This window comes from Antechinus flavipes, chromosome 1 (assembly GCF_016432865.1).
Source record: "Antechinus flavipes isolate AdamAnt ecotype Samford, QLD, Australia chromosome 1, AdamAnt_v2, whole genome shotgun sequence".
NCBI lineage: Eukaryota > Metazoa > Chordata > Mammalia > Dasyuromorphia > Dasyuridae > Antechinus > Antechinus flavipes.
The window spans coordinates 670,152,957-670,274,852 of record NC_067398.1 but is presented as its reverse complement, the minus strand read 5'-3'; the positions used below and the strand labels follow the sequence as shown (position 1 = coordinate 670,274,852).

General features: G+C 42.3%; 2 protein-coding genes and 1 long non-coding RNA gene across 8 annotated transcripts; all 3 read right to left on the bottom strand.

Moving 5' to 3' along the window:
- Positions 1–21,355: 21,355 nt before the first annotated feature.
- Positions 21,356–93,700, bottom strand: LOC127545111 (uncharacterized). Its single transcript, XR_007949596.1, has 2 exons — positions 92,852–93,700; positions 21,356–22,730 (listed from the first exon to the last, which is right to left on the bottom strand). It is a non-coding gene; the product is annotated as an uncharacterized LOC127545111 (long non-coding RNA).
- On the bottom strand, positions 26,225–33,360 carry FAM174C (family with sequence similarity 174 member C). The gene is made up of 3 exons (XM_051972180.1): positions 32,924–33,360; positions 28,859–28,975; positions 26,225–27,382 (listed from the first exon to the last, which is right to left on the bottom strand). Coding segments are annotated over exons 1-3 (357 nt in total). The 5' UTR covers positions 33,163–33,360; the 3' UTR covers positions 26,225–27,381.
- Positions 56,540–64,061, bottom strand: CIRBP (cold inducible RNA binding protein). Of its 6 annotated transcripts, none has more exons than XM_051972179.1 (8): positions 63,962–64,061; positions 61,935–62,043; positions 61,694–61,800; positions 60,269–60,407; positions 60,090–60,174; positions 59,811–59,875; positions 57,067–57,245; positions 56,540–56,708 (listed from the first exon to the last, which is right to left on the bottom strand). In XM_051972179.1, the coding sequence occupies exons 2-7, from the start codon at positions 62,035–62,037 to the stop codon at positions 57,241–57,243; spliced, it is 504 nt and encodes a 167-aa protein (XP_051828139.1). In that variant the 5' UTR covers positions 62,038–62,043; positions 63,962–64,061; the 3' UTR covers positions 56,540–56,708; positions 57,067–57,240. The 6 variants fall into 6 exon arrangements, with proteins under 6 accessions (XP_051828139.1, XP_051828138.1, XP_051828137.1 ...); XM_051972178.1 differs by having other exon boundaries at positions 59,811–59,878; positions 63,962–64,060; XM_051972177.1 differs by lacking the exons at positions 56,540–56,708; positions 57,067–57,245 and adding an exon at positions 58,502–59,344.
- Positions 93,701–121,896: the final 28,196 nt, after the last annotated feature.

The window sequence follows — 121,896 nt, the reverse complement described above, 5'->3', positions numbered from 1 at the left end:
AGCTCAAATTTCCTCTTCCATAAAATGAGGATAATAACTTCTATACTGACTCTCTCCCAGAGCTATTGTGAAGAAAGAGCTTGTCAAACTTTAAGGGAGCGTGACACCTATGATTGTTTTATGTTCCAGGGTACCCTCCCTTATTTACAGAGCCTTCACTCCTGATCCTATGTTAATAACTTGCCTGGTCTGAATTATGGTTCATCCCAAGGGGCACCTCCTACAAGGAACCTTCTTTCATTCTTCCAGTTTGTTTTGGACGTATTTATACTTAACTGTATAAGGTTGCTTCTTCCCCAATAAAAAGGTACGTAAGAAAATTGTTTTTTCTTGTTCTGTCTCAAGGGCAGAAATTGTTTTTTCCTTTCTTTTTCTTTCTTTGTTTCTTTCTTTTTTTTCTTTTAGGTCCCCAGTGCTTAACGTGTAATAAAAGCTCATTGAAGTGAATTGATTTGTATCTCTAGCAATGAGAAGGACAAACTCTGGCCTGGTCCCCTAAAGTCAGAACTATGATCAAATCAGAGGGCCAAGATCAGGAGCAGAGACCTGGGTCAAGGGATAGCTGCCCATTCACTTCTTCATTTCAACCTCATTCAGTTCCAATTTCCCCCTCCCACTCTTTCCAAGACACTCTAGGCTCTTGGTCCTGGATTTCCAAGTCCCCCAACACTCCCGGCAGCCTTGGGCTATGATGGCTTCACAGAGCCTGGGGAGAGGGCTCTGTCATTGAGGGAGAAACAATCAGAGAAAAGGAGAAGGGAATGGATGATAGGAAAATCCCGGGGATGCTTGCTGATGACACCTTCCCAGTCATCAAAGGGCCAGGAGTGAGTTTGCCAGAGGAAGAAGCTAAAAATATATTGGGAGAAATTTCTCATTACCGAATAAATTGGACCAAATCAGAAGTTCTCCCCTGTTTCGAATGGGTTTTATGAGCCGCCAACTTTAAAGAATGGAGTTTGCAACAGGGAAGGAGTCAAGTGCCTGGAAATCGTAATTATGGAGAAACCTAAAGATATAATTAAAACTAAGATTTGGTTCCGATCCTGAAACCAGCCCCAGTTAGTGCTGGGGCTGATGGGCTGAGCCCGGGGGATGAGGGGGGAGGGCACCTTGCCATGAGCACCTCTCTAATGAACAGACCCCACTTTACTGTTGCCCCCCACTGGATCGGGCAGAGGTTTCTAACTGGGGAGGAGGGGAGGAAACACAACTTTCTTCCTATCTGGGTAAAGACAGATGCTCCCTTGTGTTTTGTGCAGACCCACGCCAGGGACTAACTACGTATGACCTTGTACAAGTCAGTTTATCCATTCTAGGCCATTTCCTCCAACACAAATTGAAAGTATTATCTTCAGGTTAGCTCCGTTCTAGAAGCTCTAGATGTAGTTCAGGTCTGGGGCTGGGGCTAAGGTTTAGTCAGGGAGATCAGAAGTTCAGATGACCTTGAAGGTTCCTTCTAATCCTGGGGTCTGTTTCTTCCAATACTATTCTATTTCCAAGGGCCTTTTCTTTCTAACATTCTTTGTTCCATGCTTTAGAGTTCCTTCCAGCTCTAACATGTCATGTTTCAAAAGTTGCAATGGTCCAGCTCTGACACTCCCTGTTCTAAAGGCCCTCCCAGCCCTGACCTCCTGGGTTCTAAGGGCCCTCCCAGCCCTGACTTCCTGGGTTCTAAGGGCCCCCCAGCCCTGACCTCCTGGGTTCTAAGGGCCCCCCAGCCCTGACCTCCTGGGTTCTAAGGGCTCTTCCAGCTCTAACATTCTTAGAACCCCCCAGCCCTGACATCCTGGGTTCTGTGGGCCCTCTCAAGCCTGACATTGCTGCTTGGAGTTGCTGGGTCTGACCCTCCATTCTCCAGCTGTGTGGCCCCTCAATTCTCTTGGCCTCCTTAATGTTCACTCAGGACAGACTGCAGGTCAGGTCACTCTGCCCCCCCTCTGGCTTCTCTACCCCTTCCCCCCCAACCCCCGCACGTCTCCTCCTTTTTCTGACTACAGCAGCTCCTGAAAAAAGCAGTGCAGTCCCTGCACCTGTTCGCCTTGGTGGCACCTGTACTTAAGAGATCTCAATTAACTTGGATTGGGGAACAGGGGAACAACGGAGGCAGCTGCATGGAACTGCATCAAGGCAGATCCAATCAAAGAGAAAGGAGCAGCTCTTTCTCCATCTCTGTCACCCGCCCCCTCTTCCCTGGGCCCTGCCACCCCCATCTTCCCTGCCTCGGTGCAGCTCAGTTATCAAACCAGTAAAAATAAATATGTCACTCTCAGTATCACTCAATCCTCCAGGAATAGTGGTGAAGAACAGCAGTAAACTAAGAGGAAAACTCTTCAGCTTTGGTCAAGGAAAAGCTGAGATTTGGGGACTGGAGGGATGGGAAGATGCTTTCCTGGCCCTACTTCCCATCATCCCTGAGGATCAGTCAGTCAATCACTCAAAATTTATTAAGCACCTACTATGTGCCAGGAACTGTACTGCGTGCTGGGAATATAAAAAGAAGCAAAAAAAAAAAAAAAAATTCTTGCCCTCAAGAAGCTTCTGGTCTAATGAGACCACATGAAAAGCAAGCTTTGTAGGATATAATTAGCAGAGGGAAGGGCCTGGAATTAAGAGAAGTTGGGGAAGGTTTCCCAAAGAAGGTGGGATTTTAATTGGGATTTAAAGGAAGCCAGGAAGGTCAGTGTGTGGAGTGAAGGAGGAAGAACGTTCCAGACATGGGGCACGGCCAATGAAAATGTCTAGTCTGGAGACTCAGTGGCTTGTCCATGGAACAGCCTGAAGGCCAGTGTCAGTGTATTAAAAAGGATATGTTAGAAGTACGGGGTCAAAAGATAGGAAAGCTAGGATGTGGGGCTTTGAATGTCAAAGAGAGCATTTCAGATTTGATCCTAGGGACACTAGGGAGTCATTAGAATTTATCGAGCAGGCAAGTGACACGGACCAACCTATGTGTTAGGAAAATCACCTTGGGGGCTGGATGGAGGCTGGATGGAGGCTGGATTGGAGTGGGGAGAGGCTCGAAGCTAGAAGGGCGCACCTTCCCCAAGCAGGTTATGGCAGTAGTCCAGGTATGAGTGGTGAGGGTCTGAACTGGAGGCAGGACAGTGTCACAGGAGAGAAGGGAGCATGTCTGAGAGATGCTGCAAAGATGAAGCTGGAGCTAGATTGGATTAAGGGGTAAGAGACAGTGAGGAGTCCAGGCTGACTCCAAGAGTGCCAGCCTGAGGAACACCTTGACATCCTGAGAGGACTTTAGGCTAGTGGAGGAGGGGCTCAGGAACAAGGCAGAGAGGGAACAGGAAAGAGACCCAGGCACGTCTCGCTTAGGCTATGGCCATAATGACTTGTTGCTGGACAGAGAGACAGAGCAGCGGCTCATGGAAGAGGAGTGAGCAGACAATAAAGGAAAACAACAAGATGAGAGGCAGCTCATTTACTCGTGCTGGCCTTCCTTGCTGTTCTTGAGGGTCAACAAGGGTTTCTGAGCCATGGGCCCCCTACCCAGCTCTCCATCCCAGAGGGGATATGGTTAATCACCTTTCACAGCCAGGCTGTCTGCATGACACATGGAAAGAACACGGATCGTGAGAATCTGAGCTCCAACCTAGCACTGTTGCTTCGTTACTGCTGTGTGATCTTGGACGAGTCATTTTTTTCCTCCTTTCCCATACCTATAAAATGAAAGGCTTTGGGTTCCCCTTTCCAACTCTAATAGCCTAAAAACAGCCTGTTCGGAGGCTCCTTCAAGCTCAACATTTTTATGTTATCAAATCCTTCCAGCTCTGGCATGTGCCATATTGCAAAATCCTTCCAGCTGTAATATTCTGTACCCTAATATGCCAATTCATGAGCAGCTAGGTGATACAGTGGATAGGGAGCTGGGCTTGGAGTCAGGAAGATTCCTCTTCCTGAGTTCAAATCCAGCGTCCAACACTTACGAGCTATATGGCCCTGAGTAAGCCACTTAACCCAGCTTGCCTCAGTTTCTTCATCTATAAAAATGAACTAGAACAGGAAATGGCAAACCAACTCCAACATCTTTGTCAAGAAAACCCCAAAGGGCAGCTAGGTGGTACAGTGGTTAGAGCACCAGCCTGAAGTCAGGAGAATCTGAGTTCAAACCTGACCCCAGACACTTAATACCCCCTAGCTGTGTGACTCTGGGCAAGTCATTTAATCCCAATTGCTTCAGCAAAATAAAGAAAAGAAAAGAAAACCTCAAATGAAGTTATGAAGATTCAGAACATGACTGAAAAATTTCTCAACAAAAAGATCCCATTCAGCTTGACATTCTATGTTCTAAGGTCCCTCTTGAATCTAATGTTATATATTTCAAGGTCCTTTTCAGTTATGATCTTTTATTTTCTAAGATTTCTTCCAACTGTGATATTCTCTATTCTAGGATCTCTTTAAGCTCCAGTGTTCTATGTCCTAAGACTTTCTAGCTCTGATTTTTCATGTTCTAAGATGCCTTTTAGCTCTGATGTCCTGAGTTCTAATGTCCCTTTTAGCTCTGGCATTCTATGTTCTAGATCCTAAGGTTCTTTTCCCATCTGACATTCTAGGTACTATGTTCTAAAAAGCCATTCCAGTTCTACTCATCCAGATGCTGTGCCCCTGGCAGTTCTAGCAGGTTCTGTTCTCAGTTCTGCAGTCTCTAACTCTGACATCCTATGGCCTGAGGTTCCCGTCAGCCCTGACATTCTCTGCTTCTCTCCTCAGACGTGCTCCATCATCCGCCAGAAACCCCTTCCCCCAGAAGCCCCCCTCAGCCCTCCCCCCAGCTGTTTGCCCCGGGAAGGAAGGGCCTGAGAGGAGGAGGGAGCACCATGTGGGAGGGGGAGGCAGACAGGAGAGTGAGCATCAGGCTGCCACATCCACACACGTGCCCAACCGAATTTCGCCTGGGAATCCAGGTCTTTAATCTCCCATGCTCCTTTGACAGGCTGTCTCTTCTTGGCTTTTAGCTGTGTGAGAGTTTCCTCGCTAATGGTGCATTAACCTTGGAGAGCTTCGCCAATTACTTCAACACTAATTCTGACAGTTTGGTGTGTATGTGCTGGCGGCTTTGACAGGCAAAGGGAGCAGGAAATAAAGGCGGCCGAGGAGTGTTTAATACCTCGGCAAGAATCTGCCCCGCTTCCGTGTATTTGGGGGGAGAAGCGAGAGGCGGAGGAGGCGGGATGGGGGAAGGCTGGGAAAGAACAGATTATTTGGAGACCTTGTTTTTTTCTATCCCCCCCCCCAGTCCCTTCCTCCCTCCCCTTCCTAAATGACAGGATTCTGGGTCTCTCCTGACCTCATTAGAGTAATTAATGTGCCTTTTGAATCTCATGAAATGGCTCTGAGCTGTGGGAGAATACTGCAGATCACAGAGCTAGGCCAGCAAGGGGAGAAAGGGAGTCTTAACTCGTGCTAAAAGGGAGTCTCAGTGGGGGGGAGGGAGGGGAAATAGAGGAAGGAGGGAGTTAGGGAGAAAAAGGAAGGAAGGGAAGCAGACAGATAGCTGGACACACAGGGACAGACCTCCAGATTCAGAAGCAGAGTGAGAGAAAGGGAAATGAAGATAAAAGGGTGCAGATGGACAAAAAATTACAGAGAGAGAGAGAGAGAGAGAGGAAGAAAAAAGGAAAGAGGAAGAAGGGAGAGGGAGAGAGAGAATGACATAGAAACAAAGAGAGTGATGTAAACAGAGGCGGTGTGGGACAGAGAGACAAAGAAAGACAGAATTTACTTTGAAAACATAACATGGGCTCTTGTCCTCCTCTGTGGCCAAGTATTTCAGAAGAGTAAATGTCAACCATGCACGCAAAGTTCAGTTGTCCTCCCAAATCTGGCTTCTCTGGGCCCTCAGCCTCAGTTTACCCCCCTGGGGCAGATAGGTTAATAAATCCCAGCCTGTTCGGGTACTTGCATGAGAAAAACTCAAGGGAAGGGTCAATGGAATCTAGAGCTTGTCTCCTCTGCCCCTTTGTTTGGACTGCAACCTCCACCCCTTATTATACTGTTATAGAAATCTTCCCCATTCTTCAAGGTTCATCTCCTCCAGGAAGCCTTCCCTAACTACCCCAGTGCAGAGCAGGTTCTCCATAATGGGAACTCCCATGTGGTTTACCATCAAAAACAACAGTGAGCATTTAAGCACTGTGTGTGTGTGTGTGTGTGTGTGTGTGTGTGTGTGTGTACAGGGGACTGACGCCAGCAAAGTGACAGCAGAGTTCCCTCAGCAAGTGTCCCTCTATTAACAGGAGGAAAGGAGTTAGTCTTCACACATTACCTCTTGTGGCAGCCTCTGGGAGGCCAGGGCTGAGCCTCCTCCAGCACTGACAAAAGAAGCAGAACGGATAGGAAGAAGAATACTCCCGGAGACCGGGGAGACAGGCTTCCAGTCCCATCTTGGGTCCTTACTGTATAAACATAAGTAATGGAACTATTCTCTATGAGCCTCAGTTCCCTCAACAGGGAAATGAAATTGGAAGAACCCAAAGGGTTCTATAAAATTATACATACCCTTTGACCCAGCAATACCGCCAGGTTTACGTCCCAAAGGGACCAAAGAAAAAGGACTCAATTGTACAAAATAAAGACAACAGTTCTCTCGCGCTGACAAAGAATTGGAAATGAAGGGGACGCCCCACTGGAGGATGACCGAACACGTCCTAGTAAATGATTGTGGTGGGATAATATTATCCTAAATGAAATGAGGAGGAGGATGGCTTCAGAAAAACTTGGGAAGACTCACGTGAACTGATGAGAACCAGGAGAACATTATACACTGTAATGGTTACATTGTGACAGTGTTGTAACAGTGAAAGACTTAGCTGCTCTAATTAATGCAATGGTCCAAGACAATTCAAGACTCAAAGAAAGATGCTCTCCACCTCCAGAGAGAGAACGATGAACTCTGAATGCAGATTGAAGCAGACTTTTTTTTTACTTACTTTATTTTTCTTGCTTTTTTGGCAACGTGGTTAACATGAAAATGTTTTGCATGACTTTACATGTATAATTGATGTCATATTGTTTGCCTTCTCAATAGGCTGGAGGGAGGAAGAAAATTGGGAACTCAAAAATTTTTTAAATGAATATTAAGACAAAGTATAATTATTTTTAAAAATCAGTGAAATGAAGTTAATAATACCTGTGGTACCTACATCATAAGGTTATTGTGAGAATGAACTGAGATAATATATGCCTTTTTACAAACCTTCAAAGTGCTAGTTACTATTATTACTTAATTTTAATTAATATTAAAATTATATGACATTATTCTTAAGGTATTATTATTTAAATGAAAGGGGAAATCAGGCTTGTCCACTGTGGGACACTTCCCAGCATCACTGGAACTCAGAGAGACTTCAGCAGGCAGCTAGTCCAAGCTGGGCTCACATAAGGTCCCCGCTCTGACATCTCTGGTGAGATGCCCTCCAATTGCCACTGGGAGATGTCAGTCACTGACGGAGCCCAGCCTCTCAAAGCAGCCTGTTTCACTGGGAGGCAGCTCTGACTCTTAAAGCTTAGACTGAACCTGAATCTCTTTCACTCATTGCAAATGGAAGAAGATTGATCTCTTCTTCCTGTTTATAAACCCAGGAATCTGGTATCCTTTTGGTCTTCTCTTCTTCAGAGTGAACCTCTCTTATTCCTTCAATCTTTCAGAAGCCTGGTTTCCCCTGCTCAAAATCCTGAGCACTGCCATCCACTCTCTAGAATGTCTGTATCTTTCCTAAAAGTGGGACCTGGAACCCCACAGGGTTCTAGGTGCTACTCTAGATATGGCTTAATTGGGGTAACCCATGGCAGAACTTAGAGATCTTAAAACATAAGTTAAAGGGTTAGAAAGTGACAGAAAATAAAAGAACAACACACTTGAGAGACAGCATGCCATTGTGAAGAATGAATTGGATCAGGAGATCTGGGTTTGAATTGTGACTCCTCCTAGTTGAGTAACCTGTGAGTTTTACCTCTGAGTTTTAGTTCCTGCATCTGGAAACAATAATAATTGCCCCATCTGCAGCCCTTCACAAACCTTAAGATTATTTATTAGCACAGGATTGCCCTCTTCTTTTGGGGTCATGGATCCCTTAGAAAGACTTGTAAAGCCTATAGACCCCTTCTCCAAACAACATCTTTAAATGCATAAAATATATAGAATTTCAAACGAAAGCAATTATATTGAAGCTCAGTTATCAAAAAGTCAAAAGGAAAAAAGTTCAGGGACTTTCCCCAAGTTAAGAATCTCTTTGCTAACGAATTGTTGGTTATTACCAATAATAATATTTAATATTATAAATAACAAATAGTTTGCCATTGTAAAAGTTTATTATTTTTAAGAGCACATACAGATGTTTTCCATTAAGATCATGATTTTATTTTGTTGTAGTTAAAATACTACAAACCATGAGAAAAGACCTCCCTCTCGGTCCCTGACAGTCTCAATTTTGTTGTTGTTCAATCATGCCTTTGTAAATGCGTTGGGGGTTTTCTTGGCAAACTTGAGTGGTTTGCCATTTCTTTCTTTAGCTCATTTTACAGATGAGAAAACTGAGACAAGCAGGATCAAGTGACTGACCCAGTCACACAGCTAGTGCTGAGGCAGGATTTGAATTCAGATGTTCCTGACATCAGGCTCCACTACATTACTTATCCCTAATAATCTTAAGCAAGGAAACTCTACAAAGATAATATCTAATTCATGGTAAGCTCCCTAAGGAGCTTTTGTCTTTTTTTGTCTTATTTTTCTGTGTATCTCCATAGCACAGAGTCTCTGCCAGAGATCAGTCCTCCATGAATGTTAGTGGAACGACTGCCCTTCCACTCATGCTTCCCCACAGCATCAAAATAGTCTTCAATTCTTGAAGTCTCTGTCTGAGAAGCCGGACTCCTGTACTTCCAGCCAGACTGGAAGGGATTGTGGATAATTTATTCATTCCTCAAATATTTATTAAGTATCTGCTATATTCCAGGTACTTGAAATGCAAGGATGAAAATGAAACAATCCCCACCCTGGAGAAGTTTACACAGCCTTCCCACCTCGTTCTCCCATCCCCAAACCCAGGCCATCCAGAATCTCTCAAGGTTATTTGATTACTCAAAAGCAGTGGTTCTCAAACTGTGATCCGGATCTGAAAACCTTTCAGGAGGTCTACAAAATTTGTTTTTATTTTTACTAGGGTAAATATCTATAAACATAAATAAAAACTTTTTGGACACACCCTCAATAATGTTTAATAGCATAAAGATCCTGAGAGTTTGAGAACCACCACTCAAAAAAAAATTAAATGAGAAAAGATGCTCCAAGTCATTATTAATCAGAGAAATGCAAATTAAGACAACTCTGAGATACCACTACACACCTGTCAGACTGGCTAGAATGACAGGGAAAAAATAATGATGAATGTTGGAGGGGATGTGGGAAAACAGGGACACTTATACATTGTTGATGGAACTGTGAATACATCCAGCCATTCTGGAGAGCAATCTGGAACTATGCTCAAAAAGGTATCAAACTGTGCATACCCTTTGATCCAGCAGTGTGACTACTGGGCTTATACCCCAAAGAGATACTAAAGAAAGGAAAGGGACCTGTATGTGCCAAAATGTTTGTGGCAGCCCTGTTTGTAGTGGCTAGAAACTGGAAATTGAATGAGAGCCCATCAATTGGAGAATGGCTGAATAAATTGTGGTATATGAATATTATGGGATATTATTGTTCTGTAAGAAATGACCAACAGGATGATTTCAGAAAGGCCTGGAGAGACTTACATGAACTGATGCTGAGTGAAATGAGCAGAACCAGAAGATTATACAGGGCAATAACAAGACTATATGATGATCAGTTCTGATGGACCTGGCCATCTTCAACAATGAGAGGATTCAGCCCAGTTCCAAAAATCTTGTGATGGAGAGAGCCATCTGCCCCCAGAGAGAGGACTGTGGGAACTGAGTGTGATTCATAACATAGCATTTTCACTCATTGTTACTGTTTGCTTGCATTTTATTTTGCTTCTTTTTTTTCTTGTGTGGCACAATATATAAATACATATGCATATATTGGATTTAACATATATTTCTACCATGTTTAACATATATTGGACTACTTGCCATCTAAGGGAGGAGAGGAAAATTGCAATACAAGGTTTTGCAAGGGTTAATGTTGAAGAATTATCCATGCATATGTTTTGAAAATAAAAAGCTTTAATAAAAAATAAAGTATTGAATGAGATGGGGGTTGCCAACTCCATTCCTTTCTATGAGAGGATCAGATAATTTTGCCATCCAACCTGCTGTGGCCTCCTAAAATCCTCTAGGTCTTCCAGTTTACTTGTCTTTATGTCTTGCAGACCCCTGGCACTGTCATGTCACCTACTGATATTAGAAGAGGGAGAGAGGCAGAAGGCTAATGTAATAGTAATCACATTACCATGAATTGTAACATCAAAATACAATGAAAAGGCTATTGTAATAGTGGAGGTGAAAGGTGCTAAGGAGCTGCAAAAAGTCAGTGGATCTTAATGAAGAAGAAAGGATGGATGCAAAAAAATATTGTAACTGTCAGCAATTAGACTTAGCAATTTATTGGCTATAAATGGGAGGCAAGTGCAGGAAATAACTCTAATATTTTGAATCTGGATAACTGGAAAAATAATGGTGCCCACCAGAGAAATAGGGAAGTTGGTGAGAAGAAAAGATTGGGGAAGAAAAGAATGAAATTTGCTTTTGGATATATTGTTATTTATGGAGTATGCAGTTAGAGATCTACAATAGGCAGTTGGTGAAACAGCACTGGCACTCAGAAGAGCGCTTAGGGCTGGGTTTCATAACCTGAGAGATGGCATTTGAACTTGTGGGAGATGATGGAATCATCCAGGGGAAATATAAGAAGAGAAAAGGATCCAGGACAGAGTCCCAGGATAAGCCCACACATAAGGAACAGGATGTGGCTAATGATCCAGCAAAGAGGTGCCCAGGAAACAGAAAGGAGAAGAGCTAAGGGGAAGCTCCTAGAAAGAGGGGATATCTAAGCAGAAGGGCCCAAATGCTGCCAAGAAAACAAGAAGAACAGGGACTGAGAAAAGATGTGGCAATCAAAGGCTCACTGAGTACCTTGGAGAATGTCATTTCTATTGACTGAGGAAACTGAAAGTCAATTTTCTTTTTTTTATTAAAGCTTTTTATTTTCAAAACATATTCATGGATAATTTTCAACATTCACCCTTTTTAAAATATATATATATTATTTTATAATAACTTTATATTGACAGAATCCATGACAACATTATCCCTTGCACTCGTTTCTGTTCCGATTTTTCCCCTCCCTCCCTCTACCCCCTCCCCTAGATGGCAAGCAGTCCTATATATGTTAGATATGTTCAACATTCACCCTTGCAAAACCTTGTGTTCCTAATTTTTCACTTTCTTCCCACACCCCCTCCCGTAGAAGGCAAGTAATTCAAGAAATGTTAAACATGTGCAATGCTTCTATACATATTTTCATAATTGTCATGCTGCACAAGAAAATCAGATCAAATACTGTGACATATTTAACATGTAAAGGACTGCTTGCCATATGGGGGAGGGGGTGGAGGGAGAGAAGGAGGTAGGGGAAAAATCAGAACAGAAAGTGAGTGCAAGGGATATTGTTGTAAAAAATTGCCCAGGTATGGGTTCTGTCAATAAAAAGTTATAATTATTTAAAAAAAAAAAAAAGAAATGAAAAGAAAATCAGATCAAAAGGGGGGGGGGGGAATGAGAAAAAAAAAACAAAATGCAAGCAAACAACCAAAAAAAGTGAAAATATTATATTGTGGTTCCCACTCAGTTCCCACAGTACTCACTCTAGGTGCAGATGGCTCTCTCCATCACAAGATCATTGGAACTGGGCTGAATCATCTCATTACTGAAAAGAGCCATGTCTATCAGAATTGATGATCATATAATCTTGTTGTTGTCTTGTACAATGATCTCCAGGTTCTGCTCATTTCACTCAGCATCAGTTCATGTAAGTATCTCCAGGTTTTTCTAAAATCCTCCTGCTGATCATTTCTTATAGAACAACAATATTCCATAATATTCATATACCACAACTTAATCATTCCCCAACTGATGGGCATCCACTCAGTTGGAAGTCAGTTTTCAAAGGGCTAAGAAATGTATGGAAAGTGAGAAAGTAGAGGCAGGGAGGATACACAGCCTTTTCTGAAAGTTTAGTTGTGAAAGGAAGAAGTAAAAAAACACAGTGGGATTAATGGTACCAAAGGAAGGTGTTTTGAAAAGGGGGAAATAATGGCATATTTGGAAACCATGGGGAAAGAGCTAGTGAGCAAGGAGGGATTGAAAATCAGCAAGAAGGGATAAAGGAAGGAGGAGGTAAACTGCCAAAGGAGAGAGGAGGAGGAGGCACGGGGAATACAAGAAAGAAAGACTGACATCAGCAAGATGAAAAGCTCTCCTTCTGAAACTGAAGCAAAGGGGAGAATAATTTTGGAATGAGTGAAATTATAGAATTGGGAGAAAAGGGAATCCAGCATGGATAGCCTCAATTTTTTTCAATGAATTATTATTCAGTGAATAATTTCAGTGAATTATTTGAATTATTCCTCCATTGATTGGGCACAAAGGGGAATGTTATAGGTGACTTGAGGAGAGAAAGCAGGATTAATTATTTAGGTCATTCCAGTCCATTTTACAGATGGGAAAGCTGAAGACCTAAGAGACATCTGCCTAACACTCCACAGAGAGGAAATAATAGAAGCAGGATTGATAAATAAGCATTTTATGGTACCTTTCCTGTACTAAGTACTGTGCTAAGAGCTTTTTGTTTCATTTGGGGGTTTTTCTAGGGGCATCTGGGATTTAGTGACTTGCTCAGAGTCACACAGCTAATAAGTGTCTGAGGTTAAATTTGAATTCAGGTCTTCCCAAATCCAAGCCTGGTCCTCTTTCTACTGTGCCTCTAGCTGCCCCACTAAGTGCTTTTACAAATCTGTTTTCATTGGATTCTCACAACGATCCTGGGAGGCAAGTAGTAACATGACCCCCATTTTAGAGAAGAAGAAATGGAGGTGAAATGATCTTCCCAAAGTCATACAGTTATTAAGTATCTGAGGTCGGTTTTGAACTCAGCCCGGCATTCTATTTGATTTACCACCAGCCACCTGAAGGGGATTGTTGCTGTTTTAGTCATTTTTCAATCCTGTCCGAGTCATGGTCATCTCTTTGTGACCCTAGTTGGGCTTTTCTTGATAGATATATTAGAATGGTTCACCATTCCTTTCCCAGCTCTTTTTATGGATGAGGAAACTGAGGCAGGCAAGGTTAAGTGAGTTGTCCAGGATCACACAACTAAATGTCTAAAGCCTGGGAAGGAAGATCTGACTCCAGACCCAGCACTCTATCCACCACACCACCTACCTCCCCCTCAAAAAACCCCGTGTATTAAGTATTCTTGAACCCCAAGTATTAAGACTGTAGGCGGGGACCTCAGCTGAACCAAATGAGATAAGTCAAGGGTGAGAAGATGATGGGTAAGACCAGGCACTTCTCCCATCACCAGACTGACCACAAGGAGATGCAGTTTTTTCAGTCACAGCATCTGATGAAAGTGTCCACTAAGGTGTGGAGAGGTTACTCGCCTCATGAAGGGAATTACCCACGCTGATGAAATCGAGGCTCTTTGGAGATACTGAAGGGATAAATGAATATACTCTCTCCTCCTAAGAGCTAAGGATATAGTGGACTCCCAATCAATACTCGTTAATGGGATGATTAATAATAAGCACAGGAATGCATTTCCATGGAGTGCTATGGTTACAAAGCACTTTACGTCCATTATCTCATCTGATTCTTAAACACTCCTGGAAGGAAGCAGAGCAAGGACTATTAGCTCCATTTTGCAGAAGAGGAAACTGGGAAGCTAAGAGGGCAAGTGACCCACTTATGGTCCCATGAGAAAGTGGCAGGGCCCAACCAGCACTGAAATCTCTAGAGTCCAACGTCCTAATTGCTGTTTCACAACTGAAGTTAGTGGCCATATACAATAGTTACAGGCACCTGATAGCATCTATTACCTTGCTCCTTTTAGCTGATGTTCTGGTTTGTTGTTTTTTTCTTTTAACTTTTGATTATCCTGTTTTATTTTTAATATTTCATTTGATGTTTCTAACTTATCTTAGGGGTAAACGAGCTGTAAATCTTAATTCTTCAAGGATCTATACTAAATTCTAAATAAATAATAAGTGACTCACAAGAGGTAGTGTGATATGGCAGACAAAGATCACAGAATCCCAAATTTAGAGTTGGAAAGGCCATCTATCTTATCCCACTCTCTCATTTCACAATGGGGAAACTGAGGCCCAGAAGTAAGGAGTAAGTGATTCACCCCAAATTATAGATCAAGTAGGTAATGGAGGTGAAATGAGAACCCAGGTGCTCTTATTACAAAAGCAGTGACTTTTTGGCTGCACCACACGGCCTCCAAAGGCCAGTTTTAGGGTTGAGACTTGGGTTCAAGTTCTACCCTAAGGCACACTCTACTACTATGTAACCATAGACAAGTCATTTTTCTATTGCCCCGGACCATTCTCAAAGACTGAGGGAATTTCCTACCAGGACCACACACGCACCATGAAATCACCTGTGTTTTTTATTCTACCGCATTATTTATCAGATGTAAAACCGAGAATCGGACAAAAATGGCCTTAATAATTCATATTTCTACAATGCTGGATGATTCCGAAGTGATTGATATGCATTCCCTCATTCAGCTGAAGGGAGTATGGGTCTTGTTATTTTACATTTGACAGGGAATGGAGTCTCAGAGACATGAAGTCTCTGCCCAAGGTCACCCAGCTTGCAAACGCCAGGGCTGGGATTTGAACACACAGACCCTGTCCCCGGGTCTCCTGCTCCTGCTGGCTGCAAAGTTGGACACTCGAATTCTGACGCAGGGTACAGAAGCGGGAGGGGGAGGGGAGGCAAGGGGCCCTTCCTCCTTGACGCCTGCCGGCTCAGAAAGCAAAAGTCTTCTGATCTCAAACTTTCTATTAATCCCTTTTAACACCATAATAGCAGGAACGAACAGCATCTCACATCTTCAAAGTCCGTTAGCAAACAGTCACTAACATGGCCCGGCCCCAGCTCGAGATGAGACACCGTTAATTATAACCAGTTAATTAAAAAGCTAGCCATATTACCGGGGGGGAGAGGTGGGGGGAGGTGGGGAGGGAAGGGGTTCACCAGCAAATCTCTCACAAAAAAAGAAAAATCAAATGATTCGTTAACCTAATGCCTTCCAATGCTCTTGGTGGACAAATTTAAATGAAACTCAGGAATTGGGAACAAGATTGAAAACCTTCCCCAGACCTAGCTAAAAGGACGGGGCAGGGCCCAGGGGATAAGGCAGGGAAAGAGAATCACAAAATGTCACTTACAGGAGAACTTAGAAGAGAGGTTTAACTGGGAAGATTTTCACCACAGCCAAAAATGGAGGGAGAGAGAAGTCTTGATCAAGGTCACCCAGTTATAGCAAGGGCCAAAGCGGAGACGTGGCTCCAAATCTTCTGCCTTTTCTGCTCTTTTATCTGTCACATGTGCAAACTGAGGCTTAAAGAAATTGGGATTTTCCCAAGACGGCAAAGCCTGGAAAAAAAATGCTCCCTCTAAGCCTCGGAAGGGCTGCCCTATGGATGCCCAAGAAGGGTTTGACTATTTGGCTCCAGATTCAGGAGCAAATGGAAACACAGCAAAGACTCAGGTCCAGGCTCTTGGCAAGGAGAAATCGCTAGCGATGGGTTATTCTGAAGTGGAACAGGCTGCAGCAGGTGCTAGTGAGTTATTCTTTATTCCAAGTCTTCGGGCAAAGGCTGGATGACCTGTTGTGTTGGAGGTGGGGATTTTTGCTCAGGAATGGGTTGTCCAGGTGGTCTCTGAGGGTTCTTCCAGCTCTGGAATTCTGTGTCAACTTCCACTCCAGGATGAGACATCAGGGAAGGGTTTTAATGGAGAAACAGGAAGGGAAAGAGGGATAAGACAGATATTCCAATAGTCTGAAGCCCAGGTTGGAGGGCAGTGGTCAAGGGGAGGGGACAGGCTATAAGAATAGTTGGATGGTGGAAGGTGGAGTGATCCAATCCTATGAAAAGGAAACAGCTCTAGGAGAGAGATATTTGGTGATCAGGAACTTGGTAGGGGACTGGGATAACCCCGGGAAGCAACTGCCCTATATGGGCCAGAGGAAAGAACAATGGTTCTGGAGTCATAGGAGCTAGATTCAAAATAGTCTCTGATGGCTATTGCCTGTGTGACTTGGGATAAATGAATTTTCCTGGGCTTCAGTTTCTCTCTGTGTAAATTAAGGGTGTAGGAATAGATGGCCTCTGAGATCCCACTCTTGAATCGTGATGTTATGATCCTTTGGCTGAAGACAGAGTGTAGAGATAATGTGACGTGGGCTGGTTGAAGCCAGCAAACTGGGAAGATTCCTCCCAGGGTAGAAGTACACCCTTTTGGGCTAGCAAAGGCCCAATAGACCAGTATTCTTTAAGGCTCTGCCCTAGAACATAGAACATCCAAACTAGAAGGGCCTTTAAAGCCCAGCTTCTTAAACTGAGAGTCACAACTTCATACGGGGTCTTTTAACTGAATGTGGGGATCATGAAATTATAAGTAAATGATTGATTTGTATACTTGTTTTATATACCTAGATACCCAGAGTCACATAAAAATTTCTCTGTTAAATAGAGGTCACAAGTAGAAAAAGTTTAAGAAGCCGTGATTTAAAGAACAGGAAACAGAATGTCAGAGACAGGCTGCCTCTTCCATAAAGTAGAATGAATTCTGAATTTGCTATCAAAGATCCTGAGATAAATCCATTGGGCAAATCCTTAACCACTCTAGACTTCAAGTTTTCATCTATAAAATGAGTGGGTCAGACTAGAATAATTCTAGGTTCCTGCTGAGTTTAAGTCTATGATCTTCAATTCAAGTTCTTCCTTTGAGAGCATCTTTGTCCGGCCCAGGGTTCCAGCAGAGGCAGAGCACCCACACTGGAGAACCCACACGCAAGACATGAGATTCTCAGGCTGGAATCTGGTGGAGAACATACATCTGGCAAATTCAGAAGGCAAAGGAAATACTGCAGTAGCTTAAAAAAATGACCCCAGTGCCAGGAGGGGCCAGTCCACTTCAGCCTGGATCCCCCATCCCCCCAAAAAAGGATGGATCCAGCCATGGTAGATCTCGAGAATGCTCAAGCTGAAACATCCATGTGGCTTCTGGTTAAAATTACAAGAAGGAAAATCATATTGACAAGGTTCACTTCTTCTGACATGTTAATTACTTGGCCATTGAACAGCTCATATTGAGAGAGCCAATGGTTAACTTAATGTTTATAAATAGTCTAAAAATAGTGAGATCCTTACTACCCTCTCCCCTATTTTCTAATATTCTTTTGTTGCTTATCCTGTTTTCAAAGGGGACCAATGACATCATGGGGTGATGTCTTGACTTAAGTATGAATTGGATTTATTGAAACAGACTCTCCCTGAGTCCAATGGCAAGACAAAGTCAAAATGACAGATGCAATGGATGACCTTAGGGTCTTCGATGTCTAATCAAGCTTCAGAATGAAGCCACCTTCATGGCTGTTGGAACTAGCTGTTCTCACTCATTCCTCCTAGAAAAGCCTTCAAGTGCTTGGGGTAGACACGCCTCTAGCTCACAGATGGGTTTGAGGGTTACTTTCTACATGGTTTAGTTCATCTTCTGAGAAGGTTTACTGGAGTGTGGCCACTGTACGTGCTACAGCTTCTTGGAGTCACAGGTAGGAGTTAAGTGCCATGTGGACACTAAAGGTAGATGAGCACCCGGAAAAGGGCTCAGCAAGCCCTCCCATTAGAAGTGCTAGTCCTCCCTAAACAACCCATCCACATTACTCTTTCACTGAGGAAGCTAACAGGAACAACAGAACCAACAGGCATTTGGATTCCATTTTGGATTCATGTATGGATTGGGGAATAGATGGGAAGTGGTCAGGAGGATTCCCCAATCAATTTTGTGGTCCTGCAGATCAGTATTGCTCTTAGATGTACATAATGTAATAAATGTATATTGTTAGTTTTTGCCCACCAATTCTGATCTGTTAAAATCTTGCTGGATCCTATGCCCAATCATGTTAACTATGCTTTCTTTCACCCACAAATTTCACAAAAATGCCTTTATTTAAATCAGTAAGAAAAATATTGAACACAGAGCCAAAGGCAAGAGATCTCTAGAGCATTTTACCTGAGTCTTCCTTCCAGGTCGATTTCAATCCATTAATCATTATACTTTGGGTCTGGTCATTCAATCAGTTCTGAATGCACCTAACTAAACTAATACATATACTCTGGTTTCTCTTCAGATCGTATAAATCTTTCGCCTTTTACTAAACTAATACAACTGACTACATCTCTCCATGTTATCCTCAAAGATTACATGAGAGACTTTGTAAAATGCCTTGCTGAAATGCAATAATATCATGTTCACAGAATTTTCCTGATCTATTTCTCCAGCATCCCAGACCAAAAGGTAAATGGAAACAATCTGCCATTTGATGAACCCATACTGGCTCTTAGTGATCACTCCCTTTTCCAAGTGCTCACCAACTGTTTCTTTAACAATAAATGCATTCTAGAATTTTGCTTGAAATTAAAGTCAAGTTGACTGGTCTATACTGGGAAAATTCTATCCTCTTTTCTTGGAAAAAATTAAATGATATTTTGCTTTAACCTATCTTTTACTGCTTCCACTCTCCATGATTTTCAGAATACTGATGATGTTTCAGCAATCACAATCCCTTTGGACCACAGGTCAATTGGTGGTTCGAATTTATTGAGTACCATTAGGTTACTTCCTAATGAATAATTTTCCCTGCTTGACAACATTCCATCCTGTCCTTGAATTTCCTCTTCCCCTGACCTAGCTGTAAACATCTCACTGTGTAGTCCTGGGTACTTTCTTACTGGCCTCCACTTTTTGAGATTAGGTGCTTCCTGATCTTTTTTACAGGACTATGAGACTTGTTCACTCTTCCTTCATCTCCCATCTTTGTTTTCATCTGTATGGTTCTTTTTTTAAAAATTTGTTAGCTAGCAAGGTCCTTATACAACCATATGAGTCACTTTATCCAGTAACCCATTTTCTTAATCAGAGTCATTCACAAACTGTCACCATTTTATCCACTGAATCACAGAATTTTCAAGTTGGAAGAGAGCATAGAGGCTGCCCTCCAGTCCAACTCAAACCTGAAAAAGGGATAACAACCAGCCTTTGCTTGCAGACCCCTTCTCTGGACACTGCATCTCACTTGGGAATAGCTCTGATTGTGATGAGATTTTCCCATTCCTTAAGCCTCCATTGTCCTTTTTTATCTTTCTTCCACAGGATAGCTTTTCCAATATCTGAAGATACTTGTCAAGTCCTTCACACTAATCCAAGATCTCTTCTCCAAGCTAAACAATCCCTTCTTTCAACCATTGCTCATGTAGCATGAACTAGAAGCATTTCACTATCTTGGCCACCCTTCCCTAGAGGCTCTCCCAAATATCAATGTTCCTCACAAAATTTGCATTCAGAACTGAACAAGTCCTCCAGAGGTCTTCTGGTGAGAGTGGAGTATAGCTGAACCATCACCTCCTCATTCCTAGATGTTATGGAGAAGGGGAAAAACATTTCTTAAGCCCCTACTGTGTGAGAAGCATTTTGCTAAGTGCTTTACAAACTTCATCTCATTAGCTCCTCAAACAACCCTGTAAGGAAGATGTTATTTTCCTCATTTTATACCTGAGGAAACCAAAGTTACACAGCTAGTGTCTGAAGCAGGATATAAATCGGGTTTTCGTCAATACAGGGCTACTGTGTACCTAACCTTTTCTTAATGCAGGCTAAAATAGAATTCACTTTCTTAGCTGACATACGGAGGCATTGTTGATTCATATTGAGTTTTCAGTCTACTAATAAATGTTTGTTGAGTTGAATTGGACAAAACTTCCAGGTCTGTTTCGAACAAATTGCTTTCTAGCCAGACGTTTCCCCCTACACTTGAACTCAGAAAGTTGATTTTTTGAACCCGTATGAGATTTGACATTGATCCCTACTAAATTTCAACTTATTAGATTTCTAGTGTTCTAGCCTGTCAAGATCTTTTTGAATCCTGATTCTGTCATGCAGCGTGCTATCACTCCCATCTTTCTGCTATCTGCAAATTTGATAAACCTGCCATGTCTACCTTTACCTAAGTCACTGTATTAGTACTCATCCTTCTTGAGCTTTCTGAAATTTTTGACACCGTTAACCACCCCCTCCATCTGAATATACTCTCCTCGGTTTTTCTGTCTGATAGCGCCTTCTCCATCTCCTCTGTATAATCAGCACCCATCCTCCACCCACTAAGTGGAGATTGATCCCAAGGCACTATCCTAGACAACCTTTTCTTCTCCCTTCACTTTCTTTCTTGGTGTTATCAGCTCTCACAAATGCTGCTTATCAACCATATACAGATCACTCCCAGATCAATCAATAGATTTAAAGATGGATGATATAAATAGATCCATATCTACCTGTAAATTTCTCTGTCCTTTATAGTTCTCTATCTCTCTCTAGTTTCTATAGACAGCAGTCTACATCTGTAGAAAATAGATATATCTAGTCTGTGTGTGTGTGTATTCCTGGTCTCATTCATGAACTTTCCTGAACCACCAACTGTTTATTGAATTTTTCCAACTGCGTGTCTCTATAGACATCTCAAATTCAACTTTTTCAATAATAGAAGTTCTCTCTCTTTCTAAACTCACCCTCTCTAAATTTACTTTTCCTCTTTAGGCGACTACCATCCTTCTAGAGAAGAGAGAAAAAGCATTTCTTAAAAGCATTAATTGAGGTACATTTATGAAGCACCTACTATGTGCCAGGCACTGTGTGAAGTGCTGTACAAATACTCTCATTTGATTCTAGTTACTTAGGTTCACATCGAGAGTCATCACTGACTCCTCACTTTTTCCTAACTCCTGCCCCTTAGCTAATCAGTGGCCAAGTCATGATTCTCTCTCCACATCTTCCACGTCTGCCCTCTTCTCTGCCCATGGCCAATGTCCCTCCCGATCAGGTCTTCACTCCCTCTTGCCCAGACTGTTGAAGAGCAACGAGGTGGCAGTGGGTAGAGCGCAGGGTCTGGAGTTGGGAAGATATGAATTCAAATCTGATCTCAGATACTAGTTGTGACGCTGGGTAAGTCACTTAATCCTATTTGCCTCAGTTTTCTAATCTATAAAATGGGGGGGGGGGGGAAGATGACAATTATTACAGTATCTGTATCTTTGCAAAACAAATAAATGTTTTATTGATCTAGAAAAAATAACAACAAAATTCATATGGAACAATAAAAAGTCGAGAATCTCAAGGGAATTAATGAAAAAAAAAATCAAATGAAGGTGGCCTAGCTGTACCTGATCTAAAATTATATTATAAAGCAGCAGTCACCAAAACCATTTGGTATTGGCTAAGAAATAGATTAGTGGATCAGTGGAAAAGGCTAGGCTCACAAGACAGAATAGTCAATTATAGCAATCTAGTGTTTGACAAACCCAAAGCCCCTAACTTCTGGGAAAAGAATTCATTATTTGATAAAAACTGCTGGGATAATTGGAAATTAGGATGGCAGAAATTAGGCATGGACCCACACTTAACACCATATACCAAGATAAGATCAAAATGGGTCTATGACCTAGGCATAAAGAACGAGATTATAAATAAATTAGAGGAACATAGAATAGTTTATCTCTCAGACTTGTGGAGGAGAAAGAAATTTGTGACCAAAAATGAACTAGAGACCATTACTGATCACAGAATAGAAAATTTCGATTACATCAAATTAAAAAGCCTTTGTACAAATAAAACTAATGCAAACAAGATTAGAAGGGAAGCAACAAACTGGGAAAACATTTTCACAGTTAAAGGTTCTGATAAAGGCCTCATTTCCAAAATATATAGAGAACTGACTCAAATTTATAAGAAATCAAGCCATTCTCCAATTGATAAATGGTCAAAGGATATGAACAGACAATTTTCAGAGGATGAGATTGAAACTATTACCACTCATATGAAAGAGTGTTCCAAATCATTATTGATCAGAGAAATGCAAATTAAGACAACTCTGAGATACCACTACACACCTGTCAGATTGGCTAAGATGACAGGAAAAAATAATGATGAATGTTGGAGGGGATGCGGGAAAACTGGGACACTAATGCATTGTTGGTGGAGTTGTGAACGAATCCAACCATTCTGGAGAGCAATCTGGAATTATGCCCAAAAAATTATCAAATTGTGCATATCCTTTGATCCAGCAGTGTTTCTATTGGGCTTATATCCCAAAGAAATACTAAAGAAGGGAAAGGGACCTGTATGTGCCAAAATGTTTGTAGCAGCCCTGTTTGTAGTGGCTAGAAACTGGAAAATGAATTGATGCCCATCAATTGGAGAATGGCTGGGTAAATTGTGGTATATGAATGTTATGGAATATTATTGTTCTGTAAGAAATGACCAGCAGGATGAATACAGAGAGGACTGACGAGACTTACATGAACTGATGCTAAGTGAAATGAGCAGAACCAGGAGATCATTATACACTTCGACAACGATATTGTATGAGGACATATTTTGATGGAAGTGGATTTCTTTGACAAAGAGACCTGAGTTTCAATTGATAAATGACGGACAAAAGCAGCTACACCCAAAGAAAGAACACTGGGAAACGAATGTGAACTATCTGCATTTTTGTTTTTCTTCCCGGATTATTTATACCTTCTGAATCCAATTCTCCCTACGCAACAAGAGAACTGTTCGGTTCTGCAAACATATATTGTATCTAGGATATACTGCAACATATCCAACATATAAAGGACTGCTTGCCATCTAGGGGAGGGGGTGGAGGGAGGGAGGGGAAAAAAATCGGAACAGAAATGAGTGTCAATATAATGTAATTATTAAATAAAAAATTTTAAAAAAAATAAAAATAAAAAAAAAAAGAGAAAAAAAAAAAACCAAAAAAAAAAAAAAAAACAAATAAATGGACTCACAGAATCAGAAATTGAAACTCTCTCCCAGTGGGTCTCCAACCCATTCTTTGCAGTTCTCAAAATGATCTTTTTTTCCCCCTGAGGCAACTAGGGTTAAGTGACTTGCCCAGGGTCACACAGCTAGGAAGTGTTAAGGGTCCTCCTGACTTCAGGGCTGAGACCCTACTCACTGCCCCCAAAAATGATCTTTCTAAAGCACAACTTTGACCACGTCCCTCCCGCTGAAGAATCTTCAGTGGCTCCCTATTATCTTGAGACAAAAATGCAGATGATTTTGCTTGGCATTTGAGCCCTTCATGACCTGGCTTCAACCTGGCTTGTCGGACTTATTCCCTATATTTCCACATTCCAGGCAAAGAGCCCTGCACTTGAGCCTCTGAAGCGTTTCACCGGCCCGAGGGTCCAGGCTAACCGCACCGGCTGGTGATATCTAACGCCCTTGGAAGATCAGCTCCCGTTGCACCTGCACAGGAAATCTTTCCCACGACCTGAGCCAGCTGCTCTCCTTTCCCTGGAAATCATCTTGCACTGACTCCATGCATTTAAGTCCCCTTCTCCGTGTAGCAAAGCTGGGACTTGCCCCAGAGAGGGCGAGCGCTTCGGTGTCTGTAGCTCGGGCCCTCACTTTTATATCTCTGTAAAATGAGCTTTGATGTTTGGCTAGTTCAGGGAGCCAGGCCCCTTCTGCTCACAGGGCTGGGCCCCAGGAGCCCAGAGATGGAGGAACCTTAGGATTAGCACTCACCCCCCCCTCCCCCCAAGGGACAGAAAGAATCCAGTCTTGCACCTGTCTGCCCAGCAATGAGGAAATCTGGGGAGATGGCGCCATCTGGTGGCGTCCCCTCTTCTTCACACCATGGTCCCCGCGGCCCCCATTTCCGCCAGGGGGAGGGGAAGGGCAGTAACTAAGGCAGGGCCGGCCCTTGTCCTCGGCTTTTGTCTCTTGGATTCCTTAGGCCATCCTGGCAAAGAGATCCGGGTCATTGCCCCGGCCTCTGAAGGTGCTTCAGAGCCTGCGGGGGGCCCAGCTGAAGACCACCCAAGCCGGACAGGGCCCAAGGCGAAAGCTGACCCCGAGCCCGCCCTGACCTCAGCCAGCCAAACCTGGCCACACACTGAGGGGTGACCCAGGAGGCTCAGGCCCTGGACCAGGCGCCCCAGCCTGGCCACACCCCAGACCAGGCCTTCACTCCAGACTGCCTAGGTCTTCTCTCAATTACCTGTTTCCTTACACAAAAGGCTTAATTAAGACAATTCTGACACCCCCTCACAGCTCTCAGATTGGCTAAGATGACAGGAAAAGATAATGCAGAATGTTGGAGGGGATGTGGGAAAACTGGGACACTGATGCATTGTTGGTGGAGTTGTGAACAAATTAACCATTCTGGAGAGCGATTTGGAACTATGCCCAAAGGCTTTTAAAACTGTACACTCTAATTCAGCAGTGTCTATACTGGGCCTGTATCCCATGGGAAATTTTTTAAAAAATAAAATAAAAGAGGGGGAGACCTGAGTTTGCAAAAATATTTGTAGCAGCTTTTTATACTGGAAACTGAGTCCATGGCCATCAGCTGGGATTGGCTGAATCAGTTCCGGTATAGAATGCAATAGAATATAGTTGTTCCATGAGAAACAATCAGCAGGATGATTTCAGAACTGATGCCGAGTGAGGTGAGCAGAACCAGGAGATCATTGTACACAGCAACAAGAAGATAATACGAAGATCAATTCTGATGGATGTGGTTCTCTTCAACAATGAGATGATTCTAGGCAATTCCAACAATCTTGTGATGAAGAGCCATCTACACCCAGAGAGAGGACTGTGGGAACTGACTATGGATCACAACAGAGTATTGTCACATTTTTTGTTGTTTGCTTTTTTCCTTCCTCATTTTTTTTCCTCTTTTGATCTGATTTTTCTTGTGCAGCTTGATAATTGTGGAAATGTGTACAGTAGAATTGCATGTGTTTAACATATATTACATTACTTGCTGTCTAAGAGGATGGGGGGAAGGGAGGGAAAAAAAAGGCATTAAGCACAAAATAACCCTTTCCTGGTGACTGATCATTAAACCAGCAATTATTCTATAGGATCTAACAATAGAATGAGGCACCTTCAGGTTATAAATCTGGCCCTGCCAGACTGGAACCAGAGGCTCTCTTGCTTCCGATTGTGGCTAATTTGCCCACCTGGCCTGAGTTTCTTCCCCTACTGACATGCTGCTGTCTCTAGGGATGCCAAGTTTGGAGGCCAAGATGACTTGGGATGAGGAAGAGAAGCCATATAGGGGAGATGGTGACTGCATTCCATCCTCCCCAGGCTAACTTTTGGGTGCGGCAAAGACCTGCCCCTTCTACCCATCCCTCCATTAGAGCAGGTGCTCACCTTCCCCATCAAGGAGTGAGCTGAACTTGGTTTCACCTTCTGACTCTCCTGCACTGCGTGCCCTCAAGGTGGGGGCTGTGGGATTCTAAGGGGGTCTCTTGGCCTCCCCATGTCCCCACACAATGGCACCCCCCACCCCATGGGAGAATCCAACAAGATAGGAAGTGCCTAAGGCACACCACAGGCTTCCTGATCCCCAGAAGTGCCACCAGGCGCCATTATTACTACTGGTAACCTTGGACCAGGAGGACAGCTTTAAATCACTGTGTGTCAGGATCTCATTAGACCCCAAAAGGCAGGAGACTCCCAAGGGCAGCAAGAAAGTCAGGGCTTATTAGGCAGGAACCTGGTGTCTGACGACACCCTCCAGGATATGAGGACCTTAGGAAGCCTCTCTTGCCGAGACCAGCTGCTCCACAAAGACTCAGGACCCAGAGGAAGCCGGTCTCCAGGATACCAAGTGGGGCCTCTGGGAAGTCACAGATGAGAAATGCAGAGCAGGGAGGGAAGAGGCCCAATAATCCACAGTTCTCCCTTCTACCCCTCCCCCTTCACACCCCACTGGGAATGAAATCACAGCAGTGTCAGGATCAGTGGGTGAAGAAGAATATTATGTCCTCACCCACCACCCAGAGTCAAATCCAGAGCAGTGAGGGACAAAGCAGGATTCGTGGAGGATCTGACTTTTGGAATAGAGAAGGGAGGCCAAAGTGCCAAAGGGTGGAGGCCACGTTTGCTTTATTTAAAATCAGCAGCTTTTACTGAACACCCTTGATAGGCAAATACTGTGGGGTGCTGGTCCCCTAACATTAAACTTAGTCTCTTAGAAATCAAAATACCCAAATATACAGATACAAAATAAAAAGCTTCTCCCGTGCCAGGGACAAAGCAAGGTGGTCCCAGAAGGAAGGTGCCCAAGCCCCCATCCAGATACCAGATCTAGGAGAGGAGGGCCCTTCTGGAAGGAGCTAATCCCCCAAACACAAGTGTGGACAATGCAGGAAGAAGAGTCCTTGGATCCCAGAGGAGGTTTCCCAGGGCTGAGCCCTGATCCATGAGGCAGGTGCAGACGTTCCGAGAGGCCATCTCCCCCCAGTCCCTCTCTCTGAACCTGGCTTTCCCACGAAGAATCTAAAACAAGGTCCTTACTGCCCCAGGCCCCACTGGACATCCCAGAGTGGGTCATCAGCCTGAGTCCGAGGGGGATGCCGGCTTTGGTTTCAGCAGCCTGGAGATCTGGAAGCCATTTGGTCCCCCCAAGGCAGAGCGCAGAGAGCGGAGGCAGCTGGGCCCGATGCTAGCTTCTGCTCGGTCTGGGCAATGTCAGGGGTGGCAAAGGGAGACCACCCCTCTCGACATTCCCCAGTACTGCCCCCTCCCCCCGCAGCAGCTCAGAGGAGAGCCCACTAGGCCCCAATCTCCTAATCTCTAGGAAAACCTCCTCTGGGCAGCAACGTTCACGGTCCAAAATTCAGGATGGGACCCTAAGTATCTCGGCAGGGTCTCTGGCCCTGACTCAGGATGGGAGTGTTAGCATAGGGAAAGGAGAAGCATGAGGAAGGGGGCAGGAGATCCAGGCAAGCCTCTTAAGACCTGAGAATCAGGAAGGGAAAGACAGCCAGGCTTCCCCCACAGAAGCTTACATCTGCCAAAGTAAAAGCCATGATTTGGGACAGCACACCCTCCTTTCCTGCATTTCCCAACACATCCCAAGTGCAAAAAAGTTTCCCCGCCCTCCCTCCCCCCTTAGAAACACTGTAATGTACAGAACCATTAAAAAAATAAAACCCTGATTTTCTTGACATTCTGTGCCTGGGGTCCCTAGCCCCCCTTTCTGGATTTCTCTGCGCAGCTACCATTGTGGACTCCAGCTCTTCATCTGAAAAACAGAATCAATGAATAATAATCAATAAACATTTATTATCCCCTATGTGCCAAGCACTGTGCTAAGGGCTGGGGATATAGAGGCAAAAGGGGGTCCTTGCCCTCAAGAAGCTTACAATCTAACACCAAGGGACGGGCATTGCTTGGTGGTGGGAAGCCAGAGACAGGCAATCTTAGGTCAGTCACTCTCTAAAGGAGTTTTCCTAATGTCCCTGTAAGAAGGCTCAGGAACCAGAGAGTTCGGAGGTGTGGGAATGGCAAGCCAGATTCACCTCCTTCTTAGCTCCCTCACATGACTCACTAGCCTGCAAGCCCTAAGCTGGCCCCACCCTGAGACTGGTACCTGCCTGGGCAGGAGTCGCCCAGGAGGCATTGGCTGCCTCAGCTTCAGGACCCCCTCCCAAGCTCATGGGCTGCAGGCTGAGCTTTTACAGACAGTGACAGGGAGGTGTGAGAACTGGAGGCTTGGCCCTGGCTGCAGGGGGAGAAGCAGCCCAGGATCTTTCTGGCAGCCCTGTCTCCCTGCCTGGGAAGCTCAGGTGTTTCTGGGTTCCTGCCCCTAGCATCCTCCAGCCTGGTGGGCTCTGAGAAGCAAGTCAGAGAACAGGAGTTCAAACCTAGTTTCTGCAAGTGAGCTGGCTGGGGGCCCTTGTGCAGGATACTGCCCCCTCCTCACCTGGGGGAAGGGCCAGAAGATTTCAGGAGCCCCTTCAGCTCCAACCTCAGCCCTAATAACAGAAGTCACGAGTTTGGTTCAGGCCTGAGAGTTTGCAAGAAGCAAAGGGAGCAGAGGCGTTTAGCCTGGACATGATGTCGGGGAAGGGGAAGAGGGGTCTTAGATACCATCTTTAAGCACCTGTCATTAAGAAGATGGATGCAGGATGAGATTTATGAGGCCCAAAGAAGTTTCACTTTGCCAAGATCTCCCAGGGAGTAAGGAGCATGAATCAATTCAAAGTCAGCACACACTACCACAACGTGCTGCCTCTCACGCTCATGGAGTGACCGCCTCAGAGAGGCCTGCCTGGACCAGCCGGGAGTTGGGCCAACTTACTAGCTGGGTGAATTGGGACAAGCTACCCGAGTTCTCTGGGCAGACCTCAGTTTCCTCATCTATAAAGCACAGGATCAAGCCAGATGGTCTCAAAGGCCCCTGTCAGTTCTACACAAAGCTTCTCAACCCACTGAGGGCACTGCCAGTTCTAGATCCTCAGTACCACGAGGCATCAGCCAGTTCTAGAGCTTTGTACCTGAGCCTGAGGCCAATGCCAGGTCCCGTGATTCTTTAAAGCACTTAAAAGTATCCCTGGTCCTAGAGGTGGAGGAAGGGTCCCCCTGCCCCCCAAAAGTTGAGGGGCCCTAGCACAGAAGGAAGATTTCAATCCTTGCTTAATTCTAACCATCTCTCCAGTCCTGCTCCCTAAAACTACCTGGGGACCTTATAGGAGAAATAAAACCCCAGAAACTCTACCATCTCAAGTTCCTCGTCTCAAAGACTGTCTCTTCATCACTCTCCATTGAGGCCATGTCCATGTGGTCATCTGTATTTGAGAGCAGACCATACTTCTTCCGCTGCGGTTTCTTTATTCTGAAAACAGGTTAAAATTGCAATTCATTTCAATCAAACACATCCCGAGGACCTTCCACATGCAGAGCCCTGTGCTAGGAGCCAGGATCGACATATAAACCTTCCCTCACTGATGATAAATATCCTTCTTAATCTCTTTGATTCGAAAACCTCATAGGAAATACCAATGACGGGTTCTGCACGGAAAGCAAGAAGATGAAGCGACAAAGTCCCAGGGAGATGTGACAAGGACAAAGGCAAGGCCGAGCCAATGCTCAGGGCCCTCAGCACAGGGGAGATGAGCCCTGAGTCAGGCCTAGAGGGAGAGACGTGGGGGGAAGGGGGAGGGATGTATTCCAAGCAAGACATAGAGGAAGGAGAGGGGAGGCCACAGGGTGAAAGCTGGGACACGGTAACTTGGCCTGGAGGGCAGCTCACATGCAAGGGAACAGTAGAAGGCTGGATAAATGGGCTGGACCTCCAGCTGGAGGGTTCTGAATGCCAAATAAAAAGACTGTTATTATTTCACAAGGCCAGAAGAAGGTGTTATCAGAACAGTTTGTTATCAAGATAACTTGAGCATCAGAAGGCAAATGGAAGATCTGGGGAGAACCCAGTTAGGAACCTCATCTCCCATGAAGGGGAGCTATTTCAGAGCCAGGCCTGCTCAGAGCTGAGAACAAGGACCCAGATGTCCCTTAGCCACCCAGTAAGCATTTAGTAAGCACTGTATTGAGTGCTTGGGGATACAAAAAGAGGCACAAGATAGCCCTTGTCCTCAAGAAGCTAACAATTTAATGGCAGAAAGAATAAATAAACAAATATAAACAAACAAGCCACATACAGAAAAATTAGGAAATAATTATCAGGGGAAGGCACTGGAATGGGGAAGGTTCCAAGTAAAAAGGAGGGATTGCAATTTTTCTTGTGTAGCAAGACAACTATATAAATATGTACACATATATTGTATTTAACATATACTTTGACATATTTAACATATATGAGACTACCTGCCATCTAGAGGAGGGGATGGAGGGAAGGAAGGGAAAAGCTGGAACAGAAGTGACTGCAAGAGACAATGTTGAAAAATTATCCATGCATATGTTTTGTAAATAAAAAGCTATAATAAAATTAATTAATTAATTAGTTTTTTTAAAAGGAGGGATTAAGTTGTGCCTTAAAGGGAGCAGGGGCCAAGAGGTGCTACTTCCCTTCCCAAAAAGTTAGGAATACTGGAGTTGTTCTGCCGTAACCTCGGGGACTGTCTCAGAGACTGTCATGGGGTTTTCCTTTCTTGGAATGGTTTGTCATTTCTTTGTCCAGTGGTTTAAGGCAAACACAAGTGAAGTACTTGCCCAGGTATCTGAGGTCACATTTGAACACAGATCTTCCTCAGGACTCCAGACTCTACTACTGAGTCACCTAGTTGGCTCCTAAGAATCATTTAGAATAGGATTCCCATTCAGGTCACCTTCTGCAAGTGATAGCCCCAAAGAGAGGCAGAGATTCAAATCAATTCAACAGACAGTCACAATGGGTAGGTAGAGAGAGCCTACTGCTAGGCCCAGAGGGCCTTACAAAGAGGAGCTAAGACTGGGCCAAGGCCCAAGCTCCAAGCATCCCTCAAACCCAACCTTATTTTGGAGGAAAGGGGAGATCTGGAAGAAGTACTTTTGAGCTGAGATTTAAAGATGAGCACAAATTCGGAATGAAGATAAAAAGAGAAGGTATTACAGATGGGAGAAAGATACCGCTAATGTAGCCAGTAAGTGCAAAGATGGGGGCTAGATGGGAAGGAGATAGGGGAATGGGCCCCAAGTGCACCAACTGCCCATCATGTGTAAGGCCTCCAAGGGCATGGAGAAGCAAAGTCTCAGAGAATCCACAATTCAACTGGAGAAAAACTGTCTCCCCCAAAGGCAACAAAAATCCCAGAGCCAAAGGGAACTCCTCTTATCATGTTCAACCCTTTCCTTTTAAAGAGAAAGCCCTAAAGGGGAATCTCTTTAGCTAGACTATTAAGAACACAGAGTTAGGCCTTGAAGGGACCTCAGAGGTGGTCTAGTCCAACCCAACCCCGGGGAGGGGGCAAGATGATCTGCCAATGACCACACAGATAACTAAAAGAAAGGGGACTGGAAGCTATATATGTCCCTATACATTGGGCACAAAGCTTCATTCCTATCTTTGTCTATACACATCTCTCTCTCTGTGTATATACACACACACACACAAAAAAAAAATCCAGAATTTCTCTGGCTAGCCCAAGTTTCTAAAAGAAAAAGGCAGTAAAACTCAAATAGTGGGAAAACCTCAATTTACCTCTCTCAGATCAAGATAAATCTAACCATATTTAAAGAATTTAAGGAGATTGATTGAATTTTAGACAAGTTGAATATAATAAAGCTCTGGAGAAAAATGATGACTGAGAATAGAAAGGAATAACTTTCTCATTGTGCATGACACTTTTATAAAAACTGATCATGGATCAAGAAAAGTCTCACAAACAAATGCAGAAAACCAGAAATATTAAATGTATTCTTTTTCTGACCACAATGCAATAAAACTTACATCAATAAGTGATCTTTGAAGCACAGATTAACAATTAATTGATCACAAAGAATTGACAACTGAGGCAATGTCCTGGCCATTGCTGATCAAGTCATAGTATGTGAATGTGATGGAATATGGTGTACTGGAATGCTGTAAGAAATGATGAAGGGGAAAATTTCAGAAAAACCTGGAAACTAATACAAAGTGAAGTGGGCAGGACCAGAGAACAATCTACACAGTAACAGAAACACAATAAATGGACTCTGAATGCAGACTGAGTCATATTTTTTTTTCCTTTCTTACTTTTCTTGGGCACATGGCTATTTTGGACATTTGTTTTGCATGACACGTATTTATAACAACTTTTTTGAGGGGGGAATGAATGTGTGGGTGAAAAGGGAAGGAAAGTGGAACTTAAAAAAAAAAAAAAATAGACTCCAAACTAGCTTTTCAACATCCCAATCCCAAAGGTCACACAGCTAGGAAATGTGAAGTGTCTGAGGACCAGATTTGAACTCAGGTCCTCCTGACTTCAGGGCTAGTGCTCTGTCCATTTGTCCCACCTAGCTGCCCCTCCCGATATTCTGAAAAAAAATTATCTCCTTGTTTGATGCTGGATATTTCTAATCAGAGGGTCACTGAATGCTGTTATTCCTACCACTAAGTAGGCATTTAATAGTGTTTGCTGGATGAAGACATTCAGAGTATTTCCTGGAATATTATTCTGAGGACAGCAGCTGTTTTGTATGCATATACAAAGGCAGAGGAAGATGACGGCACAGTGGATAGAGTCAGAAAGGCCTGTGTTCAAAATCTATAACACACCATAGCTGTGTGACTCTGGTCAAGTCATTTCCACCACGTAAAATGAGACTAACAATTACTCTCTACTTTGAAGGGCTGTTGTGAGGATTAAATATTTGTAAAATACTGAATATTAAAAATAATGGCGCTTAATAAATGCTTATTCGTAATGTGATTTTGGAAAGTGTATTATTCAGTCATGGGACTGACAGGAAACTTGGAGGCCAGCTCATCCAACTCGGCATTTACGGACGTAATGAAACATGACGCGGACGTCAGCCACTATTATTGCGATTAGAACGGAAAGTATCATCCCCATTTCAGGATGACAAGCGGTAAGGAGGTTCAACCACTTACAGCTCTTCCCCTTCCAGGAAACTTCGTACAGGGAAAATGTGATTAAAGGCAGCCCAAGACCGGTATCAGCACCAGTCCCACGTGACTCCAAACCCAGCGAGGTTTGCCTCATGTGATGCGCAGCACGTGACTTGGGAAAACACCTCCCCGCCAACCCGCACAATCCCCCGGCTATTTCCGAAACTAAGGTTGGAGTTTGTCACATGACCTCCAAAGAAGTCCAGGATAGGCCGGCGGGGTCTCCATATGACTCACCTGAAGGCCCGGATGAGGAAATACAGCGCAGCCAGTGCGCAAAACCCAGTCAGCACGTAGATGGAACGCTTCAGTATCTGTCCTCCTCCAGAGCTCGGCAGAACCACTCTGGTTTCGTTGTGAGGCGCCGCAGACACGATCAAACTGCTCCCGTTCGTAACGGACGGTGATATCGGCGTCTCGGAGGCCCAGACTCCTGCCCTGAACAACAGGGCGAACAGCAGCAGACGCGGCCCCATGGCGGGGGGATAGCGGCAGCGGTGGTGCCCCGCCCTCGCGTTTCTCTGTCATTCACCAAAGGGCGGGGGCGGAGGGAACCAATGAGCGTGCAGGGGGCGGGGCTTATAGGTCCTAGTGCGGTCCAATACCTTATTAGTCATTTTGACTCCGCCCCCCCAGCGACCGTTTGCGAAGGCTTTCTGGTCCCGCCCCATTTCCTGCTTCCCCGCCCTTTTCTTCCCTCGAGCAAACCTTAAAGCACTAGGTAAAGATTCATTTTATTAAGGATTGAACCTTTCGGCGTCTTGTAGCAAGCGTCGACCTTTCAAATAGGAAGCCTTGAGTTCAAAATAGACTTTAGATGGGAAGTCGCGTGATCGTTGTCTTCCTCAGTTTCCTCACCTGCAAAATGGGAATAATACCAGAGCTACCTCTCAGAGTTGTAAGGATCAAATGAGAGAATTTTTGCACACGGCCCTAAATATGGTGCTTGTCACAGAGCAGGCGCCATACAAATGCATAGTTCCCTCCTGCTTCAGATTCCTTCTCCTTGGGGCCTCACTGAAACCTAGGCGCCGGGGGAGAGGGGCGTTGGAGGGCTCCGAGGGTCCTGCCGCCCAAAGGACCATCTGGCCCAGACCCAGTGACGGCGCCCCATTGACCCCCAGGACATGTTCTTCCCCAAGGCCTACTCTCGCCATCTTAAGTACTGAGGTGCCCTCAAATACCCCATTTACCAATTCCTCGATCTAGAGAAGTAAAGCATTCGTTAAGCTCCTACAACGGACGGGGCCACTAAGATAAGGCTGGACTTGTAGATACAAGCAGGCAGCTCCTGCGCTCAGAAGGGGAGAACCCCCAGGAACACTGGAAAGAGCAGGGGGCGTGGAGACCACCGGCGGAGGTTCAGAGGGTAGTGTCCAAAGCTCTTAACTGGGGAAAGGAGGGAGAGGGGGCTGATGGCCAGCATGAAAGTGATAATGGTGGCAATGTGAACTCCATTACTCCTTTGTTACCTACCCATAGAGAGGGCCACACCTTGACCTTGTCAAAAACGATTGATGCGCTAAGTTCCCTATCTATGAACTTCCCTTTGTTGTTTCGTGATGCCATTTGGAGTTTTCTTAGCAAAGATACTGCAGTGGTTTGCTATTTCCTTTTCCAGCTCATTTTACAGATGAGGAAATAGGTGAAATAATTGGTCCAGAGTCACACAGTTATTGTCTGAGGCCTTCTTAGAACTGAGGAAGATGAGTCTCCCTGAATCTAGGCCCTGCACCACGTATAAAATGGGAATAATATCAGAGCTCTTTCTCAGAGTTGTGAGGATCAAATGAAAAAATATTACTATATAGAGATATATATGTAGAGAGAGAGAAATTAGTATATGTGTATATATATTATCATTTCATGTCTCCCCCTGCTTTGTTCTTCATCCTCATGATGACCTTCCAAGCCCTTTCAGTTCTTTCTCAGGTCATCACCCCTAAGCGGGTTACATTTCTCTCCTCTTATCTATTTCAACAGCTTGGTGAACCCACACATCTTGACAGTATCCTGTTCTTGAGTCCCATATTTCTTTGTCCTATTCCCATCAACCCTTGCCATGACTCCTTGTATTACCATCCTCCCCTCCACAAACTGCCTCCTTCTCTCCCACCCAACTACTGCTGAATGGAGATAAAAGGGTCCTGAGACCACGCTGATTGGGTCTACCATCCTCCCCTGGGGTTGTTTTGCTGGCAATCAGCATCATCTCTTTACTCACACAGCCACCTGTTTAAGGCCCTAATCAGCTCTCACCTGGACTGTGGCAGTAGCCTAATAGAGGTCTCCAATCTATCCACTTAAACTGCTAAACTGAGTTTCCAAAAGCACAGATCTGTCAGCAACCTTCCCCTTCCCCCTCTCTCCCCCCCCCCCCAAATCCCTGCCCAGTAAACTCCAGTGGCTCCTATTACTGCTAGGATAAAACAGCCTGTTTCAATCAGCATCAAGTGCCTACTTTATACCAGGAACTGTGTTAAATTCTGGGGTTACACAAAAAGGCAAAAGGCAATCCCAGAAACTAGTCATCCAGAGGCAATTCCTTCTCTTTGTTTTGCCTTATCAGCCTGCAACCAGACTTGAATAAGCAAGATTCCTATGGAATAGTTTGTTAGCTATAATATAGTTGTAGTGCCTATGAACTGACCTGCTTATATGGTCAAAGTGCACCATTTTAGACCTGTGGCATTCTGTAACTTAAATACAAATAGGCAAATCACTAAGCCATCCTTCTATTTTGAATGATTATCTTTTTTTTTATTATAGGTTTTTATTTACAAGATATGTAATTTTCAGCATTGACAATTGCCAAATCTTTTGTTCCAATTTTTCCCCTCCTTCTCCACACCCCCTCCCCCAGATGGCAGGTTGATCAAAACATGTTAAATATGTTAAAGTATAAGTTAAATACTTATATACATGTCCCTACAGTTATTTTGCTGTACAAAAAGTGATTCTCTATTCTTAGAGCTACTAAAGACTATATTGCTGTCTGCTGAAGTGGCATCTAGAATCCATTCTAAAAATTCTCTGCCAGTCAAATGGCTAAATCAGTTTGACAAACATGTATCAAGTCTGTGCAGGTGCTGGGGAATGTGCAAAGTTTACTAAGTTCTTGACCTCATGGACCTCCCAGGATAATAACTGTAATCTCCTTTATTTACTTGTACTCAGATGATCTTGTGGACATAAAAACTCCTAAATCTTAACTAAATTTAACCTGAAGTCTTCTATTCCTTGTGGTAGAATCCAAATGCCCCTTTAAATTATATACCAGTACATTGCCAATAAATTTCCATACATAGTAACATGTGCCAATAAATGACCATTCTTCTTTCATGCTGGCTTCCTCTGTGCCCCTGTAGCTGCCATGGATTGAGTGATTGATTACCCTCCCATAGGGAGGAGTAAAAGCTGCTTGACCCCTACCAGGTTACATTGTATATGTAATCATCTACACAAATTTTATACGTATAATTTCCCTTTTTAGATGTCAGGTAAATATTTGTAAAAATTGTACATGACATTATTACAAGTATTAATATTTTTTGTTTGTGGCAGCCCTTTTTGTAGTGGATAGAAACTGGAAACTGAATGGATGTCCATCAATTGGAGAATGATTGAATAAATTGTGGTATATGAATGTTATGGGATATTATTGATCTGTAAGAAATGACCAGCAGGATTATTTCAAGGAGACCTGAAGAGACTTACATGAACTGATGCTGAGTGAAGTGAGCAGAACCAGGAGATCATTGTACCCAACAACAAGATTATATGATGACCAATTCTGATGGATGTGGTTCTTTTCAACAATGAGATGATTCAAACCAGTGCTAATTGTTTGGTGATGAAGAGCCATCTACACCCAAAAAGAGGACTGTGAGAACTGAGTGTGGACCACAACAGCATTTTCACTCTTTTTGTTGCTGTTTGATTGCATTTTATTTTGCTTCTTCTTTTTTTTTTTTTACTGATTTGATTTGATTTTTCTTGTGTAGCAAGATAATTGTATAAATACATATGTATATATTGGATTTAACATATTTCTACCATGTTTAAAATACTATTTGCCATCTAGGGGAGGGCATGGAAGAAGAGGGTGGATTGGAACACAAGGTTTTGCAAGGGCTAATGTTGAATTGTCCACTCATGTTTTGAAAAATAAAAAGCTTTAATTAAAAAAAAAGATTCCAGCACAAATTTAGAACATCTCTATAAGTTACAATGTCATAGAATATAATGAGAGTTTTGGATTCTTGTATTTAAATGTTTCTCATTGTGAGCTAACTAGTCTTTGTGTTTTCATCATTTCTTTATGATAAAGTAAATATCAATCCTATAACTGATTTGACTTTGTACATTAAATACCTTCTTGGAAAAAATGTATAGAAGAATTGCACTTGTTAAGGGTGAATGTTGAAAATTAATTTTGCATGTATTTTGAAATTTTAAAAAGCTAGTATTAAAAAAAAGAAAAGGGGAGGACAGCTGGAGAAAAAGCCCAGAACCAACAGTGAGTGTCAGAGTAAACTGTAAAAAGACTGGAAAGGTAGGATGTTGTTAAGTTATGAAAAGCTTTGAATGCCAAGCAGAGAATTTTGTATTCTATCCTGGAGGTGATAGATTTGGATCTCTCACATCACAATTTAGCATATTCTACAATATTGTATCTCAAAATACAGGGAGACACGCTTATAATCCCTTGACTTTGTGGAAATCTGAATATCTGCTGTTCCCCTGACAATATTCTTCTCTCCAAAGATATACAAAGGAAGCAGCACAGAAACCATATTCTTCTAATAGTAATTAGAAACATTCTCCTTCTGTCTATATGAGATAATACTTTAAATATAATTAATATATGGTCAGGTCAAATCACTCAGATTGAATATAAATAGCAGTTATTTCGGCTTTGCTCAGAAATCCTAAGTCTTCCCCTCCTAGATTAATTTATTTAGGATCAGGTGAAAAAGGAAATTCTTTGCCTCAATTGTCTTTACTGAAGGGGTTTGGCCTCCATCAAACAGAGACCTGTTAAAGACTTTAGTTTAAAAAGGCCTCAAGGTCTCCCCCTGCATCGAGGCCCGTTTCCAGTCGTCCTGATCTACATCCGAATATTGGACCCAGATGGCTCTAGAGAGAAAGGGAGGTCAGGGCCTTGCACAGCCTCCCTCCCTTATCTCCAATTCATTTTCATGTCATGGCATCGCCTCCCTGATGTCATGGTCCTCTTCGAGAACCAAAACTTGGTGGGAAATCATTTTGTGGCTGAATGGAAGATGGATGGAAGTGGGGAAGAGACTGGAGGCTGGCAGACCCACAAGCAGCCAGAGCAGCCATCAGGTGTGAGGTGCTCCGGGCTCAGAGGAGAGAGGGGGGTATGTAGGAGAGATGGCCAAGAGGCAAAATGGACAGGCCTTGGTATAGCCTGGAAAAGGGGGTGAGAAGGGGCAATGAGCATAAAGCCCTTCAGAACCCGGTCCCCTCTCCAGGCTGCCTCCGCTTTGGTTGCCTCCTCCCCCGCTGCGGCCTTCTTGCCATTTCTTGTGCACAAAATGCTGCATTTCTCCTCGGGGGAAATGCCAGCAAACTCATGTTCTGCCTCAAATCTGTCTTTTAATTTCCCTGGCTTCCTGAAGTCTCGGCGAAGGTGCTGCGAGATCCCATTCTTCCAACCTGTTTCCTAGAAACCAGCTTATTGGAAGGAGGAGGAAGCAAGAGAGTGTGAAGGTAAAGAGACGGAAGAATCTAAGAGGCTGTTTTTTTTGTCCCCATCTTGGAGACTAGAGCAGGAAATTAAACTGACATGTACTCTCCCTCCCCCCCAAGTGTCTAATACATACATTTCTGGGGATCTATGCCCTTGAATTGGAAAAATATTACATTTTTTATTTTCACTAACACCTAACTGAAATTTAGAAATCTAAAGTGAAATTTAATTGAAATTTCTTCAATTATTTAAAAGCATGAATCTGAGAAAAGGGCCATATGCTTTACTAGCCTGACTGCCTCTTCCTCCTCTTCCCTCCCCACCACACACACTCACTACCTGGAGCCCTCCCCTCAAACCTTTCTGGCTTTCTACATGTATCTTTCATATGTATTACCTGTTTATTTAAATGCGTGTAAGCTCTATGAAGGCAGGGATAATTTTTGTCCTTCATATCCTTAGTATATAAATAGTACATAATAAGACACAGGAAACGGAGATGTGATTTCCTTAGTAATTAGAACTCCCAAGTGACAAAAGTCCCTTCACCAAAGCAGGTCAGCTCCTTCCCTTCAACTTAGTCTTAAAGAATTGCAGGGGTGTTAAATCCAAATAGAACTTGGGGCCACTAAACCATACATGAGGGTCTTGGAAGACTGACTTAGAAAATCACAAATTAACATTATGTTTTATAACATTTATATTATGTTAAATATTTCCCAACTATATACTTTGTTTGGTTTTTTGCTGAGGTAATTGGGGTTAAGTCACACAGCCAGGAAGTATTAAGTGTCTGAGAGCAGATTTGAACTCAGGTCCCCCTGACTGCAGGGCTGCTGCTCTGTCCACTTCACCACCCAGCTGCCCCCCAGTGACATGTTAGTTTAGGGAGCAGAAATTTGTAGTCTGAGTTACATGTTTGCCATCCAGGCCTAGTGCACTAAGATTTTACTCGCCCAGAGGTAAGACAACCTGCATATTGTCAGAGGCAGAACATGAACTCAGGTCCCAGCTTGGGAGACCAACTCTATCCACATTGCACACAGCAAGCGCTTAATAAATCCTTGTTAATTGATTGACCCCTGCTTATCACAGCACCCAGCACACAGAAGGGCATCCCTGCAATCAGGACAGGAGTTCAAATTCCAACTCAGACACTTAATACTAGCTCTGTGCGTGACCCTGAGCAAGTCACAACCCCATTGCCCGGTGGAGGGAGGGAGGGGTAGATTTACTGACTGATTGATTAGTCCTTACAGCCTCAGAGTCCAAGACTTTTTCCCTCAAAGGCATCTTATTCTTCAGGGGAATTTCTTGCCTTCCAAAACCCCCTTCTAGTGCATTCCCCAAACCCTATCCCTTCAGATCCTTTTCCCTCTGCTCCTGAAGGCCAAGGGAACAAAACTATCTGTTGCTCTCTGAAGGATCAAAGGGAGACCAGGGTGGACAGAGAAAGCTTTCCACTTACCTTCTCCAGACCACTGCTTACTCCTGCTATGGGAGACGGATCTCCTGAGTTTGACTGGTGCTGCCAACTACATATTTACCACAAAACAGAAATTATGGGGGTTAAAAACCTAGAGTTTATTATTATGCTCACGTAGAGGTTCAGGCCTCAGAGAAAACCTAACTCCCCTGAAGATTATAGCAAGGCTTCTTATAGGGAAAATTATGTCAGCATAACAGAAAAACAATCGTTTGCATATTATAATCTTGTACATTCCCCTTAGGCCATGAGAGAAGATAGAGCCATAATCTCATATTTCAACATCATAAAAGTTGAACACACTTAGCTAATCAGAGTTATAATCTCCTAAATTCCACCTACAACTCTATAGCCAAACTAAGTCAAATTTTACAGATTAGACTGCATTTAGAGCATTCACAAATAAGTTGATTGAGGAAGATGATTTATATCAAGAAGTCAGGAACAATTGAGATTCTTCCTCTGGCTTCTTATTTAAGGAATGTTTAAAGCTCCTAAGTTAATTTTTACATTCCATAGGATAAGTTTTTGGTCAGACAAGGCTAATATTAACCAAAATCTGCAATAGGAATTCTCCTGAGTTCCAAATAATAAAAAGAAACAAAAATGCTATGGCAATTCCCCTAACACTCTTCTATTTCCACCTCTCTCAGCGATAGCAATAATGTGGTTTTCCTACATCCTCTCCCTGTTCCCTCGGATCTCTCCTTCCTACCGCTTTCAGAACTGCCTTTCTTCTGCATAGATCCAGTCACATCAGTGTCCTTTTCCAGGACTTCCAATAGTTCTGTTAGTGAAATTAAAATTCCTCTTCCCGATCACAAAAAATGGAAAGGGACCCACATGTGCAAGAATGTCTGTGGCAGCCCTCTTTGTGGTGGCCAGAAACTGGAAAATGAGTGGACGCCCATCAGTTGGAGAATGGCTGAATAAATTGTGGTATATGAATGTTATGGAATATTATTGTTCTGTAAGAAACGACCAGCAGGAAGATTTCAAAGAGACCTGGAGAGACTTAGATGAACTGATGCTGAATGAAATGAACAGGACCAGGAGATCATTGTACATGGCAACAAGGTTACTATAGGATGATCAATTCTGATGGACATGGCTCTTTTTGACAATGTGATGATGTCATGGTCCTTTTTGAGAACAAAGGACAAACAGCAGCAACTTGATGTCCCTCTGGCTCTAAGGACAGTATATACTTCCCTGTATGTCTTCCTTCTTTTTTCACCCCTTTCCCTCCTATCCTTTAAAGCAGAAATTCATAACTCTTTTTGTGCAATGGACTCCTTTGGCAGACTAGTGAAACCTATGGACCCCTTCTCAGAAGAATGCTTTTAAATAGACAACATAAAATATGTGGGAATACAAAAGAAAACAATTCTATTGAAATGGGCTTATAAATTTTTTTTTTAAGTTCACAGGCCACAAGTCAAGAATCTCTGCTTTATGAACACTTACTTGATCCCCCAATCGGTAACTATTTCCTCCCTTACACAGCACCTTATTTGTACTTCTCTGGTGGGAATATGTGCTATGGCTGTCTCTGGGATGCTCTGGGATCCTCTACTAGACTCCCAGCTTTGGGGCAAGGATCATAAAGTGGGGCAGGGGAGGAAAGCTGAATTTTTATCTAGGCAAGTAGCTTCATTTCCCTTCTGAGCCTGGCCTGAAAAATGGAAATAATCCCATCTGCCTCACAGGGTTGCTTTAAAGATTATATTTGAAAGCAAAGAATTATATAAACAGCATCAGCTATTTATTGTTATTTAAACTTGGTTTACATGGGGCAGCTGGATGGCTCAATGAATAGAGCCCTGGAGTCAGGGAGGCCTGAGTTCAAATGTGACCTCAGATACTGAACACTAGATGTGTGATCCTAGGCAAGTCACTTGATCTGGCCAAAAAAACAAACAAATAAATAAATTTGTTACATGGCAGACCTCTAATGTATAGGGTGGCAATAAACCAGCAGAATTAGGTTTGGTGACCTCTCAGGTCCCTTTCCAGCCCAAAGGTATTGTGTATATATCTGAGGTGGCTCTCGATGGGCTTGACAGGACCCAGTAACCTAAGGGTTTGTATTTGGGGGCACGGGGCGTGTTCAGGGCTAATTCCACCTTTGGTGTCTACCTGATCCATTTACCTCTCACCTGTGGCTTCCAGAAGCTGTAGCACACACAACAGCCATACTGCAGTAAAATGCTTCAGCAGACAGGCTAAAAAACTTGTGTTTGGTGCAATCATTAGACTGCCTCATTAACTACCCACTCCAAGTCTGACCTTCTGAAGGGGAGGAAAAGTAATTTGGCTTCAAACTCTTGTAAGCCTTCACATCTCACCCTTGGCGCTGCCCCATCAGTACCAACCACTCAGTAGGGTTGCCAAAGGGGCCTATCTGCCCTGCCAGATGCTTAAAACGGTGTGATTTCTGGCCATGAGCACCCTTTCTGATGAGTTTTACAGCTCCAGCCCCTCCCCCACCCCATCCCACAGGCCCAGCTCTGTAGTTGCCCCCAACTGACTTTGAAGTTCACTTGCCTTTTCTCCAGCCAAGCTCATAAACTGGATGCTAGACCCAATTTAAGGGCTGTGAAGGCAGAGCTTCATAAAGTGCCTCTCAGATATCAAGACAGACTATGGTGATTACTGCGGGAGCAGTTCTTAAACCTGACTCTCTCCTGGAAAAGCCCAAGCATTTGGAGTCTTTCAAAGTCAGATCTTAAAAGCATCTCCTAAGGATTTCATTTATCTCCATAGCCCTGAAGGGCACTCAGCAGAAAGGAACCTCGGCAGGCAGGCAGTTTCTCCCAGGAAGGTCACCTTGTCAAACAGAAGTAGGGACAGTCCTGCCCATCAACCATGAGCAAAGATCATCCAGTCCTGAGATATGAGCCAGTAATGACCTTCGAGATAATTTGCCCAACCCTCTTGTTTTATGGAGAATGAAATAATAATATCATAGGGATTTGCCCAAATTTAGGAAATAAGGAAAAGAGGCAGGATTTCCAAGTACCACTTTGGGGCTCCTTCCATCACATGGGGATCCTGCTTCTCTTAGCAACCCCTCATTTCCCAAAATGAAAGCCTAGAGAGAGGAAGACACATGTATAACAGTCAAAGCAGTGGCAGAACTAAGACTAGAACCCAGGTCTTCAGGGTCATTCTGAATGTCTGCAGTTCATAGGGAATCTGTCCCCAAGTGACTGAGGAAGGCAAGAGTAACCCAGCGGAAATCACTCTGGGTTGAGAAGCAGAGAGTTTTTGTTCAAATACTACTTCTATCCATTTCTCTTTCTTCCTTTTGATGAAGTACCAGGTTCAGGGAGAGCAGCTTGGAATGTGAAAAATTCACAAAAGGCATTATCATTGTCATGAGGGCCCTTATTGTAGTGAAAAAGCTCACAGGCTAATTAAATGATTAAGCAGCCAGCTATGAGTGAAAGGGGCTATTTAAAGGTCAGAGGGAAGAGGGTAAGAAGTAAGGACAGATCTAGAGAATTAGGGAGGAGGGAGGGATGGTCTTAGTTGAGAACAAACTCAAATGTGCATTATGTCTGTGTCAGCAATTGCATGATGGGGTATGATGGGGAAATCTGGTATGTTAATTCAGGATAATGAGGTTGCTGTGGTCCCAAAGGTTATTTGTAGGGTGAGAAGGTGTCTAATGTGCTTGCTCAGGGAAGAAGAGTCCTTTTTCTGATTTGGTGAATTGAGCATGCCTTAGTCATGCGGACAAGAGAGTCCCAGGAATTTGGCCTCCCTTTGTGCATGATAGAGTTGACAATGGGAACAGGATGGACTTGGTTAAAGTACACATCGTTCCTGACAAGGCAGCCATTATCATTGTTTCTTTCTCTAGCCTTTCCTTCTTTCCTCCTTCCCTCCCTTCTTTCTTTCCTCCCTCCCTCCCTCCCTCCTTCCCTTCTTTCCTTCCTTCCTTCCTTCCTTTTCTTTTTTCCTTCTTCACTTCTTCCTTCCTTAGTTGTTCCTTCCCCACTTCTTTCTTCCTTCCTTCCTTTCTTCCTCTCTCTGGCAAGGTAATTGGAGTTAAGTGACTTGCCCAAAGTCACACAGGTAGTAAGTACCAAGTTTCTGAAGTCAAATTTGAACTCAGGTCCCAACTCCAGAACCGATGCTGTATCCACAAGTGGCCTCTATCCATTTGTTTCCTTTGTGAACTTGGAAAAATCACATTACTTTCAATCACAGTTTCCTCCTTTGTAAAAACAAATTAGGTGACCACCAATATCCCTCCCTGTTCTAACTCTATGACCTTATTGACAGCATAATTGATGGCCTTTTGGTCATTAGCATGACCATGTTTTAAACTGACAGATAAAAATGTTTTTAAGAGAAGAAATAGAGCCAGTTATTTGACCTTCTCTAGGCCTAAGCTCATTGCAAATGGCAAATCTGACATTTAAACCCAGATCTCATGGCTCTTTTTTAGAGACAGGTTTCTGTGTGTGTGTGTGTGTGTGTGTGTGTGTGTGTGTGTGTGTGTTTAAAACTAGGAAGGAGTACCCTGAAAAGAGAATGTAAAATTCATAACCCAATTCAACTTGCCTGGAGACATTCTGAAAAGATAAACATCTTATTCTCACAAGCCCAGGGAAACAGTCTTCTTTCTCAGTTTAAAGACTTTGGAAGAGGATTGCCATTGGCAAATCTTATGGGTAGCAGCACTAATTAAAAGGGACACTTTTTGGAAATGGGAACGATGGCTTCTTTGCCTCCAGGCTACAGGAAGTTAAGCATCCTTTTCCCAGAAAGAATTGTCAGGTAGAGAAGTCACAGAATCAGTTTTTCCTGTGGTGCTGGGGCAGCTGGACAAAGTGATGATGTATATGAGATAGCACAAGGAAGGACCTTTGGAAATTCTCAGTAGGTAGGTTCGAACAGTGCTCTACACACAGTTGAAACTTGGCAAATAATTAAACAGTCTCTCTAGAAACCTCTTTCAGAGATCTCTTATTCGGGAAATTGAAATAGGGGTGTTTTCCAGGAATTGACAGGAAATTGCTCTCTACCTCTCTGTTTTACCCCTACAGGCTCTTAACAAATCTTCCTTGAATTAAGACAGCAAGATTATAAAGCAGTGGTCATCAAAACCATTTGGTACTGGCTTAGAAATAGAGTAGTCTATCAGTGGAATAAGTTAGGTTCACAGGACAAAATAGTCAATGACTATAATAATCTAGTGTTTGACAAACCCAAAGACCCCAACTTTTGGGATAAGAATTCACTATTTGACAACAACTGATGGGAAAATAGGAAATTTGTATGCAGAAAACCAGGCATTGACCCACACCTAACACTGTATACCAAGGTAAAATCAAAATAGGTTCACGATTTAGACATAAAGAATGATATTATAAGCAAATTAGAAGAACAGAGGATAGTTTACCTTTCAGGTCTGTAGAGAAGGAAGGAATTTGTGGCCAAGGAAGAACTGGAGTTCATTACTGAACACAAAGTAGATCATTTTGATTATATTAAGTTTAAAAGTTTTTGTACAAAGAAAACTAATGCAGACAAGATTAGAAGGGGAGCAATAAACTGAGAAAATTTTTTACATTCAAGGGTTCTGATAAAGGCCTCATTTCTAAATTTGTAAGAATTCAAGCCATTCTCCAATTGATAAATGGTCAAAGGATATGAACAGACAGTTTTCAGATAAAGAAGAAATTGAAACTATTTCTAGTCATATGACTAGAGTCATATACTCTAACTCACTATTGATCAGAGCAATGCAAATTAAGACAACTCTGAGATACCACTACATACCTCTCAGATTGGCTAGAATGGTAGGGAAAGATAATGATGGATATTGGAGGGGATGTGGGAAAACAGGGACACTGATGCATTGTTGGTGGAACTGTGAACGGATCCAACCATTTTGGAGAACAATTTGGAATTATGCTCAATAAGTTATCTGTGCGTATTCTTTGATCCAGCAGTGTTTCTACTGATTACATCCCAAAGAGATCTTAAAGGAGGGAAAGGGACCTACATGTGCAGAAATGTTTGTGGCAGCCCTCTTTGTAGGGGCCAGAAACTGGAAACTGAATGGATGTCCATCAATTGGAGAATGGCTGAATAAATTATGGTATATGAATGTTATGGAATATTATTGTTCTGTAAGAAACGACCAGCAGGATGATTTCAGAGAGGCCTGGAGAGACTTACATGAACTGATACTGAGCTGAACCAAGAGATCATTGTACATGGCAGCATCAATATTATACCATGATCAATCCTGATGGACGTGGCTCTTTCGAACAATGAGATGATTCAGGCCCGTTCCAATTATCTTGTGATGAAGAGAGCCAGCTATACCCAGAGAGAGGACTGTGGGAACTAAGTGTGGATCACAACATAGCATTTTCACTCTTTTTATTATTGTTTGCTTGCATTTTGTTTTCTTTTTCATTTTTTTCTTTTTGATCTGATTTTTCTTGTGCAGCAAGATAATTGTATAACTATGTATGCCTATATTTGATTTATATATATTTTTACCATGTTTAACATATATTGGATTACTTGCCAGCTAAGAGAGGGGGTGGGGAAAGGGAAGAAAATTGGAGCACAAGGTTTTACAAGGGTCAATGTTGAAAAATTATCCTTGCATATGTTTTGAAAATAAAAAGCTTCAATAAAAAAATTGGTTAAGTTTATAGGTTTCCTGATATTAAACTGATCCTTTATTCACATATAAAAAAATAGAAAAGAAAAAGCTTTAATTTTAAAAAAAAAAAAAAGAATTAAGACATCAAGGTTGGTGGGAGAGTAGGTAGATTCCACTCCAAATGACTGGATTTGAATCTCCACCTGAATAACTCCAAGGCAAATTCCATCTCCTCACCAGAGTTCTATAAAATGAAGGTACTGGATTGAGCACTCTCTTAAGACCCATTCCAACTCTGTATCCTTAGACTGGAATAGTGAAGGGTACTTGGGAGACAATAGAGAAATGTAAACAAGCCAAAACATAAGAAATCACATTCGCCTTATAGACCAGTTCTTCTTTTGTTTGGTTTTAAATAGCATGTTTTATTATAGCTTCTTATTTACAAGTTATATGCATGGGTAATTTTACAGCATCGACAATTGCCAAACCTTTTGTTCTAATTTTTCCCCTTCTTTCCCCCATCCCCTCCCTGCCAATGGCAGGTTGACCAATACATGTTAAGTATGTTAAAGTATAAATTAAATACAATATAAGCATACATGTCCTAACAGTTATTTTGCTGTATAAAAAGAATCGGACTCTGAAATAGTGTACAATTAGCCTGTGAAGGAAATCAAAAATGCAGGCGGACAAAAATATAGGGATTGGGGATTCTATGTAATGGTTCTTAGTTATCTCCCAGAGTTCTTTCGCTGGGTGTAGCTGGTTCAGTTCATTACTGCTCCATTGGAACTGATTTGGTTCATCTCATTGCTGAAGATGGCCACATCCATCAGAATTGATCATCATATAGTATTGTTGTTGAAGTATATAATGATCTCCTGGTCCTGCTCATTTTATTCAGCATCAGTTCATGTAATAGACCACTTCTTGAGAGTGATGAGAGCAGTCCTTTCATAAGAGGAAAACAGATCCTATTCAGACCCCATCATTTAGGAGAAAGCGAGAATGTGAAAATTTGGGAATGGAAGCCTCTAAATCAGCTTTTTGAGATGGATCTGTAAAAAATAAAAATCTTGGGAGAGCCGCCAGCTGACACAGTTACCAACAGACACCTCAAACCAGGAAACCTCAAACTTTGGGGTCTTCGCTCCCTCATCTGTAAAAAGGGTCGAACACTCTCTGCACTTTCTATATTGCAGTAGTATGAAGAAAGTATGAAAGAAATGTTTTGTTAACCCACTTTCTGAGCCAATGCACTGGCTTTTAAAAAGGAAAGGGTTGGATGAAATCCTTCCACAGGATTATAAAATTTAAAACTCAAAGGGACAGTAGAAGGCTAATCCAGGCTCCATTTTGCCAAGGGAGCTTCAGAGAAAGGGAAAGATCACAGGGAGCTGCAAAGCTGGCATTCAGACCCATATCCTCTGACTCTTTAGACAGAGTGGTCCCTATGTCCCTTCATGTTGCTTCCTTCCAAAAGATTGTAAGATTTTAATTGAATCAGTACCAAGACATAGTCAAGAGCTCTGTTTTTAAAAGGGAATCCTCTCTTCTTATTTTCTTCTACCAGACTGCTCCTTTTTGGGTCCCTTTGTTGAATTGTCAACAACATCATGTCTGCCAAGAAAGGGTGTATTCCAAGCCTTTCTTTTCTTCTCTCTACCTTTCTTCCAGGATGATCTTATCAAATCCCAAGGGATCAATTATCTCTACACAGATGACTCCTAGACCTACACAGGCTGTCCCAAAAGACTTGGTGCAGTTGTAACAATTGCAACAAGACTTTTGGGCCATCCCTTATAGACTGCCCTAGCCTCTCTCAATCAGTCAATAAAACTATAATATAAAAAATAAAAATAAAAAACTATTATGTTTCAAGCATTGTGCTAAATGTTGGGGATATGAATACAAGCCTGCCTTCAAGAAGATGGGGCAAAACAACTCACAAAAGGAGGTGGAAAAGGAGGAAAGGAGAAAGGGCAAGAGAAGTACCAAATGATGGTACTAAAGTCAAATCTTACCAACTGTCCGTCAGAAACCTCTAACTATGTGTTCCTAGGGCATCTCAAAATCAATATGCCCAAAATGGGATTCTTTGTCTTTTCCCACCTAAGCCCACCCCTCCTCTACACTTTCCTGTTTCTTCTGAGGGGACCACTCTCCTAGTAACACAGGTCTAAAACCTTAATCATGATATGAACTGATGCTGAGTGAAGAGAGCAGAACCAGGAGAATATTATACACAATAGTGGCAAGATTGTGTGATGATCAACTGTGATCGACTAAGGTCTTCTCAGCAATGCAGTGATCCAAGACAACTCCAATAGACTTGGGATAGAAAAAGCTTTCTGTATCCAGAGGAAGAACTATGGAGACTGAATATAGATCAAAGCATATGTAATTAGAAAAATAAAATATTGTTGAGAAAAAACACATTTTTAAAAATAAAAATAAAAACCTCCTGCATGCTCACTTCTTTCTTGCTTTCCTCTCACCAAATCCATGTCCAAAAAGTTGACAAGTCTTGCTGCTACTTCCTCAATATTGCTCATTTTCATCCCTTTCTGCCCGTTGCCATGGTCACTGTGCTAAATCAGGCTGCCTCAAGTCTTATCTAGACTGTGGCAAAGGCCCTAACTGGACTGAACTCTTAGCTCTTGGCGCTCCCCTCTCCAATCCATCCTCCGCCAGGGGCCCAAACCAACCTCAAAGCCCAAGCCTGACCAGGCCTCCTCTCTGCTCCCTGTTACCTCTAGTGAATGTATAAGTGAATTCCTCCTCTGCTTTTAATGCCCTTCACAGTAGATCTCTTCAGACTTACTGTACATCCCTCTGCTCAATGGAACTCATCACATCCAAACTGGGCTACTCGATATTCTCTGAACTTGGTCATCTATTTTCTACTGCTTTGCCTTTTTCCAAGCCGTCCCCCACGTCTCAGATGCCTCCCACCTTACCCCAGGTCCTAACTTCTCTCAAAGTCCAGTTAATTCTCAACTCCTCTGAGAAATCTTTTCTGATTCTCTTCAAATTTACCTATATAATATACATAAATACATATGTGTGTGCACATGCACATACATGTATGACTACACATACATATTTGTGTTCTCACACATATATATTGTTTGTTTGTATGTACATCAACACATAAATGTGTTTATGTTTACTTATATGATTAACCTGTTTTATGTGTTTGTGTATATGTATATGTGTATGTGTATTTATATGTTAAATCCTACCGTAGAATATAAATTCCTAAAGGGCTAATTTTGCCTTTGCATCACCAGCACCTAGAATAATGTCTTGCAGACAGTAGATGCTTAAAAAAGGCTTATTGGATCAGATTCTTATGGATCTCCTTTGTTTTATTATCACAAGATTTAGAACAGATTTGATCCATTCTCCTATTCATTCATTCTTTTTTTGCTGAGGCAATTGGGGGTAAATGATTTGTCCAGGGTCACACAGCCAGGAAGTGTTAAGTGTCTGAGATCAGATTTTCAGGGCCTGTGCTGCCCCAATTCATTCATTCTTTAATAAGTATATATTAAGGCCTACTGGGTCAGTACCACGCTAGAGCAAAACCAGTCCCTTCCTTCAGGGAATTTGAATTTTATTGGGGTGAAACCATAGGCACAAACAAGTTAAAACAAGTCATTTGGGGTGGAGATGTGTGTGTGTAAGGGGTGCACTAGCAATTGAGGGATAATCTCACTCAGGAGACAGTACCTAGGTTGGTCTTGGTGAGGGTTAGGACAGTGTATTCTAAGCACAAGATGCTCAAGTGCAAGGAAATAGAGATGGAATATCACATGCAGGACAGAGAGGAGTTTGGCCTTTATCTGGAGCATGGGAAATATCATATTCAATAACCCTGGAAAGATGGGTCAGTGCCCCATGGTGAAGGGCTTATATTTCCCCCCTTGTCTCCCCTCTCTCCCTCCCCCCTTCCTCCCCCAGTATTAGGAGTTAATCAAGGACCTCAAGCAAGGAAGTGATGTGATTTAGGGAAAATCAATTTGGCAAATTGAACAGGGAGAAATCTATTAGAAGACTCTCCCAATAGCCCAAGCGAGAGGGGATGAAGGTGTGAACTGGGTGTGGAAAGAGATGCAAAACCCCTATGAGATGCTGTACAGCTAGGATGATTAATTCCAGATGGAAGTTAAAGGAGCAAAAAGTCAAGCATGATTTTTAAGGTGTGTAACCTTGGGTGATTGGGGAAAGAGAAGTGATACCCTTAAAAGAAAAAGAGATGAGAATAATTAATTCTGCTTCAGACATATTGAGTTTTAAGATAGGCATTTTAAGCTAAGGATCATCCAAATGACAATGTCCAACTTCAGGAAAAAATTCCCCGGAGCTTGGGGCTGGAAGGTCTCTGCACCAATAATAATTGAACCTGTGGGAGCAGAAGTGATTACCAAGAGATTATTGTGAGAGAGGAGAACCCAGGACAGAGTCCTGATGGAAGGCAACAAATGCTCAGGAAGCATCTATTATTCACCAGGCACTATGCTAAGTGCTTTACTAATATTACCTCAGATACACAACACTGGAAGGGGGTTGCTATTATTATCCCCATTTTACAGTTGAGGAAACTGAGGCAAGCAAAGGTCTGAACTATTAAATATGAGAATTCATATTTGAAATCAAATCTTTTGACTCCTGCTCCAGAGCTTTATCTATAGCGCCACCTAGCCGCCTAAATAATTAAAGTTTTTTGTTTTGAGGTTTTTTTCCCCTTATAATTAGTCTTTAATGATTTCCTTATATTCTGAATTTCTTATGTCGAATTTTTCAGTGAGTTCTGGTCGTTTTGCTATAAATACCTGAAAGTCTTCTAGTTCATCAAATGTCTTTTTTAAAAAATTCAGAAATGCATTCAACTTTGTTGGATAAGCTATTCTTGGATGCAAACCTAGCTTTTTTGCTCTTCAAAGTATAATGTTCTAAGACCTACAGTCTTTTAGTGTAGAAGCCACTAGGTCTTGTGAAATCCTGATTTTTCCTCAGTATCTAAATTTTTTTTCTTGTTTCTTGTTTCTTTCTTAATCTGAGAATTTTGAAATTTGACAATAACATACCTGTAAGTTTTCTTTCAAGGATCTCTTTCAGGTGATCAGATTGTTCTAGAACTTCAGGGCAATTTCCCTTAATTTCTTGTAATATTAAATATTCTTGATTTTTTAAAAAAAATAATAGCTTTTCATTTTTCAAAATACATGCAAAGATAGTTTTCAACATTCACCTTATGTTTCATATTTTTCTCCTTCCTTCATCTCCCCCCTCCCCTAGGCGAGGTTAAACATGTGCAATTCTTCTAAACAATATTTCCACATTTAGCATTATGCACAAGAAAAATCCGATCAAAAAGGGAAAAAAAATGAGAAAAAAAAAACCAAGCAAACAACAACAAAAGTGAAAATACTATGTCGTGATTCACATTCAGTCTCCATACTCCTCTCTCTGGATACACATGGCTCTCTCCATCACAAGTCTATAGAATTGCCATGATCCAGATTCTTTTTTTGATCATAATTTTCAGGTGGTCCAACAATTCTTATTTTGTCTCTCTCCCTGACCTTCAATCTGAATCAGTTGTTTTTCTAATGAGATATTTTAGATTCTCTGTTTTTTCTAGGTTTTTTTCCTATTTCTTCCTCATTCTTTCTTGATTTTTGAATTTCTTTTTATTTTTGTCCTAATAAGCACACTTATTAATTTATCACTACATGTATTGTTCCAAACTCTGGAGATAGAAACTGAAAAGCTAGATGGTCTCCACTCTCAGGGATCTGGAGAAACAAAATACATAGGAAGATTTACTAGCAGGACATCTAGAAGAGTTTAGTGATCCTAAGGACTAAGTGTATAGCAAGGGCCGGAGGTCCTTTGGGTGTATATTGGCAAGTCAGAGGGTGGTAGCCTGGAGCTCTGAAGCTATAATGTTAGGAAAGAAAGACTCTTATTTCTTCCATTTCTGGAAGGGTTATAGAGGGTAGTACTTCCCTGTTTATCCCAGCAGGCTAAGTGGCCATATTTGTCAACAACAGCTTAAGGCAGAATAGGAGGAAGAGGGCAGCAGGGGCTCCAAAAGATGAGAGATTGCCATCCAGCCAGGAGAGGTAACAGGGACGAAAGCACTGGCAGAAAAGCTAGAAGAGCTTGCCTCCCTGCTGCTCCGGCCCTTCGGCCCTTCGGCCCATCAGCCCACAGCAGCTGGTCCAGCAAAAGGGAGTTCAGACAGATCAGAAGAGAATGAGGAAGATGAGACTCTCCAGGGAAAAGGGGGTATATCAGGTGTCAAATGCCCAAGATGGAGAAGCCACCCGACTTGAGTGGGGAGATGGGGCCAGACTCCAAGTGGAGGAAGACAGAGAAATGAAGGTGGCACAGAGGGCTTGTTCTCGGGCTCTGGGACACAGAGGATGGTAATTTGATGAGATGTTAAAGATCAAGACTGAAGGTGTGGAGGGCTGGTTTGTAAGGAACAGAAAGAAGGGAGCAGATGAAAACGAGAAGATGGTTCCAGGGGCAAACTGCTGAAGCTTCTCAGCAATGTCCAAGTCCTCCACTGAGAGAAATAACAGGTATGAAAGGTTTAAGAAGAGATTTGGAAGATTGGTGCAGGAACTGCTACCTTTAATTAGGAAAGAATGTTACCTTCTTGCAAGGGGGACTTGGTTGAGATTAAATTTAGATCAGTTGAATGAGACTACAATTCTGTGGGGGAAGCCCAATCCCTCTCCTGAGGTTCAGGATGTCACCTGTGGTACTGAGTAGCTTTAGAAAGGGAAATCTTCCCCTAATTAGGATTAACTATGCAGCCATAATTGGGAAGGAAAGGAAAGCTAGAGCAGTCTAACACTGAGGGATCGGGGGATTGGAGAAACTGGAGTCAAAGAATTGAATTGTTTTGGGGGTAGGAACTAGGGAGAGAGGGAAGGATTGGAGATACTACAGTCAGAGGGATTTCAGAGATCCGGATCATAGACATGCAACACTCAGGGGTATGAGTGGCTGAGGAAGGAGATGGAAGAGGAAGATGAATCTGAGAGTTGAGGAGAGAAGGCTGAGCGCCAGATGTTGAGTAAAGAGGGAGCTAGGGGCCAGTAACCACCTTCAGAACAGGGTTAGATATACCAGGATGTCATTAGCCTTTAAGAGGCTGATTTACTAGAGCCATGGGAAGGTCTAGCATGGTAGGAGGGACAAAAAAAGGGGCATGCCAGCTTCTTCTGGTCCAGTATGAGGGGCTGGGTGAGAAGTACATCCAGTCCTAGAGATGACCAGTACAGATACTGTTTTCTGGGATGTACAGTGGAAAGGAAGCCCCATGGGAACTTGGGTGGAGGCTTCAGACCCTGTTTAAAGAGGGGGTTCAGCAAAGTTCTCTCCTCTCCACCAGCTACACTGTTTTTGGACTTCTCTGAACCTCTACATTGTGATCCCCATCCAATTACTTTCTTTCCCCCCACTTCCCTTTTCTGTGATATCTTCCCCCATTAAATTTTAAGCTCCCCAGCACTTAGTAAAGTACCTGGCACATAGTAGGCATTTAATGTCTATTGATTATGCATAAAATATTTAGGATTACAAAGGAAAACACAAAAAAATACGTTACAATATTTTTTCCCCCTGAGAATTACAGCTAAGACTTATTCCCAATGTGTGAAGATGTACCAGGATTCTACAAGGTTTTGCCATAGTGCAAATTCTATCAAGTCCTATTATCAACCTGAAAAAGCTTTAAAAATAGCCCAGGTAGATTAAGTCTATTAATCTGACAACCAGTTTAGTTTGGTGAGAAGAGACTCATCACCATAGGGTATCCACAGGGATGAGGTATTGGACAAAATAAACACACAGGAAGATGTTAAATCAGGGGCAAACATTACAAACTAAGAATCATTATATTCAGTTTCCAGGCTTGGGTGTCTGCCATTTGCTGTGACCTGGGCTAACAAGCCATTTTACTGAAGTCTTATCAACTTTCTATTACATGTTGGAACACTCCATAAATACTAAACAATTCATGAATTCACTGATAGATGAGAAAATAATTCCCAAAACCAATGTTTGGTTTCACATTTACAAGCCCTTCATTTGACAGATTCAATTTTGATCTTCCCAACTCCATAGTAGTTGGGGCAGTCAATACAAGCTAACAACCAGCTAAGTTGCTTGCCTAGGTCACAGCTCATTTGTGGCAGAGCAGACTCAGAATCCACTGTCTGTTCTCTTTAAAATCAAAAGTTTAAAAACACTCCCAATATTAAGAACTTTCAAGACAAGAAATCCCAATTCATCCATTTATTTATGGCAATACATTGACACACTTTCATTTGTGTGCACTAAAGATCACTCCCTTACAAGAAAAGGGAGGCAAAGCTGGATTTCCCACCCATTCCCATAAACCACCTCTTTCCCTCCCTCCCAACAGACACATCCAGTTCTGAGGTTTGAGTCAGAAGTCACTAACAAATTTGCTTTAAGTACCTATTGTGTCCAGTAACCTATTCAGATCTCATTTCTGGCAGTAACCAAACAACCCTGCACTCTTCAGAGAGCTGCAGGCACTCCACTTACCCAGCCCCCTTCCTTCCCAACCCAGCCTCAAGTTGAATGTCAATCTGTTGGGAAAGTTCTCCTCTGAGGGCCCTTCTTTCTTGCAGTAATTCTAAGTTTTCGGTCATCAATGGATTAGAAGCAAAACCAAGTTGTGAAAGGCAGATGACAATATAACATGACAGCAATAGCATAGTAGAAAGTATAGAAAACCATTACATAACAGCACGATCAAGTCTCACAATGGCCCCGATTTTTTAAAAGTGAAAATCTTCATTCCTCTAGCAAATCCACACCTCATGCTGACAAGCCTTTACAAAGCCCCCCACGACTGGAATGTCTTCTAATCCATTTCTTATTTGGAAACAAAACTCTGCATCCCTCCTCACCCAATTCTCTGGGTTCAAGCAAAACCAGTCCAGTGTTCACTTAATACCGAGTCCAAACTGGGCCTCTTCAGTGCCAGTGTGTCTGTTTTGTTGACAGGATTCTCCCAAACCTGCTCTATCGATTAAGATGTTACTGGGTGGGTTGATTCTAGTTTTCCCTTCCACATCTCAACTTCCCTATTAAAGTTTCAATGTCAGTTCAATTAAACCTGGGGCAGCTAGATGGCGCACTGAATAGACCGTTAGCCCTCTTTAGGCACTGAACACGTACTAGTTGTGTGACCCTGGGAAAGTCACTTAACGCCAATTGCCTCAGCATACACAAACACAAAATTTAATGTGAATTTTTGGAGTTTTGCAGAAGCCATAGGCAACAAAGTTTACAAACTTGGAAATGCATAAAATATATGTACTGTTTAATTATCAACACATTTTTTTTTCTACTACCATAATTTAGACTTCTGTGGTACAAAGAGGTGGCTAGTTTTACACAGGTTTTCCAGATTGAGGGACTTTATTCTTTCAGTTTGGTCCAGGCTAAATCCAAAAGGCTGGTTGATAGATAAGACAACTAAATTGGAGTTTCATCTGTTTATCTCATAATAAAGTAATTTTTTTCAGATCATCAGCTCTAATCTTGATTCAGTCTGGTACACCTCAACCCTCCAAACAAGGCAGCTTCCTGATTTCATTCACTGTCAGACAAGCTTTAATAAGTGATTTCTTTTAAGAATCCCCCAACTTTCAGTGCATTTTAAAAGTGACAAAGCTCCTTGTTTCCAATCACCCTGGGAGGTAACACAAATACCATTTTCACTGTTGATTAAACTCATGCTAGGAGAGGCTGTTGCTCAAGTTCACAAAATATGTCCAATAGCATCAAAGCTGGGACTCATACCTGGCACCAAACGACTCTTGGCAAATCCCATGCTAGAATTCAGGTCTAACAACTAAATTATTCTGGGGAATCAGTTATAGTTTCTCAATACCTACAACAAAACAGGACTCTTTGGCTAAGAAATATACACCACAAATTCAAAGGGTCTTATATCGATTTTGAGCCATTTATTCTAATCTGATTTTCCATTTTCAATGAGTTGTTACAGACGAGGATTTTTCTAATGGTTTTATTCTTCCAACCATATTTTAATATACAAAGGCCTCAATCTCTGAAGTACAAGTGATAGCTTATTTTTTGGTCTTCTCTGAAGTTCCTATTTAGAGAAGGAGAGGAAAAAAAAGAATGAGAAACGAGTTATGGCAAAACTCATTTTCTAATATTTCAAATATTTAATTCCCACAAACAGCCCCATTGAAGGAAGGCAGATAGTATGATTACCCTACCATCATTTTGCACAACACTGATGTGATTGATCTGCCTAGCTATGTGACTCAAATAGTGCTCCTTCAATTCCCACACCATTCAAAGACCGTGAGAGCTAAGGAGACCTGTCTTAATTTAGCCATTTAAAAGACTTGTAGAAAGCAACATCCCAAACCAAAGTTCTCAAATTCTTCATGAGCTGGATACAGGTTCTTGAGGAGTTAGCGCCTCCAGACTGGCAGACTTACATTAATAAGCTATCCAGGTCAAGTTTCAAGTTCTCCTGCCTCCCCAGGAAACCATTCCAGGTAAGGGAGTGAGTGCCTGAGCACAAGTAAGCTTCAGTGACTGCCTCTAGGGAGTCCGTAAGTCAGACACCATGTTCCTTGGCCACCATCCTGGATATTATTGCTTCACTTTCTTCAACCTGTCAAAGTAAATGGGCGTTATTAACCCTATCCATACCAGGGCTCTTAGATGCCCCTCCCCACCACCCAAAAACAGTTCACATCATTTACAAGGGTTTCACAAGCCATTCACTGAACCCATCACATCACAGAAGCACAGTTGTGGGCAAAGGTTTCCAGGGCTGGCTGATATACCAGCCAATGTCACATTTCATCCTTAAGCAGAGACAGTTAAATCACTTCTGATATGGCTGCTTAGGGAGAGTGTGGGCTATAGGGGGAAAAAAATGGCAACAAGGAGATGGCAAAGAAAGCTACACTTAAGTGACTTAATGAAGTCTAGGAAGATTCTCAATAGATGAATAAAAATCCAAAAGGCAGGGAATTCGGTTGTTTCCAATCTTGCTTACATACCTACTAGCAAGACATGACTGTGTGCCCAGCTCTGACCCATGGAACGAAATATCTGTGCCACACACCAAGGATTGCAATAGGCATGATTTTAATTTGCTTTTTTTTTTCTCTTGGTTGACTTAAATTGTCAAAAAAAGGAACATTCCACAGGCACATTAGACTTTCAAATGAGCTCTCAACAAGAGGAAGGATGCGGACATGAGCAAAAGGGAGTTACCTCGAATTACAGGACTATTTCCACATATGAACTAGCCAAGAAAGCAGCCTTCGTCTCAGAGGTTTCTCTGTTGGGAGGCACAACACTTCTTTCTCCAGGGACACTGCAGTTTCCATATGCTAGCAGAGAATTCTTAGAACTTGTAAGGCAAGGACAAAGCTAGCTAATAAGTCAATTTCTTTGTTGTTGATTTCTCCTTGTCTACCTTGGAACACTGTACTACTCCAGTTATCACAAGATTGATTCTAGACTAAAATTGTCAATGTTTTGGTACAATGGTGCTGCTCAACGGTTACTGGATTAAACTTGCCACCAGTCCTCTGGCTTCCAAATGAGTTAAGTGACACAAATGCGATTATAGTTAAGGCTCGCCTATTCCACATATCTGGCCATGCAGACAGTGCAACAGGTTGTTATCCTCAAAGAGTGAAGTCATGTTTAATGTACTCAAATGCCAAGACCAGCATGGTTTCTCTTAAATTTCTCAGTTTGGTTTCTGCTGGTCAGAAGTTTTGACTCTCCCGTCAGCCAACTCCTCCACCTACACTCTCTGCCCTGTGGTCTGCTTTGTCACTTGCTGTCAGAACGTCAGACATCCAGCAAAGGGGTGTGTTGTGCATTGAAAGGTAAATGTCAGGAGCACAGTTCATTTCAGACGGTCTTTTAATAGGCTTCGTAAAGCCAAAGAAAACTGTATACAAGAATTCCTTAACCACTTCAAATACAATATCAATGGAATATGCATACTTCTTCCAGTAAAAAAAGGACAATATAAATAAACATTTTCAAGAACCTCTTTTATGGAAAGTTTGCAAGTCTATTTCTGGGTAATTTACAGTATACAGTAAAAATACCTTTATGCAGAGTGAACATACAAGCAGTTTCTCTTTAGATATACCAAGGTGGTCTGCCTCTCCACAAACCCTCACGGCTGCATTCCTACCTTGCTACACTAAAGGAAGGTTACAAAAAGTTGAAGATAACGCACTTAAAAAAAAAAAGCCAAACCTCCACAGCTTGTTCAGCTTCCCGTGAACATTGAATTTAAGGTCCTTTTCTAGCTCAAAGAAAACCGAACCAGGGCCCCCAATTTCACAAGTTTTGTTGTAAAAAGAAAAAAAAAATCAAAATTAAAAAAAAAAAATCAAAAGAAAAAAAACAGTAACAAAAAAGAAAACCACCACACCTTGGCTCATGACGAAAAGAAAAAATAAAATCCGAAGTGCTTTCAAAAATGCTTACAAAAAAAAAAAAAAATACTCGAGAACAGACAAGAGCTTTCTTAAAAGAAAAGTCTAATTAGGCCATCTCATGTCCGAAGCTGTCAGGCTGTGTTTGACAAGATCAGAACTGATAATACTACAAAAGTGAATACAAGTAGATGGGTACTACACAATAACGATTCAGCGAAGCTCCAAAAATCTTTATAAATACAGCCATTGGAAGGACGATCTTGATTCAGGAAGGATTTTTACTCGTTGTGTGTAGCTGAGGACAAGAAGCAGGCACAATTGTAAAGGCACTGAAGCACATGACAAGTTGTAGCATTTCACTCCCCTGAATTACTGCGGAGGCTAGGCCACTACATGATCCTAAGGAGAATCCCCCCCCCATGTCTAAAGCGTGTTAGGACGCTCTGAGGTCTGCATCGTTAGGAGGTCACAGAAGGGGACACTAAAGATGCTTTGCAGCTCCAACTAAGGCCTACACATGCATTAACACTAGGTCAAGTTTTTTTTTTCTTTTTCTTTTCTTTTTTTTTTTTTAGGCAGAAAATGGTTCCTCGCACCAAGACCTGACAGAATGGACTTGTTCCTTACGGGAAAAGCACCGTGATAAGGTCTGAGCGTTGAGAGCCTTAAAATTAACTTCCAGAGATCAGTACAAGGTCATGGAATCAAGATTAAGAGTTCCCACATACATAGTCGGCGTTCCCTTTTGAACCAGGACTTACCATAACTGTCATAGCTGTCTCTGTAAGACCCTCCTGAAGACCGGTCACCATAACCTCCTTGACTCCTGCTGAAAAATCACAAACGATAGAAGAGTTTAGGGTATATCTAAACAACTGGCTGGGCAAATAGGACACCTTCTACACAACTACATTTCCTCAAGCAGTCAATATTAGAAGCACAGATATTCCAGCACTGAGGATTGATGGTTTTATATAAGAAAAAAACTGAGTTATGTCTGCAGTTTGCCAGAGGACCCTCTAAGAGCCCACTACCCTTACCTGCTGCTGTAATAATCTCTGGAACCTCCATATCCCCCGCTTCTTGATTCAAATCTGCTCCCCCCATAACCGCGGTCTCCACCTCCTATAGCAAAGGGTAAAAGTGACTATCAACACCTGCAGCTAAAACCACATCAAGTTGAATAACACGATATAATTTATTACTTTTAACACTTCACCTCTAGAAAATCCACGGCCTCGCCCTCGGCCTCCACGGAAGAAGCCACGGCCACTGGATGAACCTCCTCGGTACCCACGGGACCGGTTTTCTGATGATTTGCCTGCCTGATCAACTCTAATCTGCCGCCCATCAACAGACTGAAAAGCAAAAATTTCCCAAGATTAGCTTTAACATACACAGTAATGGAGATCTGGCATTCCCACTATTTCATTTTATTTATTATTTCCCCCTTTACTAGTTTACTCCCAACTACAAACATGCCTGTCTCTCCCATCCTGAAAAAAATTCTCACCTGATGTTTCTTCCCCACTCTCACCCTCTCTTCTGCTCTTTGTGACTAAACACCTTGAAAAGGCCATTTACAATAGATGCTCCTCACTCTAACCCTTTATAAATTTGCTTCATCTTATCATTCCACCAAAGCTGCTTGCTTCAGTTGCCAATGATCTTTTAATTGCACTCCTCCTGGGTGGCCTTTGCTATGTATTCCTTCAGATCACTCTCTAATTGTAGGTGTCTCCCAGTCCTTGGATCTGCTTCTCTCTCTACTCCTTCACTTGGGTGACACCTCACTAGCTTCCATATATTTAATGACCATCTTTATGCTGATAATTCTCAAATCTACCTATCTTGCCCCCAAATCTCTGCTGAAAGCAGTCTGGATTGATGGTCAAGACCCCTAGATTGTAGTCCTAGTTCCATATCTTTTAACAATTCACTCTCTAGGCCTGATGCTTATTTGTAAAAGGGAAAGTAGTATATATTATTTCTAATGTTCCATCTGGCTCAAATATTTATTCAACATTTATTAAGCACCTGCATGCAGAGCACTATGCTTGGGAGCAACATAGCGTGTATGAGACACTATTCCTGGGGGAAAGGCTAGCTGAAAGATAAATCAATTATAATACAAAGTTATTAATTGCTTAAGCACATAAAAATGCTAGATCTGAGGAAGAAATCAAAAGGATTCTTTTAGAAAATTTGAATTGTGTCTTTACTGGGAAGACATTCTAGTCACAAGAACAGCCTGAACAAAGGTATGAGAAGCAGGAGAGCATTGAGAGTGTTCAAAGACAACAAAGAATAGGCTAATTTGGCACATGAAAAAGAAGTAATATGATATTAAGGCTGGAGAATTAAAAAGCAGCAGCAGATGGTACAAAGCCTTCAATGCCAAACCTTAAGATAAAAAAAAAAATTATTCTTTAATTGGTAGGCAAGAGACCACTGAAAGGCTTCTGAAAGCAGTGATGTAACTAGAAACAAAGAAATTTAGTGAGGTGAAAGAGAGCAAAGTGAGCAAAAGAGAGGTAAAAATGGAGGCAGAAGACCTGATAGGATACTCCTACAATAGTACAAGTGGTAACTGAAATCCCAGATAAGCATCCCAAATCAAGAAGGGAGCTATATTAGTTCTCACCTTTCCATTCATGGCCATCATTGCATCTTTAGCATCATCTATGTTCTCAAATGTGACAAAGCCAAAACCTCTGGATCTCTGAGTCTCCCTGTCTTTCACAACAACAACTGGAAAGAAAAGGAACACTGATTAGTCACATTATAAAAGAAATTAATGACTAACCCAACCAATCCCATCTTTAAATTCTCAAGCAAATAAAACTACCCTAAAATATACTAAAAAATACTTGATCCGAACTTACCTTCAGCAATCTGTCCATACTTTGAGAAGACCTGTTCCAATGACTGCTCATTGGTATCAAAACTCAGTCCACCAACAAAAAGTTTTCCTTCATCTGATGCCATCTTGATCTAATGAAAAAAGAGTTGTTTAGAGTCAAGCTAGTGTATTTTCATTTACATACTATAAACTTCCACAAGACTCTCAATTAACAATTAGGGTGTTGGCTTAGGCACTATTGGGGCCACAACTCTTAGCCTAAAATTGTAATCCCTAGACAACTACTCTTCCCACCTGCTCAAACCCCAGATAAATTTGTAAATAGGAGCTAGAAAGAAGGTAGGTGGGGCAAAAGAGCTGGAATCAGACTTTTTTTTTTTTTTTAAACCCAGTACTGGATGCAAAGCTTCATCTAGTTCACTTAAAATTTCAATCTGAGATCTATGTCTAAATTCCTTTGGATTCATTTTGTCAGATCAAGAGCCCTTTCATGGCTTTCATACGGCCAATCTCTCCCCCTACCCCCCCCCCCCAAAAAAAAAAAAAAAAAAACCTTGAACCTTTTCTCTTGGCCCTGGGCAAAGTTTTCTTCCCAAATCACTCTCTACCATAGCATGAAAGAACATTTATTTGGAAGTCCTAAATTATGACATATAGTTAGAAAGGGCTTTTAAAGTAACTAATTCAATGTGAAATGGAGAAGCTGAGACCAGAAAAATTAAATCATTTGCTCAAAGGTCATACAAGTGTTAAATGAAGGGAACCAAAATCGGCCAAATGGCCTTTGAGGAACCTTCTTGTTCCTTAAAATGACAGCTAGGACGACCCCACGAGACTACTATGGAATAGCAGAAAGGACACAAAATTAAAAATCAGGGAACCCATGGGACGAGCTTTATTATTGAACAGGCTTTGGATATTTAATTTAATCCCACCAGTCTTCCCTAAAATTACTCAATAGCAAGGACCCCAAATTTAGCATTCTTTCCCTTCATTCTGGGTTTCAACCCCAATATTGCCACTTTCTACCTCAGGGACAAATCCCTTTCTTCTTTGGGCCTCAGTTTCCCTTACACAAAAATTAATCCTGAAATTAGATGCAATCCATGAGCACCTCCCCCCAATATCTTTTCAAGGAAACCCCACTACCACTTTATAGGGTGTGTTATGTGTGCGTTTTCATGCTTCGGGTCCAGAAGTGACCAACTGACCTCGAGTTTGCCGCTTTAGTGTGGGTCAATCCCTGGGCCCATCTAGCAGGGAGGCGGGTGGGCGGGGCACCTGGTAGGCCTCAAATGACTCAGGACTGCATGGGGATACTCTGTCCAGGGCCTCAAGCCACTGGGAATTAGGCGCTGACCACGGGGGCTGGGATAGGGTTGGGATAGGGCCACTTCAGGGCCTAGTCTGCTGCCCAAGTCAAGGGGGCCCTACTCAAGATGGCCGCCGACCACGTGGCCCGAAAGACGGCAGGAACATCTTCCCTAAGGAAGAACTAATTCTAGTATCCCTTCGTCTTCCCCTTAAATCAGAGGCCTTCAGTCTAGTTCACTGTACGGTCCAGCCGGAGGCTGCCTCCCTCCTCCTCCTCTTCCTCCTCCTCCCCCTCCTGCCCCCGCTAGCGGCTGCCTTCTTCTGCGCATGCGTGAGGAGCCCCCACCTCGCATCCCTGCGCCATTCCATCCGGGCATCTCAGGCGGTCCCCGCCATTTCGCTAGGCGCCCGCCAAGATTCTCGGCCGCCATTTTGCGGCAAAGCCGCAGAGAGCCCGTCTGCCCTGATGGCCCCCTGGGACACAGCAACGGCAGCACCCTTCCTTCGGCTGTTAGCCGCTGCTGCCGAACCCACCCTGACCCAGCGGGTGGGCCAGTCCTGACCACAGTCCCGTCCCAGGGGGGCGTGCCGGTGCCCAGGCCCGTCTCCGCCCAGGCACCGGGCCGCCCGCCTTCTCCTCCCTTTTGCCTTGCTTCCCTTCCCCCCAGACCTCGACCACCCAGGCCCTTTCAGCTCCGCAGACTCGACCAAGTGGCCGGAGGCGGGCTCCCTCACCGGTGTGTTGGATGGGGCGGGAAGGATAAGCGGTGTCAGCGGACAGACCAGAGCGACCTGAGCCTCCTAACGGGAAAATGAGCGGCGCGCCCAAGAGCTCGGTCTTATATACTCCGCCACGAAGCCACGCCCTATAGCTCCACCCCCCGAGTCCAGAGGGCCAATCGAAGGGACCTAAATCCGGGCACTGATTTATATTCATAGGCTTCGGCGAGCGCTCTCTCCCCTTCCAGCCCCTCCCTGCTCCTCAGAGACTGTGTAAAGGGATTGGTGGGGACCCTGCCTGCCGCTCGTCCGCAGTCCTCCTCCCCTCGGGGTGAAGAGGCCTCTAACCCCAGGCTGCAGAAGAGCGGGGGCGGGAAGACTGACACGGGATTGGAGGCGGGGCTAAAATCACGCCCCCTCCTGGGAGCCTGAGGCGGGGCTGACCCAGTTTGGCGCGCTCTCCCTCCAGCACTGCGGCGGCCGAACAAAGGAGCTGCAGTGAGAACGGAGACCGCCCCCGCCATCTTGGAGGTTTTGGCCCCGCCCCTTTCGAGACCCCGCCTTCTCCCTGCCTTCTCGGCAGTCCCAGACGTCCCGCCCAGAGATACCCGAGCTCCGCCTTTCATGGCCCCCACCAGCCTGAGCCACGGGGAATCACAGCTTCTGCACATCCCCACCCCCAACCCTGCAAAGCCCGCCAACGCGCGGGTGCTCCAGGGTTAAGCCCGGCAAGAGCCCGTAGATCAACCCTTAACCTCCAAGCTAAGCCCCTTACTAACGCCCTGCCCCAATTTCCCCCAATGCTGCCCGGCCCCGCGAACCCCTCCCCCAAATTCCCTGCTCCAACCTCCCCCAATGTTGCAGCTCTGCGGACCTCTCCAGTTCCCTGCTCCAACTTCCTCCAATGTTGCAGCTCTGCGGATCTCTCCAATTCCCTGCTCCAACTTACCCAATGTTGCAGCTCCGCGGACCCCTCCCAGAGGGTTTCCTCTGCCCCAAACTCCCCCAATGCTGCAGAGCCCCGCGGACCCCCCAAACTCCCCAATCTACTTCCCCCAATGCTGCAGGGCAGCAGGGTGGGGAGGATCGCTTCCCAAGTCCCCTAACTCTGTCCTCTCTAGTGTGCCGGGACCCTCAGGGCCACCCCCATCCCGATTAACTCCAGTGCTCCAGGGCGCCCGCAGATCACCCACACCCTAAACCTAACTCCCGCCCCCAGTTGTTCCTAGTCTGCCAACACTCGGTGCTCCACGGGTTACCCTCCCCCCACCCAGGCTGCAAATCCAACCGTGTCCCAACCCACAATACCTGTTCCACGCTCTGCTTCCCTTCCCACCCTGTCCTGGTGGGAAATAGCCCCACAACCAAATCACCCATCTGTAGCTCAAGTGTTCTCCCCCGAGTCCATCCGCACCCCCGCACTTTGTTCCCACACGTTTACTGCTTCTCTCCCCCCCCCCCCCAGTAACCCGAATCCCTCTCATTTACCAGTGCCCCGGTCCCTAACCCTTCCTCGCCTCCTCATCTCGGCGCCCCATCACTCACCAGATTGTCAGTTGCGCCACATCCCGTATCCGAGCCTTTGGTGTCTCTCTGTAGCCCCAGCTCTAATTCTGTGCACGGAAGGGTGCTCCACACTTGGGGCGATGGAACTGAATTCCTTTAGGCCCCCGCCCCCACAGCTCCATGCTCTAAACTCCACCATCCACCTGTCGTGCCCGGACGCGGGACAAACCGGTAAGACTTTAGAAACCGCTTTATTTAAAGTAATGTTGTCATTACATATTTTTCTGGACCTGTGATTTCCTCCTTGCAAGGGGCTACAGAGGACCCGCAGATCTGGTGCTGCAATTTAGGGAGACTTAGAAAATGAACATATGCACTATGTGCCAGAGGCCTTTCGTGGGGCATCCACGTGGAGCCCTCCGGCCGCTCGGCCACACTCTGGGGGCTGGGGCTAGTCCCGAAGCCAGGAAGATGGGAGCCCTAATGCTGCTTCACTTAGCTGTGTGACCCTGGGCGAGTCCTGTCCTCTGTCTCCTCCGCACAGCGGGCAGGATAATAGCGCCAGCCTCCCAGACACTGGGAGCAGAATGGGACGGTTTGTACAGCACAGGCACAGTGAAAACTTTAAGGCTCCATGTAAATGATACATTTAATATGTAAGTGCAAGATCCGCACAAAACGTAGTACAGGGCCAGCCTCAGATTTGACTCTCGCCCCTCTGCTCAGTAATGACCTCCTTTAGGCCATCTCCCAACCGAAGCATTTTCACAGAACTGAATTCTGTCTTCTCCTTGCTTTCCTGGCTTCCTTCAACATCCCACCACAAGAAGCCTGTCCTGGCCCTTGATGTTCACTCCCTTATGGGATACTTCTTGCACTTGGGAATATTCTGCAAAATCAGTGCAATTAGAGAAGCAGAGGGTGGGGGAGGAGGGGAGAAAGAAAAACCTTTGTAGCAACTATTTCTGATAAAAGTCCAACACCTGGAAATACGGAGAACTGATAGGACATAAGACGAGGAACCATTCTCCAATCGTCAATATGATCAGGCAGTTTTCTAATGACGACGGGAAAGAATGTTCCAAATTACTAATAAGAGAAATGTAAATTATAATGCTGAAGTCCCAGCTCATACCTATGGGAATGGCAAAGACAAAAAATGGAAGACAGCAATTGATGGAGGGGCCGTGGTAAGATAGGTAACTGTCTTGGGTTGTAGGTAAAGTTATGAATTAATTGGTCCAGCATTCTGAACTATATACCTCCAAAATCATTGAACTATATACATACTTTTTGGCCAGTGATATTACTAGGTCTATACCCCAAAAAGAGCAGAGTCAGAAATAAAAGACTTAAAATATATAAAAACATATCATGTTCTTATTGTAGAAAAAAAAATTCTGGAAATAAGGCTGCCCATGGAATTGTGGCATGGCTACACAAATTGTGGTTAAGAATGTAATGAAATATTATCCCACAAAAACAATGGTTTGATGTGGAGGATGTGGAGGAAGTGGAGATTTGTGTATTGGGGGACCTGGCTGGCACTGGAAAGGCACATGTTTTGTTGGGAGTTGGCAAATCTAAAAGGTCCCTTGGCTTTCTCCCCGCCCCATGATAGTAAATTTCTCCCTACTGTCCCAAGGTGGGAATTTATTGAGCTAAAAAGTATGAGAACAGGCAATCTCCCTTCTCATTAGAGAGTTCTTAATTGTGTCCTGGGTCCCTTTGGCAGGCAACCCTTCTCAAAATCAAGTTTTCATACGCATAAAATAAAATTATATAGGACTTCAAAGTAAAACAATTATATTGAAATATCTTTATCAAAATAGTTAAAAAGCAAGTTGGCAGATCTTCAGGGTAAGAGGGCCTTTGGATTGGAGGCTGGGCTCCAGGGACTGGTACCAGTCCAACTTGTAATCCCAGGTACAAACGGGGAGTTGGCCCAGCCCCTGTGAGCCCAGCAGTGATTTCTCCAGGTTAGATTTGTATGAACTTGTACAGAGGGAAGTGAGGAGAACCAGAAAAACTATTAACATAATGACCCCATCACAAAGAAAAACAACTTTGAAATATATTGGAACACAGCAGAACACAAGTGTCCAATCATGGTTTCAGAAAACTCAGCAAATATTGGGATGACCCCTTCTTGGCAGAGGGCCATGAACTAGAAGTCCTGAAGGAGATACAAATGTTCAGATGTGATCAATGGGTATAGTTGGCTACATGTGCTTATTAGGGCAGCTAGGTATTACAAGGGATAGAACCCTAATCCTAGAGTCCAGAGGACCTGAATTCAAGTCTAGCCTTACACATCAACTTAGACCTTGCACATGTCACATCACTGTGTTTGCCTCAGTTTCCTCATCTGTAAAATGGGTAGGAGAAGAAATGGCAAACCACTCCAATATCTTTGCCAAGAATCGAGCAGTTCTGAAAACCACTGACCACCACCAACATTTGTTAGAGGAAAGGGTTAGTGGGTAGTTATAAAAATGCAGAGACAGTACTGTGTGCAATCATCCCCTGACAACTCTAAAGGACTTTTGATGGAAAATCCTATCCATACCCAGAGAAGGAACTGATGGGGTCTGAATACAGACTGAAGCATTTTCTTTCTTTTTTTTTTTTTAAACTTTATTTTTCTTGAAGGTTTTTATTTTCATTAGGATGGGAGAACTGTGTTTTCTTTCACAATTTGACTTTTAAGGAAATGTTTTGCATAACTTCACATGTAGTTTCTTAATTGTGGGAGGGGATTAGGGAGAGAACCTAGAATTCAAAAATTTTAAAAATGTAAAAGTTTGAATGTAACTGGTGGAAAATATTAAAATTTTTAAAAATTAAAAATTGCAGAAAGGAGACAACAAAACATTTAAACATACACAAAAAAGGCAAAAATGTGTTTCAAGGTTAGGACACTTTTGTTACTAAATACACTTTTAAAAGTTTGATTTCTTTTTTTTCTGCATATTGAAATGTTTGTTGATGACAATTGAATTATAAAAATACCACAAAGAAATTCATTGTAAGTTATATATTATCAATTTAAAATCAACAACTACTTCAACTCACAAAGGAGAATAAAAATGAAGATTGTGTGGGGATAAAAAACTGTTGGCTTCTGTTATAAAGAAATATGGAATACAGTAGTCCTGGGAGAATTTTTAAATCACAGAGACCAGAGTGATGGTGAGCAGTGTTGTAGGCTGCCACATATGACCAATGAGAAATTTCCAAGGACAGGACTGAAGGATTTCATCAAAAACAACTACAATGGAAAGAGAAGAGGGGCTATTCTTGTGACTAGGTCTAGGTAGATAACTTGAGCATTCCCCTGGTCCCTTCACAGTGTCAGGACAAAATAAGAAAGGCCTTCAGCACATTGGATGGACTCCTTGCAGCAAAATTATGTAAGAATTAGGCTCTTCATTATAGGAGAGAAACTCCCAAATTGATGTGATCTTGCATTTATTTGAGTCTTTGAGCATATAAAACCATGAACTTTAGCTATACACAGCTTTTAGTGTTAAAACACTAAATGAAATTAATTTTAATTTAATGTTAAATCCAGCACTATCTCAGTCTATAAGCTTCTATTAAGTGCCTACTAAGTGCCAGGTGCTATGATAAGCACTGAGTTTACAAATTAAAAAAAAATTTTTTTAAAGAAAGTCTTTTCACAAGGAGCTTATAATTGAATAAGGAAAACAAAAGGAAGCTGAAAAGGAAAGTATTGGAAAACTTAATGGAAAAGTAAAAGTAGTGCCAAAATAGGGCAGCCAGGTGGGCAATAAGATATTCAGAGGTGAGGTCCCTCCTTAGAAGGAGATTTTAGAATTCATGACTGTACCTTCCAATCAGAGGGAGAAATGGTGGTGATAAGTTAGACTTTCAAGATAAGAGGGGATTTTGAAGGATGATGAGGTTTTCCCAATAGTGAGGTTTGTGGAGAAGTGGGGAGTGGAGAAGTCAGAAAAGTCCCAGAGCAGTGCAATCGAGTGAGAAATGATTTCGATAGAAATCTCTAGTTAGATTCTTTTGAGACGATAACCTATGAAACATACCCACAAAATACCACCCAAAGAATAATGACCTTTAAGGAAAGGGTTTTGTTTCAAACTTGGAATAATTTAACTTATTTTTTCCCCCAATTCCATGTAAAGAAATTTTTAACATTTCTTTTTTTTCTAAATATTGAGTTCCAAATTCTCTCTCCTGCCATTTCTCCTCCCTTTGAGAAATCAGACACAATTTGATATACATATGCAATCATGCAAAATATAGTTGTACATTAGCCATGTTGCAAAAGAAAATTCAGACCAAAAAAAGTGAAAAAAAATCTTTTTTTTTTTTTTTTTTTTTTTTACAATATGCTTTGATCTACATTCAGACTGTCAGTTCTTTCACTAAAGGTACATGACATTTTTCTTTGAAAAGCCTTGAGAATTATTTTGGATCCTATTGCTGAGAATAGCTAAATCATTCACAGTTAATCATTGTACAAATTGCTGCTACTGGGTATAATATTCTTGTTCTGCTCATTTCACCTGGCATCATATAAATTGCAGTTCATAAAAGTCTTTCCAGGCTTTTCTGAAACAAATCTGCCCATTATTTCTTACAGTACAATAGTATGCTATAACTTGTTCATTCTCCAATTGATGGCATACCCTCAATTTCCAATTCTTTGCCACTACAAAAAGAATTTCTATAAATATTTTTATACATATAGGCCCTTTTTCCTTTTTATTAAAAAAAAATCTTTTTAGATACAAGCCTACAAGTAGTATTGTTGGGTCAAGGATATGCATATATTAGGTATAATTTCAAATTGTTGCCCAAAATGGTTAAGTCAAATCACAATTCCACCAACAGTGAATGTCTCCTACATCTTCAAAATATTTTGTTTTCATTTTCTGTTATTTTGGCCAATCTGCTAGGTATCAGATGGTACCTCAGAGTTTTACATTTGAAGTTCTCTAAGCAATAGTGATTTAGAGCATTTTTTTTTTCGTGACCATAGATGCCTTTAATTTATTTGTTTGAAAATTGTTTACTTCCTTTGGTCAATTATCAATTGGGGAATACCTTGTATTCTTATGATTTGACTCATTTCTCTCTATAGTTGAGAAATTAAGTCTTTATCAGAGAAACTTGTTATAAATCATTTCTCCAGTTTTCTGCCTTTCTACTAATCTTGGCTATGTTGAATTTGTGCAAAATTTTTTAATTCAATGTAAGCAAAATTATCAGTTTTACTTCCTGTAATATTCTGTCTTGTTGCATCATAAATTCTTCTCTTATCCAAAGATCCAACAGATAAATTATTCTGTTCTCCCCTAATTTGCTTATGACATCCTTTATGTCTAAATCACGTACCAGTTCTTGGTAAGCAGTATGAGATGTTGGTCTGTTCCTAATATCTGCCAAATTGCCTTCCAGTTTTTCCAGCAGTTTTTTTTTTTATTTTTAAATTCTTTTTATTTACAAGTTATATGCATGGGTAATTTTACAGCATTGACAATTTTGCCAACCTTTTGTTCCAATTTTTCCCCTCCTTCCCCCATCCCTCCCCTAGATGGCAGGATGATCAATACATGTTAAATATATTAAGTATAAATTAAATACAAAATAATTATACATGTCCCAACTGTTATTTTGCTGTACAAAAAGAATCGGACTCTGAAATATTGTACAATTAGCCTGTGAAGGAAATAAAAAATGCAGGCGGGCAGAAATGTAGGGATTGGGAATTCAATGCAATGGTTCTTAGTCATCTCCCAGAGTTCTTTCACTGGGTGTAGCTAGTTCAGTTCATTATTTCTCCATTAGAACTGATTTGGTTCATCTCATTACTGAAGATGGCCATGTCCATCAGAATTGATCATTATATAATATTGTTGAAGTGTATAATGATCTCCTGGTCCTGCTCGTTTCACTCAGCATCAGTTCATGTAAGTCTCTCCAGGTCTTTCTGAAATCATCCTGTTGGTCATTTCTTACAGAACAATAATATTCCATAATATTCATATACCACAATTTCTTCAGCCATTCTCCAATTGATGGGCAATTACTCAGTTTCCAGTTTCTTTTCCAGCAGTTTTTATTAAATAGTGAGTTCTTATCTCAAAAGCTTGGATCTCTGCATTTATCAAACATTAGATTTATTATAGTCATTTGTTACATGTATTTTTTACCTAATCTATTCCATTGATTCACCATTCTATTTTTTAACCAGTACCAGGTTGTTCTGGTGATTACCACTTTGTAATACAGTTTGAGATTTGGTATCACTAGGCTACCTTTTTTCACATTTTTAAAAAGTCATTCTCTTGATATTTTTGACTTCTTGTTCTTCCAGATGAATTTTATAATTATTTTTTCTAGCTCTATAAATAATTTTTGGTAATTTGATGTAGCAATAAAAACATAGTTTAGCTAGATGGTAGTTTTTATTATATTATCCAGCCTGCCCATGAGCAATGACTAATGACTATTTCACCGGTTGTTTAAATCTGACTTTATTTGTGTAAATAGTGTTTTATAATTGTATTCATATGGTTCCTGGGTTTGTCCTGATAGGAAGACTTTCAAGTATCCTATATTGATTACCATTATTTTAGATGGAGTTTCTCTCTCTTGCTGCTTGACTTTATTGGTAATATAGAAATGCTGATGACTTCTGTGGTTTTATTTTACATCCTGCATCTTTGCTGAAGTTAATTATTTCAACTAGTATTTAAGTTAATTCTCTAGAATTGTCTTAAGTATGTCATATCATCTGCAAAGAGTGATAATTTTGTTTCTTCCTTGCTATTCCAAATCCTTTAATTTATTTTTCCCATTGTTATAGCTAGCATTTCCAGTATAAAACTGAATAATAATGATGTTATTGGACATCCTTGCTTCACTCCAGATCTTGCTTTTAACTTTTCCCTGTTACAGATAACACTTGATGATGGCTTTAGATATTCTATATCATTGTAAAGAAAACTCCATCTATTTCTATGTTTTCCATTATTTTTTCTTTAAAAAAGGAATGAGTGATATATTTTGTCAAAAATATTTTCTGCATCTATTGAAATAATCATATGGTGTTTATGTTTTTGTTATTGATATAGAAAATTATGCTGATAGTTTTTCTATTATTGAACCAGCTCTGTTAAATCCCATCTGGTCATATAATATGACCTCTGTGATACATTGCTGTAATTGCCTGCTGGCATTTTATTTAAAATTTGTGCATGAATATTCATTAAGGAAATTGGTCTATAGTTTTGCTTCTGGTTTTGCTCTTCCTGGTGTAGTTTCAGCCCCATATTTGTGTCATAAAAGGAATTTAGAAGGACTCCCTTGCCTTTCAAATAATTCATATAGTATTGAAATTAATTATTCTTTAAATATTTGGTAGAATTCACTTATGAATCCATCTGGTTCTGGGAACTTTTTTAAGAAAGCTCATTTATAGCTTTTTCAACTTCTTTTCTAAAATTGGGCTATTTCAGTATTCTAGTTCCTCTCTTGTTAATCTGGACAGTTTACATTTTTGTAAATATTTATCCATTTAGATTTAGATCCATTTATCCACTTAGATTGTCTGATTTATTGGCATATAACTGGACAGTATAGCTCCTAATAATAGCTTTAATTTCCTCTTCATGGTAGTGAATTTATCCTTTTCACTTTTTATACTGGCAAATTTGTTTATCTTTTTAAAAAAAATAAAATTTAACTAATGTTTTATTTTATTGAGGTTCCCTCCCCCAGAAAACCAGCTTCTTTATTAGTTCAATGATTTTCTTACTTTCAGTTTTATTAATCTCTCCTTTGATTTTCAGGTTTTCCAATTTGTTGTTTAATTGGAGATTTTTAATTTACTAGTTGCATAACTAGTTCAATGATCTATTCTTTCACTGTTTTATTAATGTAAAGGTTTAGAAATATAAATTTTCTCCCAAGTACTGCTTTGGTTGCATCCAATAAATTTTGGTATGTTGTCTTATTCTTTTTAATTTGTTCTTTTATCTATTCATTCATGAGGATTAGTTTAATTAGTTTCCAATAAATATTTAATCTATGTTTCCATGGTTCATTATTGGAGGTAATTTTCATTATGTTATATCTGAAAAGGATCCGTGTATTATTTTTGCTTTTCTGAATTTGGCTATGGGATTTTTATGCTCCAATATACAGTCAATTTTTGTGTAGGTGCCAAATACAATTACAAAGAAGGTCAAAGTTCTATTCCCATTCAATTTTATTTTATTTTTTATTTATTTGGTTTTTTTTTGCTGAGGCAGTTGGGTCACACAGCTAGGAAATGTTAAGTGTCCACTGCACCACCTAGCTGCGCCTTCCCATTCAATTTTTTCCAAAAGTCTATCACGTCTATTTTTTTCTTAACTTCTTTCTTGTTTATTTTTTAATTAGCTTTATCTAGTTCTGAGAGACAGTAGAGTTTTATTATTTCTTCTGTAACTCATTTAACTTTTCCTTTAAGAATTTCCATGTAACTAATCTCAGAGCATCTATCCAACTTTTAATTTCCACAAAAATCATTCGGGAAAGCAACCTTAACAGAGAATATGTCCATCATCCCTACCAACAATTAATGAATCTGACCAATTTCTACCATTAGACAGATAAGACCAATAGCCCTAGGAATAACAAAGTCCTCTATACTACTATTCCTGTTATTTGTCCCTGACTGTGACCATCTTTCAGGGAGCTACCCTTGGGGAAATGTGACTTATCTGCCTTTTTAGGGGACATAGCTCCTACTTTCTTAGTTACCATAGCTACTGAAAAGAAATTTTAAGTTTTTTACTCTAATACTTTAACATCAAAAATAAATATTTATTAGTGTCTATGACATTAAAGAAAATGATTTAGCACCTATTTTTGCCACTATGACCTAAGGACATTGGACCTTTCCATCTAATTTGCAAATAAGACCATCTATATGTGTTAATTTCCCCATGAGAATGTGAATTCCTTAAGGGCAGGAACTGCTTACCATATAGTAAATATTTAATAAATGCCTTTTTATTTCCTCATTCAAAAATTAATTTGGATGCTATGCTGTTTGGTGTATACATGTTTAATATGGATATTACTTCATTGTCTGTTAGCAAAATGCTGTTTCCCTGTTTATCTGTTTTAATTAGATTTCTTTCTTTCTTCTTCTTCTTCTTCTTTTTTTTTTTACATCAGCCAAAGCATAATGGATTTTGCTCCATCCCTTTATTTTTACTCTGTGTGTGTCCTCTGTTTTAAGTGTTTTTTACAAGCAGCATATTATCAGATTCTGGCTTTTAATCCACTCTGTTATCTGCTTCTATTTTATGGGTAAGTTCATCCCATTCCCATTCACAGATATGATTATTGTGTATTTCTCTTCATATTATTTTCACCCATTTAGTTGTCTTTTCTCTTTTTACCCTGGCCATTCTCAAAAGTCTGTTTTCCTTCTACCCCAATCCACCCTCTCTTTTATCACCCCTCCCCACTCCACTGTAGGGCAAATATCTTATTTTCCTCTCCCCTCCTACTTCTCTGTATGGCAAGAGATTTCTATACTTAAATGAATGAGTATGTTATTCCCTCTTTGAGCCAATTCTGATGAGAGTAAAGTTTAAGTTTTGACAAACTCCTTCCCTATCTTTTCAAACTCCACTGTAAAAGCTCTCATTTTGATACTTCTTTTATATGAAGTAGTTTACCCCATTCTGTCTCTCCCTTTCCCTTTTCTTTGGTTCATCTCTCATTCTTACCCTTAATTTTATTTTTCTAGATATCATCCCATCATGGTCAGCTCACATCTATGTCTTTTGTCTATCCATTATGGCAGTTGAATACTGCCATATTAATGGCATAATAATAATAAAGGTTTTAGGAGGTACAAGTAGAAATGTAAACAATTTGATCTTATTAGTATCTTATGATTTCTTTCACATTTCTCTTTTTATGCTTCTTTTGAGTTTTGTATTTGAAAGTAAAATTTTTTATTCAGCTATTTTTTTTATCAGGAATGATTGAAAATCTTTTATTTCCTTGAATACTGTTTTTACCTCTGAAGATTATACTCAGTTTTACTGAGTAGATGATTCTTGGTTGTAATCCTAATTTCTTTGCCCTCCAGAATACTATATTCCAAGCCTTTTTAAGTAGAAGCTTCTAAATCTGGTATTATACATATATTTTAACAGATTTAACATATATTGGACTTTCTGCCATCTAGAGGAGGAGGTGGGGGAGAGGGAAAAATTTGGAACAGAAAGTTTTGCAAGGGTCAATATTGAAAAATTACCATGCATATGTTTTGTAAATAAAAAGCTTTAATAAAAAAATAAAATAAAATAAATAAATCTAGTGTTATCCTGCCTGAGGTTCCACAGTGTTTAGGAATCTTCTTTCTAGCTGTTTGAAAGATTTTCTTCTCAATTCAGGAGCTCTGGAATTTGATTATCATATTCCTAGGAATTTTTATTTTGAGATCTTCTTTAGGAGGTAATCAATGGATTCTTTCCTTTTCTGTTTTATCTTCTGGTTTTAAGATATCAGGATACTTTTACTTGATAATTTTTTTAAATATGATGTCTAGGCACTTTAAAAAAAAGTTATAATGTTCAGGTAGTTTAGTAATTCTTAAATTATCTCTCCTGGATCTGTTTTTCAGGTAAGCTATTTTCCCAGAGAAGTAGTTCACATTTTCTTTTATTTTTTAGTTCTATTGACTGTTTTATTGTTTCTGGATGTCTCACAGAAAATTTAGCTTCTATTTGTCCAATTCTAATTTTTAAGGGATTATTTTCTTCAATAAATTTTTGAATCTCCTTTTCTATTTGGCCAATTCTGCTTTTTAAAATATTTTTTACCTCTTCTTTCATTTAGCTAATTCTGTTTTTTTTAAAGGGTTTGGTGGATTTTTGTACCTCCTTTATCATTTGGTTAATTATGTTGCAATGATAATCTTTTTGTGAGGACTGGAGAGTCTGTACCAGGGAGAGAAGGAATGTGAGAAAGATATTAGAAAGGTAGAAATAACCTTCTGCCCTGTCCTGTACTTCCTTCTCAAATGGAGGAGTTCATGGTTCCATCCTTCAAGTGGCAGAGGATATTTATGAGATAAAAATATCAAGTCTGATACTCTAGGAAAATGGTGGAAAAGTCAAGTTCAGAAGGAATACAGCCCAGGTGGGAAAATGTTATTGTTGTTACATTTTCAAGGTCTTGTATGATTTTTAAATAATACAATAAGAAGTGAAAGGATGTAATGGGTCAGAACTCTGAAACAAGGATTCTTTCAAGGTGTTAACTCAGTGGAATTGATAAGACAATGGTTATCTAGTTTAGCATGGAGATTGATAGTTCTCTGGTTCAGTATGATTGAATTAATTTTACAACAAATAATGGATCTCTAGTGCTATAATGATTGGCTTATGTTCAGTATGATGAATGGACATAATTGTAATAGAGTATTTAAGAGGCCAGAGTCAGACCTAGAGAGAACTCGGAGACAGACTCGGAGAGGACAGAGGACTGAAAGCTGGAGCACAAGCTCTCAGACTGAGAGAGACTTCAAGACAGAGACCCTCGTGGTGGTCCTCCTGCCGCCCCCACAGAAACCAAGACACATTCCGGAGGACCTCCACAAAGCTGGCCCGGGCCCCAGGTAAGGAAACTAGACTGTGAAGGAGATAATAAAGAATTTGGACTTTAACACCTGGCTATTCTCATGGTGATTACTCTGCTGAAACAAAGGCTCCAGAGACCTCCAGAAAGCTAACCAGAACATTACAAAAGGAGAAAAGTATAAACAGCATCTTCAAGGGTTTAGACTTAGAAAAGGAGAACTATAGAATGTAAACTTCAGAGAACAATGGAGTCTTCTAATAAAGGTTTTTCAAGGATAGGTAAGGTTTAAGCATTGTTGAAGGCAGTAAGGAAGAAGTCAGTAGATTGAAAGAATCTGAAGTATCAAGAAATCAACAGGAGAAGAGCTTATAAAGCCATTCTTTGTTCCGTTGGATGAATGACTTTTCCCCTAAGCAACAAATAGGCATAAGCCCTGGAAATTGAGTGGATGCTCATCAGTTGGAGAATAGCTGAATAAGTTGTGGTATATGAACATTATGGAATATTATTGTTCTATAAGAAATCATCAGCAAGATGATTTCAGAGAGGCCTGGAGAGCCTTACATGAACTGATGCTGAGTGAAGGGAGTAGAACCAGGAGAACATTGTAGATAGAAACAAGATTATGTTGTGATCAACTGTGATGGACTTGATTCTTCTTGACAATGTGGTGATTCACCCAAAGAAAGAACACTGGGAAATGAATATAAACTGTTTGTATTTTTGTTTTTCTTCCCGGGTTATTTATACCTTCTGAATCCCAATTCTCCCTGTGCAACAAGAGAACTGTTCGGTTCTGCACACATATATTGTATCTAGGATATACTGTAACCTATTCAATATGTAAAGGACTGCTTGCCATCTGGGGGAGGGGGTGGAGGGAGGGAGGGGAAAAATCGGAACAGAAGTGAGTGCAAGAGATAATGCTGTAAAAAATTACCCTGGCATGGGTTCTGTCAATAAAAAGTTATTAAAAAACAAAAAAAGGCAATGTGGTGATTCAAGGCAATTCCAATAGATGTGATGGAGAGAGCCATTTGCATCCAGAGAGAAAACTATGGGGACTGAATGTGGATCACAGCATAGTATTTTCACCTTTTGTTGTTGTTTGTTTCCTCATTTTTTCTTTCTCGTGGTTTTTCCCCCTTTTGATCTGATAAATATGGAAATATGTTTAGGAGAATTGCACGTTTAACTTATATCAGATTGCTTACTGTCTTGCAGAGGGGGTAGGGAAGGAAAAAAATTTGTAACACAAGATTTTGCCACAGTGAATGTTTAAACTATCTTTGCATGTATTTGGAAAATAGAATACTATTAAAAAATTTAGAAACCCAAATAAGCATAGTGCACTTTGCCTGACCTGTGGCAGAGCATTCTGAGCCCATACTGGTCTGATCAGTTACAGCTGGACACACTGTAATTTGACTCTAACATAGTAACAGCATTTTGGTCCATGGCAACAAGTCAATACCTTTCAGCCAATTGTGTAATTGCAAAGATGATGTCCTCTAAGAAATATTAGTTGTGAAAACTTGCTTTGATATCAGTTAATCAATCAACAAGCATGTATTAAGCTTCTTCTGTGTGCCAGGCATTGTGCTAGGCTTTGAGGTAGCTGGTGGTACAGTTAATAGAATGCTGGGCCTGGAGTCAGGAAGACCTGAGTTCAAATCCAGTCTTAGACATCTCTTAACTGTGTGAGCCTGCCAAACCACTTATACTTTTTGTTTTCTTCAATTTCCTCCACTATAAAATGAGAATAACAACCTCACAGAATTGTTGTGAGAATCAAATGAAATATTTGTGAAAAGCGCTAATGCAGTGCCTGGTATACAGTAAGTGCTATATAAATATTTATCTCCTTTCTTCTGAGGATACAAAATGGTATGTCTTCAAAAAGACACAAAAAGGGGGGTAATGTCCAACTGATTTGGAAAGATGAATAGATTTTTCTGTAGTGAAAAATTACTTGTGACAATAAGGAGTCATTGGTGATTCTTGAGTAGGGTAATGATCTGGTTGGATGCATTGTAATAATAGAGGCAAGAGGTGATGAGAATCTGAACTGAGGTATTAGTGATAGAGAAATGGGTCAAATAGAAGAGATGCTATCAAGTTAGAAAGTGAGCAAGTTTAGTCACTGATTCAGTATTCAGGGTGACAGAGAGGAGCTTATGTCCCTGTGATACTGGAAGAAGAGAGACATCTTAGAAATGAATAAATGGTACGGATATGGACAAGCAGTTTTCAAATGAAGAAATCAAAATACCTATAGTCTTATGAAAAAATGCTCTAAATCACAATTGAGAAATGCCACCATTCTGGAGAACAATTTGGAACTAGGCTCAAAGGAGTATAAAAATTGGAATGCTCTTTTGATTCAGCCATACCACTCCTGGATTTGTATCCCAAAGTTCATGTAAATTTGAAAAAAATTTTAAAAGGGAAAAAGTACTTACTTGTCCAAAAATATTTATAGCTGCAAACAGCAAATTAAGGGAGTGCTCTCCAGTTGGGGAATGACTGAACAATTTGTGGTATATGATTGTGATGGAATATTATCATGCTATAAGAAATGATGAACCTACAGATTTCAGAAAAACCTAGAAAGATTTACATGAACTGACACAAAGTAAAGAAAGCAAAACTAGAACATCTTTATTTTAATGTACATTGTTTTTAAATCATGTTGGGAGAAAAAAATCAGAACAAAAGGGAAAAACCATGAGAGAGGGAGAAAATAACAGAAAAAAAAATTAACATAGCAAGTGTTGATCTATATTCAATCTCCATAGTTCTTTTTCTGGATGTGGATGGTATTTTCTGTCCAGTGTTTGAGATGGTTTAGTTCACTGAGCCATTAAGAAGAATAATGTCTTTCATAGTTGCTCTTGTATAACATGGTTGCTGTTATTGTGTGTACAACATTTTCCTAGTTCTGCTTGTTTCATTCAGCATCGATTCATAGAATTATTTTCAGACCTTTCTAAAATCAGCTTGTTCATCATTTTTTATAGAACAATATTATAATACCTGCATATAGTACTTGCTCAGCTATTCCCCAATTGATGGGCATCTACTCATTTTCCAATTCTTTGTTATCACAAAAAGGGCTGCTACAAACATTTTTGCACATGTGGGTCCTTTTCACTAAGAGAACATTGTACACCGTTAGACTCTTAATTTATTTTAGTTTACTTTTAATTTATGGAATAAAACAATTTCCATAAAGTAATATAATAAAAAGATGATTGTTACATGAAACTGCAAATCTACTATGTACAACTTGCTGTTCCTTTAAATAGCTGACAAAATTGTCATATAAATAAATGTCTCTTTTTTTCTTCCCTCCTTCCTCTCACTCCAGAGATGGCTACCACTAATCACAAAAAAAGTACACACAAGGAGCAGCTAGATGGTACAGTGGGTGGAGCACTAACTCTGAAATCAAGAGGGCCTGAGTTCAAATCCAGCCCCAGATACTATTACTAGCATGACCCTGGGCAAGTCATTTAACCCCAATTACCTAGTAAAAAAATAAAAAGTACATATATATACATAAACATATATACATAAATGTATGTAAAATTATTCTAGACATACTTCTATTTATCAGTTCTTTCTCTGGATAGAAATAACTTTTTTCATATGTCCTTTATAGTTAATGTGGGTATTTATAATAGACAAAATAACTTATTTGCTCAAAATCACTTGAACAATGATCAACTGTGAATAACTTGGCTCTTCTCAGCAATACAGTGATCCAAGATGATTCCAAAGGATTCATGATGAAAAAATACTATTCTCTCCAGAGAAAGAACTGAATATAAATTGAAGCTTTACTATTTTCACTTCCTATATTTCTAATAGTTTTTTTTTTGGTTCTGTTTCTTCTTTCACAACATGACTAATATGGAAATATATTTACATTGCTACACATATATAACCTGTATCAGATTGCTTTCCATCTTAGGAAGGAGTATTGTGAGGGAAGAGGGAGAAAATTTTGAACCCCCCAAATTTTTTTAAATGAATGTTAAAATTTGTCTTTACATGTAATCAGAAAAAAAATACTATTAAAATAAAAAAAGAAGAAATAGGGAAGTTTGGAAAAAGAGGAAGATTTGTGAGGAAGAAATATGAGTTCTATTTTGATCATGTTGAGTTTGAGATGTCCTCGGATATCTGATTTGAAATGTCTAATTGGCAGTTGGTAATATAGGATTGAAATTTAGAGGAGAAACTTGGGCTGGATATATAGATCTACAGAGAGATGACTAAACTCACAGGAGCTGAGGAGTTTTGGTGACAGTATGGAGACAGTTTAGTTAAAGGAAAAAGGCCCAGGACAGAGCCTGCAGTCAGAGGCCCTGCTATGGATGATCCAGCAAAGGGAAAAGGAAAAAAAATATCATGCTATGTGACTGACACTGTGCCAAGTGATTTACAAATATTTAATCCTCACAACAATACTCCAAGGTAGGTGCTGTTATTATTATGCATTTTATGGCTGAGGAAACTGAGGTGAACCAGAGGTGAAACAACTTTTCCAAGGTCACACAGCTAATAAAGTATCAAAGGCTGGATCTGAACTCTGCCCTTCTTGACTCCAGGACCACAAGGAGCTACCTGTGCTTGTTTATTCTTACTTTTGGATCTGGCTTTAGATATAACGTCTTCCCCCACATTGCTGGTGGTTTCTTAATTGCCCAATCTGACCGTTTTGGTCAGCATCCCCAACTTTCTCAAGCTCTTGGTTGCATTTAACACTGTTGACCACCCTCTTCCCCAAGAGACTGTCCCCTCTCTGAGTTTTCCTGACTACTCTCTCCCAGATTTTCCCTTCACAAAAGTCTTTTCTACACTCACCACCTGATGCAGGTGGTCCACCTGGACCATCCCATCAACCTGCTTGTGGGTCTCCTGCCCCCAGTCTCACCTCTCTCTCCCTTCACTCCAATGCCAGAGATATTCCTAAAGCAAAGTCTGACCATGGTGCTCCCCACTAGTCAGTAAACCACAATGATTTCCTAATACTTAAAGAAACAAGTAGAAATTCTCCAGTTTGATACTGAAAACCCTTCATAGCCTGCTCCTTTTTTACTTCTCCCACATACTCCGAGATCAGTACATTTGGGTCCTGGCTGTTCCTTTCCCAGGACACTCCCTTTTCTGTTTGTGCTTTTTGTTTGGCTCGCCCTCATGTTTAGAAAGTTCTTGCTTCTTCAAGACTTAGTTTAAATCCCATCTTCTGGTCCCTTTCTATCCACCTCTCATCCTTTCCCTCTAAATCACCATCGTTGTTCTTCAGACCCCAAGGGAGGTGGCGGGGGACGTTAACCTGGACCTTGAACTCGAGAGCCTTGATGGCAGCAATTACCCACCCCCACCCTCTTCACCCCTCCCTCCCGCCCAGACCATAGCCTTGCTTCCAGCCCAGGCCCTGTAGCCATCACTGAGGGGAGCTTTCATTGTGGAAAAGGAGCCGGCCTTCCTGGCCCCCACCAACACCAACTCCTGACCGAATGCTCTTGCTGGTGAGGTAAACGCAAGAGCCCTGGGAGAGGAGCAGCCTGGAGACTTCATCCCGCTTGTAGCACCTTCCCCACAGTCACCAGTCCAGGATGATGTTGGGGGCATGAGCCTCCAGGGGGGCTCGGTCTGGCAACCGTTTTTGTGCGTGCTCCAGAATCCTTAGTCAGAAATCCAGATTCTTGCCACCAAAATGCTTGGCACTATCAAGTGATTCAGCATCAGAGAGTGATGTGATTTTATAATAGAAAATGATATTTTTTTAAAAATTATGTTAAAGAGGAGGTACCATCTGTTTTTCGATTGTATCCTAAAGGCCATAGGACTGTTCCATCTGGCTTGTAGCTGAAACCTTCCCTATGTGTGGTCTCGTTAGGGTGTGAGATCCTAGAAAACAGGACTAGTACCTGTTTTCTCTAGGCTTCAAACTTTGGATTCTCAACTGACCTTCAGCCTGGAGAACATGGGACAACTGACTGGGAACGAATGACCAGGACAAACACCCCTTAGATGCCCTGCTGCCATCCCCAAACCCCACACTCATGCCTCACCGCCTGGCATGAACCCCAACTCTCTACGACCCTTGCCAGCTCGAAGCAGTTAGAGGAGATCGTTGCCCCTTTTCCCACATTAATTTGGAGGTGACTGCTTGAAGGGGGAATGAAGAGGGGACCCCTGAATTCGGAAAATCCTTGAAGGAGAAAATCTTCCATTCTGCCTCAATAAGAGACTTTGCCCCAAATCTTTTTTCTTAAATGAATTTAAATTTCAACTGCTTGAGGGGGGAATGAGGCGGGTGTGGTCCCTTTAAGATTCCTTTCTGATTCCCAACCCCACCTAGTTGATGCATTATCTATCCAGGACCTTTTGATTTACAAATCCTGGTCCCTTTGAATTCCAATGGAAGATCCAGATCTATCCCAGCCCCACCCGGATCTGAGCCAATTTGGGACTACACCCATAGGCCCCTCTAGCTAAATCTCCCATTTTAAAAGAGCCAAGCTGGGACCCCCTCTTTGCAAAGGTCCCAAACATGGCAGCCTTACGCCTGGCGTCCTAGGATCCTCTGTCCGCTGGAACTGTGTCCGGTGCCCTTCTTATCTCTACCTTTACCTATTTCCTTAACTATATTTTAACCTTATTTCCAAACCCCATAATAAACCTCTTTTTATCAATCTAAAAAAAAAAAAAAAAAAAAAAACAGGATTCATATCTAATAAAATTTTCCTTCCTCAATTCCTCCTTTTTTTCTTTTTCTTTCCTTCCTTCCTTCCTCCCTCCCTCTTTCCTTCCTCCCTCCCTCTCTTCCTTCTTCTCTTTCTTTTTCTTTCTTTCCTTCCTTTCTTCTTTCCTACCCCAAAAATGGACTGCAGAAAGCAAGGATTGGCTGGCTGCTAACTAACCTTACCTGGTGTTTATGATTGTGAGCTTTTTGTCAGATAGCTTTGTGCACTTGACTATTTTTATGGCATGTAAAAATAAGCAATTTCCTTTTTAAAACTAAAACAAATGAACTGCAGAAAATCTTCACCAAGGATTATGTTCTTTGTGGACTAATACCTGCTCGAAATTATGTTGTTATAAAGTTGTTCATTTGTGTGTACACTTTGTGGAACATAGCACACCAATATTATCTATGGGAGTTTTCTTATCAAAGATAATGGTTTGCTATTTCCTTCTTCAATTGGTTAAGGTAAACAGAGATTAAGCAATTTGCCCAGGGTCACACAATTTGTGAGTGTCTGAGAGGGGACTAGAATCCAGGACTAGTGCTTTATCCACTGAGCCACCTATCTGCTTCCACTCAAAACTATAATAACTCACTATAAATTTATACCTTTATTTTTCTGGCTTTTTTGATTTTTTGCAACATAGCTAATATGGAAATACATTTGGGATGATTTCCTGGATATAATGGTGTCATATTCCTTACCTTCTCAGTGTGTATGAGAGGGGTTAAAAGGAGGAAAATAATTTAGACTCAAAAATTTTTTAAATGAATGTCAAAAATGTATAATACAAAATATTCTATAACAATGAAAAAAATGTAACAAACTAGAAAAAAAAATATAGCTCATAAGTCCCACTAATAGGTTTACTTTTTACCAGTCAGGATATACTAGTTAACTGAGTCTTAAATAAACAAACACGCTATTGTTTGAATAGAGGATATTTAATCAAACAACTTAACAAATAAGTGATGAGAAAAAAAATTTCCCTTTGCACACATAGAGTATCCTCTGTCATATGTGTACCTTTGCCAATGGGGAAGAACACAAATAGCAAGAGCAGGTAGGATGATGGAACAAACATGTTCAGAACAGATATCAAACAACACACAAGCAAGTGTATTTGTAAATTGCCTACTCTGTCTACTTGGTGCTGTAGAGTGCTATTTTTCCATCAAGGGAGATGATATTTACATAAATAAATAGGGAACATATACAAAATCTGGCAGTTTTGGTAAGATGGGCTCTACAAGTTGGAAATGATGGTCAAGAGGGACCACATAGAACATGGTCCCTCTTGCTGAGGGACCTCAGCTGAGTCTTGAAAGAAAGAAGGAATCCCAAGAGGCTAATGCAAGGAGACAGCCCTCCCTATCATGGAGAACTGCCAACAAAGGCAAGAGACAAGCAGACGTGCAATATCCTTTATGGGGAGCACAAGAAGACCAGTCTGACTGGCCCACCACGTACATGAAAGGTGGTAACATATAAAAAGGAAGGGCAGAGCTGTCAAACAGAGGAGCTTATAATTTATCCTCAGGACAATAGGGTATAATTTGGTCTTATTGAGTAGGGCAGTGACATAGACTGGGCTTTATGAAAATTATTTTGGTAGCTGTGCGTTGACTGCTTTGGAGAGAAGAAACTTAAAGTAGAGAGAGCAATCAGAAGCTGCTGCTATGATCTAGGGGACAGGTGATGGGAACTTGACAACCAAGAGGACCAGGATGTCTCAGAGGCCGTGCCATAGTATGCAAGTAAATTGCATTTAAGGGAGGGAGGGCTGGGCAAGGTCACCTGCCTCCCTTTCCCCTCCAGAGCCACCTGGGTCCAGGGGCCAGAAGGAGATCAGGACAACTTCATGAAATGGGAGACCGTTGCCTTTGTAAGGTCTTCAACAGGTCTCACTTTGAGGCTGCACACATTCAGTGATTAAGGCTGAGTATCAACTGAGAGCTTTTACCAAAAATATCTGAATAAATAAATGAATGGATCTGGAAGGGGAAGACCCTCGGGGTTTCTGGCCAAAGCAGAAATGACTGCTATTTACACTCAATCAGGAGCTAATGACCAAATGGGGCTGGGCCTGTTAGTGAAGGGTTGGTATAGAGGGAATGTATCCGTGAAACTTGGGTGAATAAACACATACCAGGAATGCAGGTGAGAGTCAGCCAATGGTTAATAAACAGTAAGCACCTATTATGTTGCAGGTACAGTGCTAAGAGGTGGGGATACAAACATGAAAAAAGGTTTTCCCTGCCTTCTAGAAGCTTACTATATAATGAGGGAAGAAGCTCACAATAGAAAACTGAAAAGTTAGGTGGGGAGATTCCTAGTGCCAACGGCACAGTAGAAATGCTAAGTCCAAAAGAAGTGCCAACAGAGAAGTTACACCAGAGATACGTATAGAAATCATGTGGCTGTGCAAAAATGTTTGTGGCGGCCCTTTTTGTAGTAGCAAGAAACTGGAAACCCAGTGGATGCCCGTCAGCTGTGGAATGGCTGGATAAGTTATGGTATAGGAATGTTATAGGATAGTATTGTTCTGCAAGATGATTTCAGAGAGGCCTGGAGAGACTCACATGAACTGATGCTGAGTGAAGTGAGCAGAACCAGGAGATCGTTGTACACAGTAACTGCAAGATTATATGATGATCAATTCTGATGGACGTGGCTCTTTTCAAGCATGAGATGATTCAGGCCAATTCCAATGATCTTGTGATGAAGAGAGCCATCTGCACCCAGACTGTGAGAACTGAGTGTGGATCACAACATAGCATTCTCACTCTTTTTGTGGTTGTTTGCTTGCTTTTTATTTTATTTCTCATTTTTTTCATTTTTGATCTGATTTTTCTTGTGCATGATAATTGTGAAAATATATATAGAAGAATTGCACATTTTTAACATATATTAGATCTAGGGGAGGGAATGGGTGGGGGAAGGAGGGAAAAATTAGGAACACAAGGTTTTGCAAGGTTTTGCTGAAAATTGTCCATGCATATGTTTTGAAAATAAAAAGGTTATACAATGATCAATTCTGATGGACATGGATCTTTTCAACAATGAAGTGTTTAAGGCCAACTCCAATAGACTTGTAATGAAGAGAGCCATCTGCACCCAGAGAGAGGATTGGAAACTGAGTGTGGATCACAACATAACATTTTCACTCTTTTTGTTGTTGTTTGCATTTTGTTTTCTTTCTCATTTTTTTCCTTTTTGGTCTGATTTTTCTTATGCACCATTATATATGTATAAAAGAATTGTACATGTTTAACATATATTGGATTACTTGCTGTCTAGGGGAGGGAGTTGGGGGAAAGGAGGGAAAAAATGTGGAACACAAGCTTTTTGCAAGAGTGAATGTTGAAAATTAACTATGCATGTTTTGAAAATAAAAAGCTTTTAATTAAAAGAAATCATGTAGTGAGGGCAACACACAGGTCCAGTCCTTCAGGGTTACAGATGACCTAAGATGATGTCAATATATTGTTCTCAACTGAGTACTTTGTTTCTACTCTCTGCTGAGTATGTTATCTCTCCAGAACTTATCTTTTCTGCTGAATTTCTCTTGGCTCCCATCTTTTAGGTTTCAGCTCTCCAGGGCCATCTGCTGGGCACTCAGACTCTCATTTGCTAACTTAACTCAGTGACTATAAAACCATTCTCTGGCAAAAACAGACTAATAGCCCCTCAGTCAACGGAAAAGACTGTGAGCCAAAGCCAACCAGAGTGTCAGTGGGTTAAGATTAAGTCTGTTCTTTTGACTGCCAGTGTCTTGGGCTGATTCAAAGTCCATAGCTCAGACACCAAGCAGATAGGGCCAGAAAATTCCCTTTACTCCCATTTAATCCCTGATAGGTCATCCTAAATTTCCCCAAACCATTTTTGTGGACATTGCACAGACTGTGTAGTGGATAGGGGTAATAAAAGCCACTTTATTCATCAAATTTTCCTTGATTTGCAAGTAAGTAAAATTCAGTAACAACATAAACATAAACAAATAAACATATAAAAATCATTGTCTTCCCAAATTCTGATTATGTGTCTCTGCTAGCAACAAGAAGTATCCTGGGATTTTGTTGTTTTGCTATTGTTGTTATTATTTTGCGCACTCAAGCCAGGGTAAAATTTCACCCTTTCTAGATTAAACATATGGGAATTTGTGTCAGGGAGCAGCTTGGACCTGTTAAAAAAAAAAAAAAAATTCTGAACAGTTTTCCCAATGTGAACATGTCTTTGCCCTTCCTCCTACTCAGTTCTGAATACAGCTTATTACCACTCTCTAGCAACTGTCTCAGATATTGTCCTAGGGTACCAACTCATCAGCCAGCTCGAAGCCCTGTACTTATCCAGTCGACTGTGATCATTTTATAAATCAAATGGAGAAAATGACAATACAGTGATCTAGGAACCATTGCCAGTGAGGTGAGGGGGGTAGAGATGGGTTATCCATGGAGGTGGAACCTCGTATATCATGTTAGATTTTTTTAATGTATCAAAAAGATTTTGATGTATTCTACCCAAACCTTGAAACCATCAATGCAACATCACAAAGAGCATCCGGAGAACTTCACTGTAAAGTTTATGGCTCAACCTTCAAGTTTATCTCTACATAGGAGATTCTCTGTGAAAAAGACAAACAGTTTGGACAAGTCTCTCTGTGGGTTATCTCACTTAATAGCTAACATTTATAGTGTTTTAAGGGTCCCAAAGTGCTAGTAATGAAGTAGGTGTATTATTATTCCTAATTTACTGAGGCAGAGTTTAAGAGATTTACCCAGGGTTGCACAGCTAGTTATCTAGAGCCCAGTTCAAACTAAGGTTATCTTGATTCCAAATCCCTTGCTTTACATTGGCTCACCAAGTTGCTATCTGTTTAACATTAAAAATCAAGGGGTTCTCAAACAGTTTAACACAAACTGTTAAAACAAAAAACACAGTTAATTTTGTGGTACTTTCCTAAGGAATCTAGCATGATCTTAGCATATGTGTGAGAAATTCTGCATTGGCAAAGAAACTAGATATGTTCTTTAGGGTCATAGTCCTTTTTTGGTAAACAGTAATAAATAAGAGGATTCAGCATTCTCTTACAATTTTAGCCAATTAATGTAACTGAAAATGGGAGCTGCTGTAAAAAGTTATCTGAAAAAAAATCTAAGTTCCATTCTCACATATTCGTCAAAAATTCCTTTAATACATTCATAGATCATTCCCATAAAAGGGGTTTGGTTTTGTTTGTTTTTTAAAGCTAAGAAAACAGAAATAGGAGCAAGTAGTTATCCATGACTTTTCAGTTGCATTTTAGGGATAATCATGTTATTAAATGTTCTTTCCCTCATTTTTAAAGCATTTTTTTCTTTCTAAGATATCTTATAAAATGTTCCCTCAATGCTTCTAGCACCCGTGTACTTGGTCCTGTCTAGACATTCTTCATGTCTTCATTAACTCAAGCACCATTTCTCCTTTCTCATAGAACAAAGCCAGCACTGAGGTGTTAAGAGTACAAATATAATGGTTCTATTGTCATTGATGACAGAAATAGGTCATTATCAAAACTCTGTTACACCTCTTCTGTTTTCTATTAGATGTGTTCGTACCATTTTCATCCATAAATGCCTGTGAGTATTATTCCAAACTTTCATTAGATTTCTTATTACTTCTATTGCTTTTTGCTTTTTATGAAGCAATAATGTCTAACTCCTCTTAATTCCAGTGCCTTTCTCTTTTACTTATTTCTTATCATGCTTATCACAAGGCCTGACATATAATAGGCACTTAATAAGTGTTTATTGAATAAATAATCGCATGTCATTTTCCTTCCTAGTAATGTCTTATAAATGAGTTTATACATCTTGCATCCAGAGAGAGAACTATGGAGACTGAATGCAGATCAAAGCATACTATTTTCACTTTTTTTTTTCTTTTCTTGTGGTTTTCCCTTTTGTTCTGATTTTTCTTTCTCAACATGACACCTATGGAAATTTGTTTAAAAATGAATGTTTATGTATAACCTACTACATCAGATTGCTTGCTCACATAGAAAGGGGAGAGGTAAGGAAGTGAAGGAGAAAAAAAGTGTTAGAACTCAAAATCTTACCAAAATGAAAGTTTAAAACTATCTTTACCTGTAATTGGAAAAATAAAACACTATTAAAGTAAAATTTTTGAAAAATGAGTTTATAATCTAAACCAGTATTTTCTTTGGCTTTCATGCCCTTCTTGGACTCTTCTCTGCGGTGACTTCTTTACATAATTAAAACATCTAAAGGAAATGATAATAACCGAGATTAATATTTGCTTTTTTCCCTTTCCCACTTTTTAGTGTCAATTTGAATAGGTCAGATTGGAACCATAAAAATAGCTGGAAATATCTTTCCTCTCATCTTTATCCTTTCCATGTGACGTTTTTTATCTTTGTTCTAATCTAATTGATGTCTTGGCTGCACGTAGACAGCAAATTCTCTTACAATCACTAACCTCAATCAGTAACCAGTCAGTTCTTGTTGGTTAAGAAGATCTGGTCTATATCATTTTGGGGTTTTAGTGTTCACAATAGGAAGCCAAAGTTTATTATCTGTCTCTGTCTCTCTCTCTCTGTCTCTCTCTTTGTGACTCTTTCTCTCTTTGAATAATCCTTTTCTTCTTTTTTATTATAACATCTTTTTATTTTTTACAATATATGTAAAGATAATTTTCAACATTCATCCTTGCAAAACCATGTGTTCCAAATTTTTCTCCTTCCTTCCCCATCTTCCCCTTGCCCTGGACAGCAAATAATCCAATATAAGTTAAACACATCCAATTCCATATTTCCACATTTATCATGCTGCACCAAAAAAAACAGACCAAAGAGAAAAAAATGTGAAAGAAAAAACAAGCAAGCAAACAACAACAAAAGATGAAAATGCTATGTTGTGATCTACATTAAGTCCCCATAATTCTTTTTCTGGATGCAGTTGGCTCTCTCCATCACATATCTATTGGGATTGCCTTGAATCACTTCATTGCTGAAAAGATCCAAGTCCCTCAGAATTGAGCATCGTATAATCTTGTTGTTGCTTGTATAGAATGTTTTCTTGGTTCTGCTCATTTCATCAGTTCATGTAATTCTCTCTAGACCTCTCAGAAATCATCCTGTTGATCGTTTCTTTTAGAATAATAATATTCCATAACATTCATATACCATAACTTATAACTTATAACTATAGTCTTTGGGGCATAGTTCCAAATTACTCTTCAGAATGGTTGGATTCGTTTGCAACTCCACCAACAATGTATCAGTGTCCCAGTTTTCTCACAACCCCTCTAACATTCGTCATTATCTTTTTCTGTTATCTTAGCCAATGTGAGAGATGTGTGGTAAGGCCTCATTTCTAAAACATATAGAGAATTGACTCAAATTTATAAGAATACAAAAGATTCTCTAATTGATAAATGGTCAAAGGATATGAACAGATAATTTTCATATGAAGAAATTAAAACTATTTCAAATCAGATGAAAAAATGCTCTAAATTATTATTGATTAAAGAAATACAAATTAAGACAACTCTGAGCTACCATTTCATACTTCTCAGATTGAGATTTTTGTCAAATCATGAGTTCTTATTCCAGAAGCTGGAGTCTTTGGATTTATCAAACACTAAATTTCTATAGTCGTTGACTATTAATAGTGTCTTGTGAATATAACATATTCCATTGATCCATTACTCTATTTCTTAGAGAATAACAAATTATTTTGATGATTACTGCTTTATAACATTTTTCTTCCTCTCTTTCCTCCAACATCTCCTCTAGACATCAAGTAATCTAATATAGGTTAAACATGTGCAATTCCTTCTAAACATATTTCTACATGCATCATGCTGAACAAGAAAATCAGATCAAAAGAGAAAAAAAAGCATTTAAAAAAAGGATTTTCTGCATTATTTGACAAAAATTGCTGGGAAAATTGGAAATTAGTATGGCAGAAACTAGGCATTGACCCGCACTTAACACCATACACCAAGATAAGGTCAAAATGGGTTCATGACATAGGCATAAAGAATGAGATTATAAATAAATTGGAAGAGCATAGGATAGTTTACCTCTCAGACCTGTGGAAGAGGGAGGAATTTATGACCAAAGATGAACTAGAGATCACTACTGACTACAAAATAGAAAATTTCGATTATATCAAATTGAAAAGTTTTTGTACAAACAAAACTAATGCAGACAAGATTAGAAGGGAGACAATAAACTGGGGAAAACACTTTTACAGCCAAAGGTTCTGATAAAGACCTCATTTCCAAAATATATAGAGAATTGACTCTAATAAGAAATCAAGCCATTCTCCAATTGATAAATGGTCAAAGGATATGAACAGATAATTCTCAGATGAAGAAATTGAAACTATTTCTAGCCATATGAAAATATGCTCCAAGTCATTATTAATCAGAGAAATGCAAATTAAGACAACTCTGAGATACCACTACACACCTGTCAGATTGGCTAGAGTGACAGGGAAAGGTAAAGTGGAATGTTGGAGGGGATGGGGGAAAACAGGGACACTGATACATTGTTGGTGGAATTGTGAACACATCCAGCCATTCTGGAGAGTAATTTGGAACTATGCTCAAAAAGTTATCAAACTGTGCATACCCTTTGATCCAGCAGTGTTTCTACTGGGCTTATACCCCAAAGAGATACTAAAGAAGGGAAAGGGACCTGTATGTGCCAAAATGTTTGTAGCAGCCCTGTTTGTAGTGGCTAGAAGCTGGAAAATGAATGGATGCCCATCAATTGGAGAATGGCTGAGTAAATTGTGGTATATGAATGTTATGGAATATTATTGTTCTGTAAGAAATGACCAGCAGGATGAATACAGAGAGGACTGGTGAGACTTACATGAACTGATGCTAAGTGAAATGAGCAGAACCAGGAGATCATTATACACTTCGACAACGCTATTGTATGAGGACATATTTTGATGGAAGTGGATTTCTTTGACAAAGAGACCTAACTAAGTTTCAATTGATAAATGACGGACATAAGCAGCTACACCCAAAGAAAGAACACTGGGAAACAAATGTGAACTATCTGCATTTTAGTTTTTCTTCCCGGGTTATTTATACCTTCTGAATCCAGTTCTCCCTATGCAACAAGAGAACTGTTCGGTTCTGCAAACATATATTGTATCTAGGATATACTGCAACATATCCAACATATAAAGGACTGCTTGCCATCTAGGGGAGGGGGTGGAGGGAGGGAGAGGGAAAAAAAAAATCAGAAAAGAAACGAGTGCAAGGAATAATGTTGTCATTATAAAGTAATCATTAAATAAAAAAATAAAAAAAAATTGGAGAATGGCTGAATAAATTGTGGTATATGAATGTTATATAATATTATTGTTTGGTAAGAAATGACCAGCAGGATGATTTCAGAAAGTCCTGGCTCTAGAGACTTACATGAACTGATGCTAAGTGAAATGAACAGAACCAGGTGATCATTATACACTTCAACAACGACACTGTATGAGGATGTATTCTGATGGAAGTAGATTTCTTTGACAAAGAGAAGATCTAACTCAGTTTCAATTGATCAAGGATGGACAGAAGCAGCTACACCCAAAGAAAGAACACTGGGAAATGAATGTAAACAGCTTGCATTTTTGTTTTTCTTCCTGGGTTATTTATACCTTCTGAATCCAATTCTCCCTGTGCAACAAGAGAACTGTTCGGTTCTGCACACATATATTGTATCTAGGATACACTGTGACATATTTAACTTGTATAGGACTGCTGCCATCTAGGGGAGGGGGTGGAGGGAAGGAGGAGAAAAGTCAGAACAGAAGTGAGTGCAAGGAATAATGTTGTAAAAAAATTACCCAGGTATGGGCTCTGTCAGTAAAAAGTTATAATAAAAAAAATAAATAAATAAAGATTTAAAAAATTTTAAAAATAAAAAAGGATTCTCTAACTATACTATCATATCATCTTCAAATGCCTTTTTTTCATCTATTGATATAATTATATGATTTCTGTTGGTCTGATTATGAAAATAGTTTTCCTGATATTGAACCAGCTCTGCATTCCTGGTATTGGTCATAGTGTATTATCTTGGTGATAAGTTGCTGTAATGTCTTTACTAATATTTTATTTTAGATATTTGCATCATTACTCATTGGGGAAATTGGTCTGTATTTTTCTTTCTCTGTTTTGACCTTTCCTAGTTCAGGTATTAGCACCATATGTGTGTCTTAAAAGAAATCTGATAGGACTTCTTTACTCTCTATTTTTCCAAATAGTTTATATAGCATTGGAATTAATTGTTCTTTATTTGGTAGAATTCACTTGTAAATCCATCTGGCCCTGGAGATTTTTTTCTTAGAGAGTTCAGTGATGGTTTGTTCAATTAATTTTTCTAACATAAGACTATTTAACTGATTTATTTCCTCTGTCAATCTTCTAATAATCCTTTTCTCCAATTACATGTAAAGACAAGTTTAAACATTTTTAAAAAAAAAAATTTTGAGTTCCACATTTTCTCCCTCCCTCCCTCATGTCCAAGTTCCCAAATTTAGTAAGCAATTTTTGATATTGGATATATATAAATATACAATCATGTAAAACATATTTCCATGTTTGTTGTTTTATGAAAGAAGAGAGAAATCAAAAGAAAAAAAAACACTTAACAAATTTTTAAAAAGTGAAAATAGTATGCTTCAGTCTGTATTCAGACTGCATCAGTTCTTTCTCTGGAGATGGATAGCAGTTTTTATCATGAATCCTTTGGAATTGCTTTGGATCATTGTATTGCTGAGAAGCGCTAAGCCATTCATAATTAATCAGTGCACAATGTTGCTGTTACTGGGTTCAGTATTCTCCTAATTCTGCTCATTTCATTTAGCATCAGTTCTTAGCTCTCTTTTTGAAGCAATATTCATGTTTTATATAGAGCTGAAGCCTCTAAAACCCAAACCATATTTTCCAGTGTATTGTTTAGCTGAGATTATTATTGTGTTATTGATTATTATTATGTGTTATTGATTATTATATATGTATATTGTATATATGTATATTGATTATTATTATGTGTTATTGATTTTTTTGGAAAGACAATTGGGGTTAAGTGACTTACCCAGAGTCATATAGCTGGTAAGTGTTAAGTATCTGAGATTATATTTAAACTGAAGTCCTCCTGACTCCAGGGCTGATGCTGAATCTATTGCACCATCTAGCCACCCCCAGGCATCCTATATACTTACATAAATTAGTATCAAAAAAATGTGACTTGGAGTATCTTATTGAGTTCTTGTGGATTTCCTCTCTTTCTTCAGCTGTTGCATCAGATGTCAGGTGTGTTAAGTTTCAGTTTTCAGAGCATCATTGATTAGTAGAAAGATCCCTGGATTGCTTAGCTTTTTAAAAGGAAGGTTTGGGGAGAATCCGTTTGCATTTCCCAGCTTTTTGTCTTTAAATTATGGTAATATGAATCAGAATCTTTTTTTTAATTAAAGCTTTTTATTTACAAAACATATGCATGGGTAATTTTCAACATTGACCCTTGCAAAACCTTGTGTTCCAAAATTTCCCCTCCTTTACCCACTCCCCTAAATGGTAGGTAAACCATATATGTTAAATGTTAAAATATATGTTAAATCCAATATATGTATACATATTTGAACAATTCTCTTGCTGCACAAGAAAAATCGGATCAAGAAGGGAAAAAAACTGAGAAAGAAAACAAAATGCAAGCAAACATCAACAGAAAGCGTGAAAATGCTATATTATGTGCTAAGTGAAATGAGCAGAACCAGGAGATCATTGTATACCTCAACAGTGATACTGTATGAGGATGTATTTTGATGGAAATGGATTTCTTTGACAAAGAAAAGATCTAATTCAGTTTCAATTGATCAAGGATGGACAGAAGCAGCTACACCCAAAGAAAGAACACTGGGAAATGAATGTAAACTGCTTGCATTTTTGTTTTTCTTCCTGGGTTATTTATACCTTCTGAATCCAATTCTCCCTGTGCAACAAGAGAACTATTCGGTTCTGCACACATATATTGTATCTAGGATATACTGTAACTTATTTAACATGTATAGGACTGCTTGCCATCTCGGGGAGGGGGTGTAGGGAGGGAGGGGAAAAATCAGAACAGAAGTGAGTGCAAGGGATAATGTTGTAAAAAATTACCCTGGCATGGGTTCTGTCAATAAAAAGTTATTTAAAAATTTAAAAAATTTTAAAAAGAAAAAGAAAAGGCTATATTGTGGTCCACACTCAGTTCCCACAGTCCTCTTTCTGGGTATAAATGGCTCTCTTTATTATTGAACAATTGGGACTGGTCTGAATCACCTTGCTGTTGAAAAGAGACATCCATTAGAATTGATCATCACATAATCTTATTGCCATGTATAATGATCTGGTCCTGCTCATTTCACTCAGCATCAGTTCATGTAGGTCTCTCCAGGACTCTCTGTATTCATCCTGCTGGTCATTTCTTACAGAGCAATAATATTCCATAATATTCATATACCACAATTTATTCAGCCATTCTCCAATAGATTGGCATCCACTCAGTTTCCAGTTTCTGGCCACTACAAAGAGGGCTGCCACAGACATTCTTGCACATGTGGGTCCCTTTCTCTTCTTTAAGATCTCTTTGGGGTATAAGCCCAGTAGAAACCTTGCTGGGTCAAAGGATATGCAGTTTGATAACTTTTTGAGCATAGTTCCAAACTGCTCTCCAGAATGGCTGGATCCCTTCACAGTTCCACCAACAATGTATTAGTGAGGTGACAGAATCTTTAAGCAGAAAATATATCAATTTTCTTTTTGTTTGATTCAGATTTTGGCTTCCCTGGGGCTTCCCGTGAAAGAGGAGAGAAGGACTATCTTTCCCTCAATACTACAGAAATGGTGAATTGTTAGACATGTAGGTAGTACAGTGAATAGCAGGCTCTATTCAGAGTCAGAAATGTCCCAGTCCAAATCCTGCCTCAGAAACTTAGTAGTTGTGTATCCCTGGGCAAGTCATGTAACCTGCCTCAGTTTCCCCATCCATAATATTGAGATAATAGTGTAACACTTGACTACTACCCTCCCCATTTCCTGAAGACCAAATACGGTAATCTTTCATTAGGTCCTCCTAGGCCATTGAGGGGAGGATGTCTAAGCTCTCTGCCCATGGCTATAGCCCCAACCAATAGAGTCCCCTCAATTGTAAGGCATGGAGTCCCTGTATTTTAGTTCTATTTAGCCACCAACAATCAGATTTGCTTTAATGAAGGAAAATTTAGTTAACAGATGTGCAACTATCCCCGTTACTATAAAATCTGGTTCCCCATACCACCTCAATCCCTGGGGAGAAGAGAATTAGGTTCGTAGTTTAGCTGAGTTCTTATATAACTGCCCCAAGTTCTGAATCTAAAACCTTACACTAGGCGGCAGTTCTAAGCCCCCAATTTCTCAGGATTTTCCTACCAGATAGGCCAGCCTGCTTGCAATCTTAGCCCCAGAGTCATTAATATCTGAAATACCTAGGTCTGGTGGGGATTGCTGCCCATTCTTGAACCTGAGAAGGAATCCATTTCTTGGAGCCATGGGGTAAAAGTGGGAGAACAAGATAACCCCTGCTCAGTTCAGGTCATGGCACCTGGGCCATGGATGAACTATTTATGATTTTCACCTCCTGGACACAGCTGAAAAGGAGCTTGCAGCAAAGAAAGGGACTCCCACCCATGTGGATTAGAGGACACGGGGAAGCAGGATGCCTCCATAATAGGAGATCCGGCTTGAGCAAAGCAGACCCCATTACAATAGCAACCAACTCCCAAGCTTGTTGGGAGAATGTCATGCAATAATCTATAAAATATAAATATTGACTTTTTATTATTATTCAGCAGCCAAATCTGGGGTCGCTGCCTGCCTCTTTTGTTTTGTCTCCCTTTACCTGAACATAAAGGACTAATCAATAATCCTGATATACACGTTTTCAGTTTGGGAGACAAGCATGTAAACTGAGAGGCTGGACTTCCTGCATCCCCCAGTCAAGCTGATTGGCTATGGAAGGAGTTCATGCATTGGAGAGCATGGCTACCATCATGGAGGTAACTCCATCCCCTAACCTGGCTTCTCACAAGACATGGACCAGCTCAGACTTGTTTGGACAGTACAGAAATCAAGGTGAAATGGAAAATGGGTACTCAGCAGTTGGGAGAAGAGTTTTGTGTTCTGATGTTTAAGTTTCAACCTCCTGGGTATAACAGAAGTTATATTATTGTTGTTGCTTGTTGAAGTTTTTCTGTCAACTCATGTTTGCACACCCTGTGTGTATTGAACATTTCTTTTATGTTGGAAAAAAGAATAGCTGTACTGTACCTGGAGGGAAAAAGGAGAAAACATCAATTCATTGTGCAAGTAGCTACCAAAGATGACTGGAATAATTGCCTTCAGTGACCTGCTAAAGACTCTTGGGACCCTAATTTTCTCATTTGTAAAATTACGTAGCCCTAAAATTCTATGATCCCTTTAAAAATAATATCCTACTCTCATCCTCTCTTTATGTTCCATCACATGATATGAATCATTTATGAAAATGTAAATTATAATAAAAAAGAAAGTTAAAATAAAAAACATACACAGTGGCACCATTATCAGAGAGCTGACCTTGGCATCAGGAAAACCTTGTTACAATTCCCTACCCTGTCACATCTTGGCTATGGGACCCTGGGGACATCATTTAACCTGGTCGTGCCCTACAAAGCTTTCTAAAATGATAAATTGCAGAGAAGCATCCAGTCTGTGTTCTAGAGAAAAACCTCATCAAGAGCTCCCTCTCTAGATGAAATCAGAGGTATTAAAAAAAAAAAAAAAAAGCAATGTGACTTGTCTAACTGAAACTAAAATATTTTCTTATGCGTAAACAAGGGGAAGCAAACTGACTTTTCTAACCCAAATATATCAAAATGACATAATGATATAATACTAAAACTGCTGAGCAGCTAAGTGACCCAGTGGATAGAGTACCAAGGCTGAAATCAGGAAATCTGGTCAAGAGTTCAAATGTGGCTTCGGATGCTAGCTGTGTGATCCTGGTCAAGTCATTTTACCTTGTTTATCTCAGCTTCTTCATCTGTAAATGAGCTGGCAAAAGAAATGGCAACCAATTCCAGCATCTTTGCCAAGAAAATACCAAATGGGGTCACAAAGAGTAAGATATGACCAAAAAGAGTGAACAGTATAACAAATTTTTTTTAACAAAACATCATTTTTTATTTCAGATGTAACAGCAATGTCATGTTAAAATTGACATTTTTAATCCTTAAATGCACCAGGTAAACTCAGCTACTTAAGCATTTTTAAAAAGCTCTTCCCTTCCCCAAAATGATGGAGCTTTTCTTTCCCACTGTCCCACAGCACAGTTTTCTAGTATTTAGACAAAAAATTCTTTATTGTTTCAACTGGTGGCCAAGCTGCTGGGAAAATTTGACAATTTTCCTCATAGACAATCTTTATCTGGATAAATGTTATTATTTGCAGAGACTTTTCATTGCATACTCTTCCCTCGGGAAACTTTGTTGATTAAGATCCAATGTAAATTTTTAACTTTAAAGCACTAATGGATGAATAACAAAAATTTTAAAACTGCCCAGAGGATTGTGACATTGATCCTACTCCTCCATTAAGATGGAGTACTCCTCTTTACTCCTCTCGAATCTGGCCCTCCTATGTCATCGAGGCACTGGATACAGCCCTGGAGGAGTCTGACCACTTAAGAGAACAGGTTAGACACCTTTTCCCACATTCTTTCCCACATTCCCACATTACGTCTTCTGTCCTAGCACCCTGAGGTTTTAAAAATTGCTTAAGGCTTAGGTTTTAGCTTATGTCTAAAGTTTTCCCAAAAAGAGAGTAGGAAGGTATTTGATGTACTGTATAAGTCAGGTATGGGACAGATATTTATTCCTACACACAAAATAAATTTTATAAGATATAAAAGATTTGTGACACCAATTGACAAGACTTAAGCAATCGGGAACTTACAACCAATAACAGAGTATAAACATTTAAACACAGACTACTACCAAATAGACACTGTACATTTTACCTCAGCTCTTCAATATTCCTTTCAGAGCAGATATCTCCTAGTAAGATTCAGTCTTCTCCTTCTCCAAGAAAAGCTGGAATGGTTTTCAGAGATTCTTCCCCCTGGCACCAAAAAGCTCCCACTAAAGAATGCAGAATCTGAGAACTTCTCAAATCTACAAGATGGTCTCCCAGCCTGGACATGTCCACCTTGGGACTCATTCTCATTCACCTAAAATCTGAGAAGTAAGAACAGGTTTGGGCTCATCTGAATAGGATATGGATCTTAGCCGCCTTATGCTTATAGCCTAATAGGATAGGGACTGGAAGGAGTTGCCTTTTCTCCAGCCTTGGAAAGTCCCAGAGGTATTTGAGGTCATCTTGAAGGGTCAAAAGAAGGGAGAGTCTCGATTTTTTGAAGGCTGAGTCATTGGCTTTTCCTGCTCAGCAGCCAATGTGGAGATTGCCTCATCTTGTCCAAGTGAAAAGCCCCATCAAAGCTAAATCTCACTTACATGAACTGATGCTGAGTGAAGTGAGCAGGACCAAGAAAACATTGTACACAGTCACAGGATTATGGGATGATCAAGTGGGATGGACTCAGCTCTTCAACAATGAGGTGATTCAGAACAATTCCAACAGATCTGTGTGGAGAGAGCCATCTGCGACCAGAGAGAAGACTGTGGGGACTGAATGTGGATCACAAGATAGTATTTTCACCTTTTTTGTTGTTTTTTTGTTTTGTTGCTTGCTTGCTTGTTTTTTCTTTTCATTTATTCTCTTTTGATCTGATTTTTCTTATGCAGCATGATAAATGTGGGTATATGTTTAACTTATATTGAATTACTTGCCATCTAGGAGGGAGGGCTGAGGGAAAGGAAGGTAGAAAAATATGGAACACAAGATTTTGCAAGGGTGAATGTTGAAAACTATCTTTGCATGCATTTTGAAAAATAAAAAGCTATTATTTAAAAAAAAAAAAAGCTAAATCTCACACAACAGGTCAGCTGGAATCAGAAAGGACAGCTCTTTTCATGCTCTATTCAATTTCCAGTTATAGTGGAAATAGCAATACATGGGAGGGGAGAGAATATGGAGAGTATAGAACTATGGTTTAAAAACTGGTTCCACTCATGTACTGGGGCCATGAGCAAGTCATTTAATTGTTTAAGTTTACTCAGCTATTGAATGAGGACTTTAATACTTTAATTTCCTTTATCACAGGATTGTTGAGGGAAAGGGCTTTATAAATTGTAGACCACTATATAAAAGTAAGCTCCAGTCCACCATTCAAAAGTTCCCACCATAAGTCCTTTATGTTAGTACTCAGAGTTGGGCATTCTCTCAGCTAGTCAGGGGTGATATCTTCCTCTCCTTGCAGGAAATCAGTGTGTATATGGGATGTTTCTGGGGGCGAATGGGGGGGGGGGTTTCACACCCACCTATTGGAGTGAATATTACATGTTTCAAAAGAATTGGGATTAGAGCAAGAATGCAGTCATTGGAAATAATTTGGATGTGGATGTTCATCTCATCTAAATGGACCTTCTGAAACTTCCTATCTACTGCAGAAATTATTTCTAAATAGATGATGGTCTGAATTGTGCTTAAGCACATTCGGGAGTGATGCTTCCTAGTTTACTCATTGTATCATTGTATGACTCTGCTAATTAAAAAGTTCTGTTGATCTTCATCTCTTCTACTCATTACCCCTAATTCTGTCTTATGAGACAAATGAAAACCCTTTAGATCTCTGAAGACAACTTGTACATGTCCCTACACATTCTTACCCCAAAATGGTACTATTAGCTTCTAATTTAAGATTCCAAGACATTGTTATTGTATTGGAATTGTTATTATTATTATTCATTTGTGCCTGACTTTTTATGACCCCATGGACCATAGCATTCTAATACTGTCTGTGGGGTATTCTTGGGAGAAATATGGAGTGATACATCATTTCCTTCTTCAGCTTATTTACAGGTGAGGAAACTGAGGTAAATGGGGTTGATGACTTGCCCAGCTAATAAGTATCTCAGTCTGGATTTGAACTCAGATGTTTCTGACTCTAGGACAGCTAGGTGGTACAGTGGTTTAGAATCAGGAAGACTCTTCTTCATGAGTTCAAATTCAGATACTTTTTGGCTGAGTGATCCTGAGCAAATTGCTTTGTCTTGTCTGTCTCAGTTTCCTCATCTGTAAAATGGGCTGGAGAAGAAAATGGCAAACCACTCTAGGATCTTTGTCAAGAAATCCCCAAATATGGTCAGAAAGAGTTAAATATGATAGACTCTAGGTCTGACATTCTATCCACTGTACCTCCTAGCTGCCCGGAGTACCATGGAGTTCCAGGTAAATGCCTCCTTTGGCATTTACATTATGACCTTTACTCTGGCCTGAGGTTCCTCCATTATGAAATGAAAGAATTGGAAAAGATGGCCTCTGGGGCCCTTCCAGCCCTAGAGTTTTGGTTTATTGATTGTCACAACCCATCATTTTGCAGATGAAGAATCTTCACTAAACAGAGATTAGATGTTTTGCTGAGGGTTTCCCAAGCTATGAACCTGTGTAGCAGAGCCAGAGTTCTGATTCCCCAAACCAATGTTCTTTTTCCTATAACACATTACCTTCTTCTAATTTATAAAGTCAATTTAGATATGAGGCTGTTTCTGCATCTGCATTTATGTGGATACAGTTAATTCTGTTTAGATTTGAAATCTTGTCTAATAGATGCATTCACAAATCCCAATCTATATAACAGGTAATGAATATTTCTGTTTGGAACTGCTGTGAGGACCTTAATTATTTCTGAATACCTAGATAATTAGATACTGTTTAATAAAATTGGCTCCATTTAAAAAAAAGAAAGAAAAAGAACTGGATTTTGAAGTCACAGGATTTGAGGTCAATTCTAAATTTCACCTCTGGGACCTTGCACAAGTCACCTTACCTCATGGAGGTAAATGAGAAGGATTGTACCTCTAAAACCCCTTGTCTCTAAATGCTGTGATTTTCATGATGGATTCTTTTTGTTCCTGCTCACCATAAATACTAGGAAGCAAAATGACCAAGTAAGTACCCCCCTGAAAGGATGCTTCCTGCTGAGCACAGGATGACGCCAGTTCCTCCGTTTCCTTCATTTGCCCCTCCAAGGAGAACCTCTGAGTCATTCTTTCACTTAGGGATAATGTCCTTAGTGTCTGCTGTTTCCATTTATCCTGAGAACGTCAAGAGTGAGATGGTTCAGGGCTTCCAAGAATATGTCAACTTGTTGGACATTAGACAAAGAGCTCATATTTAGAGGAGTGAAAGTTCAGCGGATGTTAATAGACCATCTAAAAATTGGAATTCTCCTAAGCAAATGCTTTCTCCCTCCCTCCCTCCTTGGCTGCAGGGTCTGCTGGGGATGGAGAGGTGGGTTCCACCCTTCTTTGTTTCCTGAGTCCCCTTACCCCAAGGACTCATCACCTGATGGCCCATTGCTGGGGCCTCTGGCTTGCTCTGTTGCCAGAATTTACTTTGATCTTTGACACTGATAGAATCTTATGGATCTCATGCTGGGAAGTGAGGAGAGGAGAAATCAGCCTTCCTATAAACAGGGTCACCTCCACACCTCAGGGAGGGATTCAGAGTAGAATTTTTATGGATGGATAATAATAGTAACTCACGTTTATATAAAGAGCATTGTGGTTTTTGTAGATAGAGAACTGGCTGCAGAGGGAAGGAAGTTCTGGATTCAGGTTCCATCTGGGCCATATGCTGACTGGGTCACTTACTTAAGCCCTTGGTGGCCCAGGACGCTTTCCAGGTTGCAAAGCAAGTTCTAATATGTTGTCAGTCAGATGGGTTTCCTCACCAGGTCATCACCATAATTTATATTTAATAAAATGCTTCCTTTGCTGTTTTTCTTATTGTTTATAAAAATAAAATAAATTAATAAAAATAAATAAAGTGCTTTCAGGTTTATAAAGGTACATAAAGACAGAGACCATGGTGCTGCCCAGAATTAGTGGTTATAAAACTCCCCAGTTTAAGTAGAGAGTGAGCTCCCTGCTTGGAAGCCCTGACCTTGTGAATTCTAGCCTGGTTGGTTGGAGGTCTGGTTGTGTCATTTACTTCCCAGCTATGTGACCTTGGCCAAGGCACTTCCTTTTTGTGGATCTAAAGTTCCTCATCCATAAAACAGTGACAGTAATCCTATCTCACAGAATTCTAGACATAGGAGGTCTTTAAGAAATGTTTCCTAAAATGCAGTGATCCAAGAAAATTCCAATAGTCTGAGGATGGAAATGCCATCTGCATCCAGAGAGAGAACTATGGAGACTGAATGTGGAACAAAACATATATTTTCATCTTTTTTGTTGTTTGTTTGTTTGCTTTTTCTTTCTCATGGTTTTTTCCCTTTGGCCTGATTTTTCTTGCACAATATGATAAATATGGGAATATGTTTAAACGTCTTGCACATGTATAACTTGTATCAGATGGTTTCTTGGGAAAGGGGGAGATTAGGAAGGGAGGGAGAAAAAATTTGGAACACAAAATCATAAAAATGAATGTTGAAAACTATCTTTACATGTATTTGGAAAAAGAAAATACTATTTAAAAGTCTTTTTTAGAAAAGTTTGCTAAATAGAATTGAGATAAGGTAGGGCCCTAGGTTTAAAGCTTCTCAGAGTGAAAAGAGACCTGGGATTTCAGAGCCTATGGGTTTTTTCATGAAATTAAATCTGATAAGTCAATGAGGTCCCTTCTACAATAAAAAGGAAGATTCCTCCACCCCTACAGAACATTTTCTGGTAAGCAATAATCTTGTTATTGGCCAGTTGTATCCAGCTCTTCATGACCCCATTCTGGGGTTTTCTTAGCAAAGATACTGGATGGTTTGCCATTTCATTCTTTTTTTTTTTTTAAATTTAAATTTTATTTTATTTAATAATAACTTTGTATTGACAGAATCCATGCCAGGATAATTTTTTTACAACATTATCCCTTGCACTCGCTTATGTTTCGTTTTTTTCCCCTCCCTCCCTCCACCCCCCCCCCAAGATGGCAAGCAGTCCTATATATGTTAAATATGTTGCAGTATATCCTAGATACAATACATATTTGCAGAACTGAACAGTTCTCCCGCTGCACAGGGAGAATTGGATTCAGAAGGTAAAAATAACTCGGGAAGAAAATCAAAAATGCAAATAGTTCACATTCATTTCCCAGTGTTCCTTCTTTGGGTGTAGCTGTTTCTGTCCATTGAAAACTCAGTTAAGTCTCTTTGTCAAAGAAATCCACTTCCATCAAAATATGTCCTCATACAATATTGTTGTCGAAGTGTATAATGATCTCCTGGTTCTGCTCATCTCACTTAGCATCAGTCCATGTAGGTCTCTCCAAGCCTCTCTGTATTCATCCTGCTGGTCATTCCTTACAGAGCAATAATATTCCATAACGTTCATATACCACAATTTACCCAGCCATTCTCCAATTGATGGGCATCCATTCATTTTCCAGTTTCTAGCCACTACAAATAGGGCTGCTACAAACATTTTGGCACATACAGGTCCCTTTCCCTTTTTTAGTATCTCTTTGGGGTATAAGCCCAATAGAAACACTGCTGGATCAAAGGGTATGCACAGTTTGATAACTTTTTGGGCATAATTCCAGATTGCTCTCCAGAATGGCTGGATTCATTCACAACTCCACCAACAATGCATCTGCCATTTCATTCTTAAGTAACATGTCTGATGTCACACTGCGAGTAAGTGTCTGAGGCCAGGTTTGAACTCAGGAAGAAGAGACTTCTGAATCCAGATCCAGGGCTCTGTCCACTGGGCCACCTAGCTACCCAACCAAAAACACAATCAAGCAAAACAAACTGATTCATCATCCCTATTAAATGGTGTGTGCCTTGTTTTGCACCTGTAGCCCACCACCTTTCTGCCAGGAAATATGCTTTACTGGCTAACCTTTGAAGTCATAATTGGTCACTGCATTGTTCAGAATGGAAATTATTCAGACACTTTTTGTTGCTAGAGTGGTATTTGTTTGTTTTTACATTGGGTTTCCGTATTTATTTTTCTTTGACATTTATATAGTGCTTCCTATGTGCCTGAAATAGTCTCATGAGTGAGATGGATATAAGAGATTGTGAGGGTGCAACAAAAGTAGTCCCCTGATTGGTTTGGTGGGATGAGTGAGATGTCAGTAACTTGAACCAGGGTGGTGCCTTCTACAGAAACAGAGATATTCGGAAAAGGAATAGATCTGAGAAAAAGAAAATGACATTCAGCTTGGGGAGTGTTAAGATTAAGATTCCCTTGGACTATCTAGTTTAAATTATTCAATAGACAGTAATAGGGGACAGCTAGGGGACACTATAATGGATAGAGGACTAGGCCTGGAGGCTCATCTTCTCAAAGTCAAATCCAGCCTCATTCACTTAATAGCTGTGTAACCCTGGGCAAGGCCCAGCCCTGTTTGCCTCAGTTTCCTCATCTGTAAAAAGAGCTGCAGAAGGAAATGGAACAGGTCTTCTTGTGAAGAAAACATCAAATGGAGTCATGAAAAGCTATGGGCAGCAGCAGGGGAGACTGGATATATAGAACTGGATGGCATCTGCATAAAGACTTTTAAACCGATTGGAGATGATGAGATTAAGAAGTAAGAGTTGATAGAAGAGGGCCCAGTTTAGAGCCTTGGAGGACATTTTATGGCCATGCAGAGGAGTGGTCAGAGAATGTAAAGAGAACTGACTCATAAAAACCCCAGGGGGAGAAAGTATTCAGAAGTAGGGGGTCAGTGGTGTTGAATACTGCTCTATGCATGCAAATAAGTAAATAAGAAATGATTTGAGGAAGAAGGTCACACTCATAGCTGGGGGTGAGCAATCAAGGAAGGCTTTCCTGAAGAGGTGGCCTTTGAGCCTTGAAAGGAAAGGAAAGATAATGTACTAGGAAGATGAGAAAGTACATCAGGGGAAAAAATAATAGAAATACGTGGAGATGGGAAATAGAAGGCCACAGCTGGAGTCCAGTTGGAAGCCCAGGATATCTAGATCATAAAGTACATGAAGTATTTAACATGTATTGGACTGCCTGCCATCTAGGGGAGGGGGTGAGACAAAGGAAGGGAAAAAATTTTGTAAGGGTCAATGTTGAAAAATTATCCATGCATATGTTTTGTAAATAAAAAGCTATAATACAAAATATAAAGTACGTGAAGGGGAATCAGGTGAAATAAAGCTAGAGAGGTAAATTGGAAGCCTTGAATGCCAGGCTGAGTGAACAATTTGATTTAATTCAGAATGACCTAGCTGTCCAGAACTTCCCAGAAATGGCCAGCATGAAGGATCAGAGAGGTCAGTTGTCATACCAACATTAAGTTGAAACAGGGCTAGGCACAGTTCCTGTCTTCAAGGACGTTCCTGAAAGCAGATCCGATAGGGATAGGAAAATACAACCTGAGCACAGGTGACTAAACGTATATTGATTTTAAAAAGAAGAAAGATTTATAGAATTGGAAAAAGTGTCATGGACAAACCTGGACCCGAGCTAAGCTTTGAAGAATACTTTTTATCGGTATCAGAGAGAAGGGAGTGCATTCAGCCATAGGGAACAGCTTGAGCAAAGGTGTGGAAACAGGAGATGGAATGGGAAATTCAAGAATGCCCAGTTGGGCCAGAATGTTGGAAAGAGAGGAACAGAAAATAAAGCTAGAAATCTAGATGGAAGCCAATAGGAGGGGTCCGTAAATAATAGGCAGAGGAATTCGTATTTTATCTTGAGCAGAGAGAGGTTCATGGTCAGACCTGTACCATAGAGTCTTTTTTTTTTTTTCTTTTTTTTTTTTCATAGATTCTTTTGATAGTTTTGTGGAAAATAGATTGGAAAAGGGAGACAGGAATCAATCAACACACATTTGTTAGGCATCTATCACATGACAGCTGTACCAGGCACAGTGTTAGTTACCCAGAGCTCAAAGGAAAAAGGGAAATAACCCTTACCCTCAGAAAACTTGCATTCTGTTGGAAGCTGGGTGGCCAATTAGGAAGGAGGGAAGCTATATTACTAGAGTCTAAGAGAAAGATAAAATAAACCATGACTGAGCCGGTGTCAGCTGATAAAAGTTAAAAGAGGGATGGGGATGGTGGATACAAGCATGACACTTTAAAAAAAAAGAAGGCAAGAAGTATGATCCCCATTATACATAGGAAGTCATGCAACACTTATTTCTGCATTAGCCATGCTCTAGGGGAAAAGGCAAGAAAATAAAGAGAGAAAAATGTGTTTTAATTTGCAATGAGTCTATCAGTACTCCATCTGTAGATGGAGATCATTTTTCATCATGAGCATGACACACTTTTAAGTTTAATCTGCGTTCTTTAACGTTTTCTCCATCACTTTTTAAAGACTAGACAACTAAACAATCTATCAAGCCCTGGTTTGTGGTGTGCCAGTTTCCAAGAAGGAAATACTCATCCTGAAAATTTAGTAGTCACCTCTCTGGTTAGAGCTGGGCTCCAGCACCAAGTAATGGTTAAAAAAGAATTAAAGTCACTAGTTTAAAAGTGTCCCAATTGTTAGAAAACAAAGGAATTAAGAAGTAGGTAAGAAAGGGAACCCAAAGGAGAGATGCTGTGAAAATGGAATTGACAGGTTATGGTAACTGATATGGGGCTGAGGAGGCAAGACTTGTGGGTAATAGGCAGCTGTTGGGTGATGGGGAGGATGGTGGTAGCCTCAACATGAAGCCTGAAAGGGGGGCAGGTTTATCAGGGGAGGAGGTCAATTTAGACAAGGTCAAGTTTAGAGCAGCTAGGTGGTGCTGCAGTGCTAGACTCAAGACAGAATATGCATCTTCCTGAGTTCAAACCTGACCTTGCACACTTGGTAGCTGTGTGAGTCACTTTATCCTGTTTACCTCAGTTTCCTCCTCTGTAAAATGGAGTAGGATAAATGGTCTCTGAAATTTTTTCCATCTCTCTAGCATTTGTGATTTTCTCCCCTAAGCTTTCTCAGCCCTGACATTTTATATATTATGAGTCCTCCCAGCTCTGACCTCCTGGGTTCTAAGGGCCCTCCCAGCTCTGACGTTCTCTGTTCTAAGGGCCCTCCCAGCCCTGACCTCCTGGTTCTAAGGGCTCTCCCAGCTCTGACCTCCTGGGTTCTAAGGGCTCTCCCAGCTCTGACCTCCTGGGTTCTAAGGGCCCTCCCAGCCCTGACCTCCTGGTTCTAAGGGCCCTCCCAGCCCTGACCTCCTGTGTTCTAAGGGCCCTCCCAGCCCTGACCTCCTGGTTCTAAGGGCCCTCCCAGCCCTGACCTCCTGGTTCTAAGGGCCCTCCCAGCCCTGACCTCCTGGTTCTAAGGGCTCTCCCAGCTCTGATCTCCTGGGTTCTAAGGGCCCTCCCAGCTCTGACCTCCTGGTTCTAAAGACTCTCCCAGTTCTGATCTCCTGGGTTCTAAGGGCCCTTGTAAGGTTCTGACTCATACAGTAAACATCTAGGAGTTCCATATATGGTCTTAATGGCAACATTTTTATCCACAATCTTGGACAATCCTCAAACCTCAAGAGCCAAACACAATTTCCTTGGCACCAAAACACAAAAGTAGGACAGTGCATTTTCCCATTCTGCCAGGTTATTCCTGGGACAGTCATGGGTCCTGGGAGTTGACACCTGGGTCTGTGAGTCTCAGCACTGCCCATTTCACCCCTGTGTGACCTTGACCAAGCTACCTTGTCTCCTGGGATGCAGCTTCCCAAGCCATAAAATAGGAGATAGATACACACAGAGAGAGACAGAGACAGAGACAGAGAGAGAAGCTAACAGGGCTCAGCGCACAGTAGGCACTTAATGTTCACTGAATGAGAATTGCTCCCCCACCACTCCCTCCCCCCTTACGGCACCCTCCCCCCATCATTTCCAAGGCAGTGTTTCCTCAAACCCTGCGGGAGCAGCTCCCCTTCTCATTGGGAGGCAAAAGGGGATTGTGGATGTCCTAAAGAAACAATTCTCAGCTTGCGTTAGTGGGAGAGCAGGAGACCCTGAAGGAGTCACTTTTCTCTAGTCCCCTGACGGGAGGCTGGCTTCCCGCTGCCCCCTCTTTGGGTGGCAGAGCCCACCATCCCCTGGGGTCAGCCTAGGCTTCTCTGAGGTCAGACCGCCCCCTCCCCACAGTCTGCTTCCCAGCCTGGCCCTGGTGGAGGTGGGACAGGGGGAGGAGGGTGAAGGAGAGAGCAGCTGATGGCTCTGGCTCCTTATAATAACCCTCTTACGTGAATCGCTGACGCGCTGGAGCCACGTGGGGGAGTGCAGAATGGAGGGGGGGAGGCCTGCTGCAAACAGGGGAATGATTCATCTCTGCCCCTGGCAAACTGCTGAGACCAGTGGCTCCCTCCCTCCCCTTCCTGGGCTCCCAGCTGGAGGGGGTTGTGGGGCAGAACAAGGTTACTTCTCTCTCCGCCTTCTGGCAACAACCCCCACCTCAGTTTCCCCGTCTGTAAAGTCAGAGGGTAGAATTAAATGCTCTCTAAGGGCCTGCCCAGCTCCCACCGCCTTTGTCTGACGCTCCTGGCTCCTCGCGGGGCTGGTGGGCTTGGAGTGAGGGGTCTGGGGAGGGGGGGAGGGGAAGGGACGGCTGCCTCGGAGGCGGGCTCCGCGTGAAGTCCCGTGCTCTACCGGCACATAGTAGGCGCTGTGTCCATGCTAGCTGTAATTATTTAGTGTCGTTAGCGCTGAGGGTTGCCATCCTTTCTGAATCCCCTGGAACTTGAGAGATTTGCTCCCAGGCCAGTGCAGACTGCAAGGGTTCTTTCACTGTCTCACCATCTCTCTTTCCTGCTTTGGCTGGGATCCTGCCCTCAGAAACCAGATTGCCTCGCCTGGGAATTGGGGGGTGGGGGTGGAAGTGGGGGGGACGGTCTCTGTCTACAAATGTACCAGGTGGCTCTCCAGCTGCAGGCTTGGCCTTTGCTAGGCTCCCTAAGCCTCCTCCCCCCCTCCCTGCCCTTCCTGCCCAGAGGCCCCATCCCCCACCCCGTCCCGGCGCAGAATGGGAGGAAGGAGCTGGGGGCGGCGGCCGGGGGCAGCTGGCTTGGGGAGGGAGGTCCGAAGCTTGGCTGGGGCCCCGCGTGGGGCAGGGACTCCGGGAGGGGCCGCCGTATGGGCCGGGTGTAGTGCCCACGTGTGGCTGGGCTGCGTGTCTGTGAGACTATGGCTGTGTGCACCTCCTCTGTGTGGGTCTGTGAGTGTGCATGTGTGTGCACGTGAATCCCTCGGTGTCTGTGTGTACGTGGGAGGTGGGGGGGCCTTCACAGCCGAGGCTCTGCCCCAGCACTCCTTGGACAAAGAGCTGTCGTCGCGGAGGCGTGAAGGGAAACTGGGGGAGGAATCGGGTTTCTCTCTGGGGCTCCTTTCTCCTTCTGTCCCCCTCATCTTATCTCTCAGTCTCTGAGAGGCTCCATCTCCATATTGCGCGCTCTGGCTCTCTCCCCCTTTTCCTTCTTCTCCTTATTCTCTTTCAGCTTCTCTCCCTTCCTTCCTCTTCTCTCCTCTCCCCTCCCTCTGTCTCCTTTCTCTCCCCCTCCCTTTTCTTCTTTCTCTCCCTTCTCCTTTTTCTATTTCTCTCAGCTTCTCTTCCTTCTCCTTCCCTCTGTTCCCCTTATCTCCCTCCCCTTTCTTCTTTCTCTCCCTTCTCCTTTTTCTATTTCTCTCAGCTTCTCTTCCTTCCCTCTGTCCCCCTTATCTCCCTCCCCTTTTCTTCTTTCTCTCCCTTCTCCTTTTTCTATTTCTCTCAGCTTCTCTTCCTTCTCCTTCCCTCTGTTCCCCTTATCTCCCTCCCCTTTCTTCTTTCTCTCCCTTCTCCTTTTTCTATTTCTCTCAGCTTCTCTTCCTTCCCTCTGTCCCCCTTATCTCCCTCCCCTTTCTTCTTTCTCTCCCTTCTCCTTTTTCTATTTCTCTCAGCTTCTCTTCCTTCTCCTTCCCTCTGTTCCCCTTATCTCCCTCCCCTTTCTTCTTTCTCTCCCTTCTCCTTTTTCTATTTCTCTCAGCTTCTCTTCCTTCTCCTTCCCTCTGTCCCCCTTATCTCCCTCCCCTTTCTTCTTTCTCTTTCTCCTTTTTCTATTTCTCTCAGCTTCTCTTCCTTCCCTCTGTCCCCCTTATCTCCCTCCCTTTCTTCTTTCTCTCCCTTCTCCTTTTTCTATTTCTCTCAGCTTCTCTTCCTTCTCCTTCCCTCTGTTCCCCTTATCTCCCTCCCCTTTCTTCTTTCTCCCTTCTCCTTTTTCTATTTCTCTCAGCTTCTCTTCCTTCTCCTTCCCTCTGTTCCCCTTATCTCCCTCCCTTTCTTCTTTCTCTCCTTCTCCTTTTTCTATTTCTCTCAGCTTTCTCCTCCTTTTCTCCTTCCTCCTCTCCTTTCTTCTCTCTCTCCCTCTCCCTCTCCTTTCTTCTCTCTCTCCCTCCCCCTCTCCTTTCTTCTCTCTCTCCCTCCCCCTCTCCTTTCTTCTCTCTCTCCCTCCCCCTCTCCTTTCTTCTCTCTCTCCCTCTCCCTCTCCTTTCTTCTCTCTCTCCCTGCCTCCTCCCTCTTTTCTCGGGCCCTCCCTCCTTGCCTTCCTCTCCATCTCTAAGTTAGGGTCCCTCTGACCGTGGCCATTCTGACCCCCAGATCTCTTCAAGGAAGGTTCCCAAACTGCCTGACTCCGGTCTTTTCCGCGTCCCGGGCCCTCTGACAGTCTGAGGCAGCCCATGCACGCGGTCTCAGAACCAGGCTATTAAATGCATAAACTATAACACACAGGAGTACAAAGGAAACCAATAATAGTGAAATACAGTTCTCAGAATGGTTTTTAAAAGGTTTCAGACCCCGGTTAAGGACCCAAGTCCTAGAGACACAGAATGCCCCCCACTCCCCACGGTAACCCTCAGTCCGGGTCATAGTGCTCGCGTGTGGGCACCCCCACTCTGTGAGCACCCCATCCTGGCTCTTCATGGGGGGAGGAGTCTCTCCACCCCCAGAACTGCCTTAAGCCCCCAGACTCACACCCATCTCAGGCTCCCGTGGAGTAACCTCCCCCTCTGCCCCTTGGGCCGCTCACAGCTGGCCCCCCAGCTGGACTTGGGTCCCCGCAGCTGCGGAGTCTGGGACTTGGAGCCCCACGTGGCCACACGGTGGCGCTGCGGCTCCACCCCGGCCGCCCGGTGCGACTCGGCGAGGCCGGGCCAGGGAAAGGGAGGGAGGGAGGGAGAGGAAGGCGGGGAGTCTGGGGGCCCCCGGGGATGCACTGACAAGACAAGACTGGCCCACCTGGCGCTGGGACTTTAATCTCAGAGCGGGACCGACCTCACCCAGAGCCCCTCCCGAGCCCCCTTCTGGTCCCAGCCCCAAGATGGCTTAGCCCTCCAGCCCAAGGTGGGGGGTGGGCGTGGGGAGAGGAGGTGCCCGAGATCGGGCGAGACAAAGATAGCGCTAGAGAGAGACAGCAGCGGGAAAGGGAGCGGACCCAGGGCTGGAGAGACAGGGGTGACAAAGGAGAGAGGCTAAAAGAGACAGCTGCAGAGACGGGGAGAGAACAAAAGGGAGACCTAGAGACGGGAGCGCGGAGACAGAAAGGGACAAAGGCCCTGAGAGGGGAACTAGAGGCAAGTCCTGCAGAGAGAGCCTCAATTGCAAGTTCTACCAGGGCTGGAAAACTTGGGCTAGACAGGCTCAGAGGGGGAAGGGAGAGTCACATTCCCCCCCCCCCCCACTCCTGGGGGTTTCCCGGAAACAGCGGCGGGGGCGTAGCTGAGACCCAGGCAGGTGCAGGAGCTGCCGGAGCAAGCCCGGGGGCCGCGAGCCCCGCCCCCACCGTCCCCATCCCTCCGTCCGTCCCGGGGCCGCGTGTGTGCGTGCGTGTGCGTGCGTGCGTGTCCCTGGGCTCCTGCCTGCCGCGGCGCCTCAGACTTTAACCCTCTCTCGGGGTTTTTCTCCCTCCCGGGCTCGGTCCCGTCCCCCACACTCCCCCTCCCAGGCTGGGGCTGAGTCACCCTCATTCACAAACCCGCTAGAGCCGCTTCGAAGTTTCTCCCCCACTCCCTGCAGAGCCAGCCAGGGAGCCCGGGAGGGGGGGAGGAGGAGGGAGGCAGCCCAGGCTGGCGCAGGCTGGCAGCTGTTGCCATGACAATGCCTGGCCCCAGGACCAGCAGCAGGCAGTGGGGGAAGCGGAACCCAGAGAGCCTGGGGGAGAGGGAGGAGGGAGAGGGCTTGTGGGATCCAGAGGGGACCCACGGGCAGCAGGCAGGGCAAAAGCTGGGGCTCACGGGCAAATCCAGGGGCTCTGGGGAAAGCCTGGCCCTCCCTGCCTCCGAGTCTAGCGGCTCCCTGAGAAGAAGCCCCTCTGGCAGGCCTGGCCGGGAGGACATCCAGCCTGGCCGCGAGCTATCGGGAAAGAGGGGAGCCCGCCCGCCATCCTGACTCTTGGAAAGCTGCTTCTGACCTTTTCCTCCGCCCCCCTCTTCCACAAGACAATGCTGGGGCACTTGAAGCCTAACTCTTATGTCCCCCATGTTCTCTGGCTTCTCCTGTATTCTCTCTACCATTGTCTGCTGGGCAGGCTTCTTGCCAGCTTACTTCTTGGGTGTTTTCTCCAAATGTAAAATTAGATTACTGGATGACCTCTAATTTCTTCTAAGTTCTGACACTCTGTCCTAGGGGCCCTCCAGCTCCGACATCCCATGTTCTAAAGGCCTTCCCAACTTTGACACTGTGTTCTAAGAACCCTCCCAGCCCTGATATTCTGTATTCTAAAGGCCCTCCCAGCTCTGACATCCTGTGTTCTAAGGGCCCTCCAGCTCCCACATGCTAGGTTCTAGATTCTAAGATTATTTCCAACTTTGCTATTCCATATCTTATGATCCAAAGGCTCTTACATTACTGACACTCTGTGATCAAAGCCTCTTCACTTTGCCCCACCCCCCTTTCAGCCCTCAGAGCTTCCCCCCTTGTTTCTGACTCTGCAAGAGGGGCCTCCATTGATAAATCTCTCCCCCCTTCCCTGTTGCCATGGAAACCGCACCAGCCCTAGCAACCAGAGGGGAGGGATGTGGGGAGAAAAGAGGGAGCAGGATGCCCCAGGACTAGGAAGAAGGGAGAGGAAGCAGGAGCAAACATGACCACAGAATTGCAGGGTCTGTGTGTGTGTGTCTGTGTGTGTGTGTGTGTGTGTGTGTGTCCCCGAAAGGGCGTGATGTTCTGGGCTATCATGGGTGGCTGGGGATTGGCACGGGGCACCAGGGTGTCCAGGGGCTAGTGAGATGGTGAGGCTGGGGGCACACACGATGCTCGGGGCTCTGTGTGGTTGCGCTGTGAGACTATATGGGAGTCTAGGCAGCATTAACGTAGAGGTCTATGAGTGTCTGGGCCCGGGTTGCCTCAGTGACTGCATGTGAAATTATAGCTGCAATAACTCTGTGTGTGCGAGCAGTTGCATTTGGGCCAAGGGGAGGGGCTGGTATATCTGGGCCATCATGGGGAGCACTGGCCTGTCCGAGGGATGGGAGAGTGCTGATGCATGTAGACTAGAAGAGGAAAAGACCAGTTTATTTGCTTTATTTGTTTAAGAACCAATGTATTTGCTATTGGGAAGAGCAGGCTTTCTGTCCTACTGGGAGAAGAAAATTCTGTTGATACTTTCATTTTTATTTCCATAAAGCACTTACTATGTGGGAAGTACTATTCTAGGAATGATGGTGGCCAATATTTTTGTGCTGTGTGTCAGGCACTGTGGCCAATGCTTCGCAATTATGATATCATTTGATCCTCACAACAAGCCAGGGAGGTAGGTGCTATTATAGATGAGGAAACAAAGACAAAAGGAGCTTACATTGTACTGGGCAGAAGCAACCTGTGCAAAGATAAACCCAAGATACTTAGAGTACCATCAGTGCCTACAGGCACATACAGATATATGTAAGAATGGAAAAGATGAGTGTATTTCACTAATCTTTGCTAATTGGATCAAGAGACCTACTGTGTGCCGCCCAAATCTTGTGCTAAAGTCCAAGCATACAGAGATAAAAAGCAATATAAACCTCATCCTGAAAAGGTCTAATAAGGACATACATATAATTTTATACCAGTCCATAAGCATTTATTAAATATCCACTGTGTTAGGCATTGTGCCAAGTGCAAAGAATACAAAGAAAAGCAAAATTAAGATTTTATATCCCACCTTAGTTATTCACAGAGAGAGTGGTTATACCTTGGTTTCATCATTATCTACAAATGTTCTACTTTTTAAAAAAATTATATATATAATTCTAGCCTTCAAGGAGCTCATATTGTAACGAAGGAGACAAAATGCAAACAACTATGTAAAAACAAGATTTATATCAGAAAGGATAAACTGGAGATAATCACAGAAAGAAGTGTCTGGCATTCTAAGTATCATATAGGTTAATAATAATAATAACTGACTTTTATACAGCACCTACTATGTGCTCTTGGAAGGACAACAACCCACCAATCATGTGCCAGGCAATTATTATCTTCCCAACAACACTGAGAGGAAGGTGCTATTATTATCCCAAATTTTACAGATAGGGAAACCAGAGCAGAGATAGTAAGTGGTTAGAGAATGATTACATGCCTGGAAGAGATAAAACAGACCTGAACTGGAAGAGTCAGAGAAGGAAGGAATGACGTCTGTTTGGGGAGGGGGGTGTAGAGAAGAGGAAGTTTCATGTAAGAGATGGCACCAGAGTTGGGGAAAGGCTTTGGGGAGGACATCAGTGGTTTCAACAGCTGGTGGAGAAGACGAAGGAAAAGGGTTAAGGATTCTAGGTATAGGAGACTACTTCCCAGAATAAACTGAGGCAAGAGAGGACAAACTAAGATCAGCGAACATCAAACGGTTCAGTTGGTATGGAAAGTAGAATTGGCAAAAGGGAATCGTGTGAATTCAGGCTAGAAGATGGGGGGAAAATAAAATAAAGTGAAAGGAATAAAGGAAGAGAAAGAAAAGAGAAAGAAAACAAAAGGAAGGAAGAAAAAAGAGAGAAAGAAAAAGAAAGGAAGGGAGAAAGAAAGGAAGGAAGGAAGGAAGAAAGAGGGAAGGGAAGGAAGAAAAGAAAGAAGGAAAAAAGGAAGAAAGGAAGGAAGGAAAGAAGGAAGAAAAAAGAGAGAAAAAGAAAGATGCGGCTGGACTTGAGGATATAAAGGAAAACAGACTTAGAAAAGGCAGCTTTTTGTAATGGTGCTGACTTTAGAGAGAAATAGTGGAATATGGGTGCAGAATGAGACATCTTTTCAGATATGGATTAGGTATATTTTTTGTTAAAAGGGAGGATTCGATTGCAGGGAGAGTTGTTAGAAAATGACAATAATGTTTTTTAAAAATCAATTAAACACATATTTATTTTTAAATGAAAATTGGTTTGGAAGCAGATTATTGAATGGTTCACTTTTCAGACTGAAGGTTTAGTTCTTATCCTAAAGACAAAAAAAAAAAAGGTGTCATTGAAGAATTTTATCAAGAAAGTAACATGGTTAGGGCAGAGGGATTATAGAAACCAGGCAGGAGGTAGTTAAACAACCTATGCTTGAGATAATGAGTCCCTAAACCTACAGGATAAGGAATAAGTGGGTAGATAAAAGGGAACCAACAGAAGAGATGATGGGGAGAGGTAATTGGCAATCTGCTGGCTATGGGGGATGAGGAAGTCAAGACTGGCTCAGAGGTTTGGAGCCTGGATGGCTAAAGAGGGAAGCGCCCTTCCAAAATGGGGAAGCTAGGAAGAGGGGCAGCTTTGAAGGGGAAGATGGTGAGCTCAGTCAGAGCCATGTTAAATTTAGTTGGGGTAAGATACATGAGGATGTTAGAAAGTAGTTGGCTATTGTGGAGAAGCTCAAAAGGCAGGGCTAAGTTAGGGAGAAAGATATGGAAGCATAGAAATCACACCTGAAAGATAGCTAGACCAAGACTTTGTCGTCCGGCTGGTCTCTCAGAAGGAGAACCCCACGTCTCGGTTCTAAGGTTTCATGGTGGGAAGGTTGACGAGCCAGATTGTCCAGCATGTGGGAACCACTGACCATCCGAGGGTGGGCTGACACACGGGGGAAGGTTAGCTTAGGATCCCTGCAACGTTGGAAGGCCCACTATGGGGAAGAGGGATATTGCCCATTACTTCCCAGGGTCATAAATTTAGAATTGGTAGAGACAGAGTCCATTCAGTGCCCTACACACACACCCATCCACCCACCATTCAATAGATAAGAAGACTGAAACCAGTGGAATAAAGTGACTGGGTAAAGGGTAAAACCCAAAGCCACACAAATAATAAGTATCGGAAGAAGGGTTTGAACCCTGCTCCCGTGCTTGTGCTCTTGTGCTGTCCTACGACTATTTGCATCCAGGTTGCTTCCTTTACAGCAGAATGGAAGATCCTTGGGAACCAACTGCTTTTTCTTTTTCCCATTTCATCTTTGCACCCTCAGAGCCGAGCATGGTGTCTCCTAAGCTGTAGATGTTTGATAATTATGGTTTGAATCAAATGGTTAAAAGCAGCAGAGAGACAGATGCCGGAAACAATGGGCAGCCCCTCCAGGGGTCCCTAGAGGTTTCCAAGATGAAGCTGGAGGAGCATTTGTCAGAGCTTGTGGGGGGGATTCCTCCCCAGGTATGGACTGGGCTCTGCTGCTTTGATTCAAGGAGGGCTCTTCAGGGTTGGGAGGGGGTGAGGTGGGGTAATGGTTTCCTCTGACCCCCACAATGTGCCTGAGCAAAGGGGAGCGAGGGCCAAGGTGGGGACGGGAGGAAGCGCCTGACCACAAAAAGTGGAGAGAGATGAGGGGCCGGGACCGGAGCCATCACCAGGACCCGGAGCTCTGCATTTGGGCCTGGTCTCCATCCCAGCTTGGCGGCCCATCATTCCTCGGGGCACTTGGGGCATCCCTTTTTCTGAGCCTCTCTGGGTCAGACTAGCTCTGGTTCCCCCACTGACTTTCTAGGTGGCCTGAGACGGCTTCCTCTGGGCTCTGGTTTCCTCCCCTTTAAATGAGGGGGGTGGATAAGGCGATGTCGGGGTGATCCCAGGAATCTCTGACTAACCAGAGCATTAGGTGGGCAGACCCAGGGTCAGGGGTGGGTCACCCAGCCTAGGACTGTTGCTTGGGCACCCGGAGCTCGGTAACACTCCCTTCTCTCCCATCCCACCCCGCCCCTGTAAAATGGGGGTTAATGACAGAGGGGAGGGCTGGGCGGGGTAATGAGCGTCAGGGAAGGGCTTGGAGATCCCAGGATGAAAGGCTCTGGGCAGGGGGGAGGAGGGTCCCCGGCTACGGGTCTGGGCCTGGGGAGACACAGGAATTGTCCTGGGGAGGACAGCAGCCCTTCTCCTGGGAGGGGTGAGCCTTGGCGTGCACCCCGAGCGCTCTCTGCTCACTCCAGGGAGGTAGGTCTGCCCAGGCTGGGAATCCCAGCTGCCCTCCCTCCTCCCTTCCCACCCAAAGTTCCCCCAGGGACAGGCTGAAAGATTCCCCACTCCCTGGGGGGCCTTTGATCCCAGATCTCAAAGAGATGTTTAATTATCTCCCCACATCCCACCCACAGGGGAACAGGTGGGGAAACTGAGGTCAGGACAGGGGAAAGGGCCAGGGCCTCAGGAGCCAGGGGAGGCAGGCAGCCCGGCTCCCAGACAGGAGGGTCCCAGGCAGGAACGAATCTAAGGAGAGCCAGACACGGGGAGGCTTTTGGAGGGTGGGGGCGGGGTGGGGAGGGGGTGGCTGGCTGTTTCTAGCCCGGAAGGACCAGTTTAGGCAGCTTTGTGCAGTTTGAGGGGAGAACAGGTCTGTTTGCTGGAGCCTGGGGGGCAGGATACCCCACCCCCTCCTCAGCAGCTGCTCAAAGAACTCAGATTTCTGTGTGATAGGAAAGGTGGTGATCCCGGAAGAAAGCAAGGGGAAGGGGAGGGGTCCAAGCAGGGTGGAAGTCCATAAAAAGCCTAGGGGCCTCCATGGCTGGGAAGGGACCCCATCCAGGGAAGGGAGGCCCAGCACTCTAAAGGGGGTTCCAAGCAGGAACGGGGCTCCAGCACATGGGGGGGGTGCGGAACACTAAAGGGGCTCCAAGCATGGTGGGGGAGTTCTTGCAGTGTCTGGGGGCGTCCAGTGAGAGGGGGCTCTGGGTAGGGTTTGAGACCCGGGATGGGGCTCCACGAAGGAAGAGGGGCCTCCTGTAGGGAGGGGGTAATTGGGAGGAGTGGTGGGTCTGGTACAGGGGGGCTGGGTAGGTGGGCCAGGGGGCAGTAGAACTGGTCCAGCTCAGTCCTAGGCCCAAGGAGCAGAAGGCCGTTTCCCCCTTTCTCAGGAGCCTGGACTTGCCCATCCGGTCAGACCGCTGCGGCCGCACTGGACTCTGGGAGGAGGAGGCCTAGGGTCAGTGGGGTCAAAGCCCCCTAAGTGCCTTCTTTTGGGAAGGGGGCCCAGGAAGGAGCTGCTTCCTCCCCCACCATCCTGGGGCCTCCACATGGGGGCGCCCTCTCTTCAAGAAAGGCCTGCAGTGACCAGAGGGTCCGGCCGCGGGGTCCTCTGGGATTGTGGCCCCTCCCCCCCATGCCGTGCCCCCCACCCCCGTTCCATTCCAGGCCCTGTGCTGAGGCATGGCGCCCCTTCTAGCTCAGCTCCCTGGAGAGGCTGGGGCCATGCCGGGGACGGGGCGGGGAGGAAGGGGCCGGGAGGTCAGGTCCTCTGGGGCGGGCCCGGCGGGGGGCTCCCGTGTTCGGGAGGGTGGGCGCGCTCATGCGTGCGAGCCCGGAGTGCAGCAGACCCAGAAATGTGTCTGTGAGTGTCTGGGACAGCCGGGGAGGGGGCCGGAGCACGTGCGCGGGAGGGAAAACCACCTTTGAGCCTGCCTCGGCCAAGCTGGGGGAGGGGAGCGCGGAACGGAGGTGGGCCCCAGGCGGCCAGTAGGAGGAGAGGTGGGAGCCCAGGTGGGGGAGGGGGGCAGACAAGCGGGACAATGCCCCGAATGTGTGTGGCTCCAGGCTGAGAGTCTGCCAGACCCAGTGGGTCCCGGCTCCCAGCTCCCCGGGCTCACGTGAGCCTCTGGCCCTGGGCCCTGGAGAAGCAGGAAGCCGGGGTGGCCTTGGTGAGAGCGGGGGGAGGGAGCGAGGGAGGGAGCCACGACCAGCCCTCCGCCTCCCTCCTGGGCTCTGCTCAGTGACTCAGACTTGCCACCCCAGGCCCAGCTGGGGAAGTGTCAGAGCTGCAGGGGAGGGGGCCTCGGAGGGGGTCCTCGAGGGGGGGGCCTCGGGAGGGGGGGGCCTCGGGAGGGGGGGCGGCCCTCGGGGGGGCCCTTGGGAGGGGGGCCCTCGGGAGGGAGGGGGGGCGGCCTTCGGGAGGGGGGCCCTCGGGAGGGAGGGGACCTCGGGAGGAGGGGCCTGGGGGGGCCCTCGGGAGGGGGGCCTTGGGGGGGAGCCTCGGGAGGGGGCGGCCCAGGCAGCTTGGGCTCCAGCAGCCAGGAGCCCCCCAGGCTCACAAAAAGGATTTAGAATGCGGAACAGAAATGTCAGAGCTGGAAGGGCCCTTGGAAACCGGCCCACCTCAGCCAGCCAACTCGTGCTGTAGGTGGGAAACTGAGGCAAAGAGGAAGCAATTGCTTTCTTGAGAATGGCTCTGCCCTTGTCAGCTGGTCTCCTAACCCACCGTTGGAGGCTCCTTTGACTAACCTTCCTCTAAAACACAGGCTCCGAGGTGCATTAAAGGGGGGCAGTGGGGATGGGCTGTTGACCCAGAGATCTGGAGTGAGACATCATCCACAGGAGGCTCCCTGAGGCTCTCCCGCAGCTGAGAAGCACAGAGGCTGGATCAAGTTCTGGGTTCAAATCCAGTCTCAGATTCTTACTAACTATGACCTCTGTCTGTTTGTTCGTTTATAAAGTGAGAATAATAATAGCACCTCCCCCCAGAGTTGTTGTGACAACTAGATGATTTAATATTTGCTTGG

Coding starts and splice junctions, on each gene's coding strand:
- FAM174C (XM_051972180.1), bottom strand. CDS start 33,162: ATGGGGCCGCGTCTGCTGCTGTTCGCCCTGTTGTTCAGGGCAGGAGTC. Junction 28,976..32,923: donor TTCCTCATCCGGGCCTTCAG/GTGAGTCATATG, acceptor ACCTGTTTTCAG/AATAAAGAAACCGCAGCGGA.
- CIRBP (XM_051972173.1), bottom strand. CDS start 62,037: ATGGCATCAGATGAAGGAAAACTTTTTGTTGGTGGACTGAGTTTTGAT. Junction 60,408..61,693: donor TGATGGCCATGAATGGAAAG/GTGAGAACTAAT, acceptor TTTGCTTTTCAG/TCTGTTGATGGGCGGCAGAT. Junction 60,175..60,268: donor AGGCCGTGGATTTTCTAGAG/GTGAAGTGTTAA, acceptor CCTTTGCTATAG/GAGGTGGAGACCGCGGTTAT.